The 104685-nt window shown below is 46.4% G+C and overlaps 4 protein-coding genes across 11 annotated transcripts; 2 read left to right on the forward strand and 2 right to left on the reverse strand.

Annotated features, from left to right (window-relative positions):
* Nucleotides 1-24232: 24232 nt before the first annotated feature.
* On the forward strand, nt 24233-33876 carry TSEN2 (tRNA splicing endonuclease subunit 2). Of its 4 annotated transcripts, none has more exons than XM_053953885.1 (12): nt 24233-24296; nt 25519-25708; nt 26440-26521; nt 27200-27236; nt 28939-29443; nt 29540-29617; nt 30086-30136; nt 30765-30903; nt 31926-31962; nt 32581-32692; nt 33055-33144; nt 33575-33876. In XM_053953885.1, exons 2-12 carry the CDS (start codon nt 25535-25537, stop codon nt 33632-33634), a joined length of 1365 nt encoding a protein of 454 aa, XP_053809860.1. In that variant the 5' UTR covers nt 24233-24296; nt 25519-25534; the 3' UTR covers nt 33635-33876. The 4 variants fall into 4 exon arrangements, with proteins under 4 accessions (XP_053809860.1, XP_053809859.1, XP_053809861.1 ...); XM_053953884.1 differs by lacking the exon at nt 24233-24296 and adding an exon at nt 24463-25080; XM_053953886.1 differs by lacking the exon at nt 24233-24296 and adding an exon at nt 24463-25070.
* A 330-nt stretch (nt 33877-34206) lies between these two features.
* On the reverse strand, nt 34207-40265 carry MKRN2OS (MKRN2 opposite strand). The gene is made up of 4 exons (XM_053953888.1): nt 40069-40265; nt 38579-38628; nt 37881-38043; nt 34207-34894 (listed from the first exon to the last, which is right to left on the reverse strand). The coding sequence occupies exons 1-4, from the start codon at nt 40263-40265 to the stop codon at nt 34648-34650; spliced, it is 657 nt and encodes a 218-aa protein (XP_053809863.1). The 3' UTR covers nt 34207-34647.
* An 89-nt stretch (nt 40266-40354) lies between these two features.
* On the forward strand, nt 40355-50405 carry MKRN2 (makorin ring finger protein 2). Of its 3 annotated transcripts, none has more exons than XM_053953383.1 (9): nt 40355-40438; nt 41248-41376; nt 42262-42410; nt 43059-43363; nt 44120-44334; nt 45443-45553; nt 46010-46154; nt 46607-46819; nt 50322-50405. In XM_053953383.1, exons 1-8 carry the CDS (start codon nt 40413-40415, stop codon nt 46766-46768), a joined length of 1242 nt encoding a protein of 413 aa, XP_053809358.1. In that variant the 5' UTR covers nt 40355-40412; the 3' UTR covers nt 46769-46819; nt 50322-50405. The 3 variants fall into 3 exon arrangements, with proteins under 3 accessions (XP_053809358.1, XP_053809356.1, XP_053809357.1); XM_053953381.1 differs by lacking the exon at nt 40355-40438 and adding an exon at nt 40488-40700; XM_053953382.1 differs by lacking the exons at nt 40355-40438; nt 50322-50405 and adding exons at nt 40488-40700; nt 48282-49820.
* Nucleotides 49823-89349, reverse strand: RAF1 (Raf-1 proto-oncogene, serine/threonine kinase). 3 transcript variants are annotated; one of them, XM_053953379.1, is made up of 18 exons: nt 89330-89349; nt 79277-79332; nt 70696-70911; nt 69873-69985; nt 68763-68865; nt 67059-67216; nt 66057-66155; nt 64465-64618; nt 61167-61194; nt 60954-61075; nt 59824-59941; nt 57322-57406; nt 56291-56467; nt 55344-55390; nt 53901-54019; nt 52531-52662; nt 51830-51964; nt 49823-50892 (listed from the first exon to the last, which is right to left on the reverse strand). In XM_053953379.1, the coding sequence occupies exons 3-18, from the start codon at nt 70900-70902 to the stop codon at nt 50752-50754; spliced, it is 1938 nt and encodes a 645-aa protein (XP_053809354.1). In that variant the 5' UTR covers nt 70903-70911; nt 79277-79332; nt 89330-89349; the 3' UTR covers nt 49823-50751. The 3 variants fall into 3 exon arrangements, with proteins under 3 accessions (XP_053809354.1, XP_053809353.1, XP_053809355.1); XM_053953378.1 differs by lacking the exon at nt 89330-89349 and adding an exon at nt 88709-88802; XM_053953380.1 differs by lacking the exons at nt 66057-66155; nt 89330-89349 and adding an exon at nt 88709-88802.
* Between the last annotated feature and the right edge of the window lie 15336 nt (nt 89350-104685).

Below are 104685 nucleotides of genomic sequence, written 5' to 3' on the forward strand. Positions count from 1 at the left end.
GGGTTTTAAAGCTTGTTGTTACACAAACACAATTCCTGCTGCCAAGAGCAAGCTGACATATTCTTGGCATGCCTGGTGAGCCTTAAAGCACAGGCAGTGGGTACGTCCTGCCTGGCAGCCAGAGGAGCGAAATCTCACTTGGATAGGTGCAGGGTGAAGAGCTTTGTATGACAATCCAGCCTGTCCCACTCTGCTCAGACACACGAGAGCTCCTCAGGAGCTCATTTTGCACGTCAGGACTGCAGGGCACCAGGATGTTGTCACACGATTCTATCTCCTGATTTCCTTAGAAATTGCCCCAGCTGGGTTTTAATGCTGCTGCCACCATCTGAAATGAGGAATTGCTCAATGGATTAAGGAGCCAGCAGCTTTTATTGGGCATTTCAATCTGTCTTTCAGTTGTGGTTTACAAAGATAACATCTCAGCCTGCCAGCTGCACCTTCACCAAAGGAAACTCCTTGTTCTGCCAGGCTGTTCCTGGGTTTGCAGCACCAGGAATGACCCAGCCACAGGAGAAGGGCAGCTCAGGACTGGGCTCCCAGCACCTTTCTCCAAGTGCTTTACAACAATCAGTGCCAGTTTTCTTTATTTTACTGGTGGATGAGGCTGGAGCAGTGGGGCTGCAGGTAAGGGATGAGCCTCAGTTCATCCGAAGATTGCACACCAAACCTCATCCTCAGTTCCCCTCTTACAGGATCTTCTCCAGGACACCAGAAAATTTCCTTTTTTCCAAGAAAAATCCATTATAAAGCACCATTAGAAATAATGTTATTTACAAACAAGAAAGCTAAACTGGGATTTTTCCTTTAAAATTCTATTTCCCTAGCTGTGTGTTCACTTGGAGGTGAGCAACTCTTTGGGGTTTGAGCACTTTTTTTCTCTTTTTTTTTTTTCCCTCCTGGTGGTTTTGAGTGTTACTTTCTCAGGTCCTGAGTCTTATCCAGGGTGCCTAAATCCAGGTACCCTAAATCACCTCAGGTCCATGTAGATGTTAATAATTAAAATTAATCTGTCTGTAAATAAAATTTAAGTAAATTAAAATTCATCTCTCTGGTGATATGTCCTGTAAGCAATGTCATGCCCCAGTTTCTGGGCTGGAGCACATCACTGCAGCTTTGTTGGGCAGCTTTTCCCACCCTGGCTCTCAAATCAAACATTTCCCCTCTGTTTGTGCAAGCCCAGGGTGGGAAATGTCCAGTGGTGTTCCAATATTAAAGCAGAAAATGACAGCTTGGAGGAGGCCTTAAAGGAGATGAGAGAAGATTCTGTGCTTTAAAACAAAGAAAAAGATAAAAATCCCAGCACTGCCAAGGGAAGACGAGGAAATAACAGAAGAATAAAGATTAATTGTTCAATAGCTTCTTTGCTTAAGTCTTCACAGCAAGAGGTTAACTCCCACCAGATGCTTACAATAATTATAATTAGCAATAAGCTGGAGTACAGAGAGGAGGAAGAGAATAGGTTAAATATGTTCAGCTGGGTTAGATACACTCAAGTGAGTGAGCTGCAAGGAAATTCACCCTGGAGTATTTAAGGAAATAGCTAAAACAATCTGAGCCATTAAATTATTATCTTTAAGAGCTCATGGATCACCGAAAAGTGAGGCCTCAGAGGACCCAGGAAGGAAAACTTCTTCTATTTTTTTCTTTCTTAAGAAAGGACCGAGACAATTACAGGTTATTGCAGCTCCAAACAGCTAATTAATCACTGATTTGTTTAACTGTCCATCTTAGGCTATCCAGCCAATAGCAACATAACAGGTATTCCTTGTCAAGACTGAAACTCTGCCCTGTTAATTGAATTTAATTTCCTTTTTTGACAGAATAATTGACCTTGTGAGTGTAGGGGAAGTGGTGCATGTGCTGTGCAATGTAACATTCCTATGAACAAGCTGGGGAAGCACTGAAAGCTAAAACTATTCCAGGTGCAAAAATGGATTTAAAAATATTTTGGAATCGTTTGCTGCCAAACAGAGAGATCATCCCAGCTGGGGTGCACGAGGGGTTTTCTGGGTGCCATTTTCTTAATGACTGGGATAACAAAATACACAGTGCACCTAGAAATTCCAGATCCCATCAGAGACTTGAGCGTTCTGGAGCCCAGTTTTTAATCCAGGCTGCCCCTGAGCTGCTGGGATAAATAAACGCCTGGGATCCACACAGCAAGGCCCAGCAACCAGAAATGTGAATTTTTACCCGTGCAAGGCAAAACTGGCCCGTGCCATCCCAGCCATGGGTTAAAGGCAGCGTGGCAGGAGGGTGTGCAGGGAGCAGATCCCAGCGCTGCTGGGGCTAAAACGGGCTGGTGGCTTGGTGGCCAAAACCTCTGCTTGGTGGCCAAAACCTCTGCTAGGCTGGCAGCTGGCTGCCAGCAGCGCTGCCCGTGCCTGGGGTGTGCTGGGTTTCAGGCAGTGGCAGCCCCCAGATGCTGAGAAGGAGAGCTGGGAATCCCCAGAGCCAAGCCCTGCTGTCTCACGCAGCACGGGATTTCTCTCCGTGCTGAGGGAAGCCACCCTTCCAATCCTGCAAGGAACCAGCCCCTACCACATCCAGCCTGGGCTTTCCTGCTGCCATTTCCAGTCCCTGCCTGCCAGGGCCTTCCCAAAATCCAGGCTGTTCCTTGCAGAGGCCTTTTGGAGCCCAGTGATGGCACAAATGTGCCTGTGCCTCTCATGGGCTGAGCCAGTGTCTCTGCACAGCCCACTGTTCCCACGAATTGCTGGGAGGGACTTGATGTTCCCCAGTTCAAGAAAAAGCCTCAGGAAATTGCAAAAAGTCCTAAAAAGCCACAGTTTGTTTTCATAACATTCTTTTCCTTTTAGAGAAATCTTTTTTTTTTTTTTCTCCCTTAATATTCTCTCTGATATTTCAGGAGTTAATGGACATCAGTGATCTAAACACAGCAGAAAAAGGGATGGCACAAGTCACTGGGAAGGTGTCCTGGCTAATTAGCAGGGCTTCATTTATGTGGGAAAAAAGGATGTTTAAGTTACACCAAAGAGTCTCAGATTTATTTTTTTTTGCCATCATCTGGTTCTGGATGAATTTCTAGGTTCCCTCTAGATCCTCTCCTCTAATTCTTTGACTATTTACAAAGCAAAAACGTGCATTTGGGTCATGGCTTGAGTTCCTAATCCTTAATTTAAGTCTGTCCAAAAGCCAAGCATCCAATTAAACTCATTCTGGGATGGGGGGAGCTCAGCCTGGCATTAATGTCCTGCAGGGATTGATGGTTCAGGCTGGGGTTTGCCTCATTCTCTGGAGGTGCTGCTCCTTCTGCAGGCTCTGGATGGAAATTTTAGATGCCTGAATAAAAATGAGACAAATCCCATTCTCCACAGCCGTGTGCCACCGCAAATCCTCTTTCCAGTCATGTGCAGAAGCTTCTTTCTCTCATTTAATGGATAACATTTTAAAGAAATCTGCTACTATAACTAAATAATACCAGTTATGCCTGAAAACTAACAAAACTCATGTCATTATTTCATTCTTTTCTCTTTCTTTTCCTTCTCACCTTCACATCCACGAGACTTGTAAAATAACCTTGCATTGGGGGAAAAAAAAAAAAAAAACCAAAAACAAAACTCTGAGGCAAGAGACATGTTGGGTCTGGCTGGAAAAAATCTAGAATTTTACTCTGTTATACAAAAACTGCACTTGATGTGGTTGTATTTGCTTCTCCCCACACTGGAATGGGGTTGCCAAGGCTGTTCCCAAGCCTTCAGGGTGCCTGAGCGCTGCAAAGATTTTGTGGCACTGCAGACATTTGTCACTGGCTTTTCCTACGAGCTGGACAAAGCCTTGCTGGAAGTGCTGAGATTTGCTCGGTCCCACCCAGCAGGAGATCCTTGGAGGGGGATCTTTGCCATCCCCTGGCTCCTTATCCACAAGAAGATGGCAAAAGGGTTTCCAGAATTTATAAACAAAATAACTGCAAGATCTGTAAGTCTGGCTTTAGAGCTCTCAGTATGGATCCGTTCCGTAAAAGAGGACCACAGTGAGTTTGTGGGACAGGTGTGATCTGATGGCAATATTTACCATAATATTCAAGAAAAACGGTTCAAATCTGCCTTCCCAAGAGCCTGGCCCAGCCTTCCCTCGGGGCCCATTTCTGGCTGCACTGTGCACGTTACTGGGCCCTCTCCCAAAACGTTGGGTGCTTGGAACTGCCTGTTCCAGGTGACAGTTCCCCTCTTTGTTTCCAGCTGTTGCATTTATTATCAGAGGACAAGCAACAATACATTAAATTCTTTCTTAATGTTTGTTTCTCTTAGGCAATTGCATCTGCCATGGGGATAGCATGCAATCAGGGCTGGAAGGAACAGCAGTGTTTGCAAATCATGGGGGGCTGAGCTGGAAATCTTCACTGGCTGCATCCAAGAGCAGAAGGGGAAGGGTCTACAAGGCAGAAATTTCATTCAAGTGTGGTAGAATATTCAAATGTGGGGAATTGCTCCTTTGGCAGGAAGAACAGAAAGCCATTAACAGGTAGAACTGGACAACAGATGTCACACCTTCAGCTGCTGCTGGTCCCTGTGAATGAGCTGGAGTTTTATTACTTTCAAAGAGAGAAATGTTTGTTTATATGTGTTTATATTCATTGTATTATATTTATATATTTATATATTTATATATTCTATTTATATTTTATATTATCTTTATTTATTTTTATATTTTTATAATATATATATTCAGATATTTTGTTTAATCTTATATTTATATATTTATATTCTATATGTTTTATTTATGTGTTTATATATGTATTTATGTCCATACTGGGCTCACTAGCAAAGGCTCAAGCACTGAAACAAACAGTTACTGCATAAATGTCCTCCTCTGATAGCAGGAGCTGCAGGTCAAGGGGGTTTAATCCATGTGTGCCCTTAATCTACCTTAAATGTCTTGGGTTTTTTCCATCTCCCTGGCACCAACATTTTCAGCCCCAGAGCTGGCAAGGAAACCCCACCTTGGAGAGAGCAAACAGGCTGAATCTCTGCTGAGCTGTGTGGGAAGGTGCAGGTCCCAGATCTGCTGATAAAGAGCAGGAGATGGTGCAGCAGGACGGGCTACGCCTGCCACAGGCCAGGGGTGGCACGCCACGCTGTGTGCCTCTGCCTCGAGCCAGCCAAGAGAAGAGGAAACTCCACAGAGTGCTCTTCTCCAGCAGCCACTCTTGCAGATTCTCGGCCCCAGCTTCTGGTTTTCCCTCTCAGTCTACCACAAATAGTTCAAGACTCTCATCTCCTTGGAACAGGAGAATGGATCAGATCTCTGATCCCCTTCGAACACTTTTCTCCTAATTCTCTGCTCTAAATGTGGTATTGAGGTCCTTCACCAGCCCCCCACCCTGCTTTTCTTAAATCTGTCCCTGATATCCCAAGTGTTCTCTAATGCTTCTTTGAATTCCTGTCCTTCAGAGCTGAGAACACCTTGATTCTCCATTTGACCTGGAGTAACAGTGGGCACCATGTTAAATTCAGCCTTGCTTCAAATCCTCTATTTTACTGAGTTTTACACATCATTTCTTTCTTCAAGTAACAGAAAATAAAAATACACACTGGACCAGTTCAGCAGAGGCTGAGGATTGCAGCCTAATAATCACCACAGATTTCCTTTGATTTAATAATTGGTTTCAAGAGAAAGAAAATAGAACCGTAAGAAAGAAATCATTCTTCTGACTCAGTGCTCCTGGAAAACTGTTCCTGAAGCAAACCAGGGAAATCACTGTTTATCTATTTTTCAGCACAGCTCTTTTCCCTGTTATCAGCTGCCTGAAAAATGTGTGCAATAACCCACAGCTGAAGGGAGCCTCCAAGCCTCCCCCTCGGGTTTTGCAGTTGCTCCCACAAAATCCAATGACATTTCACTATTGCTCCCACAGTGCCTGGGCTCTGTTCTGGAATGCACTGAGCCTAGCACACCGTTGGCCACAGTGTAATAGAGACAGGCAGGTGGAAAAATAAAATATGATTTTAGCTTCCTGCCATCCACTAGCCTCTTACTACACCCAAAGCAAAGAGGGATTATAAATAAGATCTCACTTTTTGTTTGTCACTTGATTGATGAAGTGTTTAAGTAATTCTCACTGAATGTATTTAAAGCATATTTTTCCCTGCCACGGCATGCTCTTGGGTTTCTTCTCTGGGAGCTTGTGTTTACAGAGCTCTGCAAAGCCCGAAGTGCTGGAGCTGAGTGGGCAGAATTCCTTGGCTGGATCGTGTAGGACAGGGCATATAGACAAAATAGTGGAGTGACAATGTGTGAGCAGGGTGCCACTGCCAGATTGATAGCACCTCTTCCCTGCCAGCTGATAAAGGAGTGACAGAGTTATCAGCCAGGGAACTTTGTGACTTGCAGGCTGTGCTGGCATTGCTGTGCCTGGGGAAGCCAGGCTGGGTGAATGTGTAACCACAGCAGTGTAAAACCCAGCCCTGCCAGGGGGTGACTGATTAACTGAGGAGCAGGAGCTCTGCTCCAGCAGGGTGAGAGGCACAGCCTCTTCCCAGGCTGCTCATGAGCAGCTCAGTGCTTGCTCAGCTCCTGGGCCTGTTCTGAGAGAAGCAATGCAGAAAATGGGCGCTACCAAAAAACCAAAGCAAATCAACACAAAACTCGAACAAAACCCCAAAACTCAAAACCGCCCTTCAGTCTGGTGGTTGTTTCCAACAGGCTGTCACACTCCTGTGGCCTGCATGGCACACAGCCCTGACCCATCAGTGTTCCTGTGGAGAGCCCAGAGCAGAGCCCTGCCTGGACCTTGTATCCACACAGGAGCGTTCCATCCCTGCCTGGCTGGCTGACAATCAACCCCAAGGAGATAATCCCCTTACCAAAGCCAGCTTGGGCACTCCCCAATCTTTCATTCCAGACAACAAATGTGTAAACTTTCCTCCTTGTCCTGGCCCTGTTTGGCAGCAGGATCTCTGTCCCACATGTACAAAGAATCTCAATCCAATTCCTTTTTTGCTCTGCTCAGAAGTGCAAGGTGCAGGCAGCACCTTCCCTCTTCCCAGGCACGACATTCCCTCTTCCCAGGCTGAGAAAAAACATACATTGTATTGCTTCACTGAGCCAAACCCACGAGGGAGAATTGCTCTTGGGATCAGAAAAAAATGGAGTGAAACAGAAGCACTTTTAATAAAAATAAATGCTGTTTTTATTCCCCACTAGAAAATTTCCTTCTCCTTGAAGGACAGAGTATTCTGTGACAAATGTTCTCATTCCTCTTTTATTTTTAATCCAAATTCCCAGCTGTGATTGGCCTGGGGTCACATGCCATTTGTTCTGCCTGAACATCCTCAGATGATGGCAGGAGTGCTGCGAGTCATGCTCTGGAGAGGCTCTGCACAGAGCAGGACCAGCCCTGCCCAGGGCAGCAGCTCCAGAGAGTTCCTGAGTGTGCAGAGAGGGCATTTGTGCACACTGTCCCCCCCAGAACACCAGCCAGGGGAGATGGATGGGGCACTGGCCTTGCCTGGCTGCTCACAGTGGAGAAAAGCTGTCCTGGCACAGAGGGGGGACGGCAGAGGTGACGTGCCAGCTGTCAGGGACAGCACAGGGCAATCTCTCCTCCTGAGGTGCTGCTCTGTAAACACAGTCACCCTGGGAAGAATTACTGCCATCCTGCTGAAATCTCAGCAGGATTTGGACAAACAGCTCGAGAAATGCTGAGCAGAGAAGAGCTGGGACTCGTGCTTCCAGCAGCTCCCTGCAGCTCCTCTCCCGACTCCTGACTGTGCGTTTCCACCAGCTGGGGACATCCAAACATCCTAAGTGGGCTAAGCTGCTCTGATCCCTGGATTCCTCCTCTGCTTCCTCGTCCTGAAGGAAGCCTGTGAATTTTTGGTGGCTGATGACTCAGTGTCACTTTGTTTTATGGACAGGAAAAGCCTCTCCAGACACTGAGAAGTCAGCATCACCAAATGTATGGCTGGATGCCACCGCTCTGCTCGTGAAGATGAGAACTGGAGCATTTACTCCATGAAATCTTTGCTATTTTTCCTAATTCAACCAAAGGACAACTCATTTTAAACTTGTGGTGCCATCCACATGGCCTCTGAGGCATTTTCCTGCAATCAGCTCTCTGATGTAGGAGGGGGTCCCTCATAATAAAGGATTTGTCTTTGGGACCATGGTGTGACCAGCAGGTTTTCCAAAGTGACACAGGAGTTATGGGGAACATTTTCAGCCTGGTCCTGGTCCTGGTTCCACATGTGCCACCCCAGGAGGTACACAGAGCTCTCCTGGGTTTTGTGGGACATCTTTGACAGAGGCATTCTAGATATCCAGTCCTCCAGATCTGATACCCTGGCTCTACCTCACACCCACCCAGGAGCTGGGGACACTTGATAGGAAGAATTTTTTTTGTGTTTTCCCAAGGAGCAGCTCTAAGAAATGCAATCAGTGGGGTCAGCAGACTCTTCTGCCATATTCCTCCAAGGATTGAGGAGAATGGCTGAATTTATGGAATCCTACTCAGGTTATGTCTAACCCATTTGTTACCTCTTCTTTTTATACAGATGGAGATGAGATGGATGGATCAAATCCCTGGAGAATGAAGTCTGTTTACCTGCAGAACAGTGGGATCCAGCAGCAAGGCTGCTCTCTGCAGAAACCAGCCTGGAAAGCCACTTTTAGGGCCCAGGTTAATCCAGAATTTGTAACCATTCCCTCCTGGTCCTGCTGAGCCTACTGACAACAGTGCTCACTAAATTCCTGGTCCTTTGCTCTAAGAACAGGGCTACAACCAGGCTGTTTTCTTTAAATTTGGCTGTGCCCATATTTCATCCCATGGGCAATAACCAATAGTTTTGCTGCTGTGGAAGATCTCTTGGTTCGTGTCCAATACATGGTTTTTTTCAAGAAACATTTATATGAATTTTTTTCATGCAATTTATTCCTTTTTTTTTTATTATTTTTGTGGCATTTGTATGAAGCAGAAATTACAGCTGCCTCCTGAAGCAAGGCCAATATCAGCCTATTTTCCAAGTTCTGGAATTATTGTAGTTCAACCCAGTGCAATTTCTGAAATCTTTTTGCAATGAGCACAGCCCCTGTTGCATTTCCCAGCTCAGGCTCCCGTGGCAGCCACAGACATTTGCACTGAGTTTGGACCCTGAAATTTTGTGCAGATAACACCAGAGCTGAGCTGCTGCTGATTAGAGATAATTATAGATTGGCCTGCTGATTTCCAGAGCTGTTTTTAAGCTTTTTACAGAAGAAGGAATGGAATAATTTCTTGTCTCAGCACATGACAGCTGTTTGTATGCAGCGGTGTCAAGGACAGCTTTGCATCCAAATTGGTGACTGGAGCAGAGCCACAACTCGGAGGCAATCAGTGGGATGGCAGGATGCTGGCTGAGGGGACAAGTGACAAATCTCTCCTCTTTCCATTTCACCCAGCAGTTTAAATTTAAGTGGAGAATTTCAGTTGCCTTACTCTTCCAACCAACACAGGCACAGAAATTGCTGTGCCCTGACTCAGCAGAGGAGGGAAATTGCCTTTTGCAACTGCCCCACGCCAAGCACTGAGCCCGGACAGCAGAACGAATCTTTTACAGGCACTCCTGGAAGTGAAACCTGTGCAGGGTCTTGTCAGCACAGGGGTGACTCAGCACGGGGGCAGTGTGGCAGAGGAAGTGATGGAGCAGCAGTGACAGCACTGTCAGGTGACCACTTGTGCTGGTCACACCACACTCATGGCAAAAGGGGGCTCCTGTGTGCTCATTTTAGTGGCCTGGTGTATTCTGGAATTGGGTACAGAGTCCTTGTTAATGCAGAGCCATCATGGAAGAAGCTGAAGGGTTCACGCACGAAAAATGTTAAATTATCGCCTTAAAATTGTTTAAGTTCTAGAAGAGGCTGTGTACGAAATAATAACCAGGTTGTACTTTATCTGCTTGTGCCAAAGTGGAAAATAAGTTGTGGCAGGATGGTTCATTCCTTGCTTTTTGTGCTTGGTTGGGAAAAGGGGGGCAAATAACTTCCTGTGGGAAGGAGCAGAGGTGAGCAGGGCACCCTCTGCCTCTGCTGCTCCCATTGTAAGACCTGGAAGCCTCAGTTCAGCAAGATGAGACTTCTGCTGCAGTCTTGAATTGAAATTCTTAGTGAATCCTGGACTCCGTAGCCAAAAAAAAAAAAAAAAAAGAAAAAAACAACTCTGGGGACACTCTTGGAATAATCCTCAGGCTGCAGAAAACCAAGGGATAACTCTCGGCAGGACTGTACTTTATGAGAGCCCTTCCATTTCTCCTGCTTTATTAAACAGAGGAATTGCTCTGGATTCTCCTTCCTCCAAATCCCAGCCCTCTCCATCTCCATGGAACAGCTCTTTCATTTCCCCAGCGCCCAGGCTGCCCCATAAATCACACTTGTACAGCAAATAGGATTAATTATAGACCCAGAAATATTCCTGCCCACATTCCCACCCCTGCACAGCCCACAAAGCCCTGTGGCAATTAAAATATGTGGATTATGGGTTGCTTCCCCAGGGTCACTGGAAAGCTAAGGACAGATGCTTGGAATCCTCTGGCTGTCAGGAATGCTGCTGCTCTTTTAGACATTAGTCCCAAATAAATAAATAATCTAAAGCCAAGTTGTTTTTTACTCTCTTTTGAAACCTCACGTTGATGCAACAGGGCCTTGCAATAGGGCTGTTTGAAAAAGACAGTGAAAGTTTCACCTCAGGAGCAGACAAAACCTCATTACTTCTGTTCACAGCAGGGCTTTGGTGCAACTCCAAGCTGGGAAGACCTGCTCGTGGTTACACTGCCCTCGGTGGCCTTCCCAGGTCTTGAGAGTGATGAGAATCACAGATCACAGACTGGTTGGGGTTGGAGGGACCTCAAAGCCCCTCCAGTGCCACCCCTGCCATGGCAGGGACACCTCCCACTGTCCCAGGCTGCTCCAGCCCCAGTGTCCAACCTGGCCTTGGGCACTGCCAGGGATCCAGGGGCAGCCACAGCTGCTCTGGCAATTCCAGCCCAGCCCCTCCCCACCCTCCCCCTCCTTCCCAATCTCCCATCCATCCCTGCCCTCTGGCAGTGGGAGCCATTCCCTGTGTCCTGTCCCTCCATCCCCTGTCCCCAGTCTCTCTCCAGCTCTCCTGGAGCCCCTTCAGGCCCTGCCAGGGCTCTGAGCTCTCCCTGGAGCCTTCTCCTCTCCAGGTGAGCACCCCCAGCTCTGCCAGGCTGTGGATGAAGCTCAAAGACCAAATGTTCCATGTTGAGAGGTCAGGGAACATTCCCATGGGGAAAGACACGAGGGACTGGGTTTGCAAATACAACTGGAAATAACAGAACACAGTGAAGACAAAAGACTTGGGCCAAAAAATCAAGGAACGCTGAAAGACCATAAATCAGAGAATATTTTTTCCATGAAGTTCTGTTTCTTGGGATCTTAAAAGTAAAGGTTTTTAGGGTAAACCTTAAAGTCACTTAATCTTCCTGGGGTGCCTCTTTCTTACACAGGAGCTTCTCACAACTGGAGAAGGCCCTAAAGAGGAGTCAGGGGTTTGTCCTGCACTCCTGCAGTGGATTACGTGGAATTCCTGACATTTCTCTCCCTCTTTTCTCTCCAGTCACTTCTCTTCCCTACAGATATTCCCTCCTTCCTGGCAGCCCTGTGAGGAGCAAATCAATGTTCAGAGGCAGGAAGGGTAAAGTGGGATTGTGGCTGGCACTGCCTGTGTCACGCTGCTGCAGGGAACAAGGGGACAAATTCCAGAAAGCTTGAGAAACACTGGGTTTTTCTTTATGGCAAGGAGCTCTTCTAGAATTTATCATTCTCTTTATGTTCAGCAATTCAGATCGCAGAAATACACAGTGGCAGATTTTTGAGCCTTGAAAGAAGCTTAAAAACATTTCCTAAAGGCAGAGCAGGAGATGATCCAGATCAGGTTTGCTTTCAAAGCCTCTGTAATTTTCTCAATTTTAGCAGAAGGGAGAAATTCACTTCAGCACTATCAGAAAATTTATTTTGAGGACATATTGATATTAATGATCAGTACAGACCTCAAGAGACCCAGCAATTTTACTGTAGGAAACCACTCTGTATGGGCTAAAAATCCTTTTTATCCCTTTCACCTCTTTTCTGGTTGTAAACATTGCAGCACTAGTTCCATAAAATGAACATTCTGGACCCTTGTCTGCAAAAACATCTCCTAGAATTAATGCTATTAACGTTGTTGATGCTAGTAACATCATTCCTGTGTTTTGAAGCATCGTTTGCTGTGTCTGCTTTGGTTTTTCAGAGCAGCTGATGTACCAACACTTCCCTCCTTCCCTGAGGACTGGGTTGACTCCAGTGTGAGTGACTGGGAGTTCTGCAAACAGGTAGGAAAGCACAGCCACCCAGAGTTCCACGTCCTGGCAATGCCACCAGGAGAGTTTGCTGTCCCTGCCTGTCCCGTGGCACTGCTCAGATCAGCACTGGCTATCTCTGAGGGGAGCTCGTGCTCTGGCACCTCCTCTTTGTTTTGGCTGTGCAAGGATAAGATCCAGCAGACTCCTGGATTTCTTGTGGCATAACTCAGTATCCACTGCCTGCTTTCTTCACTGATAATTAGAATCTAACTGTGGAAAAAATGCTGTCTCACAGAACATCATGCACAGCCCATCCCTGAACTCTAATTCAGCAGCCTGGACTTGGCCATCCTGTGGTGCAAACAGAGGTTGTTATTGTCTCTTAGGTAGGAAAATCCATATATTTAAGTTATTTCTGTGCATTGACATGATTTAACATTGCAGCAACGTGACAGAGACTAAACAGTGGGGTTTGCCTTGAGCTCCTGATATGGGGAAGAACCAGTGGTGAGATTAAGCTGCAGCAGACCAAATTCCAGCGAGGGGCTGCAGATCTTCCCTAATCCTAAATCTGTTAGCTGAAAAACGAGAGGCAGAGCTGAGCTGAGTGCCAGCCAGCCTGTCAGTGCTGGGTGGCTGCTCTGTGCCCCCTGAACGGGTCACCCAGGGAAGGAGCAGCAGGGCTGGCACTGCAGGGAGGCCAGAGCACGACTCCAAATCCATCTGGGTTTGTGGGGCACAGCTGGAAGGGGAGAGGTTCTGCTGCTGCATCCATGCAGAGCTGGCATGCAGGGGAGGGATTCTTCCCTCTGAAATTTACTGTAACCTGGCTATTCCGTGGTGAAAACAAGCTCAAACCCAGGCAGTTCAGGTCTATTTGACAAATTTCACTCATTTCTCCCACAGCCATGGTTCCCATTCTAGCAGACAGAAATTTCTGCAGAAATACAACATTTGACATTCATTTTTCACATCTTCCTTGGAAGCAAGAGGAAAGCTCACACTGCAGATTAGAACTACCTGGGCTCTGGTACAATTTAGCAATTCCTAACTTTTTTTTTTTTAATTTTTTTTTTTTTTTTTTTTTTTTTTTTTTTTTTTTTTTTTGCACATTTGGATACTTCAATTTGCCATCCATAAAAAACTGGATTTCCATGGGAAGACTTTGATTTAGAGAGCCTTTTCAAACTCCTGCTGCTCACCTATGAGAGCAGAGTATTCCTTATGGAGCAGGGAGGTTTATGGGGATTTAAAATGTGCATTATAGATAATTAAGGTTATAAATAGATATTTATTATAGATAAATAAGGTTGAAGGAGTAAATTTGCATTTAGATAGATGCTACTATTGCTGTGAGTACATAATCACTTGGAAATGGGAATTTTTGTCAACAAGTTGCTTTTAAAGGATCCTTAAAAGGAATTATAAGAAGTAATAGGTCTTAAATAACACTACTGCTCTCTGTTAATATCAAAGTTAATGGCATGGGAGTGACTTCATTCCTTTTTGCAAACAGGGGAGTGAGTAACTGAGGTGCTCCTTGTCCAGTGCCTGTCAGAATGAGCAACAGGACTCACAATTCAGATTTTTCATCTGCCTAGACCCTGGTGCCTCTAAAAGCCTGCTGGAAAGGTGTCAGAAATGTGGCATTTTTGTGAGTCTGTGAGGAAAGTGTACAGACCTTGCACAAGAGCCAGTTGCTGGTTTATTTATTCCAAGTATTGGAATGCAGCCACGAGCCATTTTTTAATCAGACCCTGCTCTCTCGGGGGGCTCGGGCACCCATTGCAGGAATTGATGCAATCGTGCTCCAGTCTTGCAATGAGCTGTGGTCAGGGTTTGCAAGAGTTTCCCTAAATTCCCATTTCTGCCATCAGGCTGTCACTGGGTAACCCTGCTGGTAAGGGAGACAGGATCCAGCGCTCGCATCCCCAGATCTGTGCCTGAATCCAAGGATATTTACTTTGTATGGTTCCTATAGTGATTGACACATCACTGGGATGGGTGTTGGAAGACAATAATCACATATTTATGTGTGTAAGAAATTACACTGACTACAGACTTTGCAGAAACTTTTTGGTTGCCAAAGGCTGGCAAGTTTGGCTTGGGCTCTGGAGCACAGGATCAGAGTTTCCCATGCTCCTTGCATGTGCCCAAAATTAAAAGGTTCCAGAGGTCAGATTAGGCCCTCAGATTCCACCACGCTGTGCCCCATGTCAGCAAAGCCCCAGTGGCCCACCTGTCACAGTGACTTTGTGCGGGTCTGGTTGGCTGAAACTCAGCCAAAAATTCTGTCTGCAGGTCCAGGGCATGAGCTGAAACCAGCAGCTCACTCTCTTGGAGTTGTGTGAACTCTACACTATGAGAAAAAATGAACAAAAATCCACTGTTTTAGCTGAGATGAAGAGAGGACAGAGCTCTCCTGAGGCAGCAGCACTGAGAGCTGTCTCATTTCTGAGGGGAGCTGCACTTCATGTGAAGCAAACAGCTCGAGAGTGGATCTCAGGGGGGTTGAGGAGCCCACTGCGTGTTCCAGCCCTGCTGAGAGCCAGGTGACAGCAGAGAGGATGTTCTGTCCCTTAATGGTGTGACAAACACTCCAGGCTGACCACCCCAGCACTGCTTGCACCACTGGAGTGTTGATTCAACAGGATGGGAACGGGAGGGAAAAGCCGTGGCTCAGCACCAGCTGGAGCTTGGCAAACAGCACTGGTGGGCACAAATACCCTCCCCAGGAGAGAAAACCATGCAGTTAAAAGCTGGATCTCCTGGATCTCTCCACTTCAAATGAGGCAAAAACAGCCTCCTCAGAAAAGCTGCAACAACAGCCCAGCAGGCACCTAAAAAAATCTGTATTTCCCACCTGGTTCCCAGGTTGTCATCTGCTGGTGGTAAACTTTTGGTGACAGGCTTGTGAGCTGTTTCCTGTGTCACACACCCTCTGATATTTCAGTTCTGAAAGGGCAGAGTGGGGGCTGTGCCCAGCACCCCCCACTTCCACAGGGAATTAATAGCACCCCGTGCCAGGCAGTCCTGCTGTCAGATCTCTACCAGGCAAGAAAATGAAATTCCTGCTCGCTCTGAGTCTCACAGCACGAAATTAAAATCCTGAAGCTGCAGAACTGGGAGATGCTTTCAGCAAGATGAGAACAGCCTGGGGTGTGAGCAGCTTCAGAGCTGCATTCTGGGCAGATGGGGCTGCAAAGCCATTTCTGAGAGAAAATGAGCTGAGCCACAGGGAGATGGATGAGCTGACACCCAGAGTTCAAGTGTGGGGAAGTTTATTTGGCCTGCAAATGTCCTGATTTCCAGCCTGCTGTCTATACCCTTCTTGGGACTAAAAATAAACCTCCAAACACAGTAAAGAAAGCCATTTGCTGGCACTTGGGCCTGATTTAAGAATGAAAAAAGAAGGAAACGTTAGTTGCATTTCTGGAGAAAGCACTTAATCAGCAAACCAGAGTTCCTTTAAAACCTCACCATGGTTAATTCTCCTTCCTTTTATGAAGCAGTCTTCCCCTTCAAGCTTCAATAATTATTTCTTTTCCCAACAAAAGACAGAAATAGTTTCAGAACAACTTTTACTAATGTTTACTGTGGCATATCGTGCTTATAAAATCTTTTTAATCTGTAACCATTTAACTTTTCTTGGCAAGATAAATCCAGGGCGATACAGATATTTTGTACATACCACTCCAACTCAGCATCTGAGTCAGAGCAGATTATAAAAGAAAGTGGCATTTCAAACAGACTGGGGCTTGCAGGGCAGCAGGACAGATTGAGAAAGAATTTTCAGATGAAGCAGAGTTGAGAGTTCAGGATGTTCTGCGTGGCACAGATGGCAGCTCTGTGCCCTGGACTTCCGTGGGGGCATTTCTGAGGTCAGCAGCCCTCCCTGGGGGAAGTGAGTCAGCAGGAGCCTGAGTGGTTTCAACACCTTTGGTATAAATTCCATAGATCAGTAATAGGAACTTTACAAAACTCCTGCTAATTCGGGGCCTGTGAGACTTTCCACTGAGTAACTTTAAAAAATGACAAGCCCTGCCACAATATCTGCACGGCAGCAGCACTGGGGGCTCCGGCAGCAGCACGATTTTTCTTTGCTGACTTTGAAAACAGCCCCTGCCCCACGAAAAGGGGAAGGCAAGAACAAAGCCCTGGCTCTCTGAGCCTGATGTTCACCTCTGACATTTTGGTGTCTGTGCCACAGATTTGCTGTGTGGCTCAGGGACGATGCAGCAGCACCAGGTGGAGATCACCTGGGCCTGCACCTAAAAAGGCACAAAACACTCAAAAAACACCTTTAAATTGCACATCTTAGACACTCAAACCAGTCCTATAAGGGCTGGCAGACTTTTCAGATATTGATTATTGCCTCTCTGGCTTTTCTAATGTTTTTCAAATTATGATGTGCTTTGTATTAACTTGTAGGAACAAATAGAAAAAGCTTTCCAGATTTTTAGTGGGTTTTTTAAATCTTTTAAAATCCTCCCCAGCTCACATCCAGGGATGAGAGATGCTCCCAGAACCCACAAAAAGCCCTATAACACTGCCCATTCTTTCCAGCCTGCCCGTCCTTTACAGAGATTGACAGATGGAAACAAGATTTCCCTGCTGTTTGCACTTCCTTTTATAAGTTATTTACTTTTTTTTTTTTTTTTAACCTGGAGCCTGGGTTTGAGACACTCCCGTGCCCACAGTTGTGCTCCTGGGGAATCCAGTCAGTGGCTGTTTGTGGCTTAGTCATTGTTTAAACAGACCCACAGCACACAGAGCTGTGTGAAGAGAGCTGGCCTGCTTTATGCAGTTTATAGGTCTGTCCTACAGAAATAAAACTGCCCTTTTTTTTGCATGATTAGGCCCAAATTTGCCATAGTTACTGCATTTGCTACAATAAAACAGGCAGGGCCAAAATAAGTCCAAAATACCACTTCTGTGAGAAGCTTTAAAGAGCTTTGAAAGCTCTTTGTCATTATTTCTTCCAGAGTCCAGTCCCAGGATCCTGTAATTAAAAATCTGCCCTTCAGCTCCAGGTTTGTGACAATATTCAGAATATTGGCAGAATATTCTGAGCTGGAAAGGGCCCACGGGGATCACCAAATGTGGATCCCATCCAGCAGCAGATGGGTGATAAACCTTCAACCCAACATTGCCACACCAAAAGCAGCAGAGCCCAGCAGGTGATGGGGAAATGGATTTAAGGGAAAAAGGGATTTAAGGGGAAAAGGGATTTAACCTGCCCTGGAATTCAGAAGGTGCAGGGGGAGGTGAGGAGCAGAACACAGGAAGGGCAGGGACCAAGGAGCCAAGGAGCTGCACAAAGAAGTGCAAATGAGACAACCAAGCCATCAGGAGCTGCTCCCTGGGTTTATGACAGCAATTGTTTGCCTTTGTGTGCTCATAAAGGCATTTCAAATAAACAGAACATTTCCTAGTATAGGCCATGGCACTGTTTTCTTCCTGGTAAAAGTTTCAAGAATACCAGAGGAATATTAAGATGCTGACACGTGAAACTCAACAAAAGAAGCAACAAGCCTTTTCCTGTTATTAAACAAACGGAAAGCAAATATTCCAGATTGGCATATATTCCATAAGAGGATGTTCTGGGTCTGGCTGGCTTGGGGTGGTTTTTTGTGTTTAAAAACATATATACCTTTGGCAACAAGTTGGTTTATTTATTCCAGTTCTTAGAATGTGATGATTTAGGGGTTTTCCTCGATTTGTTTGTTATTTTGTCCTTCTGTCAGCTGTGACATGTGAACCTAGAGAGCATTTGGGATGAGCTCTGAGACACATTTCAGGTAAAATCTGAGTTCCACAGGATTGTTCCTGTGCAGAGAAATCTTAAATTTCTCTTTTGAGAATTTCTCACATTCCTGGAGCAGGCACAGTCCAAATTACATGGAGTGACACCAGATTTTGGTTTTGTTATATAATAAAATAGCCTATTCTGCTTCCTTAGCATTGTAAATGAGGTAAAAGTTTTGGAGCCTAACTCAGTTTTAGATGTTACACTCACAGCTATGGGAATTATAAATCACTAGAGCCTCATTTGCATGTGGTCCTGGAAGCTGCCTTAAAATGGGCTGGCACACAGCATTCCCTGAAATTCTAAAATATTAAATATTCTATCCCTTACATTTAGCAAACTGAAAATGCCTAGGAAACCAGAAGAAAAACAGAAAAAAAAAATTAAAAGGAGAAAAAAAATAAGAAATCTGCTGGGTTATTCCTAGAAGGGAATCCAGTAATCTTAAATAAGGCCTTCTTTTCAGCTCCTTGGAATTCCCTTGTATCTGAATGAAATCACTGCTCTCTGACCTCTTATTAATTTTCGTCATTTGTTTTTGCAAATGACAAAAACAAGCAGTGAAAAACCCCTTCAATAAATGAGCACCAAGGCCCAAAGGCTGCTACCCAGAGTTTGTCTAAAACTGGGAGCATGAAAAAGTCCATGTGCTCACTCAGTGCACAAAACTCTGCCTTCCAGCATCCATTAGATAGCCAGGAAAAGTAGGTAAATATTGGGCATCAATATTTGAAGAGAAATGTAATGAGCAAAGGACTTATTTGACAATTAAGCAGGTGTTTCTAAAATTCTGAGCCACTGCTTTAGGGCCCTGTGCTCACCTGAATGCAAAAAAGGGCCATGCAGAAAAAAAAAAAAAAACAAAGCCTGGAAGTCAAACAAAAAAGATTCAAAAAACCCACTAAAAATCTGGAAAGCTTTTTCTATTTGTTCCTACAAGTTAATACAAAGCACATCATAATTTGAAAAACATTAGAAAGAGCCAGAGAGGCAATAATCAATATCTGAAAAGTCTGCCAGCCCTTATAGGACTGGTTTGAGTGTCTAAGATGTGCAATTTAAAGGTGTTTTTTGAGTGTTTTGTGCCTTTTTAGGTGCAGGCCCAGGTGCACCCTTGACTAATATGAAAATCTATCTCCTGTTTGCATCTGGCAGTGGAGCAGAACAAGGGCTGAGTGGAGCCCTCAATGAAAATTGCTGAAACATGGACACCTAGTGGAGACACTCATCTCTTACTGTGCTCTTTCCAACTGGAATGCACACCAAAAAATGAACTTTTGCTGCTCATCTTACTGGAACCTGGAGTCTTGTGCCCAGCCCAGTGCTGAGCCACACGAGGTGAAGGTGAGGGAGTCAGGATTTGGCCAAACAGAAGCTTTGCCTCATTGAACAGCTCACCCAGGGGACTGATGGAGCAGAAAAACTAATGAGCCACGCAGAAACAAATGGTTCTTCAGCAAAAGGTAAATAAATCTGGCACTGGAGCTCCAGGGCTGGGTGAAAATCAGGGGTTTAAGTGCCCTTAATTCCCCCTGGAATGGCCAGCTCAGAGCTTTTGCAGTTGTTTCCAGGGGGAGAAGGGAAGCAGTGGCTTTGGGGAGACTGGGTGCAGAGAAAATGAGTGTTCACATCATTTTCAGTTAATGCTCACATCATTTTCTAATGCACCTGGAACAAAAACTGAGAGCAGGGAGTGACTGGGATGCCCTCAGAGAGATGGGATGGGATGGGATGGGATGGGATGGGATGGGATGGGATAGGATGGATAGGATGGGATCAATGGGATGGGAATGGGATGGGAACTGCAGGAATTCCACATCCAAGTGTGTTTAATCTCCAAGAACACACAATCACTGTCCATGTCTGAAGTAAATACACCCATGCCATACTCATCTCTAAAATCCTCTTTTCTCATGCTGTTCCCTTCACTGCTATCCACCTCGGGATTGCTGCTATTATGGGATTCCTCACTGGGTTGATGCTTGACCAATATTTGACTTCTCTTTTTTTGTCTCCTGTGAAAACCATCTGAAACTAGGCAGAAACTAACCTTGATTTATTTCTTTAATAAACAAAATTAAGATGCTGCATGTTAATAAAAATGAAAAGTATTCCCTAGTTGTTTTTTTTTTTAAGTTTCCAAAAACAGTCCCATATCTCTGTCAAAGTTAATGTAACCAGAATTTCCATGGGAATTTCTGTCAGTCTGGGGAAACTGGAACTGGCTAATGTAAATAACTACAGCCCATCCTCCCACTGCTGTCCGCATCACCTTGTGAGAAAGAAAATTCAGAAAGGAGAGTGTCATCATGGGGGTTTTGTGGGTTACAACTCGGATGGGATAACAAAATTTTACAGGAACATTCTGTCAAAGCCAGACAGAAATTATTACAATGACAAATCATGACTTGAGTTTCATGGGACTCCCTTTTCTTTTTTGGCATAGATTCCAAAATTACCTAAAGACACTGTAAGAACAGATCATTCTTTTATGATTTTATGAGTAGCTTTCTACATGGGCAAATAGTTTTACAGGCTAATATTTCTGTTTCTTTTAATAAGCTTAAGCATGTAAAATATGTATCTAAGGAGTACCTGGCCTGTATGTTTTGGCTGAGGTTGGACTGAGAATTAACTCCCAACTGCCTCTAAAACCCCCAAACACTCAAAAAACCATCTTGGGTAACAAAACCGCCCTGCACCTTCCTGCACATGGCAGCCCCATTTTATTGGGGTAGAAACTTCATAGCACAGCAAGTCGTTAATATTAGCTGTTAAATATTAGTTCATATAATATAAAATGAGCTCCTATTTTATAAATGGAATATTTCTTCCAAATGATTCCAGATGGGCTTCACAATGAAACAGTGCTTGTGGAAGGACACAAACCACAGGCAGGCTGAGAGCACAGAGTTGCAAATGTTGTATAGATTTTAGAGGAAATCACCACGTGTGTGGTCACAGGAGGAGTTCAATGAGCCAGGCAGGGAGATCATGTTCTGCCACTGGAACTGGTTTTCAGCTCTATTCCTCCACCAGGGCCTGAGAAATCCTGTGACAGCACAGAGCAGGAGCATCCTCCCCCTGGAAGGACACTGGGAGCTCAGAGGGGTTCCTGTGGACACACTGCATCTGACATGGATGCCCTATCACATCCATGTTTATATCCATATAGCCTGGAATTTCTGGGGCTGGCAGTGCACACAATGGGGCATTGAGAGTCGGGCAGCAAAGGCAGCGGTGCCAGGGCTGAAGGGTTCCAGCCGCGGTGATGCAGGGAGGAGTCCTATCAGCCTTGTCAGGAAGCTGACATTGCCTTGGACCTTAATTTCATACTGCAATCAATCAGCTGAGTATCAAGAAACAGTAAGCGATTGAATGCTCTGCGTTAGAGCACTGAAGCAGCCGGAGGCAGCCCGGGATTCTGTGTTCCGTGCTGCCGCTCCCAGCCCAGGGACAGATCCCGGCGGGGATGGCTGGGCGGGAGCTGCAGCCCCGGTGGGCAGCGGGGAGCTCCGTTCTCTGCCGCACTGCGGGCACGGCAGGAGCGCTCCGGGCAGGGAAAATCAACCCTGGAAACTCCCAGCGAAGGCATCTCCAGTGCTTTTAGCGCAGCCCTGTGTCTCGAGGCAGGATTAGCTTTATTTGTACTGTTCCTGAAAGATATTTGTTTAACCTGCTCTGGGAAGTCCTGGTGATGGACACGGTACAACCTCAGTGCTGTCCTCACTCACGGGTACAACATTATTTTGTTCCTCCCGTATTCCAGTGGTCCTGCAGGACAATACAGGTCTGTTCTGTGCACTTTACCATTTCTAGACTGGGTGATTTCAGCCTTGTCCCTCTCCCTGTGGCTCCTGACAGCGCTGTGACATCTGTGACTCCCTGGGATGCACCGCGACCTCGAGGGCTGCAGGTCAGAGCCTGTCATTGGGGTGCTGCCTCATCATAAACAGGGAGCCTGCAGACATTTGTGAGAGTGTCTGTACAATTATTGATAGAAGAAATTGATAGATAAAAGAAACGTGGTGTGACTCATCCTCAGCTTGTCCTTCAGACAGCAAGTTCTGGCTGCAGCATGATCTGGGCTTATCAGGAGAGGGAGCAGATAACGGGTTGAAGAAACAGGAGTGTGTCTGGGTTAATTGAGGGTCTGGCTGTGGGCTCCCTCCAAGGCTGCACGCTGATATGAAATGTGAGTGGCCTGTAGCTCCTCGTGTTTTGTCTGCTCCTCCCTGCAGGGAAGGTCTCATAGTAAATGTGTCTGCACAAAGAGAAAACCCAGATATAGCTAGCAGAGATAAACCCCGCTTTCATTCAAGTGAGACTTGGTTTGACCAATTTAGAAGGAATTTTGAATCAAAGTGACATCTTTGATGCTGGGTCACTTTCATTTTGGTGCCTGGAATATTTTAATTTGTGTATTTTAATGGCAGAGCTCTGAGAATGAACCTGAAGTTACCAGAGCGTCTCTGTATTTTGGAGTGCATCAGGCCCCTCTCAGGTTTGGCTTCAACATTTTTTATGCAAATCAACATCAAAACAAATTAAAAGTCCTGAGCCAGTGTATCAAGTGAACCTCTGTAGGCAATAACTGTAAGGACACACAAGCTGAGTATTCTCATGTTTTGTGCAATAATTCCTGTCTGGCCTTGTAATCACTATTGCCTGCCCTTTGGCTCACCATAAAAAACAGGAATGGGAGATAAAATGCCTCCTAAGAAAGATGTATTATTACAGCTTTTCATCAGGGAATTCCCTGATCACTGTTGGGAACCACAATTCTCTGCTGAGAGCCCGTGTCCCTGGAGCCAAATTGTCTCGATCCTCATGGTGTGACAGTGGCACCTCCCAGGGTAACCTCAAAACAGGAGCGGGTGTGTCGTGGGTGAGGGTGTGACCGTGGGTTTGATAAGCAGGGCTCAAGCTGTAGAAAAAGAGATGCCGGTGCCTGAATAGTGAAAATGCTTTGTATTTTATTCAGGTACTTTTGTTTTATAGCTGCACAAGCCCGTCCTGCCGAGCTGGCTCTGAGCTGCGGCATCAGCCTCACCTGGCGGGACAGCGGTGCCTTGTCCCGGGTGGCCACCGAGCCACGGGCTTCGCTCCGGAGCCAAATGAGCGGAACATTGTCCCTGCGTCCTCACGCCGCCCATACATCATCTCCCGTGTGCCGCCTGCCCCTGCCCGCTCTCATCGCTCGCTCCAAAGGCCGCTCTCACCTGGTCACGCTAAAGCCGCCGGTGCCGCGTGATTCGTCCCCGGGAGGGCCATCCCCGGCGGGGACATCAGCGCGGCCCGGCGGGGACAGCCCGCAGCGGAGCCGGGAGCACATTCCCTGTCCTTCCCTGCCGGGAGCATCCCTCGCTCGGCACCGGCAGCCGGGGCCGGGACAGCGCGCCCACCTCTGCCAGGGCGGGACACCCGAGCGAGACCGGGCCCGCACGGCGGGGCTGGAGCGGGACCGAAACCTCCCCTGGACCAGGCATGGCGCGGTACCGGGGTGAAGCAGGACCAGAACCCCCCGGCAGGGACCGGATCTCCTTCTAGGCTAGGACGAAGCGGGACCGAACCTCCAGGCGAGGATGGAGCGGAACGGGGATGGAGAGGGACGGGGGTTAGACCGAGACCGGGGATGGAGCGGGACCGGGAATAGAACGGGGCCGGTGGGCGGGGATAGAGATGGAGCGGGACCGCGGACGGAGCGGAGCCGAGAATGGAGAGGGGCGGGACCCCCGGGTGGGCTGGGGCGGGACCAGACATGGAGCAGGACCGGGAATGGAGCAGGGCGGGGGTGGAACGGGACCGGGACCGGGAGTGGGACCGGGAATGGGGCGGGGCGGGGCCGCGAGCGGGGCGGGGCCGGGAGCGGGGCGGGGCCGGGAACGGGGCGGGGCCGGGAACGGGGCGGGGCCGGGAGCGGGGCGGGGCCGGGAGCGGGGCGGGGCTGGGAGCGGGGCGGGGCCGGGAGCGGGGCGGGGCCGCGAGCGGGGCGGGGCCGGGAACGGGGCGGGGCCGGGAGCGGGGCGGGGCTGGGAGCGGGGCGGGGCCGGGAGCGGGGCGGGGCGGGGCCGGGAACGGGGCGGGGGCCGGGAGCGGGGCGGGGGCGGGAGCGGGGCGGGGCTGGGGCGGGGCCGTTCCCTCGCGGGTCAGTGCGCAGGCGCGGCGGCGGCGCGGCGGTGACGGTGCGTGTCGTGCGCGGGTGGCGGGAACGGCCCGGCTCGGTCTGCCCGAACCCGCCGGGACACCCCGGGACCGGACACTGCCCCCTAATCCCACCGGGACACCCCGGGACTGAACACTGCCCCCCGAACCCACCGGGACACCCCGGGACCGGACACTGCCCCCGAACCCACCGGGACACCCCGGGACTGAACACTGCCCCCGGAACCCACCGGGACACCCCGGGACCGGACACTGCCCCCTAAACCCACCGGGACACCCCGGGACTGAACACTGCCCCCTAAACCCACCGGGACACCCCGGGACCGGACACTGCCCCCTAAACCCACCGGACACCCCGCGACCGGGTGCAGGTCTTGCAGCCGGGCCCGGCCGTGAGGGGATCCCGGCGCAGCCCTGAGGGGATCCCGGGGTAGCTCTGAGGGGATCCCGGGGTAGCTCTGAGGGGATCCCGGCGCAGCCCTGAGGGGATCCCGGCGCAGCTCTGAGGGGATCCCGGCGCAGCTCTGAGGGGATCCCGGCGCAGCCCTGAGGGGATCCCGGGACAGCCCTGAGGGGATCCCGGGGCAGTCGTGAGGGGATCCCAGGGCAGCCCTGAGGGGATCCCGGGGCATTCGTGAGGGGATCCCAGGGCAGCCCTGAGGGGATCGCTGCCCGCCGTCCCTCGGCAGAGCAGATCCCGGTTTAAGGCGGAGAGTGCTGCCAGGCCGCGGCTCTCCTGCAGAATGCCAGAGCCTCGGAGTGTCCGAGCTGGAAGGGAGCCGCAGGATGAGCCGGTGAGCCCCGGTGAGCCCCGGTGAGCCCCGGTCCCGCACACACAGCCCAGCAGTGCCACCCCGCTCTGAGAGCGCCGCCCGAGCGCTCCTGCAGCTCACGCTGTTCGGAACGGCTCATATTTAGGCACTTGTATGGTTCCTGCTTTTGTGCTCATTCCTCTGCTTTATTCCTGAATGGATTTTACTCCTTTATTGCTGGAGTTTCCTTCAGGAGCTCTGGGCTGAGGAGCATCCCTGTCTGCTGTGCAGGGGATTCCCCAGGACCAGATCAGAGATGTCCAGCACGTCCCTGCCAATGTTTGTTTGGTGTAAGAGCTGCAGAATTAAACCTGTGTTACCCTGCAGGATCCACGGAGAATTTGCTGCTGTGGGAGGGGTCTTGCTGGAATACAAAAAAATGATTGAACCTTAATTCCCGAATGTTAAATCTTTTCTTTCCACTTCTTAGGAGGATAAAGTAAGACATGGCAGAAGCAGTTTTTCACCCCCCAAGAAGGAAAAGAAGAGTTTTTGAGTCCTACGAGGCTCCCTTTCCTGTGGATGTAGGGGGAAAGGATTTCAGACTCTGCCAGGCTGAGATCATTAACAACAACGTGATTGTGAGGAACCCCGAGGATATTGAACAGCTCTACAACAAGGTGCTGCACCCTGTTTGCACAGTATTTGTAGTGTTTTAAATGCAGGTAAAACATAATACTGGTTCAAATCTGCTGCCTTTTTCTTTCTTGCCCCTTCAGACTCCTGTGATTTTCCGTATTTCCCTTCTCTCCTGAAATCAGTACAAAAAAATACATTCTGTATCAAATGTGAAAAGTCTTTCTTATCCAAGCAAATAAATTTTGGAATGAAGTGACACCGTGAGCTAAGAAACAGCTGCAAAGCCTTCATGTTTATGTCTCCTTTCAATATTTCATGCAACTTTTCAAAGCATTTTCTTGTTTTTAAAGCTCGGGGGTTGAAATATTAATGTTTTATAAATGCTTGTATAATTAATTTAACTTCAGAGTGATTTATTCCTGTGCATTCACTTTTTTTTTGTGTCTGAGTACCATTTCAGCAGCATTCTATTGCAGTGGTATCTCTTTGGTTTCAGGTGTTGTTTTCAAACATTTGTTAAATATTTGGCTGACAAATATTTAGAATTCAGGGAGAAGACCCAACACTCTCCACGATAAATGGGATTTAAACACTTGGTTAAATCAGGTGTTTAATACTGAACCAGCAGATAAACAAGCTTTAGACAGGACTGAAATGCTGCAGGAGTTCAGCTGTTGGTTCCAGCTGGTCTCACCATTCCACATTTTATTAGTGGGAAAGAAGTTAATTTTTGTGCCATGAGATAATTTGGGGTTTTTGCTGTCCTTTGCAGGGCTATTTTGGAAAAGGGATCCTTTCCAGGAGCCGGCCAGTGTTCAGCATTTCAGATCCTCTGCTGGTGGCCAAGTGGAGAGGTATGGGGGCTGTTTGACCTCAGCAATGCTCTGGTAGCTCTTCTCACCTTCCCTCACCCACTGAAGGTATATTTTTATAAATTACATGCAGAAGAATAATTTGGATTGGATCAGGTGAAGGATATCTGTCTCTCCCCATCTCTCGTGCCTTGGAGAAATCCAAGAGTTGAAATCCATGTGGATAATTCCCAAACCTTCACTGAATTGTTGCTTGGGAAGACTGAAGCAAAGGGATCATCCTGGGGCTTTCTTTTCTCCTTATTTTCCTTGGGTTTAATCTGCAGATTTTGGTATTCCTGAAATGGTGAGGGAAGGATTGGTGAAGTTTTCAGTCTGCTTGGAGCCAGTCACACCCAGTCTGCTCTTGGCTGTTTATGTAAAAACTCATTTTTTACTCACCTCTCCCATGACAGTGGCATCCCAGTGGCCATCACTGGATATTATCCTGTCCCTCCATAATTGTCTGGAGAAAAAAAACGTATTTAGTTCTTCTCTGTGCAGGTGGTTACATTTGTACCTTCCCTGGTTCTGCTGTGTCCCTGCTTGAAAAGTGGGACCAAAATGGCTTTGAGGACTGAAAATGGGGACAATTCCTAGGCTGCAGATCACCCCAGTGACCAAAATCACACAAAACCATCTTTCTATTGATGAAACAATGCATGATTTTTCTTTACACAGGTGTTAACACAAACATGCCCATAATTACATCTCAAAAGTAAGTAAATCTGCTTTTTTCTTGGTGTTTTTAGGAAACAGATTGTTCTGGTTTATATTTCTCATACTGGGTTTCAGGTTGTTGGCTGTATGAATTAAGACAGTGACTTGCTTCTATTTCTTTTCTCATTATTTCGTTTATAAATCACTTTAGAAGAAGTAGAAATAGGGTAGGGGGTGCTACTCAGGGTGGTTTTTCATGTAAGCTTGTAGGTGTTGATTGCTGAATAGAAGCCACGGCTGAATGCATGCACAGAATGGGTAATTAATTAGTAACAATTACAAGCACAATAAGCATTCTTCAGGTGAGGAGCAGGAAAAGAAGTTTCTGGGGCAGGCTATTTAAAATATCTCTTCCATTTCCATGTTGGGTCTTTATGGTGTAGCTGAAGCAGCTCTTGAACTTTTACAATACTTTGATATTTTACCATTTTTTGAGTCTCAGTTAATATTGGTAGTTTGTACACTTAGCAAAACAGTGTTAGACCACGTTTGGGTTTTTTTCTGCTTAAATAGTGTATAAACTATTTAATGCGTGCAGGTGAGTTACTCAGGTGGTTTTAATCTTATGATAACTAAAAAAATACACTTAAATTTGAAAATCATCCTCTCAATTGCAATGTGCAGCTGTCAGTTTTAGGTAAGAAAAACAGTAGCCATATTATTACTAATGCTACTCCAGTTACTGCTGCTTGCAGATGCTGAGCATCAATAAAAGTGTGATTTTATTGGTGCACAAAATGCTTTGCCTCAGTAGAGACCTGCAAGTGCAAATTAAATGGTAATTAAATAATAGGACAGAGAGGAGTGTCCTTTATATAACAAAGAGCACAGCCCTGAATTATCCAGCTTTATCAGGAGCCTGCAGGGGGACTTGTATTTGTGTTGACACATGGAATTTGCATTTAATGTCTTTGTTACCTGGGCTGAAATTGCTGCCTGAGGATTTTGTTCAGGGAAATAAAAAAAGCTGTACAAGATTTTCACCTTCACAGAGTCATGTTGCAACTGACTTAATGTTATTTTAATAACATTAAATGTTATTAATGTTATTAATAATAAATTAATGTTATTTTCCAATAACAAAAGGCACTAAATCTCTGTCATGACTGAAAACTATTAGAAATAGTAGCTGAAAGTTGTAAATGTCTCAGTGATGGGATTATTGTCATTCCTCAGGGATATTAGCTGAGGGGTTTGGTTCAAAAAGGTGGTTTCTGCTGGAGAATTCCCACTGGTGTTTCTGCTGTGCCATTGCTGTTTCCAAGGCAGTTCGAGCAGTTTTGCTGCTCCTGCTCTCAGTCCTTGGCTGTGTAAAAGCTGAAGTGGGAGGGCTCTTGTTCCATGTTTTAATCCTGCAATTCCAACTCCAAATCTGGGAGGAATTCAGGCTTAAGGCTTTCATGGGAGAAGGGACTTTCTGCCTGATGAAGCTGCTGCTCCTTGAACCTGCCCAGCAGCTTGGCAGGGCTCAGCAATGCTGTTTGCTGCTAGGAAAATTGAAAAGGCCAAACAAAGGCACAGGAGGCAGCAGAATCCTGGTGTTCCTGAAGCTCCCTAAGAAACCAGAGCCCCACTGCATCGATCACATTTGTGCCCAGCAGCTGCTGGGGGTGTTTGTGAACTGTGCTGAACCTTCCGGGGTTTAAAGTGTTAATGAAAGGATGCGGTCCCTGGAATTCCTCATTTCTTGTGTTCCCCAGGTACCAGCGCCGTGTGCAGTGGGCTCGAAGTGTCCTGCAGGAGCAGGGCCTCGACAGCTGCTCCGTCACCAACATCCTGGAGAGTTACACCAAACCCCTGGGGCTGCCCTTCCGCAGAGGGGCTGGGGCTGAGCAAACCGGCGACAGCTGCAGCACAGCGGGCCCAGACCCGGGAAATGCAGAACTGTGCAGGAAATCTGCTGGCAGGGAGGGAGCCCAAAGCCCTGAGGGTCACAACGGGCACCCCGAGGAGGGAGGAGATGCAGCCCTGGATCCTGGGAGTGGCTCCAGGGACCAGGAACAGGGGGATCCCAGGGAAATGGCTGAAGGGTCCTGCCACAGGGACCCTCCTGTGCTCTGTGGCTGCGAGGGGAAGCAGAGCCCTGAGCAGAGGGCTTGGGAGGGGATGGGCTCCAGGGAATGTGCTCCAGAATATGTGCTGGTGCAAGAGGAGGAAGAAGGCAGCTCCTGTCCTGAAGATGGCTCCACTCATGCACAAGAGAATGTAAGAAAAAAGATCTAATCGTTTAGAAAAAGCTATTTTCATAATTCAGTATTTTTTCCAGTTCAACATTTTAATAATAGTCAATTTTTCTTGTAGCTTGTGAAGAAGGAAGTATTAGTATGCAGAAAAAACCCTTTTAGGATTTTTGAGTACTTACAACTCAGCTTGGAAGAGGTATGTGTCAAGCACAGTGCAAGTTAGTTTCCTTTTCATCTGAAAAAGTAAACCTTAATCTATGTTACACTGTCATTCAAAATATGTTTCTAAAATACAGGGTGCTGTGTCTCCTAACTACCTGGATTGTCTTAGTCATTAAACTTAGCTTTAATATGCTGTGACAATTACATGAGATGGTTAAAAAATAGGGTGCAATCCTGTTTGCTTTAGGTGAGTAATCCCACTGACCCAGAGACCAGTGACAGGACTTAAATATAGAAATACCAGGAATACAACATTTCTATGAATCCTGTTTCAATTCTGCTGCTTCTAATTGTATTTATGTGTCACTTTTAACACCATGCCTTCAGCAGGGATGACACTGTAGAAAATTAAGTAATGAAGCCTTTGTTCTTGCAAGGCTTTGTGTATAAACTACAGGAGGAATGTAACTATCAGTTAAACTGACTCTGTTTGTTTTTTCAGGCTTTTTTCTTGGTGTATGCTCTGGGATGTTTAAGTATTTATTATGGTGAGGTAAGATATTGGATTAATTTTGGATTATTGGGGATGCTTTTTCTCTGGATATGGTTTGGTCTGAATCTTCACCTGTATGGCAGTGATCTGTGCTGTTAATTCTGGAGGAGGAAATACCAAACACAGGAATTGGGAAGATTTTCTTACAAGCAATGGTATTTCTGTTTAGGAAATACAGGTCTGAAAGCTTTAGGTTTAGACAAGACAAATATAATTAAGCACTGTCTGTCTGCAGAGAAAGGATTTTTGTTGTAACTTTGGCAGGAAATACAGGAGAAATAATATGGTAAATAATCACACCTGAGATGGAAAAATTCCTTGGAGTTTTAAACATTAATTCTACCAAGCTATTATTGATGTAATGCCATAATAATTCAAACCTGTGCTTTTAGTTGAAGATTTATCAGCCTTTCCTTTATCAGGGGTGTTATGGGACTGATTGTGAGCTGCCTAAAAGACCCACTAAGTGGAGCAGCAGGTTCCTGCCTTGAATTGAGGGATTCTGTTTTACTGTCTGTGGTTCCTGCTCTGTGCAGCAGCCTGTGGCATTTGTTTGGTATTTGTGGTGCTGTGCAGCAGAGCATGGCTGGTTCATCTCAGTGCACTGACATTGCTGTGGGGTTTGCAGGAGCCCCTGAGCATCGTGAAGCTGTGGGAAGTGTTCAGTGAGGTGAAGCCTGATTTCAAAACCACCTACATGGCCTACCACTACTTCAGGGGCAAGGGCTGGGTGCCCAAGGTGGGGCTGAAGTATGGCACGGATCTCTGTGAGTACCTCCCCAAAAATGGGATCATTTCCTGCTCACCCCTCCTCCAGGCAAGGCAGAACTCCAGAGAAGAATTCAGTGAGGAGCTGCAGGACTTTGCCTTTGCCAACCTTTGCTCCTTGCAGTTGGCAAAGGACATTTGGGGTTAGCAGTGAAGTTGGGATGTGAGTGGGAAGGAATATCCCATAGCCAGGAGGTGAAGAGACAGCTCAGAAGGTCTGGTTTGCTTCATGAGGTTCATAATTCCTACAGGATTGCACTGAAATTCCCTTCCCAACTTTCTCTGGCCTCTCCTAAACACACCTCCTGTAGTTTTAACATGACAGTCTCCAGAATAACGGGTTGGAATCCAGATCCCAATCCACATTAAAGTTCATGCACCTCATTCATCCCATTTAAGGAAAGCTGGACTTCTGCTGAACTCACTGCTAGGATTGTTTATTTGTGTGGGCTTTTGGGGGAGCTACAGAATGGACTTGGCTTTTTTGTATTATTGGTTGGGGGTTTACTATTACAGAAGAAATTAGTGGTGTCCTTGCTAAGGAACTCAAGAACTCCATTTAGCTCGTGTCAACATGAGCAGTGCAGTAATGCCTGTTATTACAGGAGAATTGCATTAAAGTCAGGTGTTTTGGGTGTGTGCCACCCAGCAGGTGTTTTAATGCTGCTGAAGTGGTGACACAGTTTGGGGGTGTGCTGAGCAAGTCCTTTAGGTCAGTGTGGCTCTGGCTGAATTCATCATCCCTGCCAAAAAATTCCATCCTCAACTTTTTCCTCTAACAATTGCTAATTCCTCTGGTTCTTCTGCCTTACTTTGACCTGCCACTGCCCTGCCCTGAGACACTCTGCTGCTCTTCCCTCTCTCCACTTGCTGGGACAACCTAATTCTGAGCAGAATTGAGAAGAGATGAAGTTTTGTCTCGTGTAATTAAAATTTACAGAACATTTGACAATGTTGATGGGCCCTGGTATTAAACCCATTGAAACTCTGATCTGACTGAGGTGTTTCTCTTTCATTTCAGTGCTGTATCGAAAAGGGCCCCCGTTCTACCATGCCAGGTTTGACACTCCTGTTTCTGGCTCATTTCTTTAAGTTAAATTTCACTCACACCAATTTAGCATCTTCACTGGTTCAGCACATATTCATCACTCCAAATAGGTTGTGTTCACACCGAGAATGTGAAAATCCTTCCAGCAAAGGAGCTAAACGACACCATGTCTTTGTATATAAATAACAGGCATTAAAAATCACAAGCTGCAGTAGATTTAGTATTCATATGATGGTGGACTCAGGAAAATAATTGAATTTTGTAATACTGACTTAGAAAACTACATGGTCTGGGTAATTTATGTAATTGGGAGAACTTTTAAGGGATGATAATTGTCTTTATTTGTTGGCTAGTCAGGTTGAACTCCTAGATAATAAATTGGTTATAAATGTCAGCTTGGCATTAACAGAGAGAATGCTACAAACATCAGAAGGGTGGGGAGGGAAGGCACCATTGGGCACATCCACAAGTTCAGTATTTCTCCTCTTTTCATTAGAGAAAAAGACTCAATTTCACAGCCTGCAAGCTGGCAGATGTTTAATGCCAGTTTTTAGCCCCTAGTTCTTGAGTTGTCTTCAGAAAATGCCAATTTCCTTTCTGTGACTTGTCTGCCTGCTGTGTTTTCCAGTTACTCTGTCATTGCTGAGTTGGTGGATGATAATTTTGAAGGTTCCCTTCGCAGACCCCTCAGCTGGATGTCCCTGTCTGGGCTGAACAGAACAACTGCAAATGCTTCTAAGGTACAAGTTCTGGGGTAAAACCAGCTTTGGGATGATAAAGTCTGGCTCCAAAGGGCAGGGACTTGGAGTGAGGCTGGAAGAGAGAAGTTTCCTTTGTCAATGTCCAGGTCAGTCCTGGAAGAATTATTGTTAAATAATAATTATGAAAGTTCTGCCACTTGTAGGAATCTTGAAAGTTGTGTGAGAAACAGCAAGACCCAAGGGACCCTTGTTTCCTGATTATCACTTTTGTTTTTAAAGCCCTTTCCATCTCCCAGGATTTTGTTTTGAGCAGTGAGACTGAAATTTCTGAGATTTTCTGTGTGAGCTTCACGGTGCTTCCATAATGCACTGAAATTCCTGTGTTTCCTGGCTGCCCGCAGGAGCTCATGCTGTGCTACTTGATCAGACCTTCTGACATGACTGCAGAGGAGATGTCAACCCCAGAGTGCATGAAGAGAATCAAGGTTCAGGTGAGTGGTTCCTGCTTTTTTACAGCTCCTTGGGAGAACTGTGCCGCCTTCTTCAGCTTGATTTGGGTTTTGTACATGTGGCTGCAATAAAATGAAATTCCTTTGTGCCCCAAGTCATGCAAAGTGCAGTGCAGGATCTCTGTAAACTTAACATCTCCTGTCTGAATGGGAATGTTGCTGATACCGTGCATGTAAGCATTTAGGGATTCCTAAAAAACCTGTGGAGATGGTAGGGCTGAGGTAAGGTCAGAAATAAAAGGGGAGAAGTGTGTGAGAGTTCAGCTCTCTTCAGGAGCAAACAGAGTCATCTACTAAAATAGCTCAGTGGCCACATAATGCACAGCAGTTTTACAGACCTAGTCCCCATCCTTCACTGATTTTCTGTAGCTTTTGGGGGTTTTTCCTTAATAATTGCTGTGTTTTATTTCAGGAGCTGATCGTGTCTCGTTGGGTGTCCTCCCGTGAGCGCAGTGAGCAGGATGAATTTTAACTGACTGCACAAGGAAACCTCACTTTTTAAAAACAACTTCTTGTTCTTTTTTACCTGATCTTGTGATGAACTGTTGGCCTAGAACATTTTCTACCACCGTACTCACTCGGTGCGTATAAATGCTGTTTAAAATGAGATGTATCATGTTTACTGGAGAGAATGTTTTACTGAAAAATGTAAGTGAACAGATGAAAACCTGTGTCCCAACTCAAAATATAAAAGATTAAAAGGTGCATGTTTGAGTGGTGCCTACACTGCTGTCATTAGGAACAGTATTTCTGATATTATGGCAGCACAAACCTGACTTCACAGTCGTGGTGAATTCAGATTTGGATTTGGAGAGAGGTTTGGTTGTCGTAGTTGGGACTCTGGAACTTATTTTTACAATCACAGCTCAGAATTGAGGAACTCTTTCCAGAATTTAAATTTATTCTGGGGCCTGGGCACCTTTCCCCATCTGGATGAGAAGTGTTTCTTCCCTTGGGATTTGCAGCTTCACATTCAGATATCTGAATTCCACCTCGGCTTCTTTCCTTTACCCTGCAGTTCAGAGTGGAAAAAGAAATCTGACGGGCAAAGAGACTGGATTTATTGGCTGGTACATTTATTAGTAATTAAAGGAAAGGAAATTAACAGTCAGACAGGCATGGGATTTAGCAGCACACAAAAGCACGTTCCCTTTTTTTCACTCATCAGTAAACAAATGTGACAGGAAAAGGCCATTTTGGTTTGCTACAGCTGAAGTTCATTTGTAAAGCCCTGAATTCCACAGCAGTTCTGATTTCTGGTGTGAAGTGTCTTTGCAGAACAGATCAACACAGTGAATGTTAAATCACAAAACATTTTTCCACAGGAATAGTTCCCATGGAAATTCTCTGTAGTGTGTACATTGTGTGTGTGTAACTTCATTGAAACGCACAAGCTCAGTATCGTGATCCTCCCTGAGGTGCAGGGTGAAGTTAAGGGTGTTTTGAACCCCCTGAGGGGGAGCCCCAACCCTTCCTTTCCCACTGCTACTCCAGCAGGCTGTGGTTTCCAGGCGGGCTGTCGTGCTCCTGCTCAGCCAAGGGCACGATGTAGACATCTCTGTGGGCCAGCTGCTGCTGCAGGGCGAGGTAGCGGGAGGCCTCCGTGGTGCGGGGCAGCAGGAAGCGCTCGGTGAACTCGGCTTTGCTCAGCGCCGCCCGGCCCCGGCCCTGCCGCACGCGGTTGACAAAGGCCAGGGCGAAGGTGTAGCAGTTGTGCTGCTGCTCCTCGTACCTGGGAAACACCCCTGAGCAGGCACTGCCACTCACCCAAACACCCCTGAGCAGGCACTGCCACTCACCCAAACACCCCTGAGCAGGCACTGCCACTCACCCAACAAACACCCCTGAGCAGGCACTGCCACTCACCCAAACACCCCTGAGCAGGCACTGCCACTCACCCAAACACCCCTGAGCAGGCACTGCCACTCACCCAACAAACACCCCTGAGCAGGCACTGCCACTCACCCAAACACCCCTGAGCAGGCACTGCCACTCACCCAAACACCCCTGAGCAGGCACTGCCACTCACCCAACAAACACCCCTGAGCAGGGCACTGCCACTCACCCAAACACCCCTGAGCAGGCACTGCCACTCACCCAACAAACACCCCTGAGCAGGGCACTGCCACTCACCCAAACACCCCTGAGCAGGGCACTGCCACTCACCCAAACACCCCTGAGCAGGCACTGCCACTCACCCAACAAACACCCCTGAGCAGGGCACTGCCACTCACCCAACAAACACCCCTGAGCAGGGCACTGCCACTCACCCAACAAACACCCCTGAGCAGGCACTGCCACTCACCCAAACACCCCTGAGCAGGCACTGCCACTCACCCAACAAACACCCCTGAGCAGGCACTGCCACTCACCCAACAAACACCCCTGAGCAGGCACTGCCACTCACCCAACAAACACCCCTGAGCAGGCACTGCCACTCACCCAACAAACACCCCTGAGCAGGCACTGCCACTCACCCAAACACCCCTGAGCAGGGCACTGCCACTCACCCAAACACCCCTGAGCAGGCACTGCCACTCACCCAAACACCCCTGAGCAGGGCACTGCCACTCACCCAAACACCCCTGAGCAGGCACTGCCACTCACCCAACAAACACCCCTGAGCAGGCACTGCCACTCACCCAAACACCCCTGAGCAGGCACTGCCACTCACCCAAACACCCCTGAGCAGGCACTGCCACTCACCCAACAAACACCCCTGAGCAGGCACTGCCACTCACCCAACAAACACCCCTGAGCAGGCACTGCCACTCACCCAACAAACACCCCTGAGCAGGGCACTGCCACTCACCCAAACACCCCTGAGCAGGCACTGCCACTCACCCAACAAACACCCCTGAGCAGGCACTGCCACTCACCCAAACACCCCTGAGCAGGCACTGCCACTCACCCAACAAACACCCCTGAGCAGGCACTGCCACTCACCCAACAAACACCCCTGAGCAGGGCACTGCCACTCACCCAAACACCCCTGAGCAGGCACTGCCACTCACCCAACAAACACCCCTGAGCAGGCACTGCCACTCACCCAACAAACACCCCTGAGCAGGGCACTGCCACTCACCCAACAAACACCCCTGAGCAGGCACTGCCACTCACCCAACAAACACCCCTGAGCAGGCACTGCCACTCACCCAAACACCCCTGAGCAGGCACTGCCACTCACCCAAACACCCCTGAGCAGGCACTGCCACTCACCCAACAAACACCCCTGAGCAGGCACTGCCACTCACCCAAACACCCCTGAGCAGGCACTGCCACTCACCCAAACACCCCTGAGCAGGCACTGCCACTCACCCAAACACCCCTGAGCAGGCACTGCCACTCACCCAAACACCCCTGAGCAGGCACTGCCACTCACCCAACAAACACCCCTGAGCAGGCACTGCCACTCACCCAACAAACACCCCTGAGCAGGCACTGCCACTCACCCAACAAACACCCCTGAGCAGGGCACCCCACCCATCACTGCCCCTGGGGAGTCTTTACTCCAGGAATCCTCTCCAGTTACTCCCTCTCCCTCCCAGAGGTTCAATTTACTCCTCACCAGCCTGAACTCTGAGTGTAAAACTGAGAGGGCTGCAGGACCTGACAAAAAGGAGTTCTTGTTTTTTATACTTCTTTGGCTTTTACCTTGTTAACCTTTGCTCTTCCAGCTATTGTTAGCAGCTCTTTCCTGCAGCCCCAGAGTTAATTGTGTGCTCCCACGGGTGAGTGGGAGCTCATTTCAAATCCTTCTATTAGTGATTCCTCTACTACCCTTCTAGTGAAAAGCTATCAGGAAAACCAGATTAGGCTTGGCCTGAACCCAGAGGAGTCACAGGATCAGTTTAGTGCAGTCCCTGTCCACTGAGAAAATAAGCAGAGGATTTAATGAAAAGAGTTGTTTTCAGTTCAGTGGTCACTGGTGTGGCTGTGTCAGGAGGTGGAAACCAGAGAAAAGCCAGGAGAAGGGATGCACACATCTCTGACCTGCCAGTGATTGTTGGATGTCAAGGCAGCTTTAATATTACTGGGAACTGTAAAAGTGACACAAGTTCTGTTGGTTTTACCAGCTCTGTAAACATCGAAAAATTCAGTTCTAAATCAAATTTTCCATCTCCTTTAGGGGGGTAATGTTTCATCCCTGAAATTTTTTTGTCAGCACATAGAGAATTGCTAAAAAATGCTTTTGATTTGATGTTTTTTTTTTTTTTTTTTTATGGTTGCATTCATTCAGTGGCACCCAGGCAGGCTCTGTGTTACAGCTGCTCTCACTGAGGGACAGTCCCAGGAGTGCTGCTTTCCTGGAGAGCTGGAAATCAGCCTGCTTGCCATTCCTCACCACTTACATCAAAAACAACAGCGGGGCAAGAATCCCATCACTGTGCTCAGCCTTTAAATGCAAATACACCTAAAACTGCTAAAACCTAGAAAAATAATTATGTCATTTTGCCTGGACTTTTGTATTCAGCAGCATGCAGGTCATGTTTCATTGAACTGGGGCTTTAATGCAAAATTCCCTAAAGCCACCTCTTGCTTTAGAGCTTTTGTGTTCCAGCAGCTGAGTTTTACTTAAAATTCAGGACATTCTGTCCAGCCAGGCCAGGCTGAGGGTGACCCAGGCTGGGCTGCCAGGAATGTGTGTCCTGAAGGACACCAGGCTCTGAATGACCCCAAACCTCATCCCAAACACAGCCCAGCTGTTACCCACGCACCTGTGAGGGAGCCAGGCCTCTTCCAAGGAGAATTCCTCCAGGAGGTTGTCCCACTGCTGCAGGAGCTCCCACATGTCTGGCTGCACCAGGGGGATGCTGATGCACTGCTCCCAGCCACTGCCAGCCCTGTGCACGCCCTCCTGGTCATAGTTGTACACCACACCTGCAAACACAGCAGTGGGCTGCTGGGCACCACACACACAGCCCTTCCGGGGGTTTTCCTGAGCCAACATCCCATCAGCAGAGCAGGAAATGCAGTCCTGCCTTCCAGCAAAAACCTGGTCTCATTCTCGCAGTGTGGTTTGAAAAAAGGTTTGGCTCTTTTAATAATCAGAGCAACTGAAGGACAACCAGTTGTTCATATTTAACCCCCAGAGGAGACTGGCTTCGTATGAAATATACATCGGAAATGATGTTTTGCACGGTGGACCTACTCTAGGTAGAACCCAATAGGATTTTTAATGTGCCCTTTAACGATGTTTTTTAATTAGGGGTGTGTTTAGAATTAGCAAAACCGGCGTTAAACTCAATTAAACTGTAATTCCTTAAAAGCAAGCCTAGCCTTTCGTTCCAGGGGTGGAAGGCAGCCGTTGTATTCCATTCTAAGCCTGTTTAATCCATTCAGGGGAATGGGTTTGCTCCGGAGCCCTGCTGCAAGGCGAGATCATTCCCAGGGGTGTGTGCGGGGCAGGGCTCACCCCGGGAGTCGGTGATGCCCACGTGCAGGTCGCCGTGCCCGTCGTAGCCGCTGCGGGAGGAGAGGGGCGCTGCTGAGAGCGGCGGCGGCCCGGGAGCGGCCCGGGAGCGGCCCCGGGAGCGGCCCGGGAGCGGCCCCGGGAGCGGCCCCGGGAGCGGCCCCGGGAGCGGCCCGGCAGCGGCCCGGGAGCGGCCCCGGGAGCGGCCCCGGGAGCGGCCCGGCAGCGGCCCGGCAGCGGCCCGGGAGCGGCCCCGGGAGCGGCCCCGGGAGCGGCCCCGGGAGCGGCCCGGCAGCGGCCCGGCAGCGGCCCGGGAGCGGCCCCGGGAGCGGCCCCGGGAGCGGCCCCGGGAGCGGCCCGGCAGCGGCCCGGCAGCGGCCCGGGAGCGGCCCCGGGAGCGGCCCCGGGAGCGGCCCCGGGAGCGGCCCGGCAGCGGCCCGGGAGCGGCCCGGGAGCGGCCCCGGGAGCGGCCCCGGGAGCGGCCCCGGGAGCGGCCCGGGAGCCCGGCCCGGGAGCCCGGCCCGGCCCTACTGGCACGGCCAGGGGTGGCTGCCCGCCTTCCCAGAGCGGCCGGGAGCCCTGCCCTGCCCCGTCCCCTTTCATTTCCCTCCTCCTTCCTCTTGTCTTTCCATTCCCTTTCCTTCCCTTCCCCGGCCCTTTTCCCTCCCCATTCCCTCTCAATGCCCGCCCCTTTCCCATGCCTTTTCCCTCTCATTCCTCATTTCCCTCCCATTTCTCCGCCCATTCCCAGTCCCCTCCCCTTTCCCGTCCCCATCTCCTCCCCTTTCCCCTCCCATTCTCCATTTCCCTCTCAGTGCCCGCCCCATTCACATTTCCGTGTCCCTGCCCATTCCCGTTCCCATTCACCATTCCCATTACCATTCCCCATTCCCATGCCCGTTCCCATTCCCATTCACCATTCCCGTTCCCATTCCCCATTCCCATTCCCATGCCCGTTCCCATTCACCATTCCCGTTCCCATTCCCCATTCCCATGCCCATTCCCGTTCCCATTCACCATTCCCATGCCCATTCCCATTCCCCATTCCCATGCCCATTCCCATTCCCGTTCCCATTCCCGTTCCCATTCACCATTCCCATGCCCATTCCCGTTCCCATTCACCATTCCCATGCCCATTCCCATTCCCGTTCCCATTCCCGTTCCCATTCACCATTCCCATGCCCATTCCCGTGCCCATTCACCATTCCCATGCCCATTCCCGTTCCCATTCCCGTTCCCATTCCCATTCACCATTCCCATGCCCATTCCCGTTCCCATTCCCGTTCCCATTCACCATTCCCATGCCCATTCCCGTTCCCATTCCCGTTCCCATTCACCATTCCCATGCCCATTCCCGTTCCCATTCACCATTCCCATGCCCATTCCCGTGCCCATTCACCATTCCCATGCCCATTCCCGTGCCCATTCACTATTCCCATGCCCATTCCCATTCCCGTTCCCGTCCCGCTCCCGCAGCGCCCCCTGGCGGTTACTGCAGGAAGGTGCCGCGGCTGGGCCTGATGAGGAAGGCGCGGGGCTGCCCGTGGCCGTGCCGGAAGGGGCAGGGCAGGCGGACAGGCGCGTTGGCCAGCCCGGCGCCGCGCAGGTCCCCGCCGCACGCGGGGCAGCGCGGGGGCGCGCGCCGGCAGTACAGGAGCGCGCGGCAGTGGCGCACGCGCAGCACCGCCATGGCCCGGCGCGCCCGCGAAAACCGTCCGGCCGGGAAACGCGGCCGGCGGGGCGGGGCGGAGCCGCGGCCACGCCCCCCCCCCCCCGCGCCGCGGAACCTCCGTGCGCGGCGTGAGGGGCCGGGCGGGCCCGGCAGTGCGGCGGCACGATGAGCACGAAGCAGGTGACGTGCAGGTGAGCGCGAGCCCGCGGGCCCCGAGCCCCCAGAGCCCTCAGAGCCCTCAGAGCCCTCAGAGCCCCCGGGCACCCCGCCAGCACCGCCTCGGGCCCTGCCCGCAGCGCCTCGTTCCGCTCTCCCGCCCCCCACAGCGCCCGGGCCCGGAGCCCTCACACCCCTCAAGCACCCCTCGGGCCCTGCCCCGCGCCTTCAAAGGCGCCTCGTTCCGCTCTCTCGCCCCCCACACGCCATGCGGGGCCGGCCTGTGCCGAGCTGCAGGTCGGCGTTGCCCCCGAGCCCCCTCGTCGCGTCCCTTGCGCCAGACCCTGCCCTGCGCTGCCCCGGAGCCTGCCCGGGCTGCCCGGGAGCAGCGGGGCCAGCACGGAGAGGCTCCTCCAGATCTCTGTGCCCGGAGCAGCGGGGCCAGCACGGAGGGGCTCCTCCAGATCTCTGTGCCCGGAGCAGCGGGGCCAGCACGGAGAGGCTCCTCCAGATCTCTGTGCCCGGAGCAGCGGGGCCAGCACGGAGAGGCTCCTCCAGATCTCTGTGCCCGGGAGCAGCGGGGCCAGCACGGAGGGGCTCTCCAGGCTCCTCGGGGGAGTTCTGCTCACCCGAGGGCGCTCGGATGGCGAAGGGGCCGCCCCATCCCTGGGCAGCGCCCGTCCCTGGAGGTGCCCGCGGAGCGCTCTGCTCCGGGGCGGGCCGGGCACAGCTCGGGCTCGCTGGGCTGGGAGGGCTTCGCCAGCCTCGCTAATTCCTACAAAGGAACAAACAAACAAACAAAGCAAAGGCAGGCGTGCCCGCCCTGAGCCGCGTCTCTCCGCAGGTACTTCTTGCAGGGCGTGTGTCGGGAGGGCAGCAAGTGCCTCTTCTCCCATGACCTGGCCACCAGCAAATCCTCCACCATCTGCAAGTACTACCAGAAGGGGCAGTGTGCCTACGGCTCCCGCTGCAGGTAAGCCCCCGGGGGGCTCCCGGCCCGGCAGCCTCCCCCAGGGCACTCCCAGAGCCGGCAGAGAGCACCGGGGCACTGAAAGAATTTATTAAATGCCAGTTTTGCCAGAGCCTAAAGCAGCTTTAACCTCCAGTGGTGGAGTTCTGCTCTGGCTCAGTTTCGGGGATTGTTTTGCTCTGTAGAAATGGAGCTTTGGCTTTCAGGTGTGTTTCCACCCCGTTGTTGCAGTCAGAGCTGCAGGTGCCGGTGCAGAGGCTGGAAGCTCCTGGAGCAGCCCCCTCCTGCTCATGCCAGTGCACAGTTCTGGGCCTTTCAGCTCTGCCTGGCAGCAGAGTGCCCCCCTCGTGTTCCCCTGGCTCGGTGGGAGCGCTGAGCAGTTCCACAGCTCTCCCTGGAGTGTGCAGCTAAAAACTCCCAGGGGAGTGCTCTGAGGAGTACCAGGCGTGGATTGGCTCCTGGGGGAGCTCCCTGCCTTGCCTGGTCCCTGTGCCACACCAGCATGGGGCCCTGGGCATCAGAGACTCCATCAGTGCTGCTCCGGGGCGGGCTGAGCTCCTGCAGGGCTCAGGGGCGGCTGCAGCCTGGGTGTGGTTTTCCTGGCTGGAATTTAGGCACCGGGGCACGTGTCCAGGCCCACACACAGATGGGGAGTATTTCTCTTCCCCTGGAAATACTGTAGCATTTGGGTATGTCCACGGGGCAGCCCCTGCCCTGCCCTGGCTGCTCCTGCTCTGCTGCTGCGGGGTCCCCAGCCGTGCTGAGGGGTCTCCCCGGTTTCCCCGCGGTGTCTCCCCGGTCCCCCCGGCTGTTGTGGATCTTTCCCCCGGCGCAGCTGTGGGTTCGCTGTCTCGGTGCCGGGCCGTGATGCCGGTTTCCCTGCCGCAGGTATGACCACGTGAGGCTCCCTCCGGCGGGCGGAGCCGCGGCGCCGCCGCCCCCCGCGGCCCCGGGCAGCCCCCGGGCGCCCCCCGAGCCCGGCCCCGCCGCCCCGCGCAGCAGGAGGGAGAAGAGGACGCTGGTGCTGCGGGACAGAAGTGAGTGGGAGGCTGCTCTGCTCGGCCCCGGGGCCGTGCGAGGGGGCGGTGTCTCCTGTGGTTATCGGAGTTTCAAGGACAGCCTGAGCTGCTCCTGGAGCCTCCTTGCTGCAGACGCTGCCTGCCGCCCTTTTCAGAGCTCCGGGCAGTGGCTGCTCCCTGCATCCTGCTCCCTGGGGGTGGGAGGGGAGCGTTCTGTCCGCCCTGACAGGAGGATGGAGGGGGGAATGTCAGGCTCTGCTCCCACAGTCGGCACTGCAGGAGCTGTGTGATCCCTCAAGCCTGGGGAGGTTCCCCAGGAGGGATGTCCTGTTCATGGGAAGGGTGGTGAGGCATTGGAAGGGAGTCCTCATCCCTGGAGGTGTCCCAGGGACAGCTGGATGTGCCACTCAGGGCTCTGGGCTGGGTGACAAAGTGGCGATTGGTCAGACCTGATGATCGTGGAGGTCTTGTCCAGCCTTAGTGAGTCTGTGGTTTTTTAGTCTGTTTGTGACCAGAGAACACCTGAACAAACACTAGGCAGCTTGGGGAAATCCCTGCGATTCGTGAGCAGAAGGGGCCTAGAGAGGGGACCCCGCTGGGAGGAAAGCTTTGAGTGGAGGCAGGAGCCGCTGGGGCTGAGTGCCGTGCCCTGTGCTGTCCCTGCAGACCTGTGCGGCTCCAGCGAGGAGAAGCAGCGGCCCAGCGGCCCCGGGGCCGGGCCGTGCTGCGGCGGCCCTGGGGACGGCGAGGAGGGCAAGCCCCACTCGTACCTGGAGGCCATCTGCAGCGGGCTGGAGGAGCCGGGGCCCGGCGGCTGCCCCGGGGCCGGGGAGCAGCTGTGTCCCTACGCCGCCGCCGGCACCTGCCACTTCGGGGAGCGCTGCCTCTACCTGCACGGGGAGCTCTGCGAGATCTGCGGCCTCCAGGTGCTGCACCCCTTCGACCAGGAGCAGAGGAAGGCCCACGAGATGGTAAAGGGGGAGCTGGGGGAGCTGCTCTGCTCGGGGCGGGGCTGGGGCTGGCCGCTCCGAAGATGGAGCTGCTTCCAGGAGCTCCTGTTGCACCGCTGGTCTGGAGAATGGTGCTAGGAGTGGTCAGCTCAGGCCTCTGGAGCCGAATTGGCAGTGCTGCTGCAGGCAGCACTTGGGGTTTTTGTCGTTCCATCCTCATCAGAGACTGGCCTGCGGCCTTCTCCCACAGCACCCTCAAGGTCTCCCAGGAGATTGTCTTTGGGAGGTCTCTGACTGAGGCACCAGCTCGCCCTGCAGTGCTGTGGGAGTGGGAATGGGTTGTGGATTGTCACTGCTGGGGTGAGAAGTGCTGGGGGAAAGCCTGAAATAAGAGTCTAATTCCTTAACTGGGTAAAAATTAGCATCTGGTGAATGAATGTGGCCTTAATTATAATCAGAGGAACACCTTGAGTGTGGCACCTGTTCAGTGAGATGTTTTTTGGGGATGTTTGAAGCATCAAATAATTCAATACCTGTTCTCTGACAGAGATGTAGAAAGGGGTGAATGAAGCACCCTGGCATCTTTATTTCTGACAGCTGGGAGAACACTGAAGGCTGAAATGCATGATTGAATTTAATGTTCTTTAAATTAAACTCTGACAGTGACAGGTAGGAATGATGCCCCCAGTGAGTGTTCCATGTTTTCCCTGCAGTAGATCCTTTCCAGAGGGAATTTGGCGTGACAGGCTGGCACTCACAGTGACTCTCCCCTGACAGATGTGCATGGCAACGTTTGAGCACGACATGGAGACGGCCTTTGCCATCCAGGCCAGCCAGGACAAGGTGTGCAGCATCTGCATGGAGGTGGTGTATGAGAAACCCTCGGCCTCGGAGAGGAGGTTTGGGATCCTGTCCAACTGCACCCACACGTACTGCCTGTCCTGCATCCGCCAGTGGAGATGTGCCAAGCAGTTTGAGAACCCCATCATCAAGTGAGTTTGGCACCTGCCACGGCCTGGGGGGGCTGCAGCTGCTCACAGGGGAGGCTGGAGCTGCACGTGTCAACAGAGCTCAGCAAAGCCTGCTCCAGGTGCTGGCCAGGCCCAGGACTGGGCTGAGAGCTGCCTGCATGGGCAGCAGGGTGCACTGGCTGTCCTTTGGGACAGTTCCCCTAATTCCACAGCCCAGTGTGGGAACTTTGGCCAGTGGCAGCTCAGCCCTCTCTGATTGCGTGGGCAGAGTGGACTCTGGAACAGCTGGGACCTGGCAAAGCTCTGCCCCTTGTGGAAATGCATCATTTTCTCAGAAGTGAGATTGGAATGCTCTCATGTGGCAGTGTCCTGTGTTCCCAGTGCTGAGCAGCAGACACAGAATCTTTAGAATATCCACCTACCTGTGGCATGATCTAATGGAGCAACTGTTATCACTACAGTGCCCACTTCAGTGAGGGGACTTGAGTAAGAGCTCCCATTTTTTCCTATGTATGTGCTTAATTATGGGATTTTCCCCTAAATTACAGCTTGCTCCAGGTAAATGTCTCACTAACCACACTTTTATCTGTCTCAGTAAATGCCTTTATCTTCTAGCTCTATAAAAAATGTGTTCCAAACATGTTCTCCCTCAGAGAGAATTTAAAACATCCAATTAGGGAAGTTTCCTTCTTTGAGCATCTCTCAAGTTACAAACATGTTGAAGAAAAGGTGGGAAATATTTTCAGTCTTCTACCAAAATACACTTTTCTTCACAACTTCAAATTTCATTGAAGTGACCATCAACTCCTTGCACTTCAAAAGGCTGAGACATCTTAATTTGTGTTTTTGGCTTCCTGCTGCACTCCCAGAACACAGTTTGTTTCTGCACATGGAGGAAATCCCTGCTGCTTTTGTTGTAGTCCAGAAACAAAGCAAGCCCTGGGTTCCCTGAATTGGGTTATTCCAGCTGGAACTGCCAGCAAAGTGCTGTGCTAGGGAGGAGGCGTGTGCTGCCTGAGGTGACAGAGATCCCTTTCTCTCAGGAGGATCCTCACTGCCTGTGGCAGGTTTGTGGAGGGTTTCAGTCTGGGCAGGTACCAGAGATCTCTGCTTTGTCTTGTTCCTCCAGGTCCTGCCCCGAGTGCCGGGTGATCTCCGAGTTTGTCATCCCCAGCGTGTACTGGGTGGAAGAGCAGGAGAAGAAAAATGAGCTGATTGAAGCATTTAAACAGGGAGTGGGGTAAGTTCAGCAGCCACCCACACTCCTCACGTTGTTCTTCAGCTGCTCTAAGACTCAGTCAATTGCTGAGCCCTTATTTTTAAAATTAATGTAATCACTGACCACTCTGCAGTGAGCTCCTCATCTCTGGTCACGCTTCTGCTTCACTCTGTGCCTGTGTAATTGTAGCTCACACATTCAGCCTCCCTGTGCTCAGAAATGCTGAAGCTGTTTCAGCTCACTTGCCAAAACTGGCTTCATGTGGCTCCCTCAGCCATAATTGCCTGGAATGTTGTTGGTGACTGAGGAGAGCAAACAGGGAAGGAAAATGGAAGAGTTCCACTGCTCTCAGCTCAGGAATGGGAGGCCAAAGCTCTGGCTGCATTACCAGAGCATCACTGAGGCTGTGGGGACTGAAGTGCACCTCCTTCCCTTCCAGCTTGAAGGCAGTAACCCCCTCTCTTGTAATTAACTCAGGAAAAAGCCCTGCAAGTACTTTGAGCAAGGCAAAGGAACGTGTCCCTTCGGAGGGAAGTGTCTTTACCTCCACGCCTATCCCGACGGGACCCGAGCAGAGCCTGAGAAACCCAGGAAGCAGCTCAGCTCCGAGGGCACAGTGCGGGTAAGGAGAGCCCTGCTGTCCCCACCCCTCCCTGCAGGGTCACCTGTGCTGCTGGGAATGGTTCCTGCCATGCAGCACAAGTGAAAAAAGCCCTTCCCACTGTTCCTTGGGCAAAGGTTTGATCTTGGAGACAGAAGGTGCCTCCCATTGAACTACTAAGTAGCATTGCTTTGTTTTTTCCACCAGTCCGAGCCTTTCCTCACAGCAATTCTGCCCTTAAAGCTTTCACCCACAGTACTCACAGCTCCTCTCCTGTGCTGGCACCAAGGGCAGCTGAAAAGGGTAAAAACCTCAGAGTGGTGGTGGCTGTGCCCCAGCTGTGTCCCCTCACCGCCTGTTCTGGAACACCCTGAGCTCAAACCCAGCTTTGGGACTGGTTTTAAGGAGGAGATGCCTGCCCAGGCCAGTGCTGGGCTGGCTGCTGGTGCTCAGCAGCTTTTTCTCTGTTGCAGTTCTTCAACTCCGTGCGCCTGTGGGACTTTATCGAGGACAGGGAGAGCAGGAGCGCGCCCGGCGCCGACGCCGAGGTCACGGAGCTGGGGGAGCTGTTCATGCACCTCTCTGGGGCTGAGGAGGATCCCAGTGCTGCCAGGGAGCACACACAGCCCCTCTGAGCCCAGCACTGCAGCTGCTTACTGGCCATGCTTTCACTCTCTCCAGCACAGGTAGAACAAAACGTGCCCTGGTGGTTACTTGTGCAGTCCTGGTAAAGTTTTCAGATAGTTTTTATATGGCAACGACAAAAAAGACTAAAATATATTTAAAAGAAAAAAAAATTGGCTGCATGGAAAAAAATCCCTTAGTCCCAGGAAGGTTTTCTCCCTCTCTGGCCTAACATGCTGTCTTGTGAGCTGAGTGGTAGTGTAAATACAGGTCCAGTGAAAACTTAAGCTGGTAAAAACTGTTGCTAATTAGAGTTTGGATGCTTTTGGGTTTTTTTCTCCACTAAGTCAGCTAAATGTGTAACTACAAAACCCACTGGGAATAATGGTCAGTGTAGGATTTTCTCCTTAAAAAGGAGCTGGTACATTATACCTCAAATAGTACCTGGAGTTCAGAGCAGAGTTTGGTGGAATCTCTGGGAGAGTGGTGCCCTGGGCAGGGCCTGGCTCTGCAGGTGCTGCCAGTCGAGTTCCCAGCCCTGTTTTACACTAATTCAGTGCTCAGAGCCAGCAGTGGCTCCTGCTGGGAAGCAAAGGCAGCTGCACTGATTCCTGAACTCGCTGCACAAACTGGAGCTCGGGAGCTGCAGCACGAGATGAGGTGTCCTCACAAATCCTGGCCAGTCCTGCCCCACATCCAGGAGTGGCTCTGCAGCAGCTCAGAGCCTCCAGTCCCCTTTTCCCCAGCAATGCTGAAGGCTCAGGAGGGCTGAGGGATTAATGCACATCTCTGCTGAGTTAACAGAATAGTTACTGAATTCTGGCTTTGTTAAAAATGTGATTTCTGTTGGTGTGGCAAAGGTAGTTTGATTGTGAAATCTGGCACCAGAAGTTAATTCTGCCAAGTCAACTGTTTTAACTTGGAATTTAAACCAAGAATTCAGTGTGCACTGCAGTGGCTGCTGAGTAACAGCATGGACACACCTGAGCATGAGCTGTCACTGACTCAGGTCCTTGTAAGTCACTGAGGGTTGGAGTGGGACACTGAGCAGTGTTTGTAAATACAAAGATGTGGGGTTTATTTTAGAACAGTTTGGTTGCAATAGAAGGCAGGTGTGCCAACTGGTTTATCTATAGCAATATAGAAGCATAAAAATAATACTTAAAAACGTGTAAGAAAGAAAGGCCAAGAGCAGAAAGGTTTGTAATCACCACCCGTGGACCAGTGATGGTCACAGCCTTGATCCACCAGGGGTGGGAAATTATGAAGGAAAATGTGTTCAGAGAGAGCTGGGCAGGAGGCTGCTGCCAGCAGGGCACACAGAGCCCTCCCTGGGGTGCTGACAGCAGGGTCTGGGTCCCTTAATCTGGGATTCCACATCTTCAGCTGGCACCAAAGCAGTGACTCCAGGATTATCCACTCAGTGCTGCTGGCATTTCTGGGTCAGGAGCTCCTCCCCTGTGCCAGCTGTGCCCTCTGTTCTGACCTGGAAATTGAACTTTCCCATCACTATTCCCCCTACAGGTAATTTTTAGCAGTGCTCACTGCACAGTCAGGTCTGGCCTTGGCAGTGGCTGTACCAACATCAATTCCCAGTTTCTTGGTAAAACTGGCCCAGCAAAGTCTGACGTCCAGTCAGTGCAATTGGTCAGCACTAATTACAAAGCAGAAGGTAATTATCCCTAAGAGGGATGTCACACGCCAAGATCAATGTTTCAAGGACACCCAAACACCCTTTCTACCCTAGAGTACTTCCCCAGCCCTCACCCTCCCACTGAAGCTCATTTCCATCTGCTCCTGCACATTATTTTTTTTTCCCCAGAAAGAAATACTGTCAGGAGTACACTAAAAAAAAAAAAAAAAAATCAATGGAGAGGATGTTCTTTACCTTAAACAAGACATTCCTCATTTACTTTGCCCCAAGAAGCCATGAGGGATAGTCTGAAATTAAAAAGAAAGCTTGTTTCTCAAAGCTGCCCAGGGACTTAAAATGTCTGAGTTTCTAATTCCTTCACTCAGCACATTTCATTTAACTGGATGTCAAGTGCTGATGAAAATAAACCTACTTATCAAAAATACTTAATTTTTTCAAGAGACACATGATCTGCTTTAAAAATCACGGGTTAAGGGTTTCTTTTGGGATATCAGAGTTAAAGTAAAAGCAGCTTACCTCTTCTGGGGTTTTCTTTCTTCCATGTTTTAAGCTTATGATAATGAAGTGACAATGAGAGGTAAATAATGTTTAGAGACAGTCCAAATACCAATAATCTTGTTAAAAGCCATGCAGAACTGTATGGAGACTCAGTTTACCATTTAGGAAGCAAAGCTTACAGGCATTCTCAGTTATCACCCAGGGATTCATGTTCTACCCTTGTTCTGTTATAGACTGTTCTGAGGACAAACTGGAGGTGATTTCTGTGCCTGGCTCTCCTCCCTTTCACAGGAGCTTTGTGGGTTTTTGCTGCTGCAGAGGAGAGGCTGCAGTGGCCGTTTGGGCATTCCAGGAGAGCTGCACACAGGGACAGTCACAGTTGCCAGCAAAGGCAGCAGATCTGCCCAGCAGCTTTGGGGTGGAGGTGCCAGAGGGCACAGCCAGCCCCTGTCCCCACTCCCTGACCCCCAGAAAGGCAAAATCCCAAACCAGGCTTCCACTCGTGCCCTAATAACCACATTTTACCAACTGCTATTTGAAAAAATCCATTTTTAGATTCATCCACCTGTTCCTGTCCTCCATGGAGTTCAGCCAACACAAAAACCTCACTTGCACCTCAATAAACAAGAGAAAATTGAGCCAAAGTGGTGCAGGGCAAGAGCCTGAGAGCACATCAAGGGGGTGTCCAAAGCAGCTGCTGCTCAAAGATCACTACAGTACAAAAAAATGTCTTGTCATGTGACTGGAAATGTAGAGGTTGTTTTATCAAGTGTGTTTTTACTTGCACTGCTATTATTTATCAGTTACTTTAAAAAAAATATTCAGAATGTCATTTCTTGAGTTCTCCAAATGCAGATGTCCCACTCAGAACTGTGGATGACTACATTAAAATGATGACATTGAATCTTAAACCTAAAATTTAATTTATTTTATTAAAATAAGATAATCAGAGGAACCTTGGCTTACAATAAATGCATTTTCTCAGGAGCAATAAAAACAAAATTAAAACCCAAATCAACAAGAAAAACTGTATATGCTCAGTTTCCTCTTGCTAGTGCATCTCTTGGACGACAGCTTCCGCTGGGATGCAGCCTCTGCAGGAGGTGGGAACATCCTCAGCCTCTCCCAGCCCAGCACTCCTCACTCACCCTGCCTGGGCTGCACAAACAGGTCCATAGTACCAAAGGCAGCTGGGAGGCTTCTCAAGGTGACCAAAGCAGGACTGGCTCACCTCCTTCTCTGAGCAGGACAATTCACAACAGATTCCATCCTTTTGCAAGAGTTTTTCTTCTATGTGCAAAACTATTGCAAAACTATTTTGTGTTGAATTAGCATTTGAACTTATTTCATTGGCTTGGTGAAGCTCTTAGGCAGGAGCTGATTTCCCGAGTTATTTCCTCTTCCCACTCCAGGCACAACTCCCCAGGGTGAGGTGACACTTGGCATGGGGCAGTCAGAGCACCAGAACATCACCTGTCCTCAGAGCCACCTCACTGAGCACAGAGCAAACCCAGCCAGAACCACTGCCAAAGAAACAGCCATCGCTTCTGGGAAGGGGAAAATAAGGCTCAAGTGCATCTATTAAAAAAATAGTAATAGATCTCTTGATTTGTAGTCTGTTACCTCTCCCAGAACAAGAGATGGTAGCAAAGGCAATGAGGAGCTGTGTCCCTGCGGGCTGAGAACTGCACGAATCCGTAGCAGCTTCTCTGTACGATGGGACGCGGAGGGCCCTGCCGGAGGAGCCTGGCCACCAGGTGGGGAGGCACAACTCGTGTTCCTCCTGCTGCTGCAGCCGGGGAGCAGGGCAGGAGCAGCTCAGGACACAGCCCAGGACCCAGCTCAGAACACGGGCAGCCTGGTGGAGGTCAGCGTGCACGCGTTGATGTCCTCGGTGTGGGCGGCGCGGTGCAGGGACGGCTCCGAGGCGCTGCGGTTGATCTTGGGTAGAGAGTGCTGCAACAGCTCGATGGACGACAGGATCTGGGGGAAACAGCAGCTCAGAGAGGCTGCTGGGGCCTGCAGCTCCCTCTGCTTCCATTTAAACGTTCATTCATTCATTCATTCATTCACTCACTCATTCACTCCTTATCCGATTCAATTACAGCTTTAAGTTCTGTATTAATGCTCCGTGAGGCACTGAAAACACTGAACCCAACTCTGCCCACCACTGTCAGTGCTGGGAGGGCCTCAGGGAGTTGCAGAGGGTGGGAGGGTGCTTTTCATCAGTTCACAGACATTAGGAGCAATTAATAAGCATCCAAACTACCCTCCAGCAGAGTAACAGGGAAGGAACTGCATCTTCTGACTGACATTCAAAAAGAACTTTCTAAACAATGCTTGACTGTAACAGCAAAAAGTTATTTTATCCAAAATTGCTGATGTTTAATTAATTAATTACTCATAATTAACGAGTATAAGAAAGTACCTTCCCCATCCCCATAGACAGGAAAAGGTAAAGCATCCCTTGTAAAAATACCAAAAAGTGCTCCATGAATTTGCATCCCCCAGTGGATTTAGTTTCCTTGTTCAGAGCTGTGGGGAAGGAAAGGAGCAGTGGCCTCTCATTTCCCCCAGCCCTACTCTAAAACAGAATGGATACCCAGAGATAGGTTCCACTGTTAGGGTGTGAGGGAGGGGTTTGCTGGGTCTCTGGATACATCAGGTGTTGAAAGCCTGCTCTGGTGTTAGCCCAGCACAGGCTCAGCCCACACAAGCTGCAGGTTGTGCTTCCTGGACTTCACAGAATCTGCAAGCCCAACCACGACACAAACTGCCAAGAGCTGCATTATGAATAAAGGCAGAAACAGGACACAGGCTGCACTTCCTATTAACCAAAATCTCTGTGTGAGCAGACTCCTGTGTGTGCTAATGGCTCTTCACAAACCCCTCAGGCTGCTGTGCAGGACACCCCACTCACCTGTGGGAACAGGGGTCGTTCTTCCCTAACCTTCTTCAAACAATCTGCTACCAGCCTCTTCATGGCCTTGGGGCAGTTCTTGTACAGCTTGCTGAGGTCTGGGGAAGCATAGCCCCTGCCAACCATGAAAATGATCTGCAAAACAACAACCCACAGCACAAACACCAGCTTACACAGGGGGCCTCACTGCTGGGCTGCTTTAGTGCCCCCGAGGTGATGAAACCCAGTCCCACAGGGCACCAACACAGCCCTGCAGGCTTGGCTGGCTAACAGCACAGCTTAGCAAGGACTAAACACAAATATTCACTATTCCAAGGTTGGACAATAGTTACTGGGTTTTTTCCCTTAGTAAAAAGCACCACACCCAATCTTCCTGATGTAGCAGCAGCATATTTAACACCAAAATGGGAATTTCCCACAACTGCAAATGTATAAACCAGTATTTTCCTGTGCAGCAAAAGCTGTGACCTGGAATAAATTAACAGGGCACTTCACATGTTTATAAACAAGGAGTTTTTTCCTTTGAGCACCTGCAGTGTCAGTACTGAGGTGAACACTCAGTTACACATTTACTGCTGAAGAAAAGCAGCTTGTCAACAGCACTGCAGCTGCTTTGCATTTGTATTTATCCTGCATTTCTCACGGCCACGGGGATGTGCCATGGGCAGAAATAAACCGGAGTGCTCCCGGAGGGTTCTCACCTGATCTCTGTTGTTGATGTGGGAGTAGGGCAGCTCTCCTGTCATCAGCTCATATAACACTATTCCATAGGAGTAGACATCTGACTGGAAGCTGAAGGGGTTGCTGTCCTGCATCCGGATCACCTCGGGGGCCTGGCAGGGAAAACAAATTATGAACAGAACCAGAAAGCACGAGAGGAGGGAAAGGATTTGGGAAGCAGAGACAGTGAGCTCAGCTGGAAATGAGGGAGCAAAGGGTACCCCCAAAGCTTTGATGAGGTTACCAAAGGCTCTGGAGAAGTTCAGGCAGGGCTACTCCACATCTTATTAAAAATAACAATACAGCACACAAAAAAAAAAAAATCAATGCTTAAACTGAACAAGCATTTTGCCATTAGAAAAATATTATTACTTGTATTTGCAACATTTATTGACTTCTGTTACACCTAACACAGAACTGAGCCCGGGTTTCACCATCAGTTCTTAAACTGGTATCAAGGTTAAAAGGGAAAAATACAAAATTCTAATCTCTTGTAAATTGATACCAAAACATGGTGAGGAAATGTGAAAGCCAAACACAAAATAGCACATATTGAACAGATCAGGGAAGAAATGCAGGGACGTTTTAATGTATTTGCAAATTATGAAACTTCTTAAAATAAACAATGTCAGATGACTGAACAAAACAAGGTGTGAACCATCAGAAGAACTTTCCCATTGGCTAAGATTTTTTTTCCCTCCTAAAGAATTCCCCCAGAATTATAAAGCAAAGCACTAACACACAACAGCATAAAAACCACGATAAGGGATCACAGGAGCTTCCAAGGAAACAGAAACAACCTCCCCTTCTATGTCAGCTCAGCAAAGATGGGCTATAAATGACTAAAATGAATACATTTTTTTAAAAAGCCTGCAATGAGCAAATATGCAGGGTTTTTTCCCCTCAAGGTCTGTTTCATGTACACAAATACCTTGCATGCCATTGGGTAAATTAGTTTTAAATCCTTTTATGGAAAGTTTTTCAAATATTTGGCTTTTTCTACAATTTTTTTAAAGAACAAACCACTTCTGCTTCTGAAATTTTGTTTCAGGTGATGTGTGTATTTTACAGAGCACAAAACAGTCTTAGCCAAGCATCCTGACATTTTTAATGCACATTTCCAGATATACTGGCAGCCCTAAATATTTAAAATAACTCAGAAGCCCCAATGGAGAATCCACGGGTGCCTGGTGCCTACTTTGCACAATGAATCCCTCCAGCCCTTGCCTTTTAGCTTGTCCTACAGCTGGAACAAAAATGCACACAGGACTGACAGCCCTGAATGCTCAGGGCAGTGTTCAGGGGACAGGTGCAGAGGGGAACACTTAAAAGCAGGGAATGTTGTGCTCACCATCCACAGGATGGAGCCCGTGGGCTGCTCCACCTGCTGGGATCCACTCCACCTGGATTTTACAGTTGCCAGACCAAAGTCTCCTATTTTCACTGTGAGGCCTTCATGAAGAAATATATCTGTGGGTTTGTTAAAGAAACTGCACAAAATTGAGTCAACAGTTCTGTATTTTATGACCTGACTAGCAAGTGCTGCTTCTTTTACTGAAACCTGCTGTGAGCTGTTTGTGAAACAAAGGAAAAGGGATTTTAAATTAACATTTAACACTAAACCAGAGCAAATGTTCCAGCAGCATTTGTAGATTTATCTTTATGGTCAGCTAGGACAGAGATCAACAGTTCATTACCACCCATGGCTGCAGCTCCTTAAATAACTGAGGAAGGGAAACAGCTCAGAGGTCTCACAACTCAGGAAAGAAAAAAACAATTACAAGGAGAAGTATCAAAATAAAATGTATTTCCATAAAGTTCTCTGGCAGATCTCCTGAGGTTTAACTATGATTTTCACTGGAAAGATATCCACACTGTTTATAATGATCTCCTTCATGGATCTGTCACAGATACCAGCACCTTCTTTGCTGGGGTTATTTTAAGAAGCTGTCACGTAATGATTTCACTTAGGAATGCTGCAAGTTCAAAAAGGTAACTCAGAAATATAAACATGACTGACTCTCATTTCTATGTCAGGAGCAGAGCTAACTTATTTCACAAAAATGATCATCATTACTAGGAATCACAAATTTCTGGCCTCCTATACAGTAAAATAATTGGGTTTCTTTTTTTGTTTTGTTTAACTGAAAATGGAATCCATTGATATTCTGAAACTACTGAACTTGACAGATTTTTTTATGATGACATTTGCCAAAACATCCTGGTCACATCTGATGGAAGGAAACCCCAGTTCCTGCTGGTAGCTCCAGGGATGTTCTGGCAATTCCAAAGCAGGCATTTCAAAGGTGAAAGAATTCAGCTCACAACATTTTCACTCCAGACACGTTGCTAAATATATATTTTTGCAGAAAATATAATTGTAAAAGGCTGCCTTTTCTTGAGTTTAAATAAGACTTTTGGCTTCATTTCTGCCAGTTATGTGAGGAGTTCTAAATATATTAAAAATACACAAGAAACAGAAACAACACAGATGAACAGGCACACACACCCCCCATCAATGAGCAGAGCAGCATTTGGGTACCAGAGGACTGAATAAACCCCATTTCAGTAAATAAGAGACTTCTGGAGCACAGCTGTTGCACATCTTTATCCCAAGTAAACAAGCACAGCTGTTCTGTGGAAGTCCTTGCTAGCTCATCAATAGGGATTGCCCATTATTAGTTATATATATAAATATATCTTAAATAGCTATTGCAACCCCCACAGAAAGCAAGCTCCACATTAGCAATAAATCCCTCCCTCCCTGCAGAGAATCAAGACTCAGGAAGGATACTATTGGATTTCATGTCTCTGTGGATGATGTTCTTTGCATGTAAATAGCTGTGAAGGGAAAAGCAGAAGAGCCATTAGCAGGGCTGCTCACAAAGAGCATTTTCATTCCCCCCAGACAGTTTATTCAGTTTATTACACACCCAACCCCTTCTGGCTTTCCATGAGTCTACTTTGGGAACAAAGAAATGGAGCTGTGCTCAGTGCAGTAAAGAAATGCCAGGGAGGAGTGGCACAGGTTCCAATAACCCTGGAAAATGGGGCTGTCCTCACAGCATTGAGATGTGTGCCCTGGGCTGAAGCTGACTCTTCCAAAGTGGCCTCATTTCATGGTGCCCAGTTCTGGTGTGTGACTGCAAACCTGGGCCCTGAGCTGCCACATGAATGAGCTGTGGCAGCAGCAGCTGCTCCTGTGCTCCCAACATCAGAACAAGGGCTGAAAGCAGACAGGTGGAAATGCTTCCAGAAACATCTGGGGGAGTCCTGTGGAGCAGAGCAGCCACCCCTCATCCCACAGAGCATCAACCAGTGTGTGTCAAACACTGCAGCGTTACACCAGCACAGGGGAGGGAAAGCCCCTCATTGAATTTACAACACATTTCATCTGCTGCACTACAGCAGGACATCAGGCTGTAAAAGCAGGGAAAATAGGGGAAGGGAAGGGAAGGGAAGGGAAGGGAAGGGAAGGGAAGGGAAGGGAAGGGAAGGGAAGGGAAGGGAAGGGAAGGGAAGGGAAGGGAAGGGAAGGGAAGGGAAGGGAAGGGAAGGGAAGGGAAGGGAAGGGAAGGGAAGGGAAGGGAAGGGAAGGGAAGGGAAGGGAAGGGAAGGGAAGGGAAGGGAAGGGAAGGGAAGGGAAGGGAAGGGAAGGGAAGGGAAGGGAAGGGAAGGGAAGGGAAGGGAAGGGAAGGGAAGGGAAGGGAAGGGAAGGGAAGGGAAGGGAAGGGCACTCACTCCATGCCCTGCGCGGTCTGGCGGGCGATGTCGATGAGCTGGAACATCTGGAACTTGGTCTCCTGCACGTGCAGGTGTTTGTAGAGGCTGCTGCCCTCACACCACTGTGTGACAATGGCCAGGTTGTCCTTGGTCATGTAGCCCATGAAGAGCAGGATGTTCACGTGCCGGGTCTTCCTGACAGAGGAGCACCAAGAGAAATCAGTGGCTGCACCAAAAATGCTTCCCAAGGCTGCTCCAAATGCACTCCTGGCTGAATGGATTTCATCTTTGGAATACTAGGTCAATGTGTGAGTGAGGTTTGGGCTTACAAATCATTAAAATGTACCACAGTTGCCATTTTCTGTTTTTCAGCTGGTCTTTTGCTTTTTAGTTACAATACTTCCTTTTAGTTATTTAAAAATCAACATTTAAGAAAAGGATGGCTGAAAATTCAAATGGTTTGACATCAACAAGCAACAGTCACATTTTTAAGTGCTGTTAGAAGTTACTGAAATGACAGAAATCACCCTGGAAGCTGGGACAAAGTGCCAGCTTTAGGTGAAAGACTGAATCCCAAGAGGAAACCAAAGGATAGCTACAATCCCTAAAGGAATTATCAGATGAGGAGATGGTTTTTTATGTATCTCCTTGGCTCACTTTCAGGACTACCATCACAGACATCTCATTAGTCACTAAAAAACCTCAGGATCTGAAAGCAGAGAACAGTTACACTGATCAGAGTACGTGTTTAAAGAAAAAAAATTATTATGCTGCAATTTGAAGAGGAACAGTTCAAGTGCTGTCTGGTGGTGAGAATTAGGGCAGGATTTATTAATCCCCTCCTTTACTGCCCAGTGTGGTCTGAACAATGAGGGTGTTAAGAGACCACAAAAACACTCTGAACCATGACTGTCTTTTTTATTCTTCTCTGGAAATCTGCTTTTTGTGCCTATCACACACAGAATATTGGGCCAGAAGGCTCCAGGGAGGGCTGGGAGGCAAATGCAGCACCTGGAACAGCAGAATTTAGCAGTGGAACACCAACTCACCTCAGCACAGCCACTTCATTCCTGAAAGCCTGGAACTGTTCTGGGGTTGGGTCTACAACCTTTAGGATCTTCACTGCTACATCCCCTGGAAATACAATTACCACAAAAGTTACTGAAAATGCAGCTTCCCTTTCCTCTTCAAAATAACATTAATAAATAAACAATGTAATTAAAATGCCTCATTTGTGCACAGCACACCTCTACTAAAGGGTCAAGATTTCCCTGTAGACAAACTTCTGTGGTATCAAGCACTTAATTTAGCTGAATTTCAGTCTAATGGAAAAAGTCATTAATTCATTACACACCTCCCATCTATTTTTAAGGGCTATGTTTGGCTCGGATCCTTTTTGGAGGACATATGTACACACACCTTTGTGGTTTTATTATCAAATTTAAATATTGAAGTGTTTTATATATAAACTTCACTTGAGCACATTAGAAAACCCAACAGCTCTCCTTCATGCAGAGTTTCTTTAATTATTTGATTCTAGATACTTGAAGAGGTGTGAATCTTCTATTAAAATAAATCTTAATATGAATTCAGTTTTTATTACAAAATCCTACTGAACTAATTTTCCTCTTGATTTCTCTGTCCCATTTCAGTTTCACAATGAAAATCAGAAACTGCTCATTATTTTCAGTGTAACAATAATGCTTCCCTTGCTGCTGACAGCATTTGGGCTTTGAGACATTCAAGTATTTATTCATTAAAAATAGAGGGCAGCAGGTAAGTTACCAGATTAGGGTTTTTTTTTTTTTTTTCCTGACAATACTGCTATTTAAAGTAGGGCCTGGAGGGGTTTCTGTGTGTTTCTTTTCAAAATCACAAACCGGGAATTTGGAAACAAATTCTGCAGCTTTGCAGTGTAGCTGTTTTCAAAACATCCCCACTACCTACAGATCAAACTCTCACATTAATCATTTTTTCATTGAAAAAACTCCACAATTTATGCAGATTTCCTTTCCATCCCACCTTGAAATGAAGCATGCTAATTAAACCACAAAGGTTTTAAGAGAAGCTAAATATAATTTATCAGGAGGCTGTGGAATTTCCCAGCTAATAGAAAATAAACCCTTTTCACAAAGCAAACTGGTGGGGAACATGGGAGTGAAGAGATCAATGGAGTGAAAATGGAGATGCAGTTGTGAGAGTCAGGTTTTGGTGTCTGTGCTTTGCTTTAATCCCAGTGCTGCTCTTACGCAGCAGTTCCTGTTTCTGCCTGTGCCTCTGGTGAAGGATGAGCACCCAGCACCCCTAAATCCATTCTGCCTGTGCCTCTGGTGAAGGATGAGCACCCAGCACCCCTAAATCCATTCTGCCTGTCCCTCTGGTGAAGGATGAGCACCCAGCACCCCTAAATCCGTTCTGCCTGTGCCTCTGGTGAAGGATGAGCACCCAGCACCCCTAAATCCGTTCTGCCTGTGCCTCTGGTGAAGGATGAGCACCCAGCACCCCTAAATCCGTTCTGCCTGTGCCTCTGGTGAAGGATGAGCACCCAGCACCCCTAAATCCATTCTGCCTGTGCCTCTGGTGAAGGATGAGCACCCAGCACCCCTAAATCCGTTCTGCCTGTGCCCCTGGTGAAGGATGAGCACCCAGCACCCCTAAATCCATTCTGCCTGTGCCCCTGGTGAAGGATGAGCACCCAGCACCCCTAAATCCATTCTGCCTGTCCCTCTGGTGAAGGATGAGCACCCAGCACCCCTAAATCCATTCTGCCTGTGCCCCTGGTGAAGGATGAGCACCCAGCACCCCAAGATCCGTTCTGCCTGTGCCTCTGGTGAAGGATGAGCACCCAGCACCCCTAAATCCATTCTCCCTGTGCCCCTGGTGAAGGATGAGCACCCAGCACCCCTAAATCCATTCTGCCTGTCCCTCTGGTGAAGGATGAGCACCCAGCACCCCTAAATCCATTCTGCCTGTCCCTCTGGTGAAGGATGAGCACCCAGCACCCCTAAATCCGTTCTGCCTGTGCCCCTGGTGAAGGATGAGCACCCAGCACCCCTAAATCCGTTCTGCCTGTCCCTCTGGTGAAGGATGAGCACCCAGCACCCCAAGATCCGTTCTGCCTGTGCCTCTGGTGAAGGATGAGCACCCAGCACCCCTAAATCCGTTCTGCCTGTGCCTCTGGTGAAGGATGAGCACCCAGCACCCCTAAATCCGTTCTGCCTGTGCCTCTGGTGAAGGATGAGCACCCAGCACCCCTAAATCCATTCTGCCTGTGCCTCTGGTGAAGGATGAGCACCCAGCACCCCTAAATCCGTTCTGCCTGTGCCTCTGGTGAAGGATGAGCACCCAGCACCCCTAAATCCGTTCTGCCTGTGCCTCTGGTGAAGGATGAGCACCCAGCACCCCTAAATCCGTTCTGCCTGTGCCTCTGGTGAAGGATGAGCACCCAGCACCCCAAGATCCATTCTGCCTGTCCCTCTGGTGAAGGATGAGCACCCAGCACCCCAAGATCCATTCTGCTTGGGTTGCTGTCCCCTCAGATCAAGACTCACCATGCCATTTGCCCTTGTAAACTGTCCCAAAAGAGCCTGAGCCTATCCTGGTGGAGAGCATCACTTCACTGGCTTCTATTTCCCAGTAATAACTGGAGTCTCTCTGTCCACGAGGCCTCTGCAACAACAATTCACAGGGATTTCATTTTTAATCACCTGCATTATATGCACAAAAAAAAAAATTAAGTAACTTCCTTCACACAAGTTCAAGTTGACCTGAAACCTTGAAGGGTTTGTCCTGCAGTTTGGATTTTTGTTTTTCTCCTCAGTTTGGGAGGGGGGGGGGGGTAGCAAAAAACCCAAATAAAAAAATCACCCAATTTTCTTGGATGTCTTGAATTGTTTATCATGATGGTCTGCACTAGAAAATTAAACCCCAATCTGAGATGCTAAAAGGAACGTTTATTTTATGATCAATTATTTAAAAATATCTGAAATATTTAAGAAAGTAGTTTCTTCAAAAGCACAATGCTAAAATTCTGAACTCTTTCATATTTAAATGGAATAAGCCAAACAGATGAGAGCAAAATTCTCAAATGTCTAAGTGAGCAAAAACTGGGAATCCCACTAAGCAACTGTGTTTTCATTGTGAAAGCTTAGAAGCCTTCAAAAATGGCAAGATATTATCAATTATTGTTCTAACTCTTCTTTCCCCCCCACCCCTAAGTTTAAATCAAACCTTTGAGGGAAAAGTTGCATTTTGTAAAATCTGTTTTTCCCTGAGACATTTGACTCTCCAATGGAAACGAAGGCATTGTCAATATCCACTTTCTATGGAAACAACACAGTTCAAACAGTGCTAATAAAGCCAATTTAAAATATATTAAAACTGGATCAAAAGGATGCAGCCTCTGAAGATTTAAAAGGTAATCCTTGGACCTGCACTGACAATGTCACACCACTGCCTGAAATTCATTTGCAACCCAGAACACTTTTTTCTGAGTATTTATAACCCAAGGCAACAGTGCCATCATTCCCAAATTAATTACAACTAAATTGCTCCTGCATACACAGTGCAGAGCAATCCAACATTACCTGCACCTCTTAGTGCAGAAATTTATCCCAACACAGCACTCCTCCCAGCATAGTTTAACTCATTTTTTAACTAAAACAAACATCACTATACTTACAATTTTGTTTTTTTCCTGTGTGTTAGATCCAGGGGCTCTCTCTCTTTGGGCTGGGACTGGGGTTTTAGACCAGCCAGTTGGGCTCATATTGTTAGGACTTCCAGACAGAGCAGAGGGTGAGGCTTTAAGACAGGAATACAAGAAAACAGTTGATGAACAAGAAAACAACCAAATCAAATCATATCAGAAAATGCTTAATTTTTGAAACCATACCTGATTCACTATGGCTTCGAATTGCATCCTGCAACAGAGGAGATGGATAACAAAGTTAATAAATGTAAGAGAGCACACCAAGGAACAAGCAGGGCTGGTGTGAAAATTGCTGGGCCAGTTCTGGTCAAGTGCAATGCAGTACTGGCCAGCAGCTCCAGGATTGGGGATCTGCTCATCACACCAATCCTGCAGGAAACCCATGCAACTTGTGAATTCTGACAACACAGGGAAGAGATTCACAGCATATTGAAAGGACTGCTACCAAAATGGAAAAGAAAAAAAGGGCACAAAACAAGAAGAACCAGCAGCAATACTGTCTGCATTCCCCCTGCACTTCATGCTCGTGTTCCAGGTGTGGACAGAGCTCCTGGCATGGCCTCTGCCCCAGGGGACAACTCCCAAACAGCTTTTGGGTTAAAGCAGGACTTTTAAAACCCCCCAAATATTCCACCTCAATGCCCATTGTGAAATAACTCAACATACTACTTCAACCCCCAAAAAAGGCTACATCAAGTGCCCCTACACAAACCCCTCTCCTTTCCCAAGCACATTCCCACAGGGAATTTGGCATTTGAGCAGTGTTTTCCCACAGGTCACCAGGACAGTGCCACAAGTGTCACCTCATGCCACGGGCACAACACAACTCTACAGCCATGCACAAGAGAGAACTAAGCTCTGACAAACAGCACTGCACAGCTTTTCTCACCTGCCTTTTGTATTATCCCAAAGTACAAACAGGAAAGGGAAAATATCCAGGGACTGTGTAAGTACAAAGCAAGAACATGCACTACAGAGAGGTTAAACACTGTCAAAGTTAACAGAAGTCAATGCAAATTCTCTAACTAATTAGTAGAAAAATAAATGTAAGATCTCATAGGAGGACAGAACAAGCCCACATTGCACTCCACAGTTTCAAATTAAGATTATCCTTAGCAAAGATTCAGTTATGAAATACATTGTTTTAGCTAATTAGCTGCATTCACCCAGGCTGGACTAAGTACAGCATTCTTGCAGATTGCCACTGCTCCACACCTGAGTGGATTAAAACCTGCATGAACAACCAGCGAAGAACTCCTCAATTTACTAATTTTGTTCAATTTAAGGATAACAAAAACCTTTCAGAACCTGAATAACAAGTGATTGATTTTGTACATCAGCCTGAGAATGTAACTGCTTTCATGGAAGCTGGCAAAGGATAACTAAATAATTCAAATTGTTTCTCATACTTATCTATGTGGAGCTCTTACTTTGAAAAAGTATTTCTGAGCTTCAATCCTGATTTGAATATTTGCTTCTGAATTCAACAGCAAACAAACCAAACCCCCTGTTCTTTAGAGTTGTTCTTACAACACAAGTAACACCATCCCCAGTGCTGTAGTCTGTCAACTTTACTTTGATGGGAAATAAAAACAGCACAACTTGCTCTAAATCTCAGGGCTTTGGATGGTACAGTCAATAAAGACCATTTCCAGAGGCAAAAAGCCATACAATGGATGTGTTTTGAGAAGGTTTTGCTTTAAAGGCTGTGAGACCCAATGCATTCTAATCCAAGCCTATTCAGACTCAGAGGAGGATGAATTCAGCCAAAAAAACTAAACATGAAGCTCTTTATCAATTTGCCTCTTCCAATTAACAGCCTCAATATTTGAGTAGAAACATGCTGGAAAGATTCTCATTAAATCAGGTCCAGATTAAACACTTCACGTGGACACTGCCATGGCTTACAAGTTATAGCAATCCTGTTAATCACAAGAAAACAAAAGGCACCAAGGAAATACCTACTCTTCCCCTCAAACAAAAGCGTCTGCACCAGGAGCTGGGAGAAGCATTCAGGCTGTTATTCTAGGCCAACACAGTAAGAGATAAAAGAAAAGAACAGAGGAAGTATAAAAAAATATTTCTAAAAATTAAATGTTAGGCTAAATGAAAGAAAAAGCAACCTAATTTGCTTGATAAACGATAATTAAGTGCAGTAAAATTTTTAAGTATTCCTGCTCAAACCCAGAGGTTCACTAGGATCTATCCTTGGGTAAGCCACTTTTTTGTGATGGTTTTTCTCCTGGTGTACTAGAAAGTCTCTGCTACCTTCTTTCTGCATTGCTCTGGGGCCTTTTAAAAGCCTCCAGGACATAACTATTTTTATGGTAATGTGAAGATCCAGAATAGAAAGTGTTTCTGGCTTTACTGCTCTGCATAAAGAATAAAGAAAGCAATGTCTCCTTAAAGACTCATCACTCTACCAAGGTCAATAATTCAGATTTTCTTGAGTGCTTCACTGTGGTTTGTGCCATCAGAGATGGTCAGCCCAGCCTCTGAACCAGCAAAAAGGGCTGGGAGCCAAAGAAACCCAAAGAGAAATGGAGGAACCTTCCCCCATAAACCCAGCTGACACAAAGCCTTTGCCCAAAAATGCTTCCTGGGGCTGCAGGGCACTTTTGTTCTGCTGCCAAGGTCCAGAGGAATTCTCTAACTCCCCTCAGAGGATCTTCACATTTCACAGAAGTCCATAAATCACCAGCTGAAGATGCAGGTGAGCTCAGCAGTGAAAGGCTCTTGCTTGACCTCCAGAGTTTTTAAACCATTCCAGAGGCAAAAGCAACAAACAGTGCTTGCTCTCTCTTCCAAGTCCTGCAGTTCAGCACTTTCCTCTGCCAGCCTTTGCTGCATACCAGTTTGTTATGGTTATCACAAATGAAAATTAAAGAAACCCAACCACTTTAGGCCTGATTTCCAAGAGTTGTCCCTCACTGCCAGTCTAAGGTAGGAAAGCACAAGAAAAAGGTGCTTGAAGGCAAGAACAGCAGAAATAGTCTCAGAGCTGGTTTCAGCCCACAGGCCCAGAACTGTCGTTAATTCCATAGAGGTGTAACACAAAACAGATCCCCAGGGAAGCTTTGACCTGAGCATTCCAAGTCCAAGAACTACACCCAGACTTAGGGCACCTTTAGTCTGATTTAGATTTAACACCAGTCCCACAAAACACCACAATCCCAGACTTTTAAATTTGGAATAATATTTTTAGACATGTTTAAAAAGCATTTCTTCACAAAACTGATTTTAATTGTTTAAGCATCTCTATACACCCCTAGAATTTACCAATTACTCCAGCAAAGTTGATAGACTGCAAGAATTCATTATTAACTTCCTATGCAAATGTGTCTCCTAAACTCTTCAGCACTCAGCCAGCTGAGGCAAACAGTGAGCAGAGGAGAGGAAGGCAGGAAGGCAAAGCAGCCAGTGCCTGTGGGTGGGCAGTGGCAGCTCCAGCTGAGCCCTGTGCTCTCTGCCCCAGCGTTACCTCGATGATCCGGCTGTCCACAGGCATCGTGGTGCTGACCATGTGCACGTTTGGGGTGGATGTGGAGCGCTGCCTTTGGGACAGAGAGCCCTCAGAGGAAGGGTTGGATGGGTTGAAAGTGAAGGCATGAGGTGTAGAATACCTGTGCTGGGAGCTGAGAAGGAAAGAGAGACAAAGGGAGAGTTGTGGTTATTTTTTTCCCCTCTGGCAAGTGAAAAACACTGTTCAATGTAACCTGTCCAAAAGCAATATACACACAATTCCAAGCAGAGAAAAAGCTGGGATTTACACATCAACTAAACTACTTGGTCAGCTGAATCATTCCCAGCTTAATTTAAGAAATAAATTTGAAAAACTTGAAGATCTTGTCAGCTCACATATTTAATTAGTGTGTTTAGCTGAGGTCTGTTTTTGCTGTTAGGAATGTTGCCACAGTTCACCTCAATCCCCATCAAATCACATTTCATACACTGACAAAATACTGGCTCTGAGAGATGAATTCAGGACTGTGAAACTAAACAAACTGCTCATTTCAAGCCTGTTAAATGCACAGCTTAAGAGCTAAGCCCTGAATTTGTAAAGCTTTGCAAGACTGTTCAGTGGTTTGCACGGAACAGCCAGCAAGGAAGTCATGAAACCCAACACCAGTTAAAAGGAGGCCAAGACTAAAATCCAGCTCAACAAAGAGTTATAAATCATAGCTAAGGCCACTCAGACCATAAGGATCCCAAAACACAAATGTATCTTAACTGAAACGGGCCAGCCTTCACAAAACCCTTCAAAAGAACTATAAAGTTAATAAGTCACTGTTCAACAACACTGGAAATAAGAGTAAGATAGCAAAGATCAATTCCTGATGCAGTTCCCATTAAAATAAAGAAATAAAGACATAGAACCATTCACAAGTCAGCTACGTGCTCTGTGCCTCATTCCTGACCAGATTTTTCAAATGGGTGCAGAAAAAACAAAAGCTGGCCTGCTCTCTTCAGCCTCTAGAATTTCAAGGGAAAGAATACAGGCACGTGTTAGGGTCAGGGGACAGGCCCCTTGGAAAGGGACACAAGTTTCATCTCAGCACTTAGAACTACAGGCATGTTGTTTTTAGGTGTCAGAATTTTCTTTAAGAGGAGCATAATTTCAGTTCCCACTCCTCTCTCCTTGAACTCCTATCTGTCATCATAATATCAGAGCATTATTTTAGTTATGGATGTGACTCATTCATCATGAGACACAAACTCTCAATGCACACTACCTGATCAGATAAAATAAAATTAATTCACAAAAATACCAAAAGGGAGCCTTGGATTTTCTTAGGCAGGAAAACAAAGGTCTCCAAAAAGCCTTTAATACTCTACGTTAAAATGTTAAGGCTAAAAATTGAAAGTATGACATCTCAAATCAATGCTTTGGTGGATTTAAGAACAAGAAAGAATTGTCTGTGATGAAGTGGTGTTGCTGCCTTGCACATTCACCCCAACCTTCTATCAGATTGCTCTGCTTTGGAGGAGCTGGGGGTCTTTGGTTGCTTTGGATTGATTGTTTTGAAAGAAGTGTATTTCCCAAAAGAGAAGTGACAGGAAATACAAGCTTACCTAACAGGTATCCGGGAGACAGACTCCCGCATCCGTCTCATTGTCAAGGGAGGTAGTGCAGGGACACCACTGTCACTGATATTTGAATTTGGGAACAATCTGAAATATCAACAAAAACAATTACAACTTCAACTGCTACACTACCTCCTGTACAATGCTCTTGAAAGCTGAAATTTTAAAGGGCTGTTTCTTTGCAGCATAATTAACTTCATGAACACATTCCTATCTTTACATTGTGTTTTTCCTCTGTGTACAACTAAAATCTCTGCCTTCTTTCCAAACTTGAGAGACAAATCTTTTTCTATCAGACTTCAGATTTTCCTGAAAGGGTATTTGACACAGTTAAGTTCTATTAAAGCCAGGTAGCACCAAGTGGCACAAGTCATCCTGCACTCTCTTAGCATGAGAAAAGGCAGAACCACATGAGCAAGCTTAGTTATAAAAAATTACAACCACTAAGACGCATAAAAACAATTACAGGGTTTAACACTTTTGCATAAAAGAACTTCTAACATAATAATTTTCAACTTTTTGTAATTGGTATTAGGAAAGTATTATCCCTCCATCCACTTTCTCACCATTCACCATTTTCACCAGTGTCAGAAGTCGAGGTGTAGAACAGGTGAACACTAAAGTTTCCAAGAGCTAAAATCCAGCTGAATCATGGCCTGGTTTATTCCTAACATGTGTTGTGTGAGAGGAATTGCTGTCCCCCTGCTCAAATAGAGGGCACTGGAGCAACTGCCTGGTCATTCAAGGTGTTTGTTTGCTTGTCCCAGAACATTAAAATCCAGAGCAAGAACAGAATGCAGTTGATGTGCACGGCCTTTTCCCCTGGGAACAGACACTCATTGCTGGCTGTTTCATGAGCTCAATCCACAATTCTGCACACTGATCACAGGGACTGCCTTCCCAACAACCCAAAAGGATCTCTGTGATCAGAGGTACAAAAGCAACTGTCAGCCAGAATTGCTGCTGCCATTAGAAAGGAGCAGTCCTTACAAGAGCTGCCTGATGTTGCTCCAGTCCACACACATGGTTGGCACCTTGGTGCTGCAGTGCTCGTGGAATTTGTAGCCACACGTCTGACACCGGAAGCCATTGAGCAGGAACTTCTGGCAGATGTCACAGAAGGCAAGCTTCAGAAATGTCTTCCGAGCCTGGAAAACACAGCCAGCGATGAATCTGAGCTAATTATCTCTTCTTGAACTGAGATTTGAGTCTTCAGAGCCCGACAGAAATAAATAGCCATGCTAAAATGCTGTCACAGCCCCCAGGTTGCTACTAAGATTAAAACCACACTCCAATTTGGTTGGAAACCTGGAAAGTTTAGAAACACTAATGGCTTTATTTACCAAAAAAAAAAAAAAAAAAAAAAAAAAAAAAAAAGGACAAGTGTTCTGTCAAATGCAAGAGAAGCAATTTTTTTGCTCAGCAAGGTGGCAGAGCTGTGTGAGCCAAGAGCTGGAGTTTTTGTTTGTTTCCAGTAGCACCAAAGAGGTGAAAGAGGATCAGACTGGAAAGCACACCTCATTTTTTCTATTTGTCAAAACTCTTGGTGTTTATGACTTGCATGAGAAATATATTTCTTAGTAATCAAAATAATCTAAGGAATTTGTACTTCTTTAAATGGCAGCCTACTTTGTTTTTTTAAAAGCTTCTGAAAAAAATATTAAAATGAACCAAGGGGTTTCTTCCTCCAGAACCTACTGGAGAGGAAGGCTCCAAATTTCAGCTTCTTCCAGACCTGGAGAAAAATACTCATTTTCTGCTGACCAACTGCAGATGACATTTTCTGTAGTTTTTTTAAAATATAAAGTAGAAGTAAAGTGACTTTCAGGTTTTGCAAATCAACCCTAACCTTTCTAATGGATGTAAATGATAATCCTTTAGGATTTAGAATTACCACAATGTATTTCTAGAACAAAACAAGAAAAATGCTAAAATATGGGAACAGAGTTCCTTCCCAAGGAGAAGACAATAATGCAAGGTAAAACTGTTAGAGAGTTGGGCATTATCTCTTTGTAAAAAAAAGAATTTTTAAAAACTTTTAAAAATGAAAAAACCCACAAAGCACAAAACCACCTTCTACTTATATGTTTTGTGTGGAACAAATAATCCTTTTTGAGAAGGAACTACAAAGTAAAGCCTTTCATTCCCCCATAGAACACACTGTCAAATTACTAGGCAGCATTAGCTTACAAAATAATGTCACGACCTGCAGAATTAACAGCACCCCTGAATATCCAATACAAATAATAAATATTGGACCATCAGTCCAATAAAGCTGCTGAACTTATCCAGCCTTTTTTGACTGATGAGCTAGAGACTGAAAACGGCAATTTTCTCCCTTTTCTGGATTTTAAAGACATGGGTATCCTACCACAACAGTTAGAGACACAGGTTATTTATGTAAAATTAAAATGGCACTCATCAGACCTGTGAAGAATATGCACAATGTGAGCTTGGACAATCTGTGACACCTGGGGATCACCAGTGCAATAAATACAGTTCTGGCATTTCACTGCAAATTGCTATTTAAGGAATGTAATTTGTGGGGAACAGGGGTGAAGGAATCAACCCCAACTTCTGAAAATCCCTGTGTCTAGAAAGCCAAAAGCTGTCTAATGCCCAAAACATCCTTTGGCCAAATCTGTGGCTCAACTGATAAAATTCCCAGCAGAATACAGAGCAGGAAAAGCTTACAAAATTGTGTGTGGTGAGTGGGACATGGTCAAGGAAGTCCACTCGCAGCTCCTCTCCAATCAGGGAGGCAGCATCTGTGTTCCAATCCAAGCGCACTTTCTTTCTGAAAGAGAAAATGGGGACAACAAAAATCACTTTGGAGATAAGTCTGGCCTCATCAACAATTATGTTTTGGGAGTTTTCTTGAGTAAACTGGAAACAAATACCCAAAAAAGCATGGCTAACCTCTTACAGTGAGCTAGATAGATCTCAGTGTCTTTCACTCAAAAAGACAGAAGCAACTCAGACTATATGGCAAGTCACCTCTTTTTCTGCTCATTTTTAACATGTTATTTCTTTATAAAATATTTGACATAAAGCCCATGGAAAATTAATGGAGTCACAGAAATACCCTTATGAATGTAACAGAAATGATGAGTGGCACCCTCGGTGACACAAAATCCATTATTAGGTGCTTGAGCAGTGACTGGTGACCCCAGAATGGCCTCAGTTGCTCAGAGATGTAACCCCACAAATGCCTGAGGCTGCAGGGAGCTTTAAGCCCAAGGCTGAGGAGGTGTGAAGTGCATTAACTCCATGAGATACCTTCACTCCCTCAGCTTGTAAAACAATCATTTGGTATTTAATAGCAGCATCCCCAGTCCTACAAAAAATAGGGACTATCTGAAGTGAGACTGAAATCCAAATATTGGGAAGCTGTAGAGGAATGCAGAGCCTTAAAACTGAGCACATAGAACTGTTCAGGGAAGTAGGCTAAGAATCACTGACACTGAATTTACCAACTACAAAGGCAGCACAGAAATGCACCTCGAATATGAAGGAAGGCATCACTTCATCTAGAGCATGGCAAAACCCTCACTAAGGGGCTGTAACCACTTGACTGAACCCCTCCGTTTTAAGTATTTTCAATATTTAGCTTTAAAACAAAAATGAAACTGCCAATACACAGGAAGCTGACAGAGTTACCCTAGAAGAAGGCAAAGAAAGCAACACAAAGTGTTCACAACCAAACTGCTTTCAAAAGAAATTAGCCAGAGGGGAAGAAAACATTACTGCTGCTATTGCAAACCCAAGATTTTTACATTCTCTGGGAGGAAGTTTCACTCTTACCCTTTCGGTTCAGCAAGAAGTCGAAAAACTGCACAGCATTCTGGCTGCAGACCTCTGACTTTCAGGGCCTTCATGAGACAGTCATGCAAGGTCATCCCATTTCGCACATTCACCTGTGACCAAAGGGGAAAAAACAACTAAACTTTTAGACACTGCTGCACAATTTCTTTAAGCTTTTCCAAGAGTGGAAGACCATTTTCGCATTTTAAGAAATTCCAAGAAAACCGCACAAAGTGCACTCCTGCAAAGGACGTTCTGAAGCCATTTTATAACTTCTCAGTTTCTCACAATGACTGAACATGAAACAAGATTTTACACAAGTAGGCAGCCTACAGAAGGAATAGAAATGCAAATGGTGCTACCTCAAGTACAGAAAAAAAAGTTTAATTTGGATTTCAGGAAGCTTTGAGTAAGACCATTATTAGGTACACTCAGCTCCAAGAAACTGAACAGAAGTGTTCCCTCAACAAGTTTCACTTCAGCTTTAACCCCCACACTTCACAGTGGGGATCCAAGTGAGGAAAATGACAAAGTGTCATGCAGGCGTCATTGTTTCGGTCAGCCAACTTTGACTTTTAACGTGGAATATGCTCATGTGCTTTAGAAAAGTCACAGCAGTGAGGCAGAGCAATACAGCTTCTCAAAATACAGATCCAGTGCATGATTAAAATAAAATACATCCTCTAAAACCAACCAACTGCTGTCCATCACTCAATCCCAGTAAGACCCTTTTGAAGGCAGGCATTTCTGGTGCCAGATCCACGCCCCAGTGCCAGCAGTGGGAGCAGGACAGTATTTGTGAGCTGCAGGCACACAGACTCACCACAGTGCGCTGCTTGTTGGGCAGGAAGACGCGGATGGTGTTGCTGGTTTTGGACGTATCCGAGATTTTGCCATCGTCGGACGCCCGGCGCTGGTACCCGAACTGCTGCACGATGGTCGGAGAGATACAGTTGGGGCCATCAAAGACAGAATCCTTCAGCCCAAACCCATTGCTGATGGTCTTCCAAGCTCCCTGGATGTGCTCCATTGGTGCGGCCTAAGGAAGATTGGGAGAGTCAGGGAAATGGCCACATCCTTCCCTCTGGAGTGGTGCTGTCTCCTTCTCACACAACAAACCTCAGCCTTTTCTGGAAGCATCTGAAGCTGCCCTGCCTTGTGAGGTGATCAAGCTACACATGAAGGGTACAGCTCACAATCAGCCTGAAAGGCTCCTGAAAGCATTTCACTTTCTACACACAGAGCAGGAATAGATGTGTAACTCCTCTGCTGCACTGCACCTCAGGGTCACAGGAACACTTCACCAGCAGGCTAATCTACTAATTAGTGTCTCAGGGGCTTTCAGAAAGGTGGCCAGATCATACAATCAGAGAATATCCTGGACTGGAAGGGACCCACAGGATCACCCAGGCCAACCCCTGGCCCTGCACAGCCACCCCAACAATCCCACCCTGGGCACCCCTGGAGCTCTGGCAGCCTTGGGGCTGTGTCCATTCCCTGGGGAGCCTGGGCAGTGCCCAGCACCCTCTGGGGAAGAACCCTTCCCTGAGCTCCAGCCTGAGCCTCCCTGGTCACAAGAATAAAGAGCTCTGTAGGGGGCCAGCACAACAGCCCTGTAAATCAGATATGCCACACAGGCATTAGCCCAGACTGTTAAAAAAGACTCAACAGGAATTACAATACCAAGAATTAATTAAGGAATCTATTTTTATCACTGTGGTAAAAATGATTTTGAGTGATTTTGAGTCTTTGGTTACTTGGGGTTTTTTTATACTATCACAATTTACATAGTGTGAAGCAGCAAAAAAATCTTCTCAACCCTCACACCCACTATGCTCAGCTACATTTCAGCATAAATAAAGCCTGGGACAACTGGGATTGTTCAGCCTGGGAAACAGAAGGCTCCAGGGTGACCAGCTGAAACCCTCCAGTACCTGAAGGGAGCCAAGAAGAAAGATGGAGAGGGATTATTTACAATTAATGGGATACAAGGAATGGCTTCAAACTGACAGGGAGTAGGTTTAGATAGGACACTGGGAAATATCCCTCTCCTGTGAGGGTGGGCAGGCCCTGGCACAGGGTGCCCAGAGCTGCTGTGGCTGCCCCTGGATCCCTGGCAGTGCCCAAGGCCAGGCTGGACAGGGCTGGGAGCAGCCTGGGACAGTGGGAGGTGTCCCTGCCATGGCAGGGGTGGCACTGGATGGGCTTTGAGGTCCCTTTCAACCCAAATAATTTCATGATTTTACAAACATCTTCCAGTGCAAGGACACCAACAACCCCCTCCCCTGCACGCTTCCAAACCAGCACAAGTTTCTGCACATGCAGGGACAAAGATAAAGGTATCACTGGATTTTTCCCCAGCTATCCCAACTGCAATGCAGCTTGAACTCCAAACTATACTAAAACATCTTATTTAAAATCAGGCAAAACCAAAGTCTGTACTGAAATCAAACAACCTAATTCAGAACACCCAACACTGACTGAACACCTGTCAGCAGCTGTTCAAGTCTCATTTCATGTGAGGTCCTGCATCCCCTTTGTTACAAATTATCCAAACCCTCCAATACATTTCCTCATGTTTATGTCAGAGAAAAGCCAACAGTGTTTTGTTTCAGTTGAAAAGTTAAGACAATAGAATTCTTGAATAAAAAAGATCTCCACTAATGTTAAGTGTCCATTCTGGGGTGCCCAGAAGGATAAGATGAATTTCAGAGTGTTTTCCTTCACAGCACAGCTCTGAAAAGGCACAGCAGATTTGCAAGTAACTTTGGTCCAGACCTCAACTCAGGCCTGACCAGCAGCCAGAAAGGAAACGTAACAACAAAGTTCCAGAGAAAGGTTTGGTTTAGGTGAAGTCATTACCACCACATGCAAAGCCCAGAGCAGCAGAACCCTCAGCCTCAAAGGGAACTTTCAGTCAGTTCCTGAGCCTCTCCTTCACTGACAAGGCACACACTGTCAACACAGCCTCACCTTCCCCCCTGCCAATCCCTGTCACTCCTCAATCCATCAGCTCTGCAGGTCCAGTTGTCCAAAGGTTCAAAATGTTTAAATGTCAGTAAGATTTAAACTCCATGCCCAATCATCTAACAGGACTGAGATAGTTGGATTTTTAATTTTTAAATCTATGGCACATAAATGACAAGAGTTTTATATCTGCCCTATCATCTAACAGGATTGAGATACTTGGATTTTTTAAACCCATGGCACCGAAATGACTAATTTTATATTTGATATAAAAAGGGAATAAGGAATAGGAATACACTGAGACATTCTGACAAATGAGAGATAAAATTGAGGAATACAACCAAGTTCACCACACATAAGCACCTACAACATCTCCTAATTCCTAGGCACCAGAAAGGTGAAAAACAAGTTATGTTCAGTTACAACACCCACATAATGCACACAGCAGCTGAAAGAGTAACTACTGAGATGGCAGCAATAAAAACTGAGATAAACTGTTAGATAAGAGGGGAAAGATGAAACCCAGAGAGCTTCTTTTAACTTATCCCCTATGGGAAACTCCTTTGTTTCACCCTTCCAGGTAACAGATGAGACTAAACAAGAGGAGCTTGACTTGATTTTTCTGCTGATCTAAGGAATAGCAGGACAGCCATCAAAACCTCCCTGTCCCTGCTGATATAAGCTGACAACACCCCAACATTACAGCCTTTAATATTTTGATATGCTGCCAACATTTCCTGAAAAGTTCCAGAGAAAGCAGGAAATGGCAAATAATTCAAACTTGCATTTTGACAGAAGATAAGCTTCACACCCAAAAAGAGACTTCCCTGCTCTCAGGGTATTCTCTCCCGCAGTCCCTGCACACTGAGGCACAGCCTACCAGGGAAGATCACTGCAATGTATTTTAAGGTTGTTGCACACACAGGAAAACACAGACAGCAACTGCCATCAGCCTTCCGTAGATCCAAATGTCAGTTCTATCTTTAATGAGGCATTTGCATCCTTCTCTCCCAGGATCTTTGCCTCACTAAGTGCTGGACAGTCTCAGAACTGGCCACGTCTGGCACAGCCCTCCCTTCCAGCAATGCCCGGCTCTCTCCTGCCATCACCGGGGTTTTGCCATCTCTTTTGGCTGAGGATTCAGTCCCTGGCAGGCTGGGTTTGCTCACAGATGTTGAGTTCTTTCCCTAGAAAATGGATGTACCACACACACCATCCTCAGCTCTCCTCCTCCCGAAGCTCAGGGCTCTGGGTGCTACTCGGGCACTCAGGGAGGAGCCAGCACCGAAGGGAAAAGATGAGAACAGAGGTCAGACCTGGCCTGGAGCTGGCAAAAACCTGCCAAGTGGCCTGAGGGCGGAGGGGCAGGGGAGAAGAAAGGGAAGTTTAACACATCTTCACAGTCTCCTGGGGAGAGACAGGGAATCCCTGCTGGAAAGTTGCTAAACCTGCTCTGGCATCCCCTGTACGAGGGCTGGCAGCTGGAAAGGTGGAGCTTGTTGAAGAAACCCAAACTGTCCTGACTCTTGTTCAGACAGCCCTCTGAGGATGCCAGAGGTTCCAGGACCCCACAAACACCTCTTGACCCGGGCCATGAACAGTCTGATTGAAAACACTCAAATTCTGGCAGAGTATTGGCAGCCATGTTCACTTCTCAAGCCTTATTCCAGATTATTCTCATGGAAGAACAGACAGTCAGAAAAGCTGCTGCCTAGGAGGTGATTCTGAATGACTTGCACCTTTCTCCTGCCCCCCAATGCAAAGAAAACTGGCTTCAAATTTCTATAAATCGATACAAAACCATCCCCTTGGAACTGCAGCAGCTCACAGCATGCACAGGCAGGAGAGAAGAGAATTAACATGGCCCTTAAGTGACCAGCTTAGGGCCGACAGAAGGTGACATTTAATGACACAGCCTAACACTGCACATCCACACACCTTGTCTGGCTCACTCAGAACCCTGAATGGGCACAACAGCAGAACAAAGCAGGGAGAACATCTCTGGCCACAGGTCTGAGTCCACCTGAACAGGCAATTAACTGCAGAGCACAGCCCACCCTGCAGGGTCCTGTAACCTGGGCCCTGGCAGCAGTTTTATTCCCTTTGGGTATTCTGCTCCAAGCAGTAATTGATTAAAGGTATTTTTACTCACTACACTCATTTACTCCAGCTCCCCCAACATCCACACCAATTCACTCCAGTGAAAAGATGTTTGAAACTCTGTTCTAAAGAGAAATTTAATTTCAAATAAAGGAAGAAAGATTTTACAATGATGCCTTCATAACTATATTCTTGTTAGGTTTGTCTCTTCCAGAAAAAATTGCTTTTCTCTCTTTAAATTAATTATGAGCACATTTCTGAAACTTAATCATTACCAGATACTGGATTTATGTTTATGCCATGCTCAAATAATCCAATGCCAGCTGGATGTTTTCATGTATATTTCTAAAAATTTTCTTTAAATCTTTTCTTCCTGTAGCTCATCACTTTCATGAATATGACTTCAAACAGCATTTCTCCAACCAGCAAACTGCAACAGCTGCATTCAAAGAATATTTCAAGATATTAAAGCACATCAGTCCCCTTGTAGATCCAGGACTGCTGGCAGACTGATACTGATTGGTTTCATATTCAATGTTCAGCATAAGCAGAAAAATAATGTCATTTACTGCTGCAAGTCCCCCAGGAGTTCTGCACACTCTGACCAAGACTGCACTTTTCATTAGTGCTTTTTGCACACATTACAGATTCTGCTAATGAATCATTGGAACAAGTATTAAACCAAAAGCATGGACAGCTCTGGAATGTGCACATCTGACAGGAACAAATTCCTGGAGATCAGTCACTCATATACAATCAATACATTCATGTCATTCATTCCAGTTCAAAAGGTATTGGAAGCTACTCTGACTTCTCTTATGAGAAGGATAAATTGTTGGTCTGAACTGTTCAAAATTTCAGTCTCCCTCCCTAAAAAATGCCAAAACTGGCACTGAGTTAGGCTGAAAGTTCAAGTTACAAAACTGAACTCACGCCAGAGTTTAGGTACTTTGTCCTTGCTTTTTTCTGGAACAAACACCCAAGGCTTTTAAAAACATCTCATAACAGTTCCCCCTGCCAGCACACATGTGCTGCCATTTTTATCCACACAAATTCATGGACTTTCATGTTTCATGGACTACACCTACAAACTCAGAACAGCACAAAGTCCAGAATCTATTTCATACTGAACACTTTTGTCAGTAAATATAAGCTTGAAAAGCTGCTTAGAAGCAAAGTTTTCATCTCTGTCACAAAAAGATCAATGATCCATTTAACTGTGGCCTTTTCTTCTCCCAAACAGTAATTAATTGATCTAATATTGCTTGGGTGACCAATTATCTGGGGGGAAAACCAGAAATTCCAACCAGACAAATCTCTGTTGTGATCTACAGCAGCATTTTTTAAAAGTAGCTTTTCAGAGCAGTAGAGGATAAATATGGACCCATTCCTATATTAATAAATAAAGCTGTGATCTATGGAAATATGAATGCAGGGCATGAGTTGGGATCAGTGTAACAACCCAGGCAGATCCCTCTTACATCTACAGGCTGGTGCTTTTCCTTCATGTGTCCTTCATTTTAAGAGATCAATGCCAAAAAACAAATTCCTCCCTTAGACAACTGACAGAAATTAAAAATTAACAGAAGGAAATGTCAGTGTTCAGGGAAAAAAACCAAGCAGAACAAAAACCAACAGAAACACATACAATTTCTGCCTCTGCTGTTCTGATCTTAGAAGTATCTTTTCTGTTCTTTTTCTTTATTTACCACAAGTGTTCTGGTTTTAGCCACTACTTCAGCCATCAGGGAAAAAATAACATTGGTTTTCCAACAAGTGGGCCCTACAGTAAGGAGGACACAAGCAACACAACTCTCAATCTGCTTTCAGACTTATTCATTTATTATTCATTCAAAATTAGTATCTTTTTGTATTTAAAAGCTGCTGTCAGATAAAAACTCTGGCTAGGAAGCACAAACCAAGTCAGACTCCCTGGCTGCAGCAGACTGTACTTTGGGCTCTGCTTAGCAGGAATCTGTCACCAAAACAATCCGCACCTTTGGCCACCCCGTGCCTGCTCTCTGTTGGCTCTAACAGCTCCGGGCTACTCTTCCCAGGCAGATCCCAGGAAGATCTGTTTGGTTTGTCCTTTCCACACAGATCATTCCCTTGTCAGTCACCCATTTTTTCCCACATATTTCTATGAAATTCAAATGTGGAGCTCTAAGTTTCCCTACAAAACCACAACTCCTTCATTAGAGAAACAGGAGCACTGAAGACCCTGCATCTAAAAGAGGGATACAGAATCCAAAGCTTTGCCTTTCCCAAAGCAAAAAACCAATCCCAGGTATAAAGAAAAATGCAGCAGGTTTTTCTAATGAGAGTGTTTTTAAATTGGATTTAAGTACAGCTGCAGAGTTTATACAGATTCACAAAGAAGTTTATGGAATTGCTATTGAAACAGTAGGAAAGGAAAAAGCAAACAAGGAAAGTGCTCATACATTTTGTATAAGTTTTGCTTACAAAGCACCAGAACTCTGTCATCGAATAAAATTTCCACTTTTCTTTCTAGCATAATATCTCATAATTTTTAATTTAATGTGCTTTGAACGTGATGAAGACCATAAAAGCTGAAGTGATATTTAAGTCATGCTCCTTTTTTAATTCAGTAAACTCAAACTCATTACTAGAAACAAAAAGCACTGAACACTGCTTTTTATAGCTGATTGTATCAGAATCACATTATACAACAATCCTGTCACTCAGATTTCTTGTTTCTGTGCCATGTTAAATTCTCCTCAGGAGAATCCTCCAAAGGGAGATTTACAGAGAGATCTCTTTAACGTGGGCCTTGCACTGCAGACAGAAGTGGGACTACAAGTGTTTTGTCTTTCTTTACATGGTCAAAACACTGGGCAAGCCTTTTTTCTCCCCCAAATCTCTCAATCAAGTGCACATACCTTCCCAGCCATGTGCCTATTTGCATTCTGCACTTGCTCATGCCAATTGTTCCCAGTCTGAAAGCCCCAAACTGTGTTTGCAGTTGCCTGGAACTCATCCACTTTAGAGCAAGGATGAAAAAAAGTTACTCAAATGTCAGCAATCCACCAAATGCCCTTCCCACACGAGTTCTCAAGGATTAAACAGAAAAGTGACTGAGAACCTCAGCACAAAGAATGCCTGGCTCTGTCCTCCCTCAGCCACGTGTAGGAAATGCAGCAGCACTGAGAACACCCCAGATTTAGAGTCTGGAGAGAGGAACAGCCTGAGGATTATTAAAGAAGCTGCTGGGAGCTGTGCTCACATCTCACTGTACAGAGAGCCTGCATGGTGCTGTTAATGAGCACTGCAAAGCACCAGGCAATGCTGAATTTTCTGTACCTCCACAGGATGCAGTGCCCCAGGCTGTCCCAGAGCCAGGTGCTCCCTGCTTTCACCCAGGGCAGCTTTCAGCCAGTAAATGGATGTGATGAAATGTGGGCTCTGTGCCAGGCCTGCCATGCCACGTGGAGGTCAATAATGTGATTCCAAGAGCTTGGAAACATCGTCCAGACGGGCAGAGGGCAGGGCACAGCGACACCAGCACCAACAGCCTTGAGAGATCTTCTGGAGGAGATAGAACAAAGGATTCTCCCTTGTATTTTATAACAAGGTACACCTGGGAATAGCTGGATATATCCTTCCTGGACAGCTGTAACAACTTTATTTTCATGGTTTGTATGCACCTGTATTTGCCAAGAAACCTGAATAAAATGGCAAATAAAAATGGAATGAACTTAAAAATTTAAGACTGTATATTAAAAAAAAAATACTTAAGACTATGTCAAAGATTTACTGTCCTCAGAGCCTCCAAAAGAAATTATGCTCCATTTTAACATTATCTTATTAAATACACCCATGAAATTACAGTTCTGGTTTGGGTGGGTTTTTATTTACTTAACAAAGTGCCATACCAGCCTTTTTGTTTCAGAGATAGAGTTTGAAGATAATGTCATAGACAGATTTACATTAGGTCTGGATTATTCCCAGCAGACCTGCAGTTGTGTGGAAAGGCAAATGCTGTTTGGAGAAGACAGGTAAATATCAAGAGCTGAAGTTCTAAACTGAGGAAGGGCTTTTCCCCTGCAAAGTAAATATCCAGGGAGACTGAGTAAAGTAAGAGCTCAAGTTAAATATACACTTCTGATAAAGCAAATCCTGTAACAACTGTAGTTCCAGATCGATTTTGTGGCATTTTTCAAAAAACAAAAAGTGGATTTTAGCAGCAGTGCAAGAATACAAGCACAGAGGGGCTGAGCTGAGCTTCCCTTCCTGAAGGGAAGGTCCAGGAATCTCCAAAGAAAGAATGGGGCAGGAGAAGGAGAAAGGGAAAGATAACAAGAGAAAGTTATTTATACCTTCAGTTTTCCTTTCAGCAAATGAAGTCCTATGACAAAAGGATGAAGCACATCATCTGTGGAAGACAAAAAACCAGAAGATATTTACATTTTAACAGACAAGCATATACATGTGCTACATATCAAATAAATAACCAAAAAATTTTATCAGTGATAAATTATCATCCTTCTACTTTCAGAGTTTTCAGGGTCTTCCAGCCTTTCATTATTTTATGCAGCATTTCAGTGTAAGGAGACACAAAATGCAGGACAACCAAATGTTCCCCAGCTCAAAAGCATTTCATTCTTCTTCCAAAACATCAGAAAAATATTTTACAGCTAAAAACTCACTGAAGTAAAAATTAAATAGGAGTTGAATAGTCCCTTCTCATAGGTCAGTTCCTCACTCAAACACCTTGCTGACTCACAAATGTTGACAAATCTTGGAGACAAAACAAACAGTAACAAGCAGCCAAGCCTCTGAAGACTCTTTGTATCTTGCATAACAGCACCAACTGTAAGAGGAAGAATTCCTAGGGAAGCTGAAGAAATCTTGATGGGATCATCCCCCACAAAGCTTTTTCTTCTCCAGACCAAGAAGTCTTAGCTTCCTCATGTCTTTCTAAAAATGCAAGAAAAAAAAATCAAGAGATCTTATATTGCCAGCTCACTTCTGGTTAGAGGTATCCTCTCTTCTGGACAGAGCAGATGGGGAAAAAATAAAATGAATAAATAAAAAGAAGCTGCAATGATTTTACCAAACCAGCAAACTCTCAAAGATTAACAAGAAACCAGATGAATGTTTGGGGACCTCCACTTTGAGCCATTTTCAGTCCTTTTAAAAGTAAAATCTACTGACAGTCTGACCTGTGAATTTACCCTGCTTACACCTAGCACACCTGTCTCCAACAAACATTAAGGAATGTGGCACATAAGATACTGTAAATATGCCTTCCATCATGGAAAAAGATAAGCAGGGAGACTGGGGAGAAGGAAGGAATCCTGGTTTTCTCACACCAGAGGAAAAGGTTAAAACCAAATACAAGAGATGACAGTGACTCACTAAGATGGGTAACGTTACATGAAAAAAAGGAGAGAAAACTGATGGGGAAATTTTATTTACAGAATGAAAACTCAAAGCATTTTTACAGTAAAATCAGCAAGAAGAAAAAGAAATCTCATGCATAGATCAAGAAGAGATAGCACAGCATAAAACAAGTGTGATGGGTTGAAGAAGCAGGTGCAGTATTTCTATCTGCCACCACAGCAATAGTTGTAAGGCAGGAAAAATTACTTATTTTTCTTGACAGATAAAAAGACCTATGAAAAAAAGATCAGGAAGAACATCTGCTAACAGAACTGGCAAACACAAGGCTTTGAGGAATAAGAGTTGCCAAAAAGCCCAGCTTTACTGCAGATGTGAGGCTCAATTAAACCTGACTGGAATTGTTCACGTAAGACAATGGCAGAGCAGAGGGAGAAGAAAACCCCTGTGTCCTGGAGGAAGTTCCCTGCCTGCAGGATTTCCACCTGAGGTGCTCTGAGGAGCAGGAGGAGCAAGGCCAGCAGGGGCCTGTGAGGGGAATGCTGAAAGCACACAAATTCATCACTCATCACACTTCAGTATCAAACCATTGCTTTGGAAAGATTCTGCCCCAAACCTACTGCTAAATGCACAGAGAGCCAGCACAAAAGCTTGAGGTTTGGGTTTCAGTGTTGCCAAGCACTTTTGAACTATGGATTGATGGTTTTAGAAAATACACCTTGTATTTGAGATAAGGTAATCACAAATGTCAAGACATTTCAGAAGTCACACATCTCTATGTGATACCTGTGTCACTGAACCCCCTGTCTCACTGTCAGGGTGTTCTTGCTGTTTGCTCCAGTTTCCACTACAAATATCTGGATAGATACAGCATTTTGTCACTGGAAGTGCTGTTAATTTACTCCCAGAAAAGATATTAATTTCCTATTAGTGTGCAGGAATACAAAAGAAAATGTAGTCAACATTAGCCTGGCATTTTAGAAATTAGGACAAAACCTTGTACTCCACCAATTCCTGGGCTACACTGTTCATCCCCATGTTTAAAACTCACACTGCCTATTTAAAGTCTCCACATGAGAAATTGAGAAAGACAAAATAATCAGTATACAAAGGAACCCAAAATTTAAAAAAAGAAAAACTCTGCTGGACATAAAATATGCGAACAAAAGTGAAAGAATCTCTTGTAGTCACAGCTACAGTATTATCTGTGCTGACAGAAGAAAATATATTTTTCAGTGTAAGACAGTCTCAGTGTCAATCTGCCCAATTTTATTGAACATTTTCTGCAGCACATACAGCACTTTGTAACAGAAAATTGTTCCAGGTACTGTCCTGTAATTCAACATCACAAGGGCAGATCTTACTGGAATAGGTAAAAATAGCAGCAGGGAGCATGCCAGAGGACAGTCTTTCCACTACAGGGGCAGTGCTTACATTGCAACATCAGCTGGCTCCTTTTTATAACCTCACCATTGGCAGTGAGCGAGTTACACAGGCAACTTAAAAGGCTGGAGAAATCCAAGAGCAAGCTCTGCCCTGTTTCTGAGCTGAAATCAATCCCCTGCATCACTGTGAGCCCAAGGCTCTGCTGCAGCACTGTTATTGCCTGTGTCAGCTTTCTACCTGCTCCAAAGCTTCAGCACACAGGGATGATGTCATTCAGAATTTAGTGTATTTCTTGTCAAATGTCAGCATAAAATTAGAGCCTTGCACACTTTGTTGCTCCTTTTGGCTGCAGCACACTGCAAGCTCCTTAACTTACTCCATTCTCTGCCAGGCACATGACCCATCCCCTAAAGAACTCCTTTTATCCCATTTCTGCAGGCCAAGCAGCCTGGAACAGCCCCTCCCCAGCACTGAACTCTAAACGGGTTTTTGCCATGTTTCCACATAAAGATAACACCACCCCAAGCTTGTGAGCCCAGTGATCAAACAGAGGCAGAAATGCTGTTTTACCAGAAGAGACTCTGCTCCATAGCCAGCAGCTTGACTTGCAGGTGACCAAAAGTGCTTAGCTTTCTAATTAGGCACCAGGGAAAGCTGCACCCTCCCATCTCAGCACCACAAACAGGTTCCTGCCTGCTCATCCTCCACATCGGGATTGATTGCACACAGCTTCCCAAAGGTATTGGAGGCAGATGGAGAGGGAGAAGAAAGCCTGGGAAAAGCAGGGAGTCACTGAGCTGGCACAGGTGCTCTGACACACACTTTTCTGCCTCAATTGAAGAAAAACTGACTGATCATCAACACATTTACCTCTCCTTAAACCTGCAAGCCCTGGAATAATCAGAGATGTTTGTTATTTGCACACAGTGGCACCAGGAGTGCATGTTCGTTTTAAAAACTAAGCATCAGCCTCGTGGAAAATCAAGAGTAAAGAGAGTTTAGACACTTCTGCTGTGCTTTTAATGCGTGAATTTTATAATGCAAGTTTCACCAAAAACAAAAACAAAACCCAAACACATCAAATTACAACACAAATACACAAGAACTGAAAAAATATTTTAATGGGGTTATGCAATAGATTAGACCTGAAGGAATTCAATTGCTATCAGAAATCATCAAAATAAGGAAAATATTAACCCAACAGTAGTCTTGGAATTAACAATTACTAGGTAAATTCTGAACTTGGAGAATTGAAAAAAAGGTCTTCTTGCCTGTGAAGGTGGGGTCACATCCTGTGCCATAAATACCAGCAACTTTCAGAGAAACTTTAGAACAAAGTTTCTAAAGTAACATTTAAACAACCCCAAGTTCCCATGTATCAAAATACACCTTTCCAAGTGAAAGCTGCAGGGGTAATTACAGGCACTCTTACCTCCACATTAAGTGGAATTAAAATCCACTTTGCTTTCTCTTTCACAAAATAACTTGTAAGAATATACTTTCCATGGTAATGATTTGGAAACAATATACATACCATTTTTTTGGGTAACAGTAAATTAGGAATTTAAAAAAAAAATAAAGCATGATTAACCAGTATTTTTTCTTCCCAGCAACACATCCAGTCTAATGGTCCCCCCTAGCACCACTCTGCTTTGCAGGATTCTCCCTCTGTGCTCCTACATTTCTGCAACAATTCCATGCAAACAAAAGGGAGTACACACATCTTCACCTGCCCCATCACACTCCTTCAGTTTCACCAAAAACTCTTCTGTTAAATCTCACGTTTCTTACACAGAAAGAAAAACTGAATAAAGAAAAAAGAATGATAATTTAGTCACCTCTGCCACAGGTAGCAAGTGAGTAAAGAGAACAGTGCCTTTTGTGGTGTGCTAATAGACTGAAAAACCACTATAAAATACTGAAAGCACAACCAGACTTTGAGCAAACACTCTTAAATGGCTGAGAACAAGAAAGAGGAATATGCAAAAGCCAGCACAAATTACTGGTAGAGCTGACAGGGACATACACTGGAAGCAGACTAAAAGACATTACAGAAAAAGGAAAATTTGTCATATGTTAAAATATTTCAACATAATAACTGAAATGTTTTCCCCCACAAAAGCATTAGAGACGTCTTTCTTCTAGTTCTGCACTGTGCTGCATCTCCCTCTTGGTAATCTGTCAGCTCAGTGTTCCAAAAATCCCCACTTTCAGAACTCCAGCTTGTTCTACAGTGAAAAAGATTTATGTAAGAGAAAACTATAATGGGGGCTCAGAGCCATTTCTCAGCGCCTGAACCGGGGAGCCAGCTTTAATTAATCGAGTTAACCCCACACCACACCCAGCTGCGAGTCAGGGAAGCAACCTCCCTCTCTGCGAACTAAAAATACAGCAATGCTGGAGCGCCGCGGCGATCCCACGTCTGTCCATCGGAATGCCCCAGGAATTAACGCCCTGCCGTCAGCTGCTCCTCACCGCGAGGGCGTGCGAGGGGCAAACCCACGGCAGGTACAGAACCGGAGCTCAGCCTGGCCTGAAGCAGCGAGGGAAAACTGCAGCGCCCGGTAGCGGCGGCACCAGAGGGGCTCAGAGGGCAGGGGCTGGGACAGGCTCCCAGCTGCACACGGCAATCCTGCTCACCGCTGCACGCAGATCTGTCTGCAAGGCAATTCTCCAGCTCTTCTGCCTCCAGTGCAACAGCTCGCATTCAACGGTGCCGCCGCTCTGCTCCCGCATCCAGGACATTGCGTTTTGCGCGGCGCAGGAGAAATGGCAGAGCTGGCACACCTGCACACAAACCCTGCCACGGCCACCCTGCTGTGCCACACAAACCCGCAGCTCTGCCGTTAGAATCTCTCTCTTCAATCACATGGGCTACATCACTTAAAAGCCTGACAATAGGCTACTTATGTAAGCAAGCTATTTATTAATGATCAGTCCTAATTCCTAGCTCTGAAAATGCTTTTCTCATTTACAAATGACTCCAGACCACCACTTTGTTTATCCTCATCTGCTGTGTGCACTGCAGCATTTCAGTACACAAATGACCATATTCTATTAAACCGTAAAAGGTCAGTACACACTGCTGCAATAAAATCAACTTTGTGTAAAACAGATGACATTTATAGTACAAACACAATATTCAAGTCACTAAAGGAATAAACGTGTGCCAGCTGCTTTTCAAAGCAAAAGCGTTGTTTACAAAAAACAGAGCACACAGCAAGAGCCAGCAGAGCTCGGAGAATTCTTCACAGAACTTGGGCCAAAAGAGACTTTCTTTTCAGAAAAAGTAAGAACATCACTAAACATGGGTTACCCATACAGAATAAATTGTATCTACTTCATGCTGTCTCAAAAGCCATGAGCAATGCATGCTCATTGCTAAAATACCTTGTTAATTTGTCATAAATTTAGAAAATTTAGCCACATTCCCTGCTGTTACATCAACTCCTCTTTCAATTAATTTGTAAAGCTGAGCAAATGTTTCCACAGCCTTATTCAATACACGGTGGATATATTTCATACTAGACAATACCAAAGGATTTAGCATAAGCAATTACTTAAAGTCGATCAAAATCGGTACAGTGACGATGTAAACATGTCTGTTTACAAAATAAACGTAGGTGAAACTTACTGAAATCATGTTTCAATCACACTGCTTGGTAAGTTTTCATCTTGTTTTTTGCAAATTTTCATCTTGTTTTGATAACTTTTATTGCTTCCCCAAATAAAGATCACTTTAACTTATGCAATTTGATGGTTTTATTATAAATAGAACTCTAAATACTATTTTTCATTCCACATTCTTTAGATTTCTGTGTTTCTAATTTAAAAGATGGTCCAGGAACTTACTTCTTACAACACAATCATCCTGTTCAACCACTCATTTGCACACAGTGGCCAAACACTCATTTGTTTCCTGAATTGTCATGAAAGTTTTGGAAATGCAGCTGCACAAATCCCATTATCCTCATTCCCTGGGCAACTGGCGGTGGCCTCTCCTCCAGCAATTCTTGGGCATTTCACATTTTTAAAGTTAGGCAGAGGCACAAAGAACAGGACATTCCCACAGGACGCAGAAGTAGGAAGCCAAGGCATGGGGGAATTCCCTGCTCTCCATCAGCGGGGGCATCACAGCAGGAGCACATCCCCAGGAGGAGCCCAGACCCACGGAAATCCCTGCCCGCCTCCCTCCCGGCCAGCTGGCAGCCCAGGGAGGCAGGACGAGAGCCCCGACAAGGCGGGAAGGGGAGGAGCAAAACCTCCCGGGTGTGGAAGGAAAGCAGCAGCACAGGGGTGCTGGAGGTGTGACAAAGGTGTGGCAAAGGGAACTCTGGCAGCACAGGAAAGGCTCTCTGTGTGCAGAGGGACCCAAAGACCAACCTGCACTGAAGGGCCAATGTTCATGTGCTCCGCAAAGTTAATTAGCAAATTAAAAACAATTTAAACATCCTGTATCCACAACAGCAATTCAACTCCTGCACTGGAGCTTGACTGAAGATTAGTTTTGGTTCCCATCTCCTGCAGGAGCCTGGAAACCAACAGCTCTGAATTTAATGTTTTCCAACAAGGAAAACGTGGTTTTTCTTCTCAACTCCTGGTTTTCCAACAGCACAAAGAGCCACGTAAATAATCTGGAGGGAGGAGGGGAGGAGATGTCCCAGAAGAAATTACTGCTGATGTAGCGTACCAAGAAGTGCTGACCAATGATTTCCGTGGGTCATGTTTGTGGCTTAGAAAATGAGTTATTTTAATGAGATATAGTAAGTTCAGGCCCTGAGACAGCAGTGACTTCATACGTAATTTGAACAGAATGCACGGCTGGCTAAGAATAAAAAATGGAAAAGGAATTAAACTGAAAAAAATAAGGTTTAGATCTTCTTTGGGAAAAAATAGGCCTTTTTCCTGCCACTTCCAGCTTTTCCTTCAAAGCAGGTTAATCAGCAATGTTGCACAATAAGCCGTCCAGTCCTGAAAATATTAAGAATAGCAACAAACCATATGAAAAACATATTCCAGGACTCTGAAAACAACACTGACCCAACTCAACGATGCTACTTCACTTCTGATTTAATAATCTAAGATTAAATTGCTTACTACATTAATCAGTCACCATATTCATTTCATGAGCACACACAGAGATCCCTACAGCTTTCATGATTAATTGCAGCCTCAGGGTTTGCCTGCAGAAAATTCTCATTAAGACAAACCAAACTAAAGCCACTTCCATTCTGAGTGGGTGTCCCCAGAAGAGATTTAAGAGAATTGCCTGGAATTAACTCTCACATTCATCAACTCAATCTCTCCTTCTGCACCAGCACTGCAGACACATCCTGAAGAATAAGCATGCCCATTCCAGTTTGGCACAATGCAGTGATCCTTCAGACAATAGCTGCAGCTGAGTTTTTCTGAAGCACTGAAATAAAAAAGGTCTTCAGATATTTTAAACGGGCTTCAGTTTTGGAAAGATTCTGAGTTTTACACCACTGTAGATCCTTCTGGTTCTGCACACCTACAGCCTGCAGCTGCAGCACAAACTGTGCTGCAGCAATCCCACTGCAACTGGTTCTGCAGTCTCACTGGCCCAGCTGAAGTCCCTGCATTTATAGATGTCACTGCCAGGCTAAGAAGGAAAACAATTCTGTACAAGCCATTTGGCCTGTCGCAGGTGAGATGAACAACAGACAGCAGCAGGACAGGCAGGTTACTGCTGAGTGCAGTCAGGCTGGAGATAAAGAGAGGCAGAAACAGGACAGGGCTGGAGCCTGGGCTCTGCAGGAGCAGCACTGCTACACGGCAGGGCTGAACAGCCGACAGGGACTCAGGACACAGAACAATCTCCTGTCTGCCGATGTCTAATGGATTTTAAGCTGCAAAAAATAATCAAGCAAGCAGTTCAGACCAAAGAATGCCCGAGCAGAAAGAATTCCGTTGTGCTGATACACCTAAAGGCATTTTCTACTCCCAGTCCAGCAGACTACGGATGACAGTAACAGGAGGGTCAGGGCAGCCCCGCTGGAAGCACAGGAGGGACAAAGCTACAGCATCACAGCGGGGACCCGAGGAGAGCGGGCACAGCCCCGGCTGTGGGCAGGGCACGGCTCCAGCCGTGCGGGATGCTCATCCCCCTGCTATCCTCCCTGCACAGGGCACGGCTCCAGCTGTGCGGGATGCTCATCCCCCTGCTATCCTCCCTGCACAGGGCACGGCTCCAGCCGTGAGGGATGCTCATCCCCCTGCTATCCTCCCTGCACAGGGCACGGCTCCAGCCGTGCGGGATGCTCATCCCCCTGCTATCCTCCCTGCACAGGGCACGGCTCCAGCCGTGCGGGATGCCCGCTGTTCACCCTCCCTGCACAGGGCACGGCTCCAGCTTGCGGGATGCTCATCCCCCTGCTATCCTCCCTGCACAGGGCACGGCTCCAGCCGTGCGGGATGCTCATCCTCCCTGCATAGGGCACGGCTCCAGCTTGCGGGATGCTCATCCTCCCTGCACAGGGCACGGCTCCAGCCGTGCGGGATGCCCGCTGTTCACCCTCTCTGCACAGGGCACGGCTCCAGCCGTGCGGGATGCCCGCTGTTCACCCTCCCTGCACAGGGCACGGCTCCAGCCGTGCGGGATGCCCGCTGTTCACCCTCTCTGCACAGGGCACGGCTCCAGCCGTGCGGGATGCTCACCCGGGCGCTGCGGGCCCACCCGCGCGGCTCCGCGCTGGCGCTGACAGGCGGCGGCCACGACCCAGCCCCGCTCCCCCCGACCCTCGCCCCGCCCCGGCCCTCTCGGCACCGATCCCCCCGGCCCGGGCAATCCGGCCGCGAAGCGCCGCGGGCCCGAAGCCGCCCGCTTCTCCTCCTCCTCCTTCCCCAGTGTCCGCCGGGGCCGAGCGGCCGAGGCGGCGGCCGGGTCAGCGCGCCCGGGGCCGAGCCCGGAGCGGCTCCGGCGCGGAACGGAGCGCTGCAAAGAGAGGAAATACGGAGAACGGTTCTCCCGCTCGCCCCCGGCGCTCCCCGGCCACCCGTACCTGTGTCCCGGGCCCCCGGCGGGTCCCCCGCGCCCCGGTCCCGCCCGGCGCCGCTCGTTCCGCGCCTCAGAGAAAATGGCGGCCCCGCGCCCAGGCAGACATTTATCCCCGCCCATCGCCCGCTCGGCGTTCGACGCCGTCCCTGCGCCCGCCTGCCCGGCCGCTCCCACCCCCCCGCCTGGCGCGGGAGCGCCGAGCTGTGGATCGGCCGCTCCGCCCCGCCGCCATTTGGGAGCGGCTGAGGCGCCGCGGGCTCGGCGGAGGGAGGGAAGGAGGGGATCCCGAGGGATCCCGCCGCCGCCGCGCCTCCAGCCCTGCCCGCGACCCGGCCTGGGAGAGCGGCAGGAGCGCTGCCGCCGCGCCGGGGGCTGGAGCGGGCGCCCGCGGGGCGGCAGAGCCGGCTGCCCTCAGGGAACCGCAGCGCCGCCGCCTCACGGGCACCGGCCGCACCTCCGCCCCGCAGCAGCCCTGCCTCGGCTGAGCCCTCGGTAGTTTGGCAATTAATTAGTTAATGAAGCGGCCCCGGTGCGTGCACAGCGGCAGCGGAGGGTCCGGGGCAGAGCCGGGAGCCCTGAGCCGAGGCGGCGCTGCCTTACCTGGGCAAAGCGAGCCCTGTCCTACCTGTGCGCGGCAAAGGCCGGCTCTGAAGGGAGCGGGCAGCAGTTCCCAAGGGGCGGTACGTGCTCAGGGGTGGGGTGTGAGCTGCTGGGAAAGGTATCTGGGGAGAAATAAAAAAATAAATGAAAACAAATAGCGTGCAAGCTCTTTTCCTGGAGGAGACAGGGACCAGCTGTCCGGCAGCTATCCCTGTGTAACTCCGCACAGCCTCCATGGAAAAGCAGGGACACCAAAGGGCTCTGCTCGCTGGTAACTCGCTTATTTTAGCTTTCAAAACGTGCAGAACGGCACATCAAAATAGTAAATTACCACCCCAAAATACAGCTTCTCGGGGTAACCATTGCTAAGGAAAACATTTCTCCCAGAACTGTTTTTAACACGTTTGCATTTACAGTCACGTAAGTTACATTAATTGTTAATTAAATAACAGTTACTCTAAAAAAAAAAGAGCCTCCAGCAAAATTCTCAGCCTTATTTTGGATTTCTCTACAGAAGAAAGTTCTGATATAAAACAAAACCTGAGTTCGGCTAAAGTCACATTAACCTCAGAGAGGCATAGCAAGGGCAAGGAAAAAGCAGCACTGTTGGGTTTGCCTCTCCTAAGCACCAAATAAGAAAAAAACCCAAAACACAAGAGGGTCCTCAGGTCCTGGTGCCCCCAGGAAGAGCTGTGGTTGCCAAGTAATAGGGGATTGGAATGGGGATGGCAACCAGGAGCTCTGGAGGGCTGAAACAGAAGTTCCCATGTCTCTAAAATGCTGTGGTTCCCATCTGTTCTGAAAGCTACCACTGATTCCAGTGTAATAATGCCTTCAATTTAGAGGACATTGCTAAAAGAAATATTTAAACTTTTATAGCACCCTTTTACAAGACAAACCACACTGAGATCCCAGCTATTAAGAAAAGACCTTACTCTCTAATTTTCCTCTTTCCCATTGCCATGGGCTCAGACCTACCAGAAAACCAAATCCAGATCGAGGTGGTATCCACTGAGGGCAAAATTTTAAATCTAAATCATTCTTTTCAAATTCTTATAGAGTAACTTCTCAATGTCACATTTCAACTGAAGAAGTCCCATGATGCACAGATCCCATTTATTCCTACAACTTCAACAGGAGTCCATGTATCTGACTGCAAAACTTAGCCCTGGAGAAAAAAAATACAAAAATACACTCAAAGCAGTGTGCACAATAAATATTCACATGGCTTTAGACTAAGCATATCCATGTAATATGGTAGAGCGGTACAGATTCTAGCAAAATATGCAAAAGGATCTTCAGATACTGTAATATAAAATATAAACACAATGAGGGGCTTCAAAAGAAGGAAGGAAAGGGGGACAACCACCTCAAGAAGAGGAGGGTTTGCCAACAACCGTTCATAAAGTTTTAAAAAGACCAGAACAGTGAAGGAGTGTAGTCATGGAGCAAATAAACACAGATCTGGAGGAAAGCAAGCCAGATTTCAGAGTTAAACACTGCAGCACATGCAAAGGAAGACAATAATTGCAAGAAAGAAACAGAAAAGCAAACGGGGAAATTGAAACACTACAGCACTGAAGTGGAAGGGAAACAAAAACTGAGCAAACTCTCCAAAATAAACTGAAAATTATCAGCATTCTTCCCGAGGTTGATCTGGTTTGTGTTTGTGGTGAGATGTTTAAAGTGTGAATGTCCAGGTATTCGACCTTCATTTGTCCAGGCATACAATGAGATCGTGCATTTTCACCAGCTGGAGGGTTTCCACCTGTCTGGAAAGCAGTGATTAGAGGGAGAATGAAAACCCCTGGGCTTTAGGCTGTGACAGCACCGTTATCCTGAGCTGTGAGCCCGGGGATCAATTCCCTTTCTTCCAGTGCTTTGTCACACAGGCAAAGCCACCTCAGCTTCCTCATGGGAGGGATGCTCCCCATCTTTGAGAAGAGTTTTCACCCTGACTGCTGGAAAGGAGCGTGAAAAAGTGAAACCTTTCCTTATTTGTGGTGATTCCATTTGCTGTGTGCAATATTCCTGTGTTCCCTGTCTTTACTTGGGTATTCTTCAAAAATATCCCTATGTTTGAAGTGCCACCACGTTACCTTAATTGTATCCTTAATACCCCTAAGCCTCAGAAGAATGAGCAGCAAGAATTAGGAGTGGAATGCTGGCTGGGAAAAAGAAGAAATGCATATACACATTTTATTATGGAATTTTGTGTGTCAGATCTTCCTCTCTTCCTCCTCAAGCCAAGGATTGCTGTAGACAAACTTTGCCATTTTATCCAGCCACAGTCCAAGCACTGTCCTTCTGCAAGGTTTGATTATGCTACAAATTATCCTCTTACTCCTCCATAAGTTGTTTAGGTTTTTTTGTTGTTGTTGTTTTGTTTGTTTGTTTGTTTTTAATAAGAGAACGTTGCTTAGGAAAATGTTTAAGTCAAGTGAGATACAAAAGAAGTCCAGCATACAGAGACCATGAAAAAAGTGGCCTTGAACAAATCAAGCATTAGCAACCTAAAAGAGAAGCCAAATAAGGCATCTCTTATTTGTACGATGATGCGTAAACTATTTATATTTTATCATCCAGCTGAAAGGCTTTATTATTTCCTTGTGTCACTGAAGTGTTCAAAGGAGTGGAAATATAATTTTTAGTTTGGGTTTTTCATGCACTTAGAATTTAAATTGCATAAATCACCTTACAACAACAGGACACCTTGTATATAAAGCTGTTAACAGTGGAGTTAACTTGTTTTGCTGAAATGAAAACCATTATTTTTGTTGCTTTGTCCTGAACAAATCATCTTTTTTTTTTACTTTATTCATATCCAGCCAAAGGTGGTTGCTGTTGGGCTGGTTACAGTGCATGCCCTTCTCACCCTGTCCAGCAGCTTTTCAGCCAAATCTTGGGAGCCAAATCTCTCTCTTCCATATGAAAATCTCTTTACTATAATCTATTAGGTGTTCATACTTATATGGTTCTTGGGTGTCTTCCTATAAAATTAACAATAAATATGTTGGATGAAAATATCAATTATTTAGATTTTCAATACCAGTTTGTGTGGGAGCACTTCAGAGTATAAATTGAAACAGCTTTTCATTAAGCCTTGCAGTAATTAAATTATTGTGAGTAATTATTCTGAGAGTGCAGCTCTATAAACAGTAAACAACAATCTCCTACTGAAAAAACAAAGTTATATTAGCCCCTCCTCATTGATAATTTTACACAGAAGATTCTTAGAATTCTCAAGGAGCTCTGCAGCAGTTTATTTGGTGCAGAGTAAAAATTGCAAGGCAGTTTGTGGCCCTGCAGCTCTGCAGTGTCTCTGGTTCTGTGCAGGGCAGCAGAGCACTGCTGCCTCTCCCATTTCAGGGCAATGCAATTTGCTTCTAGGAAAATTCAAGGCTCTGCATTCCCCCAGCCAGTTCTCTCAGACTCTCCTCCAGACAGGCTGAGCTCAGTGGCTTTCCTGGATTTTAGATTCTCATTTGCAGCACTTCTGCCCAAGATTTAACTTTCTCCTGGTGTGACAAGAAGCTGTGACATGTAAGAGTGCTGCTCGGAGCTCTGAAAGCTGAGCTGCCAAGTGCAGGTCCTGCTCACAGACGATTCTCCCCATCACCCAGCCAACCCTCTGAGTCCTCTGCTGTTCCACACCTCAGTGCCCATTTGTTTGCACAGATAACTGAGAAAAAAAGCAAATAGAAAATATCCCTAAAGGCACGTGGCTTCAAAGTGCTCTCTCTTGTGTCTGACAGGTACAAATCTATTTTATCAGGTGACTATAACTGGTTTTTCCCCATAGCTGGAAATGTGTTGGAGGAATAGCAGTTAAATTCTAGATAATTTTGGAAAGGACTGAGAGCCTGGGTAAATCTCCTTTCAGAACACAGAAAGTTTCAAAGAGCACAAGACAAATGCACCAGGTCAGTTGAGGTAGCACCGGATACTGAGAATATCAAAGCATGAAAATACTTTTAGAATAATGTTTTATAAATTTAATGTGGAGATGTTGAACCAATGAGTGCCACCTGCACAGGGAATAAAACCTCAGTCTGAATAAGCATTATTTGAGCTCCAAAAAGAGGACACATTTTTTAAAACTAAAAATCCAGGCTATAATTTGTGTCTATTTGAACAGTCATTCCTACTGCAGAGACAATAAATACAGCACTTTGATTTACACGTGTATTCTATTTTTGAAACCTAACCAAACTGGTTTATTTGGTTTATTTTGACTTTCTGAAAAAGTCTAACCACAACAAAATCTCTTCAGAGCTAGGTACTACAGTTTAAAAATAACAAAGCATAAATAGCTCTTTCCTGACAAACATTTTTAGAAGCCAGCCTGAACATATAATGAAAACTCTTCTTCAGCAGAGCAATTACACCTGATAGAGAGCCACATAAGGGATTTATCACCTGATTTAGTGTGACATTAAGCTGTGCATTGACAATTTCTCATAGCCACTGAACTCCACTCAATACTTAGTTTCTCTCCAAGCAGAAGAATTACAGCTGTTCATTGTAATAACATAGAGGATGACAGCAACATTTCATTTTCCTGCGAGGAATCCTGAGTAAGGAATGAGTAGTGACAGAGTAGGATAGGAGGCTGCTATCAGACTGTAGCCGAAAAATACACAAACCTTCCTTTATCTCTTCACAGATCATTTTTGTTCTGTTTCTTCCTCAAAAAGCCCAAGTGGTTTTTTATAGTTCTGGTGAGAAGCCTGCTCTCTCACTGTGATGTGTTTGTACAGAAAGCCTCACTCCTGCTCTGCTCACGTCACCCTCGGCTTTCATCAAAGGCACATTCCAGAGACAAGGAAACCCAGAGCAGGCAGTGAATCCATCCTACTGCTCTGCAGCTCTGCTATTCCCAGATAACACAGCTAATTAACATGTGCCTATAAGGTCATAAATACCTGCATCACTCAAAGGTTCATGCAGGCAGCACAAAGACAAAAGTCCATTTTAGCCATGTGCCTGCATTCCTGCACTAAGAGAAATGCAACTCTCATTAACTGGATTCTGGTACAAAAAGCAATGCAAAATAAGAAAAAAAGCTGTCTGGCTTTCAGCTCCAGCCTATTTATCCATTGTCTTTCAAGTTCATCTCAAACATTGGGATAAACAAAGATAGGTGATCAAAGGGCTGCGTTACTTTTGGCAATGCGCCCCTGTTGTAGCCAGCCTTTGATTCTTGTCCTCCATGTCCTACAGAGCAATTTGTGCTTTGAGGGCCAGGACAATTAAAAATCGTGTTGCAAGCACCTACCTTGAGCAGCAGAGCACTCGTGAAGATGTGCCAGCAGGGCAGGATTTTGGCTGTGCAGCTGGTGAGGGCTGGTGGCTGTACAAGGGGAAGTTCTTACCAACCCTGTCCAGAGCACAGAGCATTCCAGAGCTGCACTGGGGGAAATTTCACTGGGGGCTGATGGACACATCCTGCACAGGGCTCAGCACTGCTCTGTCACAGCACAAGGCATCAGGAGATTCCCCCTGGGAAGCTCCACCATGACACACCAGTGTAGCTGTGCAATTCTTAAAACCTTCCATACGTGTATAGCTCGTTTGGTGTCTGATGGTAAAGGTGGGGGATGTTTTTGTCAGATGTTTCAGTTGTTAAGGACTTTTTTGCTGTTGCACATTCATTTCTTAGACTGGCCAGTGGTAATCAGGTTGATGATATATATCAGGATATACTTCTGCTTCAATAGAAAAGTCAACTCTGATTAAATGAATGATGATGTTCACTTTGGTCTTATTTTTGAACGAACTTCTTTTTTAATTTCTTTTTGCAAGATAATAAAAACCCAAAACAATGCTATGAGCAAAACAAGTAAATTACTTGAGCAGTAATTAGCAAAGACATCAGGCCAAAGGAATGCAAACATACAAGTCTCCTGCTGGAGCTCAGAGCAGAGCCCAGTGTGCTGCGTTTGGAGATTTGTTCCACCTCTCAGCAACTGCACAGAAATGAGTGTGGACATGCCTGCTTGTACCTGAGTATTTTTAATACTTTGGAGATACACATCTAATACTCACAGGTATTCACATTCATTTATTCAGACATTCCTCACCTTCAAACCTATTTCTGGTGGAGACACAAGCTTTGCATCAAATTATGCAAGGCTTTCTTCTGCCCTCCACAGAAATACAACAGTGACACAAGGGCTTGAGTAACTGCTGGAACATCATTGCTGAGACATCCATTTGATTTGATAGTGAGGCCAAAGAAATACCAAAAAAGCAACATCTAGAGCAAGCTAAAGTCTTTGCTTTTCATACAGCAAGTCTTTGTAACTTGGAATAATTGATTCTATGATCACACACTAAATTCTAGACAGGAAATGCAAAAGAAGGGGTTTTTTTCCCCCCTTATCACATACAAAGTGGAATGGATGGAAAGGAATAGCAAGGGTTTGTTGCTAGTATGTAATTATGTATTTACTAATAATTCCAGCTTGGGGTTTGATGACTTCAGCATGCCCCCATGGCAGTTCTTACATGGATTCCATGCTATCACCTGAATTCTGAGCAGTGTTGCTGCAGGGTCACAGGCACTGGGCGGCTGTGCTGGCTCTGGAATTGCAGGAAAGCCAAAGCTGTCCTGAGGCAGGGAGGGTGAAACTCCGAGGCATTATTTCCACCTGGGAGGTTCCATGCTGAGACATCTCCCCAGGACACACCTGACAGATTCATCTCTTTCAAGGCTGTCTTTTGAAAATAAACCAAGGTGGATTTTCTCCTCCTCTTGTGAAAACCTCATCCTTGTAAATAAGGAGCAGCAGAACCAAAAATATCTTATGTTGGGGCAGGCAATCTTCAGGTGCTTTGCCCCAGCACTCTCTGGGTAAATTATCTAACTTCTTGTAGCTTTCAGATTTCAAAATTACCTATTCAAACTAAATTTTTGGGTGAAACATTCAGTAGAAAGCAATAAATTATTTCCTCAAGAAATGGATTCTGATGTATCAAGTTTTCATGTAGGATCACGCTCTTGGCTGACAAGAATGCAAGCAAAATTATTTGCCTTCTTTTTTCCCCCATCTCCCTCTTCATTTATCTTTTGATAACAGTCAACTGCACTTATTCTTAAAGAAGTATCGATGGTTATAGCCATAGTTTTATTAAAAATTAAAATTGCATCATTTATATGCAAATTTAATAATATTTCAAATATACCATAGATGTATTATTATATATTACATATATTATTTTAAAAATTCACCTCTGCTGCTCAGGAGAGTTCAGGATATTTCCATTACAACCAAATGCCTAAATTCATATTTTTAGTGCTATCAAAGTATATTATTGAGATTGTATAAAGCAGACCTACTCAAGAGGAATTGCCATTTCTGGAGCAATCCTTGGAAGTTTTGAGTAAGGATAAGAAATAGGATCCATTCTCCTATTTGACACAATAAAATATCATGGATTTATTTAGTTTAATATAATGTAATTCACTTGAGTATTTAACTCAAGCAGGTGGAAAATCCTAGTTTCTCTTAGGGACAGGAAATAGACTCAAGTGATTAAAAGTCTTTGGTTACTTTTCCTGGTAGCTTTTTGTTTCTTGTTTTTGCAGGAAGTTAAGAATTCTCTGAGGAAAGCTCTGAGCTGTTTGTGTGGCTTTGTGAGTAATGGGAAAAAATTACACAAAATATGCCACTGCTGTGTAGTGATATGGAACAATAAATAATAAAATAGGCAAGAGGTAGGAATTGCTCAGACTCCCTTTCTATAAAATCCCTCTTCCTAGAGGAAAGTGGAACTGCTCATATGAAACAGCTGGGATGACAATTGCCAAGGAGGGCTGCTTTGGAATTTGGCAAGGAGCCACGATGTCCTAATTACCTTTACTTTGCAGATTTTGGTCTGGAAGTAGCTGGTATTGTAGAATTCACTAATCCAGAGTAACTGGAATTGTTCTGCTGCAGCAGAAAGCTGGGCAGGCTTTCAAAAAATAAGAATTATTGAAAATACTATTTCGGAGAAGACTTGACAAGGATATAAAATCCTAGGTAGCCAAAGCTGAGCAGCATTGTAAATAATCCTTTATGCAGGCTACTGAAATTAGCAATTTTGTTCTTATGAAAATTGGCAGTTTTCCATTCAATACCATGTTCCTCACTGAAGGAACAGCAGTTCCAAGAAAACTTTTATCACAGAAGGCAAGAATATGGAATTATCCTTTCACAGCAACTTAATGCAGCAGAAAACTTTCAAAGCAATAAACCCTAAAAATACCATTCTTACCACAACTATTCACTACAAGGCATAACAGCCCTGCTCTTCATTAGCATGTTCAAATTAATGACTGTCATTAGGAAGGGCAGTGTGAAGCATAATTCACTCCATAGTGAAGCAGCTGCTGCTGTGCCATACATCTACCTGCTAACAGCCCCAGCTGCTGGGTTTTTAAGCTTCCCCTGAAGTGGATATTGGGATTTGCTCGCTGATATTCCCACGGTTATCATCAGCCGGGATCAGTGTCTGCCCCAGCTGCTGCCTCACCTGCCCCGCAGGAGCTGCTGCCACCCAGGAGCACCAGCTGGGCTCCCCTGCACAGGACTCACAGGATTAAATAAAAAAGTTCCGTGAGTGATTCTTACTCGACTCACACGATCAGACAGATTCACTGAGTCAGGCTTCAAGTTTCCTTAAAGAGCTTTGAATTTTTTGGCTCAATTTCCAGGCACAAGCACGAGCAGCATGAGTGGAACCTGCTCACAGGTGATGTGCTTACAGCAAGGCACCGGTCTGACCACCAGTTCATGGCTTTGTCAAAGGCTCAAGTTTCACTCTGCAGCAGTGAAAAAGCCAAGATTTGGTCAAAAAAAAGAGAAAAGCAGGGTTTGGTTAAATTCTCTGAACCTCATCTTTTCCTCTGTGAATCAAAAGTAGGAGCAGATTTAGTGCTTTAGGGCTGAGGTGCATATTAACAGTACACGTACCTGCAATTATATCCTGAGTAAATGGGATTGTTCTGCTGCAGCAGAAACCTGGGCAGTCTTTCAAAAAAATAAGAACACACCGAAGACAGCATTTTGTAAAAGAAGACTTGCCAAGGATGTAAAAAATCCAAAGGGTGCCAAAGGCACAGCCCCTTTTCCCCTTGCAGCCCTCTCTGCCCTCTCACCCTGGAGCAGCACGCACACTGCATCAGATTTTATTTTTTATTTCTTTTTCCTGACTAAGACCAGCCCAGCTCTCCTTGAGCAAGGCCAGGGCAGGCTGAGGTGTGCAGGGACTGGAATCTCCCCATTTGGCAGCAGCCCACGAGCCGAGTTATTGGCTGGGAACCTGCAGCCTGAGCAGCTGGAAACTGATCCCACAAAGAGCAGCTTTTGCATATGCAAAGTCGATCTCAAAGGGCAGCCCTGCTTACTCAGCTGTTTATCACACTCACATGAGCAGCAATGGCATTAGATACAGTCAGAGCTGAAGACGTTAATTATTTTTAATCTATTGTTCTAAATTCCATCTACATTGTAATTAATTTACCTGCCACAGGTATTAGCTGGTTTGAAGAAAGCCCATGTGACTTCTTCAAAATGTTATAGAAAATAACAACAGGAGTTGGAAGGCAAGAAAATGTGCTGATAAACAAAATTTTCAAGATACTGGAGACTAAAAGACAGACATTGAAAAAGTGCAATATTAAATGATGAAATTGTTGATTACACCTTATGGAATTGGATGCAAAGCAGCAGTCTAGGAAAAGACAACCTAAATCAAACTCTGTGTGTGAGTTATCAGTCAGGGGCTCTGGTTCAGCTCTTGTCAACCAGATAAAGACAGGTGGGATTTACTGGGAAGAGCTGCCTAAAAATGCTCAGCAATGGTTAAAACAAGAAACAACGCCGGGAGTTTAGGATGGGAGAGAGATGACAACAAAACAGAAGAGAGGATTTAGTTAAATTGCAGAACTGAAGGATGTGGCCACATTTTGAACACAGCATGAAGGTGTTCCTGCACTGCCATTTATATGTAACAAAATTCAGAGGAACAGAAAAGAGCACCAGGGATTTGGAGAGATATAAACCAGCATGAGAAGCAACCGAAGGCATTAGGACTCTTCAGCTGGGGAGAGAAAAGGATGAGAGAAAAAATAAAGTTATTTTCATAAGACAAGCACCTCTCACATGCCTCATCCTGTAAGGACTGAGAAGATTTGAGAAAGAAATGGAGAAACTCAGAGAACAGGGGCTGTGCTGAGTGTTTGTAGATATTCTCTATCAAACCATGGCAAATCCAGTGTCAGGGATCAGGCAGGCTGCTGCATGCAAACACAAAGTTTTATTTTCTCCCTATGACCTCCAGTGTTGTCACAATCCATGAAAGGTTTTCCTGGATTGGAGGCTGATTTTCTATTTCTGGGCATTTGAAATTCTTTTATGATTTCTCTAAATTGCCATTTGGGATTTTTGTGCAGCTTGCTATGATTTTATATTTGAAATACCAGAGCCAAGAGCTTTTAAATTGTCATTTAGAAACAACTTACACTGTGACAAATTGCTTCTTGGCAGCTAATCTTGCTCTTTGTTTATCCTGTTTAGATTTGGAGGGAAAGATCCTTTTAGGGTTTTATTTTTTGTTTTGTTTTGTTTTTGGTTTTTTGTTTGGTTTTTTTTAAATAAAAATCTCTAGATTATGTTGAGTCTTTGAACAACCTGCAAGCATTTTATCCTTTTAGCTGTTACTTCAAAATGCAGAGATTGATAAAATCAATCTTCTATTCTTGAAAAATAAGTAATGTATTAGTAATACACATTACTTGTGCATCTCCTAATTTGAGAAGTATTTAGGACACAAGGTTTAGGTGCAGATCAGTTCTCCAAATGTTCCAGAGCTGTTGGAATCTGGATCTGCTAAGCCAGGACAGCCTAGGATGGTCCAAATAATTATGGCTCAGCTTTGGTGATGCTCTTGTTCCCTCCCACAATCCTGGAGAGCACATTTTGCCATGCTTGACCCTTGTTTCATGAAGTAGGATAAACACAGAGTTGTTTCTCCAACACAGAAAAAATACCAGCTTGGCATATCAATATTTAGGACTGTTTTGTCAGTAGAGCAGTAAACCCACATGGTTTAATTGGAAGGGTTAAAAAGCTGTGCTGTGTTTACAAAAATTCTACAAATAACTTGAAAATCCTTGACAGGTAAATCCTAAAGAAACACTTGGGGTGTTAATTCTGGGATGAAGGTGCATAGAGTACATAAAAAGATGTTGAACTCAGAGTTTTTGTTTCTATAGAGCTTGGCAACACAAAGCCCCATGAAAGTGTACAACATGTTTTTTAAAAGTAAGTTTAAAGGGTTGTCATCCCAGATTTTTCACAAATAAATAAAATGAAGAAAATAAAAATAGAGAGAGGATGGGAGAGGAAAGAGAAATGACATTTTCCCCTGCAGGTTTTCTGGAGAGAACAGCACACTCAACCCAACAGTTTGCAGAAAGCCAGGCTTAAAAGTAAAATACGGAACTCTGCAGTTAAAAAAAAAAATACAGAAGTTCCCCAACTAAATAAATGTTCAGTGCTAAAATTTATCAGCCTGATTCTAGGAACTCAGTGATATCACCACAGGCTACAAAAATAACCCCCCAAGGAGTCACATGGGGTGATGTCATGTGAATGTGGAATAAATCCTTGCTTTTTTTAAACTGAAAAATTTATATTCAGCCAAACTCTAGGAAAAAGCACAAAGCAACACAGAGGGCAGTGGGCCAGGTCAGGGAGTTCAGCTGTGCCCTCCTGATGCTGCAGCTGTGTCCTGTGGCAGGACAGAGAAATCACTGCATGGAAGTGATGGGAACACCTTTATTTCTGATTAAATGCATCATCACAACGCCTCTTCATCCCTGCTGTTCCTGGAGAGAATGGATATGGAGTGTCCAGCAGCCCCACCCTGAGGTCCTGCCCTCAGGAAGGCACTCCATGGCTTCTCAAATGCAAAGGAGTTTTTATTTTCTCTCCTACACTGGAAACAAAGGTACCCAGGAAATCAGGGTGCAGCACAGGGCAGCGGTGGCATTTCAGCCTGGCCAGCCTGCACCCCCACAGAAACCTGCTCCAGGACAAGGTTTTCCAAAATCTGAAGTATTTCCAAGAGCCTTAATAAAAATGTAATCCTAAACCATTTCTAAGTGAGCCAGAAAGAAAATAAAATTACTTTTGATACTTCCATTAGAATATACTGGAAAAGACCAGAGTGCTGAGCTGTGACTGGTTAAAGATAAAAAAAAAATAATTTAGAATACATTGGAAAAGACCAAGTGCTGAGCTGTGACTGCTTAAAGATAATTTTAAAAAATTTAGAATACATTGGAAAAGACCAGAGTGCTGAGCTGTGATTGCTTAAAGATAATAAAAAAATACAACAACTTTTGAGATTTCCATTAGAATATACTGGAAAAGACCAGAGTGCTGAGCTGGTTAAAGGTAATTAATGGCTGGATGCAGTGTGTTAATCACTGATGGCAGCAGAGAACATCATTCCATAGCCCTGCTGCATGAGATCATTGGCCAAGTGGGTATTTCTAACCACATGAGAGAAGTATTTCTCCTTCCAGCATGGAATATGGCCAGAAAAGGGAAAAAAAAAAAGTTTTAAAATGTCCTTTATGAAAAAAACAACAGAGTGGCTCTGCTGTGAGCTGAACATGACGTGCCAGGTCCATCTTTTAGAACTGATCTTGAATTTAAATCAGCCCCTAAACTGATTCTGCATTTCTCCCACATCATGACAGCAGTGAGGAGTTCAGCAACAGCCTCATGTGGCTGGAGCCTCTCACAGCTCCTCTTGATGCAGTTACTCTCATTACCCAGCTCCATCAGTTCCAGGTTTCCTTCCTAGACTACCTGAATGTTGGAGTCTGATGCTTTGTGCCACTTAATTCTCTTCATAGAGCTGTGTGTTAATAAGGAAATATTCTGGTTTTAAGACAGAATGCGGAATAAAAATATACACAACAATATCATGGCAAATTTTAGATGATAATGAGCAACAGCTACAAAGGCTTTGGATTTAAAGCAGTGAAGGGCTCAAATTGTGGCTCCACCAGAGACTACTTAGCCAAGTCACTCAAGGGAGTAATTGAAATTAGCAGATCTTAAATGTTTTCCTTGCTCTGAGATTAAGTTAAAAGCAGTAAGAGATTTCCAAGAATGGCAAAATGACTTTGTTAGTGATAGTGGGAACCAGTTGGGAAATAGTGTGAAGCAGCAAGGAATAAAAACAGGAATTATCTGGTTTTGTACACCTGGAGCTTCCAAAGCATCAAATCAGAGCTGTGAGATCACACTAAAATAAAAACAGATAACCCTGTTTAGTCCTGTTTGTTGCTCTCCCTCTGTGGCCAGAAGATAAGGGGATAGCTCAGATTATGACCACCACTCTCAGGTCAAATTCAAGAATTCTTCAGCGCTCCACATTTCACTCTGGGTTATTCTCTGCTGCTTGCAGCGTGCAGCAAGAGGAAATGAGCATTTCACAGGGGTCCTGTCCTGTCCTGAGCTGGGCTCAAATCCCCAGAGGAGCTGGAGCTCCCCAGACCCTCACAAGAACCATGCCCATGCTCACATGACCCAAGGAAGTCACAGGATGTGGTGACACTGGGCTAGAAAGGCTGAGCTGCAGCCTCCAGTTCTGCTGGGAGTTTGCCACGTGTCCCTGGGTTTGGGCTTTGTGTGAGGGGCTCTGGGAGAGCCACTCTTTTTTTTTTTTTTTTTTTTTTTTTTTTTTTTTTTTTTTTTTTTTTTTTTTTTTTTTTTTTTTAATTTTTGTTTGTTTTTTTGGGTTGTTTGTTTGTTTGGGGGGTTTTTGGTGTTTTTTTCTTTTCTGGGGGGAGTTAGTTTGGTTTTGGTTTGCTTTGCCTTTTTTTTTGTTTGGTTGTTTTGGTTTTTTTTTCCTTTAAGTCTCTCCTGATGGAACTGGTTTACTTTGTACAAATACACAAAAATAGGAGAAAAATCCTGGAACTTCTTTGTTCAGAGCAACTGGCCTAGACTATGTGATAATCTGGAATGAAGGGACGCCTCATCTAAACCAGAAACATTGAATTAGAGCTCTGAGACCTTCCCTTACAAAAGCTTCACCAAAATAAATTGGTTTCCATGCAAAACTTTGAACTTTCCATGCAAAACTGGCTGTGAATCTTGTTTTCCAATGAAAAAGCATTTTGTCAAAAAGATCCTTGATGAGTTCTTTTTCTGAAGAAATACTTTTTGAGTAATCACCCTGTAGGCCAAGGAAATATTTGAAAATCATGAGCTTCATTAGTGTCATCCAACATGCAATTTTGTGTAAGTGTTTAACTTGACAAATACACAGAATATTCTCCACTGGCTTGCAGCTATTTTCAGGCAGCTGCAATTTATTGATGAGTGGTCTTTGCATATGAATAGATTTTGATCTGTGCATGACTAATTTATACTTCTGAAAGAGATTTAACATCTTTTGCTTCCTGCTAGAAAGCAATTACAGTTTCTGTGGACAATTCAGCATGGAACACTACCCTTAGATTGGAAGCTGGGTTTCATTCTCTACTTGTTTGCTTTTGATATTGCCCAATAAATTCCACTGAAGCAGAATCTTAAAGGCCCATCAAGAGATAATTTATGGGACTCTGAGCACTGAAATTAGAGGAACACAAGAGAATCTGAGTGTTTTGTATTATCTTTGTGCTCACTTCAAACCAGATACATGAACAGGCTTTTTGCAGTTGAATGCTCACAATTCCTGCTCCACTGCAAGAGAAGACATGAACACAAAATGGCCCTGCCAGGTTTTGCACATGGAGATGGAGTTAAAGCAACAGTTACCAGGAATGTCAGCCTAAAAGCAGCTTTAGTGTACACAGCTGTGTTAGGGTGCAGTGCCAGATGTGGCTGGGGGTGTGTTCTATCCCCATCTGTCAGAGCTGGGGCAGTTCTCTGCTGTTCACGGGGCAGGTTTCTTTATCTCTGCCACAGCCAATCCTCCCTCCAGGAGATCTCTGCTGTTCATGGCCACTGAGTGTCCCTGCATGGCTGAGAAAATTCCAGCATCCCATGGGGAGAGGCTGTGCCCAGGGGAGGAGCCAAGCATTCCTACCTGGATCCAATCTGACCTTGGAACAGCACAGCAGCCTTTGCCCACTGCATTCCCAGAGGAGCAGCTTTCTGCCCCACTGCATTCCCAGAGGAGCAGCTTTCTGCCCCACTGCATTCCCAGAGGAGCAGCTTTCTGCCCCACTGCATTCCCAGAGGAAGCCCAGGCCCATCCACACCAGCCCTGGAGCTTCAGAGGAAAACTCCAGCCTATTGTAAATGCAGGTGAACCCAGTGGGAAGAAATGCTGGTGTCTGACTCCAGCTCAGAAGGCTGAATGATT

Source organism: Vidua chalybeata, chromosome 12 (assembly GCF_026979565.1).
Source record: "Vidua chalybeata isolate OUT-0048 chromosome 12, bVidCha1 merged haplotype, whole genome shotgun sequence".
Lineage (NCBI taxonomy): Eukaryota > Metazoa > Chordata > Aves > Passeriformes > Viduidae > Vidua > Vidua chalybeata.

Coding starts and splice junctions, on each gene's coding strand:
- MKRN2OS (XM_053953888.1), bottom strand. CDS start 40,265: ATGGCGGTGCTGCGCGTGCGCCACTGCCGCGCGCTCCTGTACTGCCGG. Junction 38,044..38,578: donor GGGCATCACCGACTCCCGGG/GTGAGCCCTGCC, acceptor CTGTGTTTGCAG/GTGTGGTGTACAACTATGAC. Junction 34,895..37,880: donor GAGGCCTGGCTCCCTCACAG/GTGCGTGGGTAA, acceptor GGTGTTTCCCAG/GTACGAGGAGCAGCAGCACA.
- TSEN2 (XM_053953885.1), top strand. CDS start 25,535: ATGGCAGAAGCAGTTTTTCACCCCCCAAGAAGGAAAAGAAGAGTTTTT. Junction 26,522..27,199: donor GCTGGTGGCCAAGTGGAGAG/GTATGGGGGCTG, acceptor TTCTTTACACAG/GTGTTAACACAAACATGCCC. Junction 29,444..29,539: donor CCACTCATGCACAAGAGAAT/GTAAGAAAAAAG, acceptor TTTTTCTTGTAG/CTTGTGAAGAAGGAAGTATT.
- MKRN2 (XM_053953381.1), top strand. CDS start 40,672: ATGCGGGGCCGGCCTGTGCCGAGCTGCAG. Junction 42,411..43,058: donor GCTGGTGCTGCGGGACAGAA/GTGAGTGGGAGG, acceptor CTGTCCCTGCAG/ACCTGTGCGGCTCCAGCGAG. Junction 45,554..46,009: donor GCATTTAAACAGGGAGTGGG/GTAAGTTCAGCA, acceptor TAATTAACTCAG/GAAAAAGCCCTGCAAGTACT.
- RAF1 (XM_053953379.1), bottom strand. CDS start 70,902: ATGGAGCACATCCAGGGAGCTTGGAAGACCATCAGCAATGGGTTTGGG. Junction 69,986..70,695: donor CCAACAAGCAGCGCACTGTG/GTGAGTCTGTGT, acceptor CTTTGGTCACAG/GTGAATGTGCGAAATGGGAT. Junction 61,195..64,464: donor TGGACAGCCGGATCATCGAG/GTAACGCTGGGG, acceptor CCTCTGTTGCAG/GATGCAATTCGAAGCCATAG.